At 44.4% G+C, this 141,680-nt stretch overlaps 8 protein-coding genes and 2 long non-coding RNA genes across 25 annotated transcripts in view; 5 read left to right on the top strand and 5 right to left on the bottom strand.

The window, feature by feature from the left end:
- Positions 1 to 30,462, bottom strand: part of peli1b (pellino E3 ubiquitin protein ligase 1b) — a 53,262-nt gene extending 22,800 nt beyond the window's left edge. The window contains exons 1-7 of one of the 3 annotated variants that reach the window (XR_004616235.1): positions 29,904 to 30,461; positions 12,066 to 12,368; positions 7,227 to 7,356; positions 6,350 to 6,451; positions 5,556 to 5,753; positions 4,909 to 5,097; positions 1,217 to 2,046 (exon numbers count right to left, since the gene is read on the bottom strand). Coding sequence is in view for 2 of the 3 variants with exons in the window: in XM_034608273.1 (XP_034464164.1) it covers positions 1,468 to 2,046; positions 4,909 to 5,097; positions 5,556 to 5,753; positions 6,350 to 6,451; positions 7,227 to 7,356; positions 12,066 to 12,148 (1,281 nt within the window). In the remaining variant the exon portion in view is untranslated. Of the gene's footprint in view, positions 1 to 1,029; positions 2,047 to 4,908; positions 5,098 to 5,555; positions 5,754 to 6,349; positions 6,452 to 7,226; positions 7,357 to 12,065; positions 12,369 to 29,903 lie in introns of those variants that run through there. The other 2 variants (XM_034608273.1, XM_034608271.1) reach the window with 2 other exon arrangements.
- A 9,971-nt stretch (positions 30,463 to 40,433) lies between these two features.
- Positions 40,434 to 59,692, bottom strand: abch1 (ATP-binding cassette, sub-family H, member 1). Of its 8 annotated transcripts, none has more exons than XM_034608263.1 (20): positions 59,595 to 59,692; positions 57,146 to 57,294; positions 56,443 to 56,602; positions 53,896 to 54,050; positions 52,508 to 52,615; positions 52,025 to 52,118; positions 49,613 to 49,687; positions 49,216 to 49,387; positions 48,868 to 48,964; positions 48,591 to 48,759; positions 48,103 to 48,203; positions 46,514 to 46,584; positions 46,231 to 46,280; positions 45,820 to 45,876; positions 45,663 to 45,733; positions 45,317 to 45,405; positions 44,475 to 44,578; positions 42,844 to 43,003; positions 42,273 to 42,377; positions 40,434 to 41,230 (listed from the first exon to the last, which is right to left on the bottom strand). In XM_034608263.1, exons 1-20 carry the CDS (start codon positions 59,667 to 59,669, stop codon positions 41,124 to 41,126), a joined length of 2,169 nt encoding a protein of 722 aa, XP_034464154.1. In that variant the 5' UTR covers positions 59,670 to 59,692; the 3' UTR covers positions 40,434 to 41,123. The 8 variants fall into 8 exon arrangements, with proteins under 8 accessions (XP_034464154.1, XP_034464155.1, XP_034464156.1 ...); XM_034608264.1 differs by having other exon boundaries at positions 57,146 to 57,291; XM_034608265.1 differs by lacking the exon at positions 59,595 to 59,692 and adding an exon at positions 59,121 to 59,205.
- A 1,257-nt stretch (positions 59,693 to 60,949) lies between these two features.
- On the bottom strand, positions 60,950 to 74,046 carry arhgef33 (Rho guanine nucleotide exchange factor (GEF) 33). 2 transcript variants are annotated; one of them, XM_034608258.1, is made up of 17 exons: positions 73,611 to 74,046; positions 70,964 to 71,007; positions 68,145 to 68,309; positions 67,864 to 67,985; positions 67,517 to 67,665; positions 66,855 to 66,956; positions 66,592 to 66,718; positions 65,345 to 65,477; positions 64,395 to 64,502; positions 64,164 to 64,256; positions 63,752 to 63,900; positions 63,572 to 63,661; positions 63,202 to 63,374; positions 62,337 to 62,797; positions 62,024 to 62,248; positions 61,802 to 61,938; positions 60,950 to 61,623 (listed from the first exon to the last, which is right to left on the bottom strand). In XM_034608258.1, exons 1-17 carry the CDS (start codon positions 73,930 to 73,932, stop codon positions 61,494 to 61,496), a joined length of 2,730 nt encoding a protein of 909 aa, XP_034464149.1. In that variant the 5' UTR covers positions 73,933 to 74,046; the 3' UTR covers positions 60,950 to 61,493. The 2 variants fall into 2 exon arrangements, with proteins under 2 accessions (XP_034464149.1, XP_034464150.1); XM_034608259.1 differs by having other exon boundaries at positions 67,517 to 67,662.
- Positions 74,047 to 75,417: 1,371 nt separating this feature from the next.
- On the top strand, positions 75,418 to 82,863 carry slc17a5 (solute carrier family 17 member 5). 2 transcript variants are annotated; one of them, XM_034608254.1, is made up of 11 exons: positions 75,418 to 75,637; positions 77,151 to 77,347; positions 77,755 to 77,988; positions 78,210 to 78,297; positions 78,441 to 78,527; positions 79,599 to 79,717; positions 80,849 to 81,010; positions 81,325 to 81,457; positions 81,549 to 81,696; positions 82,000 to 82,090; positions 82,393 to 82,863. In XM_034608254.1, the coding sequence occupies exons 1-11, from the start codon at positions 75,556 to 75,558 to the stop codon at positions 82,531 to 82,533; spliced, it is 1,482 nt and encodes a 493-aa protein (XP_034464145.1). In that variant the 5' UTR covers positions 75,418 to 75,555; the 3' UTR covers positions 82,534 to 82,863. The 2 variants fall into 2 exon arrangements, with proteins under 2 accessions (XP_034464145.1, XP_034464146.1); XM_034608255.1 differs by having other exon boundaries at positions 75,434 to 75,637; positions 80,849 to 81,040; positions 81,303 to 81,457; positions 82,393 to 82,861.
- A 2,989-nt stretch (positions 82,864 to 85,852) lies between these two features.
- LOC117775274 (elongation factor 1-alpha, somatic form-like) lies at positions 85,853 to 90,582 on the top strand. 2 transcript variants are annotated; one of them, XM_034608256.1, is made up of 8 exons: positions 85,853 to 85,993; positions 87,129 to 87,309; positions 87,395 to 87,574; positions 87,822 to 88,118; positions 88,589 to 88,739; positions 88,840 to 89,096; positions 89,435 to 89,669; positions 89,792 to 90,582. In XM_034608256.1, the coding sequence occupies exons 2-8, from the start codon at positions 87,166 to 87,168 to the stop codon at positions 89,914 to 89,916; spliced, it is 1,389 nt and encodes a 462-aa protein (XP_034464147.1). In that variant the 5' UTR covers positions 85,853 to 85,993; positions 87,129 to 87,165; the 3' UTR covers positions 89,917 to 90,582. The 2 variants fall into 2 exon arrangements, with proteins under 2 accessions (XP_034464147.1, XP_034464148.1); XM_034608257.1 differs by lacking the exon at positions 85,853 to 85,993 and adding an exon at positions 86,003 to 86,327 and having other exon boundaries at positions 89,792 to 90,581.
- A 786-nt stretch (positions 90,583 to 91,368) lies between these two features.
- Positions 91,369 to 94,033, top strand: cgas (cyclic GMP-AMP synthase). Its single transcript, XM_034608252.1, has 5 exons — positions 91,369 to 92,074; positions 92,183 to 92,396; positions 92,793 to 93,050; positions 93,333 to 93,432; positions 93,665 to 94,033. Exons 1-5 carry the CDS (start codon positions 91,400 to 91,402, stop codon positions 93,999 to 94,001), a joined length of 1,584 nt encoding a protein of 527 aa, XP_034464143.1. The 5' UTR covers positions 91,369 to 91,399; the 3' UTR covers positions 94,002 to 94,033.
- A 798-nt stretch (positions 94,034 to 94,831) lies between these two features.
- ddx43 (DEAD (Asp-Glu-Ala-Asp) box polypeptide 43) lies at positions 94,832 to 102,764 on the bottom strand. Its single transcript, XM_034608251.1, has 16 exons — positions 102,388 to 102,764; positions 101,827 to 101,882; positions 101,228 to 101,345; positions 100,960 to 101,115; positions 100,756 to 100,837; positions 99,972 to 100,131; positions 98,913 to 99,031; positions 98,679 to 98,789; positions 98,430 to 98,571; positions 98,071 to 98,171; positions 97,604 to 97,691; positions 97,357 to 97,487; positions 97,123 to 97,229; positions 96,821 to 96,959; positions 96,634 to 96,721; positions 94,832 to 95,414 (listed from the first exon to the last, which is right to left on the bottom strand). Exons 1-16 carry the CDS (start codon positions 102,689 to 102,691, stop codon positions 95,232 to 95,234), a joined length of 2,085 nt encoding a protein of 694 aa, XP_034464142.1. The 5' UTR covers positions 102,692 to 102,764; the 3' UTR covers positions 94,832 to 95,231.
- A 4,508-nt stretch (positions 102,765 to 107,272) lies between these two features.
- Positions 107,273 to 108,204, top strand: LOC117775269. The gene is made up of 2 exons (XR_004616233.1): positions 107,273 to 107,604; positions 107,638 to 108,204. It is a non-coding gene; the product is annotated as an uncharacterized LOC117775269 (long non-coding RNA).
- The window catches only part of kcnq5a (potassium voltage-gated channel, KQT-like subfamily, member 5a), a 76,805-nt gene continuing 42,726 nt past the window's right edge, over positions 107,602 to 141,680 (bottom strand). Inside the window, exons 2-14 of one of the 4 annotated variants that reach the window (XM_034608249.1) lie at positions 130,901 to 130,994; positions 129,218 to 129,344; positions 128,571 to 128,746; positions 128,207 to 128,332; positions 127,153 to 127,263; positions 126,768 to 126,863; positions 123,194 to 123,282; positions 121,750 to 121,776; positions 117,069 to 117,313; positions 115,761 to 115,869; positions 112,834 to 112,965; positions 109,941 to 110,067; positions 107,602 to 109,380 (exon numbers count right to left, since the gene is read on the bottom strand). In XM_034608249.1, coding sequence (XP_034464140.1) covers positions 108,298 to 109,380; positions 109,941 to 110,067; positions 112,834 to 112,965; positions 115,761 to 115,869; positions 117,069 to 117,313; positions 121,750 to 121,776; positions 123,194 to 123,282; positions 126,768 to 126,863; positions 127,153 to 127,263; positions 128,207 to 128,332; positions 128,571 to 128,746; positions 129,218 to 129,344; positions 130,901 to 130,994 — 2,542 coding nt within the window. In that variant the 3' untranslated portion in view covers positions 107,602 to 108,297. Of the gene's footprint in view, positions 109,381 to 109,940; positions 110,068 to 112,833; positions 112,966 to 115,760; positions 115,870 to 117,068; positions 117,314 to 121,749; positions 121,777 to 122,768; positions 122,864 to 123,193; positions 123,283 to 126,767; positions 126,864 to 127,152; positions 127,264 to 128,206; positions 128,333 to 128,570; positions 128,747 to 129,217; positions 129,345 to 130,900; positions 130,995 to 141,680 lie in introns of all 4 variants that reach the window. The other 3 variants (XM_034608247.1, XM_034608250.1, XM_034608248.1) reach the window with 3 other exon arrangements.
- LOC117775270 lies at positions 112,998 to 126,756 on the top strand. The gene is made up of 3 exons (XR_004616234.1): positions 112,998 to 113,553; positions 123,554 to 123,556; positions 126,715 to 126,756. It is a non-coding gene; the product is annotated as an uncharacterized LOC117775270 (long non-coding RNA).

Raw genomic sequence — 141,680 nt, 5'->3', positions numbered from 1 at the left:
CGAAGGATCTTTAAGCTCTCGTGACAGTTATTGAAATATTTAAATAAACCGAATGGATAAAAAGCCCTGATGTGAACACACACGTCCAGAAAGGTTGAGTGACTTGAAGTGTTTGTGTTGAACCTGAGTCAAACAGCAACACTCGACTGTTGTTTCACGTGAACGAGGCAGAAAAACAGAATCACATCGAAACTCATGAAACAACAAATCACAGCTGATAGAAACACTAGATAGTGCAGTTAAGCTGAGCTTTTCAAAATAAAACACCTCATTATTACTGACACGGTTGTGGGTCAGAACCGTCAGGATGTTGTTGTGTGGTTCTGATATTTGAGGTATAAATAATTTGAATACTATGAGTTTCTATATGAGTAAATTCCTTTTTCTACCTTTAATATAATAAAATGTATTTGACAGGGTCTGGTTAGCGTGTGTGTGTGTGTGTGTGTGTGTGTGTGTGTGTGTCTGTGTGTGTGTGTCTGCATAGACTGTGTATAAAGAAGACACAGCTCCCTAAAAGTGAAGCTAAATCCTCACGGTCGCCCCCTGGTGGCTGGCTGCAGTACAGGTCATAAACCCCAGAACTAAATTAAAAAGGTCAAAGTAAATGTTCATTAAACTGTAAAAGACGGTTTCTGTTAGTTTCTCTTTTCACACTGATGTTTTGTTTTAATTCATCTTTATTTACAGTCTGTGTGACGTTAGCTACATAGCTGCTGTTAAAAAAAAAGAAGAAGCTCACTCACCCACAGAAAACGTTTCACTCGGACTTTAAAGGGAGGGATGTCTGAAGACTCAGTTTCCCATAATGCTTCAGGAGGTTTTCTGTTCCAAATCTATTGCTTTGAATGTGACGCCTGATGGGAGAGACGTGCAACTGGAGCGTTGACACACACACGCACACACACACACACACACACACAGACACACACACACACACACACACACACAGAGTGGGAGCACACCAGAGGAGGAGGCTGTGTATAAATACCACAAACAGATCTGAGAGCTGGACGCACAACGAACCCCCAGAACACACCAAGAACTTTATATCCAACAAAAGGCTGAAGTTTCAAATTAAAATGCGTAGACGTTAGGTTTATCTGACGGATAAAGAACGAAGCGACGGACCATAAATAAACATCTTTGTTTAAATTAGCTCTAAGAGATGTACACAGATGGATATTGCAACAATAAACATGAATAAAAACCGTACGTTAGTTATTCCGAGAAAACAAACACAAAAAGGTTTTACCCAGCAGTTCTTTGTTTGGTTTTTGTGTCTCTGGTTTCATGTGAAAATATAGAAATCTTTGTCGTCATTCATGAAAAAGTAATACAAAGGTCACTTAAAAATGAGAGAGAGACAAAAAAGTCCAGAAAAAAGTTTGTGTCTTAACCGCAGAGGAAAGAAAACAAATCCGAGGAGGTCCCTGTTTTCAAACTACACGCCCCCCCGCTGTGCGTCTAGTCGAGCGGCCCCTGGAAGATGAGTCTGGCGTAGCCGTGCTCGCCCGTCAGCTGCTGGGCACAGAAGGGGCAGGCGGCGTGGAAGGTGTGCGTGCCGTGCGGCAGTGGGATCTGACTCCAGAAGGCCGCCGTCTTCTCCGAGCAAACATGGCCGCAGGGATTGAAGGCGTGAGTGGGCGGGGCGGCGTCCACGTAGAACCCCGCCTCGCAGCCCAGCCACAGCGGCACGTACGGCCCCTTCGTCCGGCACATGGGACACTCCCTGTGCCGGCCCTCCCGCCCCTCCCTCTCCATGCGATGGTTGCCCCAGTTGTGGTAGCCGTGCACGTGGCCGCAGTGGAGGTAGACCCACGGCTGCTTCTCGTCCGGCGTGTCCTTGCGACGCATCGAGGGGAAGGCCAGCGTGTTGAAGCCCACGGGACACTGCGGGCGGGCCGCGTTGATCTCCTGCCTCAGGGCCTCCAGGTGTTTGAGGGTGGGGGTGCGGGCCAGGCCTTCAGCTGTGCGCCACAGCAGCGTCGCACCGCACAGGTCGATGAGCGAGCCGTCCACCAGCTCCTGACTCTCAGTGTCCACCTGAGACACAGAGACACAGAGACACAGAGACACAGAAGGTTAGAGACACCAGATGAAACGTTTATTTAGGGACATGTTGAGTTTAGTTTCTCCACATGATGAGATTCCCAAACATTTTGCTGATTAATTTTCTATCTACCAGTTAAATCAATTAACAAATTGTTCTCAGCTCAGAACGATGAAGTCACGTTTGTACTCTGACTCATTTAGATTATTGTTCTGAATCGAGCTGTGAGGACTCACGAGGGATAAACTCCGCCCCTGTACGACCCGGACCAGAATAATCAGTTCAGTTAACAGACAGATGCATAAAACAAGTGCTCCCTGCCTCAACCTGAGCTGCAGGACTCCTCTGAGCTCAGCAGGTGGCGCTGTATAACTCCTGCCTCAGACAGCTGAGTGATGGAGGGAGGACGAACAGCTGGAGGCAAGATGACATGAGTGAACTGGAAGAACAGGAGGGCGGCGGGGAGGGGGGGGGGGGAGCTCAGATCAACAGGATCAGACACCGAGGGGAACTCCAGGTGTGGGACCGTGTGGACGGGGAGGAGGAGCAGGAGGAGCAGGAGGAGCAGGAGGAGGAGGAGCATGCATCACGGGAACGTTGGTCGAGCACATGTGAGCTCTTCACGTCACGTTGATCAAATGCCACACATCCACATCTGCCCAGTAAAACCAGTGCCTCTCTGCCTTTCAGCCGACCAGCTCCTCCACAACCGTCAATCAACGTGGACGACGCGTCTCCACTTTGTCCCAAAAGAAGGTAAAATACTCCAGTGACGCCACATTGAGCTGCTGACGTCATTCTGAGTAAAAACCGGATGGATTTTAATGATGTTGATGCTCAGAGTGGATTCACACTCTCTCACCTATTAATATCATACAAGTGATAATTTAATTAAACTACAGCCGCTCATTTCAAAGACTTTTATTAACATATATATTATAACAGGAGCTCAGACATGTTACTCTTATAACATCCACAGCAGGCTCAGTGTGTGTGTGTGTGTGTGTGTGTGTGTGTGTGTGTGTGTGTGTGTGTGTGTGTGTGTGTGTGTGTGTGTACTGCACTGTAAGATATTCGTAATTACACTGGCATCAACCTTGTGTCAAACTGCAGAAGGGCGACCAGCACTGCCCTGCTGGCAAAACTGACAGAGTCCGTCCACACACACACACACACAAAGCTGCACGTGACTGATCTTCATCTTCATCTTCATCTCAGGAACGTGACTGATCTTTACAGATGATTATTAAAATAAACCTGTTATTCTCATGGTGGATGTTGTAGAAAAGGACCTGAGAACCGAGGAGGCGACGCAGCCACACCTCAGGTTCTGTTCACACACGTGCACACGACTCGGCCTCCAGGGCTTTTTGGGAAAACTTGCTGAGACGACTTCCCCCCCCCCCCCCATTCAATCAGGAAGTCCTTCAGATGTTAACCTTCACTAATGCAGGGCACTTTTCCCATTTAGAGAGCGGTGCATGTGCAAAGGCATTGGGGGGGAGGGGGGGGAGCACTAAATTAGAAAGTTTAAAGCGGTTGGACTCGATACTGCCGGTGAATCATATTATTATATAATTATATATATATATATATATATATTATAGGAGCTGGAGCTAATCCCAGCTGACGTTGGCTAAGAGGCGGCGAACAACCTGGACATGTGACCAAAGTGTCACAGGGCTGACGAACAACCATCAGCATCAATTAACCTAACGTGCACGTCTTTGGACGGCTGTCAGGTTTGATTCCAGAGCCTTTCTGCTGTGAGGCGACGGTGCAAACCGCTGTAACACCGTGCCGCCACCCAAAAAATATCTCCTGTCAGATTTCGTCTTGAAGGAGAACACATGATTTACAGAGCAGATACAGATGAATGTGATTTAATTTCTGTTGGGTATCGAGTGTAGATATTTGTGAATTATAGTTTTATAGTTGTTACAGTTTGTGTTGTTACATTCGCACACAGGGAACAAACTTGATCCTTCAAAATAAATGTGCAAATCTCAAAACGTATCTGTGTAACCGCCTCTCCATCAACAAGACACCAGACTTCACAGAGAGTTCACGCAGCCCAAACAATGAAACCTCTTCATGCTCCATCACCGAACATAATGTGAGTCGGTGCTTTGACACGACCGACCATCACAATCATGAACCCACTGTGAACCAATGAGAGACGTCTGTGAAGCTCGCACTCTGTTAACTGTGGCTGGTCACGGCCGGTCGGAGATAAGAGAGCAGCTCATCCACTGGAGACACTTGGAAACATGTGGGAGCCCAGATAAGGACCAGCTTCATGTTAGAATGTGACTGTGTGTTGTGGGGGGGGGGGGGGGGGGGGGGGTAAAACAAACACCTAATTAACACATCAGCAACAACATCGATCCAACCGGACACATGCCACAGGCGGCCGCAGGGCTGCGATTGGCTGAGAGACTGACGTCAGCGTGAGGATCCTCTTACAAGGTCCAGTGACACACAGCTTTGACAGCCCGTTACCAAGGAGACGGCATCTCCATAACCTCCGAGCGGTGTCAAGCTCTGACTGACCTCCCGCCGTATGTGTGAGAGTGTGAAGGTGAAGGGACGGATGGGAAAGAAATATAAATGACCATGCATCTCCACTTCCTGTTCCTGCGGTAAAAAACTAAATTATCGAGGTTCTTCCTCAAATTTGTGGCTTCACTTTCGGGAGCTGTCATGTCGTCCATCTTAACACACAGTCTGTTATCTAACTCTTGAAGTTTGCTCACAAAGCAGCAATATTTCATTTAGGTGAATCTCAAAATACTCTATGAACAAACCCCGAGTGTGAAAGACAAAACTCTTAAGTAGATCAACCATCTTCTCACCATCTTCCCTCGCTGCTGTGCCGAGCGCGTCTCTCTCAGGGTGAAGACGTTGCCGCAGACCGAGATCTCCCTCCAGACGCCCGGCTTGGAGTCCTGCGTGAAGCCGTGTCGAGGATGCATCACCAGCACGCCGTTCGTGGTCAGCCCGTCCATTTGGCTGTCAGCCGTCTTCCACTTAGCAGCTTTCTCCTGAAGGAAACAAGGTGGACTGTAAGACTCGTGTTGAGTGTCACTCAGCTGACTTGGGACCTGGAACCTTTTATATTCTCATCCACAAACATCTGAACTCAACAGGGTGCAGAGCTCAATAAGAGAGAGGACGTGGTGAGTGGACAATGTGGCTTCAGGCTTTAGATGAAATGTCCACATGTTGTAAGAAGATGTAAAGCGAATCACAACGAGTCAGTTGAGAAGAATGATGTTTTGCTTCTGACATTAATTGACGAATAGATTTAAAATAAAAGTAAAACCGAACATGACTGAGAAGAGAAAACAGGTTCAACCTTTCCTCAGAGAGATTTACCACAACTCAAGCTTTCATCTCACTTTCCTCAGTATTTGCTCGCGGTCATGTTGTGATTTCTTTCTGCTCTTTTACTCTCTCACTCGCCCACACGTGTCTGAGGCACCAGAGAAGAGACGCTCACCCCCAGGAAGATGTTCTTGGAGGAATCGAAGCCTGCGGCGTAGATGCGCGCGGTGTAAGGCGGCGTGCGCTGGCACATGATGCGGCAGGCGAAGCGGGAGATGGTGCTCTGGACCGACTGGGTGTCTGCGTTGCTCTGGCTGCCGGCCACAGTGTCGGTCACTACGAAGTCGATGGGACTCTCTGTCGATCGACCGATCTGGTGGAGAGAGACGAGCCAGACGTCAAGATCAGTTCAGACAGAAAGATTCTGGATATGATGTAATAATAAAGATTATCTGTGTGAAATAACTACAGAAACTAAAGCTGAACAAAACTTTAAAAAGAACAAAACAAGATGACAAAAACATGCAGGTACAACATTTGAAGAATTATTGTCTGGATTCTTCCACACGCAGATAAAGCAGATGTTTTAAACATATTTATAAAAGGTAGGTGACCTTAGAGAGAAGTTTCCAGCTGCTTCACAGTCGTTACTAACTTGTACAAATCCCATAATAACCTTGAGCCCTGAAGAACAGACTCAAACACGTTTATCATCCAGAGATAAAACCTTCTGTCCTCATCCATGTCCGACTAAGATGAAAGATGTGTCGTCAGTTTTATTTGCTAGACACAAGTTATTAAACTGACACAATTAAAAGTGAATCTATGTTTGTATAAAACAAATATCACTGGATTACTGAAGAAAACCTGACAGTTTGAAAACCCCTGGTTTGAACACATCAGCGCAGCAGTGAAGTCAACGACTGTAACTTGGCTGTGAACCTTCAGGTGATGAGCTGCGGCTGTTACCTGGAACATGTCTGTGTTGGGGTCGTGGGTGTACTCCACCACCACCGTCTGCACTCGGGACAGAGTGTACGAGATGCTGTGCTGGTCTTTGTTGCTTATGGCCTGTGGAGACAGAAGGAGGAGGAGAGGGACGGATAAACACAGAGGGAATGAAGAAGACAGACAAAAGACCTTTAAACCTCTAATATCAAACTCCTCATCATTTTTAATCCCTTTCTTTAACACGATGATACAAGGTGTTTGGCATAATCTGGCATATAAAGATATATAATCTTTGAGATGTACAATTTGCTGCAGCTTGATTAAATTTAAAGGAACCATAACGAGCCATTCCAGTTTCAAATGTACAGGAGGAAGATGCTTCATAGCAGAGACACGTCTCATATTTCTTCACTGATCCTTACACGTAATAAAAGACAAAGGAAGGGTGGAGCGGGTGAAGAGTTCAGATGGTGAAGTCACAATCTGGACATGAGACAGACTCTGTGTCTTTTCAGTTACCACCCAGCGGGCAGAGAGGGACAGTCACGCCTCCAGACGCTGCAAATTATTGCAGCTCAGCTAAAAGCCTGGCCTGTGTGTGTGTGTGTGTGTGTGTGTGTCTGTGTGTCTGAGAATCCATTACAGATGTTGCACACACCCTGACACACCTCTAAAAGATATTGGAGGATTTCTGGACGGCCTTCTAACTGATTATGGAAACACACCAACATCTGCCTCCCAGTTCATTTCCACTGGACCGATCACATTGATTTCTCTTATAGAGCTTCAGCGTCTTCCAGTTTAAAAAAAAACATTATAATAACCCACCAATTATAATGTAATGTGTGTAATGTGTGTAGTTCTGAGTTCATATTTGTGTGTGTGTGTGTTTCACCTTGGCTGCCTGTGGAGAGCAGGCGACGTGAACTGTGCTGGGTTTCACCCCGTTCGCCTTCGGTCGCTTACAAAGTGCAAAACGGCTTTTACGTCGACCTCGGTCACCGTTGGGCAGAGAGCCATTGTACCTGCGCACACACAAACGCACACAGACACACACACAAACAATAAACAATAGGGCATTATTGTCTGAGCAGCTGTATAATACACTGGAAACTGTGGTGCGCTCGGTCCAGGACTGTGTGCGCACATACAATTAGCAGCCTATACTTTTCACGTATGCAGTTCTACAAAAGCAAATGATGTGTCTGTAAACAACAAAGCCCTCCACACATAACCCTGAAAGGGCTGAGGAAAATAAACACACACACAGAGACTCCTTTAGCCTGATGCACGGCCGAGGAGAGGAGAATAAACAGAGGCGTTCCCCCCCCCCCCGACAGAATGGAGTCTCTGTGACTCCCAACAGCAGCGGGACTGTTGTGTGTCTGTGAGTGTGTGTGTGTGTGTGTGTGTGTGTCCATTTTAATAGCCTGTAGCTAGAAAACACTACAGAAACATTCATCAACTCCATCGACCTCTTGGTATATCACAAGTGTGTTTGTGCGTTTCTAAGAACTCAAAACAGACGGACTGTAGTCGAGCCACTGAGACACGAAGGGAAGAAGAAGAACAAAAATCAAGATGTCTCATCTCATTCTACAGAAACAATATTCCTGAGTGATTTTAAAAGAAGCAGAATTAGTTTAGAAATTGAATTTAAAAAATCACAGAGAAGAAATTGCAGATTTGCTCATTTCACCCGTGTCGCTGTCCTTTGTGTTTCCAGGTATAAATGTACACTTGTGTAGCTGAGTTGGTGTGTGTGTGTGTGTGTGTGTGTGTGTGTGTGTGTGTGTGTGTGTGTCGAGGTTCTTACTGCACACACACACACACGTTTTCGATCAGCCATCCCAAGTGTGATGTGATGTTCCAGTAAGCAGCACCACAGCTTTATAAACATGACTGCATACATAAACCGTGCTATCTGCCTTCACGCTGTTATGACATATCCAGAAGCCACAGAAGTTATGGACTCTGTTAATATTCTCTAACTGGGGTCTGCTGACACAAATGTGAAGTCACACCTCGGAACAACGTGTCCAGCAGCCTTTTGTCCGGCTGCAGGAGGACATTCTGCAGGATTTAGGGTTTGACATTAATAACCTTTCCTTTTTAAGGTTAAAGATAAATATAGAAACAACAATAAAATGAAGAAATAAAGCAAAATAAATGAAGAAAAACTTCCTAAATCCAGCTTTTTGAGGTGATCTGAGTAAAGAAGAACGTGACTTCAACGTTAAAGCAAAGCTCGCCATGCTGTGCAGCACCTCGGCCCGGCTGGAACGTGTCTTCGACCAATCAGATCCTTGAACTAAACCCACCCAACGTCAGTGAGTCCAATAGAGACGAAGGGACGCCCGGCCCACAGCTAAACGTTTCTCTGACAGGGCCGGGCTGCTGGGATCAAACAACGCTGAGAGGGTTTACGAGTAACCATGGTGAGAGGACAGAGCCACAGCAACGTTTGGGAAGGAGTAACCATGGCAGGAGCGTAACCATGGTGAAGCTCAGCCCGTATCCAGAGGGAGGGCGGGGCCGTCTGCTGGAGAGAGCTCAAAGTGTGGCTGGAAGTTCAAACCCCAGGTTCCCATGGGTGGCAGTAATGTGTGCGTGTACACACATGGATCCCGTCCAATAAGTTAGTGTGTTTGTGTGTCTGTGTGTGTGTGTGTGTGTGAATATGCACGTTTCTCATACTGCGAGACAGGAAGCTGGAAAAAGTTAGTCTGTGGGCACAGGCACAGCAGTGTATTCTTCACGATTAGCAGCGAACTTGTGTGTGTGTGTGTGTGTGTGTGTGTGTGTGTGTGTGTGTGTGTGTGTGTGTATCCATGTTCCCTCCAAACACCAGCAACAAGCTTCCACTTCAAAAGCAAACCTATAAAAGCATAAATGCAGGTTGTGCAGGTGACTGCTGCTCGTGGCTGAGTGACTGCGTGAGCTTCAAAACACAAACATTAAAAAGTTAAAAGGACTCAACAAACGTTAAAATGTCTTCTTGCCAAACTAAGAATACACCGTGTGGACGGAAACTCTGAGAATGGAGACATTATTTATTTCGGTGAAGAAACTTTAGTCAATGGACAAGATCATTATCTGTGACTTCCAGCTCTGTACATGGATCTTGATAAAGAAAATCAGCAAATTTAGGGGACAGATCTTTGATTTTGTGTAATTTGGTGCGACTTGATTGAATTTAAGGAGACTTTCTGTTCCTGGCCGAGGTCTGTGCTCCACTCGGTGAACAGATCCTCCACAGAGACGCTGGATTAAACCATTATCATCACAGGGGCTTCAGACATGTTGGACAGAGGTTACAATGAGGAGGTCAGACGCATCCCTCCGCTACGTGCGAAAGAGGTTTTCTCCGTCAGCATCTGCACATGCACGTCTGATCTTGGTGAAACAGGAACCAGTTAAATCGAAGCACTTGTCCCAGCCTGCTCCGGGCGCCAGATGTGAGGAGTTTACTGCGGCCAGGCAGATTTTACTGTCGCCATTCAGTTAGAACAACTGAGAGAAGCCTTGACACTAAAGCTTAAGAGCGGTTTTCTGTAATTTTACTCTAAACTCCTCCATCACTATGTTGTCATGACCTTATATCGCTTTTATTTCACAGAAATTTGAAATCAGCCAATAAAAGCCTTTCATAGACATATCGCTATAACGTTTATGTTTGCAGATATGAATAAATATATTTTAAAGAGTAAACAATGCATCAAAGATGTATATTTATGTTCAAATGTATATTTATGTTCTTAGGACAACATATTGAAGATCTAAATATGTGCTTGTATTTGTGTTTTCATTTAATTTAAAGCTATTTATGTTTAAACTGCAAAGTATAAAAACTTCGATTACATTTCTTCGTCAGAGGATTTGGTGACAACATGTTTTTCTCAGTTTGTATGTTTGAGTAATGGTTTCGTTCCCTGAGGGTTGAAGAGCACATGATGCTAAAGGTTAAGGGCTCAACTCCCACTGAGGCCACAGAGAAAACAAATGCATCTATATTAATATGGATAAAAGTGTTCACTGCACTTAATGAAGCCATATTTGTAGCTCAGTGTGTCATCAAGCAAATACTGGCCCCTGTTGACCTGTTAAAACTTGAGGCCTGACCTCGAATCAAAAACTAGGAGCGGAAAAAAAGCAGAGCAAAGCGGAAAACTGGAGTTCTCCCTTCTCCCTTGTAAAGGCACAGAGCTGCGTTTACTGCTCACACTTTTTCCACTAGGGAAAATATCCACAGTCATCTCCCTGACAATACTGCTCCAGCACAACCCAGTGAGTCAGCTGTGAAACCAGTCTGTGTTTGACATGAAATGATGTGTGTGTGTGTGTGTGTGTGTGTATCTCTGTGTATATCTGTGTTGTACAAGCACAGGAAAGTGTGCGTATGTGCGTGTAAGGAGTCTTTCCGACATCTGCATTCCTCTGCGGAGTGGGCTGGGACGGGGAGTGGAGGAGTCCTCTGGGAAACAGACAGGAGACAGACAGATAAAGGAAGCCCTTCACTGTCAGTTGTTATTGGAGAAAGTGTTTGTGCTGTGTGCTTGAGATGCAGGGGTGGGGTCGTAGGTTTTTCCTACAGCTGAGTATGTGGACTGGAGTCACAACAAATCTCCGGAGCAGGACAGGGCCAAGGTGCTTGAGATGAGTGTCCGCTGCTGCTTCAGGTCAAAACACATCTCCTCTTGTAACAAACCGAGCAAAGTGCTTCAGCTCATCTTCCACAAATACTCGAAACTCTAACTGCGACTGAACCCGTCTCCTCGTACGCTCGGTGCACGACCCCGTGTAGCTGGACGGAAATATCCCAGTTGTTTATGTTCCCGTCTCGAAAAGCATTTCTACTGGACTCTCTGGATCTCTGCCTTTCTTCATATCGTGTTGTCAACACTTCTGCTGAAGCATCCAGCGTCTCCGGCTGCTCAGCTCGTTAGAAGAAGTCAAGAAGTAAAGCCTGGCTGTTTTCTTTTCTCTATTTATGATAAAGTTATGATTGCCTCTTATCTATTGTTCAATCTTTGACCCGGAGTGAACAGAACAACAATACAAGTCACATCGAGTACACAATACAGCTTTTTGTTCAGACATGATTTACTGCTGGTGCCTTTAAGGACCACTGTGGTTTGTGTTTATGTTTCCATTCAGAGTTTCTCTACAAAACACATTGTGTTTATTTGAGGTCTACAAAGTTGTGTCATTTCATGGGAATTAAAACATTAGCAAAGCCTGTTTAATATCATACAGCGGCTCCTGTGTGTATCAGTAGAACAATGTCAAATCCATGGCAGAAAGTAGAATCAGGTTTGAGCATCTGAGTTGATGCTTTTTACAGTTTTTATTAAGTTTTCTTTGTGTATGTAAAAGCTTAAAGGCTTAAAGGTGCACGAGTTAAAACCAATATGAGCAGAATTTGTCTCTTTTAACTTTGGGACCAACCTGAATCCAAGTAAAACGGAATAAACCACAAATAAAGATCGTTTCCATTAATCTTAAGTCTCTGACAGTTTGACATGTTTACGTTAATTGCAATTATGAAGCTTGTCATTTATTTAGAAGAGCAGGAACATGATAAAGATTATCAACTCAAAATGAGCACATCACCTTCACTTCCTTCTTATTTAGACCATAACATTATAACATGAGTGTCACACATCTTCACATTTAAGCCACTGGATTGATATAAATCACCATTCAGTATCTACTGGGTCTAATGAGTGCTTACCCCAGCACAATGAGCTCTCCATACTTCGCTGGCACTTTGGTGGAGGTGGTGGTGGAGATGTTTTCCTGCTCCGGTGAGTACATTGGGCTCGGCTGATTGAGGCTTGGAGGAGGAGGGGAGGAAAGGCGGGCGAGATCCGACAGGGTGACAGGAGATAGGAAGGGGAGAGGAGGGCGAGGGAGGGAGGTGCTGATCGAATGGTCCAGGGGGGAGAAGGAGGAGAAGGAAGGGGAAGGGTCAGCTGAGCCTCAGCTCCACCCTCTCATGCTTCATGGGTCTGTCTCTCGCGGCGGTTGTCGTGCCCTGCGGGGCGACAGGAGAGAAAAGGATTAACACAAAGATTAGTGTTACTCAACTTGACCCGTAACAGGAGGATGCAACATGCTATCTTAAAATAACACATTTACACATTTAAATACAGATTCCACTTGATGTTTCACTTTGTCATGGCAGCAAAAATGCTAAATTACACTAGTCCAAGCCTTTACTCATTTTAGTGAGGTGTAAAAAAGAATAAGAATAATAACCTGTCTCAAATTTGAATACAACACAATCCAATGTCATCTGCTGTGATGCTGTGTTGTCATGGTAATAACATCCCAGAGCTGCAAATCCTGCTTTACAGTATCATGAAAGTTTTGGCATCTAAAACACCTTGAAACATGGATTTGTTCCTTAAACTGGAACTCGTGAACTGAACCGAGATGGCAAAACTACGAAAGCTGTTTAAAACGTGCGGCTGTTTAAAGTCCAAACATCACCTAAAGGTCACAACTGCTAAGAACCAAGCTATTCAAGTGTCTGTGGGTGGGAAGCCAGCAAAGCTCCTCACTCTGGAGAAGCAGGTGGTTTACATCTGTCTGCTGGAGTCTACAGTAACAAAGAGCGCAGCACAAAGGGAAAATATATTTAGTGTAAAAATAGAAAACAGGAACAGAACTATTCCTTCAAACAGTCTGATCATAGCAAAAGATATTTAGAGCTGCTCAAAAAGCTGAAACTGCTGAGTCAGGTACAAGTGGAAACACACCCACACACCTTGACCGCCGAAGAATTTGCTGTGAATGTTTAATAAAAGGTCTTAATCTGATCATCGGAGTCATGATTCAGATCAGGAGAGCATGAGGCTCGTTCTTCTTGCTGAGTGAGGTGAGTGTCTGAACCTCAGGATGACTCACAAACTCACAAACACATTAATATTTCTGAAAACACAGGAAGCATGTGAAAAAAGGAGGCATGAGAAAGAGGAGATGATGTAACAGGAAGGTTACAATAAGATGAAGAGGAGCTCATGCACCAGCGACATCATTTGGGTAATTTGACCTTTCCAGCGTGACCTCTCCCATTCGCTAGCAGACTATAAATACACTTTCCAAACAATAACGTCATGTCACTGCTGCACATCCTGAGTTTGAAGCAGAACTGACTCCTACAGTTCCCAGAGTGCCTTGCTGCTGAACGCAGAACCGCACGTGAACAAAGCATGGGCAGTGTTTGGATGACGGGTGGGGACGAGGGGCCGTGTTCCTCCCCCACCCACGGCAGAGGGACACAGTCAAACCAGGCCGAGCGGAGACAAGTTCACGCAGACGGCTTCCTGGCATAGAGAAGCTTTTTTTACTGTGTTATTCAAACTAGAGATAAGAGAATTCTATAAGGCGTACGGGTTGAGTGATTGATGTGGTTTCAGCTTCACGATCTGTCAAAAACAACTTCTGCATCGAGAATATGGAAGAAAAAAAAACTCCCCTCAACAGATTGAAATCAACGATGTGCGATCACACAACCACCTCCAGCCTGAACTGTCAACACAAGACAGGTCGGGCTCAAACTGAAAGCAACATTTTGACCCTGACGTGCGTCTGAGCAGAAATGTGGATTCCTCAGACCAGGCTGCATGTTCCCAGTCTTTAACTTGTTCAGTGAGTTCAAGGCCTCACCTGCAAACTGAAAACCTATCTGCTCATACAACCTCACAATCACACATATCACAGCCTCACACCTGAAGACACGACACCTGGGAGTCGATCCAGAGAGCGTTAGCGTCAACGCATCTATATTCAGCGTATCTCACCGCCGCTCAGTGTGACTGTTAACTATAAACAGCCTCATCACACACAGCACGGGGGAGAGACGAGGGTGCAGGCGAACCAGCAGGAGAGACATCACACCGCGTTAATCACATGTAAGGTAAGACAAGTGCTTGATTTAGATCATCCAGCAAATTCAGGAATTAGCATGTGGAGGAGACGGTTGTGAATCCTCTCAGACAGCGGAACACTGGAGCCGGAGGAGGGAGGTTCTTAGTCTAGTTGGTGGCGATAAAAGCAAAATGGACGAGCGAGACGACCACAGGAAGGAGGGGGAAGAGGAGACGGGTGTGTTCTAAGCCTGAGTCCCACCTGCTCCCCTGACAGAACGGGTTAATCCCATGCAGTATTAGAGCACACTGACACACACACACACACACACACACACACACACACACACACACACACACACACACACACACACACACACACACACACACACACACACACACACACACACACACACACACACACACACACACACACACACACACACACACACTCACACACACTCACACACACTCACACGTGTGCATGGTAAGCAGTGTCCAGGGAGCTGTTGGCCAGACACTGGAGACCAGAAGAGAAAGGGTCTGAGTGCAGTGGGTCCTGTTATTGAACATGTGCACAGAATCCTGAATTATCGTTCTGCCTCAACTCTCAAGCTTTCAAAGCTTCCATTCCACAGCACACGCCTCGTTCTTCACACACCAACATTGTTCACTCCTGAGCTGCTCTCAGAGATGCACTGAGGTCCGGACATTTGCCGTAAATCTTCTGAAGGGGCCAAATGTGAGAAAGCAAATGTCAGACTCCGTTGCTCTGGACGGGAACTCTGCCTGTCAGCCTCCGAGTAACACGTCCAAGTGAGCCCGTGTGAGAATGGAGCGAGCGAGTGGACGTGTTGATGACATAACACGAGGTCGACAGAGAATTTAAAGAATAACAAAAGAAATACAAATATCTCAGGATGACGAAGAGAAGGAGGAGACGCTGAAGTTGTCAAATTGGAAAGACGATGAGATTCTTTTGGTGTTAAGAGCCGACACTGGTGTAGATGTGCTGCAAACAAAGACACGTGATTTATGCAGTGAAATCAATCCGTTATGCCAGATTTTTATTATCTTATGCACTTTAAATTAAAAACACATCCATGAAAATGTGAAAACATTTCTTAGCCCAGTAACAACGACCTGCAGAGTCGGAGGGAAAGAACCAGTTTGAGTGACAGCATTACTTCCTTTAATTTAACCTTTGATTTATTTGCTCAATTCATGTTGAGAAACCAGTAAAAACAAGCATTCTGTATTTTAAATATCACTTGTATGGGTGTGTGTATATCGTGTGTGTGTTTGTGTGTCTGTGTGTGTGTCTCTAAGCTCTCCACTTCTGCAAGTCTGCATGACACAGAAGTCGGAGTGGCCGCGTGCCAGCTGCTGCTTAGCTACCGAGACACACAGTCCTACAACAATAGATCCCGGCTCAGAGAGGCTGACTCCGCCGGCCGGGGTCACGGTTTGTAACAACCTGCCGCTGACAGCGGCAACAGAAACCTCACACTTACAAAAGCCCTCATAGAACTTCACTGCAAGGAGGCACGGGTGACACCTGCCACTCCCTCCGGCTGCCAAGAGAGCAAACAAACACGCGAAAAACAAATGTACAGCGCGTGAAGGAACACATGCACGCGTCCTCGTGTCGAGACGGAAGCAGGGGAGCAGCTGCACTTCTTCTTTTCAACGCTTCGCCAGCCGAGTGGCAGTGCGACATGTCAAACTGTCCCATTTGGCACATGTCAACGAGCGACACCGAGCCATGACCGAGAAAACAGAGCCCACATCAATCCAGCATGTCGCACTGCGGGGTTTGAGTCCTGCACGATTCCTGCATAGTGCACTGAACAGTGTGTGATGCCTTTGAAGGGTAGAATTATGGTAACCGAAAGGATGACATACTTTCATGATCACAAGGCACGGCTCTGTGGAAACAAACAACTCAACCGAAGGCGGCATTTCTCAGCTGGTAGGTCAGGAACCAGAAATGGGTCAGAAGATCCTCTAACAGGGTCACTGACAAAGAGGAACTGACAGTACACAGCTCGATAATCTGCTGAGACGACTTCATGGTCAAGGTAAAAGGTGCGGCTCTGAAACACAAGCAGAAACACTCGCCTGAGGCCTTCAGGCTTCAGGTGTCATGTGACTGTCTGTACCTGACACCTACACAAGACAAGTAGGATTTATGAATCTGTTTTTGTACCTGAAATCGTCTTTTCCTTTTTTACTTGTGACACATGTAAACTTTCATCTACAGGATGGTTATAATTTCGGTTTATCAACTTTACAGTTTTGAGAGAAGACCTTCAGGGTGAGGAAGCTCATCAAGATAAAAGGTGATCCAAAGAAAGCTACACCTGATATTTCAGATATATATGAATAAACATTTGGGTCAATGTAAGGATAAGATCAGATAAAGAAAGAAACTATAACTATAAAAATAACTATACTGGCCTTAACCCTTTTTGAGTTTGAAACAAAAATGTAACTTCAGTATATGGTTGTGAGCTTTTATCATAAATTAAGTTGTCACAAATTACTATGATTTGCCAGAAACACAAAATTTGACAAATAACAAAGAGAAAACTGTGAGATACGAAAACACGTTGCTATAAAAACTTCATCAAACGCAGCCCAAACTGTGTTAGAGCAGAAAGCCCTCGACAGACACCAGGTCAGCGACGCACAAACAAAAGAACAGACAACCCGGGACCTCCTGCATGGTGTAACATCTTCATTACTGGAAAGTGGTAATGGTATCCTCCTGCTAAACTGGGTCATCAGATCAATAAATAATAACAGACGCCTGGAATAGACAGAAGCTGACATGTCTCTGGCTCTCTGGACCTGTGGAGTGATTTCAGATGGAGCACCTGCTCTTGGTGGAAAAGACAATGAACCGGACTGTATTTTATAAATCATAATTCTAAAGTACTGGACTATTTGTGGGTTAAAATTTCATTGAATAATATCTGTTCCTTCCTCTTCCTCTGTTCCATCTAGTGCCAGGATATGAATAAGAGTTTGGGTTTTCTCGTATTTCTTCCCCTGAAAGCGACGGTATAATAACATGTCAGCAAATTGATGAGCTGTCTCCAGAATGTGTTTAGAAACAAGAGAGTCCTGTATTCACGTTTCCTGTGTTTTGTTATGACACTCTGATACTGATATTCCGCCTGCTGGGCTCAAAGTAGCTGTCAATTCAATGTGGGCCGACAGTGGATGACAGGGGTTTTGTCCGTGCAGGCATGTGTGTGAAAGAATGAGGAGTCAAAGCGGGGGGTGGGGGGGGGGGGGAGATGAGCTTATCTTATTACTGGAGGCTGCTGTGATCTTAAGGAGAGCCCTTTATCAAGAAGGTCATCAGATACCTCATCATCCCAGCATTACTGGCTCTCACCACTTCCTCCAACAGGCTGAGGCTTTTACGGGTTTCGCACCTTTCATGTTCCCAGAGCAGCTAGTGCGCTTGAGGCTTTGAGGTCCCCGGCTGTTTCCGTGCCGAGCGGGGAACCACACGCGTTCTTCAGAAAGCTCACGGCAACAATATTTTCCAAAAAACAGAAAGTCGCTCGCTGCCGCCCCCCCCCCCTTCGGTCTTTTGATATTTGCTTCCTTCCTGACGGTTTGTTCCTCTGATCACAAACAGATAAGACGTGTGGTCGGCTTCTACTTCGAGGTGATCACTTCTACTGCTGACCTCGTTATTGTTGTATCATTTTTTAGTTTCTGTCTGTTCTGTGGATTCGTTTAATTTATCTAATCTGCAAAAATATTGCAAGGTCTCAACCTTACTCTGTAAAGTGCCTTGAATAATGTGTGCCGTTAAAATTGAATTGATTTTTTCATTTCATTTTTTACCAGCACCAATAAATCTTCCAGTGTAATTTAAGGACGGGGAACTTGGACCTGTGAAATGTCAGTCATGTTTCTTGTTAATTAAAGTAGGTGTGATTAGGTTTCACATTAATTTGACTTGATGTGTTGCTTGAATGAGAATGTGTACGTTACACACTTCATAAGAGTCACTGGTTGTGTGGATGGTTGGAGGTTAAATGTGAAGTTCAGGAGATGGACCTCGTCTCTTCTAACAAAACCTCTCTTGGTCAGATTCCGTCTCCAGCCCACTTAACCTGTGTCCTGATTGGAAAGCAGTGGAGGTCATTCAGCCCAGTGGAGGAGAAACATCATATCCATGTGTTTTATATCTCATGGCCTCAAGGAAAAGAGGCTGGATCAATAAAATCCAGTTTTAAAAAAAGTGTCCGAGGGGGAATAACTGCCATCGAGAACTATACAAACTGAAAGATCGACAGCACAGCAGCATATCTCTGCTATAACAATGTTCACTCCACTGAGGTGCAAATATCTATCATCACGTTTTAACTACAGCGACAATATGTGGAACAACGAGCATCACACTCCTCTAATCAAGTCTCTGTAGAACCATTCACAACAGAAGACGACATACTAGCTTGTTACAATGAGAAATGTGTCTCAGCCTTGAGATGAATAAAACATGACGTTATCTTCAAGTATTGAGTTGATTAGAGTGAAAATTAGAAACAGATGTTCTTGGCACGTTAATTAAACCTACGCTTAGTTTCTCAAAATTGTTTGGTCTATAAAATATTGGAAATAAAACTACCAGGAGTAAAAGATCAACTCTTCTCTTGTCTCTTATTTGAGATTATTTGAATGTTATGAGAAGAAAACTTCAGATTGCAGACAGCAGTTAGTTCCGAGGAGGACCTCCATGTGAGGGGAGCCGGCGCCACGTCGGTGCCTTAAATCAGAGGCCTCGACTTCCTGCGACAAACACCAGCTGCTAGTTGGGAGAGCCGAGCCGCCGAGAAGGCTTCAGCCAGTCGGCCAACTCTCAGACTAAAGACCACACGCTCCTCCGCGCAAAATGATAAAATTACAGCCTTCCCCAGATTAGGAAAAGAGGAGGTGTCATCTTTCACTGAGTGCATGGGAACGGCTCAGAAGAGTCGAGCTGACATGAGGTTTGCTCAATATATACTTGTGATGAGGGCAAATACGTTCATATGTAAATGTCCTGCACGCAGCCACAAGATTAACATGGTCATTTATCATTTGCAGCATCATTTGAAAGTAATATGTCAAATAGGAGAGTGATTAATGTTCGAAACTTACAGAAGCTTCATTATTCTGGACAGCACACATCTGCTTGTGGGTTTGAATGAAGGAAGTAGCGTGAGATGAAAAGCTTCCTCCAGTTCCTTGGAATCTCTTTCATTGTTTTTCTAGATGATGACTAACCTCACGCATCAGGCCGGAGGGTTTATGGTTTTAAAAAGAGGAAGTTGCCGGACTTGACCACGAACCTCATCCTTTTAAGTGATTGTTTAAAACACAATTTCATCTTAAGAACGCTCAGTAATGTGCTGACCCTGCAAATCATGGCTAAGATTTCCATCCGAGTGTAGGAGGTTGTGTGTGGATTTTAATCCAGCGCGAGTGTTGTGTGTGTGTGTTAAGCCTCCGGTTGTTTGCATATGTGAGCGTTTGTGTGGGCGCGAGCTCCTTTTCAGACGCCCTGTGTCTGGTCTCCCGTGTGTAGGGTTGCACGGTCGGGTCAGTGGAGAGGGATTGTTTGCGCACTATGAAGATTAGACGCTCGATGACTCGGAAACTGATCTGTTGGACCGGGTGGGGGGGGGGGGGGCTGGCAAACCTGACGCCAGATTCCCTCGTCTCTGATCAGACTTGTCCGATCGATGAGCATGAAAAGATGGCTTCAGCACTGCAGAACAAGAGGAGAACTCCATCTCCAGAGCTCCGTGTATTGAATACACACAATACAGAATATGGGGAAAGTGTTTCAAACCAGAAGCAGGTCACAGCGTTGGGGTTTGTGTGAATCACAGGCAGGTTCTACAGGAGACGACGTTCTGTGGTGAGCGAGCAGCTGAAACCTCAGATCAAGTTAAATTGTGAATTGTGCGCAAAGACATTTTCCTAATATGCAAAAATCAACGCCTGTATGACCTCTATGCTGGTAAATCAGGACATGAAAAGCAAGCAAAGGGAACTTGTCATATTTGCATTCTGTTTGATGTGGAACCAGCCGATGTGTCGGAAAAAACACTGACAAGATTTCATTGGGCTGCAAAGCACCGACCAGCTCAAAGCTGCAACAACCTCCCTCTGCTTTAATCGTACCAGGTGTGAGTAAGTCCTGAGGATTGTCTCATTGAGAGAGGACATCCACTGAAGATTACATCTCTGTTTGGGACAAGCCACTGCTGGGGTCAAGGGTTTAGATCCTACCAGACACTGTGTGTAAACATGGAGAACGTGTCTCCACCTCCTCCCGGATACAGGTGCTGCCATCTTGTATACGAGTAGCATCGCCATCAATACCATCTGACAACAGAGGCCTTGCCAAAGAGAAGCCGTTACAGCCATTGCATTAGAGAGATTAAATTCAATTCCATTTGCACGGCGACAAATCGTAATAAACATCATCTCAAGGCACTCCCTCATAAACTGGAAGAAACCTCTAGCTGAACCAGACTTAATGTGGGCGACCATCTGCCTCGACTGGTCGAGAACGTGCATGAAAAGAGAGGTGGGTGAAAACGGGGGGGGGGGGGGGGGGGGAGAGAGAGAGAGAGAGAGAGAGAGAGAGGGGAGAGAGAGAGAGAGAGAGAGAGAGAGAGAGAGAGACCAGGAACAGTTGTGTAACCATCATTAGTGAGATAAATGGTGTTTAATAATTTAGTGGCACTTAAAAGATTGTATAAAAGGAAAAAGGCTCCACGCCCTTGGTGTAAATAGTTACCCTGATGTTTGAATCCAAACAGTTAAACAGTAAACGAGAACTACCTGCTGTCTCCGTACAGGAGCACATGGAACCTGAGTCACAAAGAGCAGCAAGAAACCACCCTCTTCAAAAAGAGACGATTCACGACGACAGAACAAAGAGACATTCCAGAGATCGGCTGCTCACCTGAACTGTTGCTAATCTCGAAGCTGCTTATTCCTGAATAAAGGCTCCGACCCCTCGTTCGGTGCACGTAGAGGTTGTGAAGCGTTTGACTGGACGTGTGCTGCTGCCACTAGCTCATGTTCTTTCCATCTCTCAATCTGGTCTGGCCTGATCCGTCTCAAAATGAAACCACAATGAGAACTGGCACAAACCGTTTCCATGCAGACGAGCCTCTATAACCAGCCGAGGACCTCACGACTGGGGAAACCACCGCTGATGTGTCTGCAACATTACAGAAAATTAATGGAGTGTGAATTACATCTCTGGAAGCTCAGCTGAGCGCACGCCGTCAGATAAGACTGCTTTATCAATACGAACCAGAGTGTGAGTTCCTAACGTGTTCCCGAGCAGATGAGACGATAAAAACACAACAATAGGGTTTCAGGTGTGAGGCGGGGGGGGGGGGGGGGGGGGCTTGGTTTGAATTCTGTACATCTTCATTTGGATATTCACTGCTTCTTCTCAAGCTGGAAATGCACTGGATGCCACAGGAGCATCTCAGACATGCCTGCAGCCGGTCTGCTCCAGAGAGATTTACACAGAGTCAGCGTGTCGATGCACACAGGAAGTCCCAATTCCCTGCCCACTCACACAGAGACGTACACTCGTCATGTTCAGTGGTCCTTGGGGGTAATCTCCAGTGTGTCTGTGTGTGTCTGTGTGTGTCTGTATCTGTGTGTCTGTGTGTGGTCCTCTATTTACACCAAGATGGATGGAGAAGTGTCATCTGGGGGAATCACATGACCCCCGTGACACTTTGCTTGTGAGGAAGGAAGGAATAACAGCGGGCACGTTCACCAGAAGGGGCCACATGTTGGGAAACACTGGAGACAAAGGGTGGAGGTTCAGTTCACCTCTTGTCCCAATGAACCTTCTGTGAAATGCCCCCCCCCCTCAAAACACACCTGTACAACACACCAGAGCACACGTTAAACTCCTTTAGAAGAAAAAACTTGTTTTACATTAAGCAGCTCGGGTACATATTTTTATAAAACCCATGAGAGAGTTATTACCTGAATCTACAGCTTGAGTTTCAGCTCATCGTTAAGCTCTCAGATCTCACTGCTCTCGTACAGCATCAAACAGACCAAACACACAGCGCGTCTGCCCCCCCCCCACCCCACTGGATCTGATTTGGTTTTGTGTATCAGAGCTATAATTCACTCTGGATGAGGGAGTCTGCAAAACGCCCTAAATGCAGACGTGGATTAAGAGACGACTTACTGTGTAATGAATATCCTGTTTACCCGGGATGGAGCACACATGCTCTGTATCAAGGCAAATAAAAAATTAATTAGCTTCAGACCATCTGTCATTTTTTCATCTGTCGTAAGTTGAATTTCCTCCCTCTTACGAAAAACATATTCCAAGATGTCCTTGCTCGGTGGTGTCCGGACTCTGTGGAGTGACGGTTACCCTCCAGCTAATAAACTGGACCACCGCTCCCCGTGCTGCCACAGACACAGTGAGCACACAAAGACGGTGAGGTGGCCAACGCTAAGCTGAGCCACGTCTAAGAGGATCTTCCATAGCTGTGACTATGACGGAAAAAAGAAGTTGTCGGCAACGAGGGCAGATTATAAAAATCCACTTGGGCTCGATGCCGAGCGCTTGATCAGAGGAGGCGTTGCCACAACAACACTCACATTCATCAGCCATAAACAGCAAGGCATGAGATATGTGGAGCAGGTCAGGAGAAGGACCTGGACATTAGAAACAAGGTGAGGAATGTAAACCCAAGCTGTGCTGTCGAAAGCAGGTGTGAACATGGTGAAGATGGAGTCACAAGTCGTTGGACTTCGTGCGTAACTAAACAGACCCACGTGGAAACAAGCTGCAAGGTCCCGTAAGAGTTCTTGACACACGTCACATCCCGCTGAGCAGTTTAAAACCTGAACATCATCCAGAGCTCAAACCATTTCAAAACGACACAGGCCCGACAGTCCCCTGAGATTCAATCAAGCTGCACCAACTCTAAACTTGCACAAACAAACAAACACAAAAGGGGTGAAAGCATAATCTGCTTGGCAGAGGTAAGAAATATGCATTTAAAATTTTACAAAAGTAGCTCCCAGTGCATGAGAGCACGGTTTGCACCTCCACCCTCACCTCCCGAAAAACAAGGAGACTTGAGACTCGGACCCTTTGGCGCCAAATTCCTGCTGAGAATTAAATTAACTCATCACTATAAACTACCGGTTGCTCTGGAGGCTCCGAGGCGCTGGCACCTCCACAGAACCCAGGACTGTTCCCACGAACGCAGAGTCCTCAGCTTGAGCCTGAGGCTGTGGATCGTTGGACACGTGAACAACTTGTTTTTCCTGTGAGTGGAGCCTTCTCTCCACTGTCTGATAAAAGCAACTCAAAAAGAATAACGGTTACAGCCCTAAAAATATGGAGCCAAAGAAATATACAAATAATGTGTGGGCTTCTAACTCCTATTTTAAATGTCATCGCATGCTTATATATAACTGGAAAAGGCTGTAAGTTACTGAGACAGTCTGTTCCAACGTTTTGTGCTTTGCACATTTTGTAACTGGCGGCTGCTTGTCTCAGTTTCCAGGGCAGGCCCACTGCCTGTGCCGTGTCAGAGCAGCCGACTGGTTTTCCTGTGAGCAGCACTGGGAGGAGGCTAACTCGACGACAGAAGGTAGAAGGAAGAAACAGGAGGGGCAGCGTTTGAATTACAGTCTCATCAATGATTCAGTGGGAAGAACACAGACTGGCGTATGCACACAGACAACAAACAGCTCGGCTGGTGGCCATGCAGCGAGACACAAACCCAGCAGACTTGGACCAAAATGCACACAATCACATGTGCAGACACACAAGCACACAAGGGTCAGACACTGATACATGTAGGAGAGAGTGTCCCTGAGCAAACAGTCAAAAGCTGTACATAGACTGGAGAGCCAGACACACGTGGTTTTACATTGATATGGACATGCACAGCCCAGCACACACATCAGCATGATTGTGTGAGAGCTCAGGCCTTGTACAGAGAAAATACAACTTTTTTTAAATTGTTGTTTTTAATTTGAATGCAATAAACCTGAAATTTGTGGGAAAAAACAAACCTCAAGATGTTACTGAGGTCAGCGTGTGTCACTAGAGCAAAGCTGCACAATGCTCCATGTATAAGTGTGTACTGTGGAGGGACGGGAAACTAACATGAATACTTCACTGTAGACAACCCTGCTCTGTTTTCTGTCACTGCTGCTTTTTGTCAGTTAATGTCTCTTTGACAAATGAATGGTGGCACATGTTGCTGAGTTAAAAAAGCATTTGCTCTACTTTCCTCTACGCTCTATCTCATCCTCTCTCACTTAGAGGCAGAGAAAATCAATTCATATAGTTCAAAAATTGAGATATGAGATGTCAAAAGTGGTTTAAAATAAGTATGTCCCCACTTAACCCCAAATAAAAGTCCTGATTACAGATTATGTTTTCTGCCCTGCACGCTCGAGGCTGATTTTTTGTTTCTGGTCACCGCCCGTTCCTGTTTGGGCCGTCGCAGTGTTGAGCGAAGAGGGAACAGCTCGGTCCGTGTGGGTCTGACTGTGCTGCACCTGGTCATAGTTTGTAACCATTAGCCTGTTGTCCAGCCAAACCAGACGGGCCAGTGCGTAGCGCTGCTAGCGTTCAGGCCTCGGCCGGGCTAGTTCGGGCTTTTGGCAGAACATCCACCTCACACTTTTGGATCTGTCTCCAAGACTTTGTAAAATAAAACAGACCCGACCTTTGTGGAAAGAAGAGGGACGTGCCGTTCATCTCTGGTCTAAACAAGAGCTTCACATGTTATGTAATCAACTCCATTTAAGACCTGAGTGTTTGAGAAGTCAGCAACTTTCTGCTGTTTCTACATCGAGCTCGAGGACCATCAGACTTTGATTATTTAATGGGTTTTCAGCAATTACTGCCATGGCGTTTCTGTGCATTCACAGAAACAGCAGTGACCCCCTGGGGGGGGGGGCCACGGGGTCAAAAAGTTTCTCCACTTTGTGTGTGTGTCTGTGTGTGTGTGTGTGTAGTTGTGTGTCTGTGTGTGTGTGAGGATGTACACTCAAGCCCATTTGAGACAGGAAGGTTGAAAAGTGAAGCAGGAAATGGCAATCATGCATGATCAGAGGGGAGTTGATAATTACAGGTCTGTGTCTCCATATAAAAATGTGTCTGCGCATGAGAATGTGTGTGTGTGTGTGTGTGTGTGTGTGTGTGTGTGTGTGTGTGTGTGTGTGTGTCTGTAAAGTGCCAGATTATATCACCAGTCTCAGCTGCCGTATGAACAAACAACAAAGAAAAGGAAACCACAGAAAGTGATATCTTGAGTCGTACAGACACATAGATGCATAAATCTTTCTCTCACACGTTATGAACGTAACCTCAGCCGAGCTTCGAGTTTCTGGAAGTGAAGGATTGTGATGATACAAAGAGAAATTAAGATCTTGACCGAAACGTAAACTCATGTGTGCACGTAAACCAGAAACCAGACTCACACAGCAACCACATGGAGACAATTTAATATTTTATAAAGGCCTTTAAGTGTCAAATTGAATTTAAGGCATTTAAAGACTGTTTTAAAGGAACTGGAGCAAGCGTGAAGCTGTGCAAATCCCTTTTTAACATCAGATTTTCATGAAAAATATATACTTTTTAAGATTTTAAGCATCTTAGATTTCAGTGCAGATTCTTATCCGTTATGCAACACCATCAGGAAGGTGTTTGATTCGTCCTGCTGCCTGACGTCCAGATCCTTGCAGCCACAGTCATAAAAACTATCTTAAGCAACAGGAGGAACAAGAAGTCCTGCAGCAGATGGTCCGATGAGTCCTGATCTCAGTCTGGGATTAGACGAAGAGGCAGAGAGAAACTGAGACGGACTTAATCCACAGCAGAGTTCTGTGAAGTGCTTGAATTGAACTACCTGCCAAGCACCTTGAGCAGGGATGCTGAGGAGAGCTGGTGCCGCTCACACGGATCAGCATCCCTGCTCGAGTCTCAGAGCCCTTTAGTGACAGTTGCTCAGTGTTTTCCACATATTTTCCGACAGATTTGTTTCAGCTCTTCTCGTGTCCACACATCCCTGAAATTAACACGACACAACTAACACAGTTTTTCCAGAACTCCAGCAACACTTATAAATAAGGAAGCTATTCATGGATTCAGCCGGTTTACCGTTACAGTAATAAAGTCACCAAACAGGACTGTGGACTCCACAACTGCTTCTTTTTCTTTTTTTTAAAAAGGAGCTGAACAACTTCACTATGCTTCACTTCCCCCCCACCCCCCCCTCACTTTTCTGACTTGGGTATTGGCAGCAGGACAGAAACCTCAGTGTTACTATGGAAGCAAAGGAAGAAATAAGACAGGTACAAACTGTACAAACCATTTAATAGTCTGCTGCACAAGAGCAAGATTAAAGGGCACTTTCACACAAACCCTGGTTTTCAGTTTCTTAAAAAACTAAATAACATGTGTGAAAGGAGCCTCAGACCACATCTGCAGTGTGAAAACACTCTCAGACCTTCGGACCAGTTCCAGGAAGTTAAGACACAATTAAAGAATTAAAGCAGACGCATTTCTTGCTTGTTGTCTTCGCCTCTGATGATATAATTCTGGAACAAGGAGGACGTTCATTCGGTGCATTCAAAAACAAAAGTGCTGCGATGTTGGTGATGCTGGTATTGATACCATCATGATATAGAACAAAGTTAACCAAAAGAACCGGTTCTTTCATTTTCTCCAAACAGAAATACTACTAACCACCAAATCGACAATACAGCATCAGACGCACGCACGTCTACAAACCAATCAATGTCTCGTACAGGTAGAGACAGTCCACGTAGGTGATGACGACCTCAGTGTGACGACGTCCTAACGCAGGTGGCGTGAAGAGGAAGGTGGATGCACACAGAAAGAGAAAGGACCGTACATCACTGTGAAATCTGTCCTGAGCTGTCGTGCAGGTGCCCTCTCTCTGGCCGTGTGCCTCGTATTGTTCCTCCTGCACGATAAAATCCTTACCCTTGTGTTATAGCCATTACTGTGAAGAGTCCAGATTTAAATAATTTATGTACTTTACAATAAACTGATCCACAACCCTGAGTTTAAATAATTCATGTGTGGACGTGTGGTGACTTACAGGAAGCTTGTCGTCTGTACAGTGAATTCGGATTTGGAGAGTGTGCATGAGAAATTGTCTGATAATGATTTAGACAAGAGGACGAGTGTGAAGAGATTTGGACCAAGCACAAGCCGCCTCAAGCAGCACTATGGAAAACCCTGGTGGTTTAATCCCCCCCCCCACACACACACACACACACACACACTTCTTCCATACCTCGCAGAAACAAGGCCATAAAAACGTGCCCACTGTCTGACCCACTTTCCATGACAGACGTAATCTCCCTCACAAACTTCAGCCTGTTTACCAGCCCAGCAGAGAGTAAGCCGGACCAGGGAGCCGGCTGCCAAATAGCCGGGGGGGGGAGCTGCTGCTCAATTGTGCCGACGATTACACCCGCGGATCCCCGCTGAGCTCGCCTGGCCCCCCCCCGATCGGACTGCGCAGGCACGTGAAGATAAACACTTTCCAAAACACGAACACACATCATTAGGGGTTTGAAAAGTGTGCAGACGCATGCAGACGTGTTTCTGATTCGTTGGCTTGAATCTCCAACACGCTCACTCAACATGGAGACGTTAACCACCGACCGCTGGCATGACTGTTTCATCTATTTCCACTGAGCAAAGACGCCGTGAAGTAACATTTTCCACGTCGTTACCTCGATCTGAAGACAAAATTATTGGTTTAATTCACACACACACAATCAAAGGTTGCATCCATTAAACCTTCAACAGTATCTTTCCCAACTCAGCCCTAAGTCATTGTCTTGGCTGCTAGATGCACACGTCACAGTGAACTGCTGATTTAAAAAGTTGTTTTATACCATGGTAGCAGTGTATAGCACAAAAAAAAAATCAATAAAGTCCACTTCATAGACTTGTAGCAAGCACAACAGTAATTTAGTATTTTGAAAGATTTGCATGGTAGCACTGGGGATCCTGCTGACCTTTAAAAAAGGACCATATAACTGATATAAAACATTTAAAAATCGATGAAATGTGGGCGTTTCTTGTTCCTGGACAGTAGCATCCAGTCCAGGCGGAGACCGGGAGGCCTCAGTGTCTCCCCACAGACCGGGTTACTCAGGATACAGGCGGCGCTGAGCCTCCATTAAGACACCAGAGCTCTCTCCGCGCTCCTGTCTGACACCGCCGGCTCCAGTTTCCTCCCAGTAATTGAGCCTCTAAACTGTACTGGAGAGGACACACACTCAGGGCCTGCAGGCTGCACAACCAGTGCAAATGTGAAATCATAAATGGGTTCGGTTTGTGCAAACACGCTGTGTTCCCGGCACTTTACGCTGAAATATAATAAAAGATTATTAATGTTTCCTTGCAACAGGGCAGCATTGTTTCAGCAGCTGACACCAGATTCACCTCTGAGATGGTGCCTGTCCGATCCACACAGGAAACTGATGAGGCTGCATCTTTACCCACGTGGCTTGGCCAGGTTGATGATTTAATATTAATGAATATATGTATATAAAGAATGGGTTAGGGTTCGAGTGTGTCCACATCAGCTCCACTCAGTCTCCACTTTGTCCGTCCTGCTGATAACTCCAGCAAGCAACTATACAGCTAATTCAAATCAGTGCTGCTGGGCTGGGTCAGAATAAGATTTGCCTTATCCACTCCCACTGACCAACGTTTAAATCAAAAACAACTTTAAACGTCCCGATCACTCGTCACACTGACGAGCAGAACAATGGGAACCGGGCCCGGGGCGTCCCGGTGCAGCAGATGTGGTTAATGCACGTCTGTCTTTCCAGCAATAGGCAGGAGGAAGTCAGCGAGATGCTTATCAGCAGCAGAACTTATCACACAACACCGTTTCACCACCAGGGCAGTGTAGACCAGACAGGGGGGGGGGGGGGGTGATCAAGACTTACTAATGGTGAGAGTCGTGCGTTTGGTTAATTCCTTATCAGGCAATGTTCCCGTTCTCACTTAATCACACACAACCCAACCCCCGCTGTGACAGTTCAGCACGCAGACTGGAAGTGATGTGGACTAATACCTGCATCTCTGCACAGACACACACGCGCACGCACACACACAGGATATAGTCACTGCTTACCAGGAGCTTTATCTTTTTAGAGCCTCTGATTTACACCCAGATAAAGACCAAGTCAAAACAGGTGCATGTGTGTGTGTGAGTGTGCAAATGTGTGTGTGTATGTGTGTCTGTGTAAATGTGTGTGTATGTGTAAATGTGTGTAAGTGTGTATGTGAATGTATCTGTCTTTGTGTGTGTGTGTGTGTGTGAGTGTGTAAATGTGTGTGTGTGTCTGTGTGTGTGAGTATGTGTGTCTCTGTGTATGTGAGTGTGTAAATGTGTCTGTATGTATGTGTATGTATGTGTGTGTATATCTGTGTGTGTGTCTGTATGGATGTGTGTAACCTGCTCCCTAACTGGTCTCCTGCACCCCACTAAAGGACAAAGCAGGTGAATGTCCCTGCCTGGAGCCGCTCACGGGGACCAGCCCCTGACGAGTGTCCCTCATCCTCCTGACATGTGGGACACAGAGGACAATGAACGCGGACTCACTGAGATCCGGAGGACGTCTCTCCTGGTCCTCGGCTCTGCGGCTCCTCTCGTCCGGGTCCGGGCTTCTTCCACAACTTGCTGGGGCTAGCGGGCTAAGCTAACGCTGCACCGGCTCCGGGACCCGCACACACACACACACACAGGGATCACCGTCTCTCCCCTGAAGCCCGGTTCACCAGCACATCACAGAACTAAACCTGAGGAACGGACCCTGACGCCATTGGGAGGGGGGGGTTCCACCGTGCTCAGCGTCCTCCTCTTCCCGGAGCGAGGGCTCGACGAACGGCCGCCGCGGCAGCAGCGACTCTCCCCGGCGCTGAGTTTCCAGAGACGGGCTCTCCGTGCCTCGGTGCTCCGTCCTTTGTTGTGAGCATCTCCGCGTCAACACACCCGCAGCTGACCCGTCCTGTTCACTGGAGCTGGAGGAGGAGACTCACACACTCAACACACACACACACACACTCAACACACACACACACACACACCGCGGAGGATTCTGGGGGTTGTAGTCTGACGTGCTGCTGGTGAAACTCACATTAACCCAGTGATTTACTCCACAGCTGCAGCCATGTCAAATAGAAGAATACCAGTAATAAACCAGTGAATCAATGTGATGTGTGTTGCATCAGTGCCGGGGACACGTATTCAGCTGCGTTCTCAATTCGAGGGACGCGTCCTTCAGAGGCTGCGTTAGGAGACTCATGGCGTCACAGACTAGAACGTCCCAATTCAAAGGCTCCTCCAAATGTGGCCAACGACCACGACAGGAGGCTGCAGCAGGTGAATCCTTCACGTGTCCCACGATTCATGGTGATTCTGTTTTATAAAGAGATGACTGCAGCCACGAGCGAGGCCAAAACACAGTTTATTTTTAAATGCAAGCACTCAACCGTCCAGCTGATGTCTGATGTGTTTGATCAACCAAAGAACTTCATCGTCCGTAGCTCTGTTGCTAGGCTGTAAGGGCGAGACACGCCGGTGATGCAATAAGAAGACCAGCCCGTCTCCTGTGGGTCCACGTGGTCAGAAGAAGGAACTTTCCCTTTAAGGTGTCCAACTAAAGTCAAAGTCTGAGGAGTCATTCCTCATTTTAAAGGTCTTTAAACCCTCGGCACTTGAGTGAATTCTTGTCGTCCACCTCAGGGTGAAATTGGCGATCACACGTGTGGAGAACAAGGCGTGATGTTACATGAACGGACCTCGAGCAGCGCTGAGACCTTCAGGCTCTGCTCTGCTCCACTGCCTCCACGTTGAACTTTGGTGTGAGATCCCAGCTCCACTCACTCTCCCTCACAATGAGCCCTTCTCTCTTCAGCCTGGGTCGACCCACCGGGGACCAACCAGGGCTCGAAGACTCGTTTCTGGTCGCGTTGCTTTCACCTCCATCTTCAGCGATCTCCATCTTTATCTCCACGATGCTGCATGTGGTCTTTCTGCTCGTTCCTCAACCAGGTCATAATACGGACTTTGCCGTAGAGGGAACACACAAACTACATGTAATTAACATTTCAAACTCATATTTTATGAGAAATACCGTCCTCTGTGACCTTCAGTATCCTCATGGATGTAACCTTATATCATACAAGTTATGTCTCTATGTCAGAAAGTTGTTCCTGCTGCACTGCGGTGACAAATTAATCTCTCTCTGGATTCAACGCTCCACAACAGTAACGATGGGGCAAAGAGAGCAGGTGAAATGAAACCTTGAATAGAGAAGTATAGAATGTCATTTAATAAGTTTTGGGACCAATAGACTTTTTATAAACCTTCATCATAACCCTTTTTTATACAGTCTGTGGTACATCTGGGCCACAGAGTCGAGAAGTGACCCAGATGTTGAGCAAACTGCTGCAGCTGTGTGAGTATGATTCATCCAGTTTCTGAGATCGTGTGCATGTGTGTGTGTGAGAGAGAGGAGTGTGTGTGTGTGAGGGTGTGTGTGTGTGAGTGTGTGTGTGTGAGGGTGTGTTTGTGTATGAGTGGATATTAGTGCGAGACAACTCCCTCACTGTGAGAATAGGTGGAAAAATCAGGTGAAGCCAAGAACAGTTTAAATTGAAGTTTACTTTCCTTGTGGTAATCATACACACACGCACACACTCTCACAGACACGCACACACACACACACACACACACACACTGAGACAGACTTTCATTTCATGCTGCTGAGATGCTGTAAAACACACACTTACGTCTGGTAATAAAAGCCTCGCCTGCTGAACACCAGCAGTGAGCAGTGGGCTTCACGGGGTGAAATGTGTTTTCACCAAAGCTGCAGATTCAGAGAGAAAACTCTCAAGACTTTACCTTGAGGAATATAAGAAACCATGTGTGCCTGGCCTGCACACGCACACACACACACACGCACACACACACACACACACCTTACATAATCCTTGCACATATTTTAATCTGTGTTTGAACCTCCTGTTTACGTTGCTACGGTTACAACACCAACACGTCTCCTGGACGTTACCAGGGCTGGAAGCAGCAGACACACCTTCCTTTGACTCCGCGGCCGACGGCGCTGCAGCCGGAGAACTTCGCTCCTGATGGATGTTTTGACAAGTGCGTCTCTTTCCAGGAGCCGGTTGGCTGCACTTTTGTGTGAAGCGTCAGGAAATGATGAGAAGTGGTCAAATTAGATGTGTGTGTGGTCTAATCCCCCCCGAATGTGAAGCCACATTATCCTGTGAAGTTTGGTGCAGATTGTCTGTCACACGTGGATTTTTTTTAGACTTTTATATAAGACAGTAAAATACAGTTGGAGATAATAGCTGAGAATGATCATGAGTAACCGTTTTGGAAGATTCCTTGAACTGCATAAGTGAAAAATAAAGAGAGCTGAGAGAGTTTTACTGGTTTCAAACTTTCAACAAAGACCATGACATCTGGGTCCAAAGTGGATTTGAGGGAACCAAGGGTGAAGTGTTTGCCCAAAGATTTAATGGAAAGGAATTGGGAAAAATATAAATTTATAAAATATGGAGACAAATAGACGAGTTGCAGCTGAACTTGGATATAAAAGGTTCAAAAAACATATGCAAATATATACAAAAACACATTTTTGGCAAACGATGGAAAATGTGTTTTAAGGAATAAAATATTTGTACTTTTCTTCTCATTTTCACGTTTCTTATTTGTTTTATTGTCGACCGGATAATTTCCATTCTGCTGCTTTGCAGTAAAAGTATTTTATTTTGATATTCCTGCAAAAAACTGTTGGACATGAATGTAATAACAACAGTAATATCAATTTATATCTCTTATATTTTAAATATTATAATAGGCTTGATAGGAAAATGGTTAAAACTAAAATTAGTAATGACTAAACTCAACTAAACTAAACTGACATGCAATATCCAAACAGAACATGTGTGTGTGTGTGTGTGTGTGTGTGTGTGTGTGTGTGTGTGTGTGTGTGTGTGTGCAAAGAGTAAATAGTATAAACACAATAATACAACATTTTAAAAACATTACATTCCACCAGGTTTTTGGTTTTGGGACTTTGTTCTGATTCCTGTAACGATCTCAAAAGCCTGAAGGGGATTTATCAGCTGCAGAGCAGGAAGGTGAAGTCTGCACTGGAGAAAGATATGATCATTAAAATATTTAAATCAGCTCCAGGTCTCTATCTGAACCAGAGGTGCAGGGACGTGGTCTCTCAGCCTGTGTTTCAGATAAAACCTCTGCTTCTGCATTCTGATTCAGTCAGAGATAAACAAGCTGCTTTCATCTGCACACGATGAAGAAGAAGTCGATATTGAAATGTTTTAGTTGCAGAAGAGTTTTTATCCCTAAAACACCCGAGCATGATGGATTTTCATGACAATCCAGTGCAAATGTCCCAGAGTGATCCAGTTACGGCAGCATTAGACAGGACGCAGGTCTGCTACTGAATGTTTTGACAGAGGTTGAGCTGTGACCTCGGGCCTGTTGAGCAACACCAGCTGATTAAAGACTTCTCCAGCTCCAAAGTGCTGCTGGTTCCAAACGGGGATCAAAATATCTCAGGCTCTCTCTCTCTCGAGCTGAAGTTATTTTGGCATCAATCTGCTCAGAAACAGACACAAACAGATCGGTTTGTCCCGACTTACTCGGCTTCAGTCATTTCCTTAATGTGATGTAAGTGGCCTGAATCTCAACAAAAGCATCTGCTGCCGTTCCCATGTGACGCCGAGGCCTCGCACCGAGGGCAGCATGTTCCCGCTGAGCGTTCGATTCTCTGTTGTTGTTGTGCGATAAGACCAAAACATAGCAACAGCTGGGCTGCGTTCGGCCGCACCAGCGAGTCGGGAGGGCCGCGCCGAGAGGTCCTCCCTGCCGTGACAGGATTATGTGATAGAAACATGCTGTGCTCGTCGGAGCCAAATATTAAATAACACTACTGTCCCGTGTTTGAGGGGCCGAGCCGAGCGCTGTTGTCGTGCTGCCATGGCGACAGTAACCATGCACGGGCCAGTGTTTACAGAATGTTTAGCATATCACAAAGCAGCCACATAGGGTGACTGGACCAGATGAATCAAACGTGTGTGTCTGTGTGTGTGTGTGCGTGTGTGTGGAAGCTGGTATTGCGAGACTGAACACATTTTTAACTGACACATTTAGTTGACACATGCTCGTGTTGTGAATGGATGTGGTGTGGACTTGGCACTGTGCTCTCCTTATGAAATACACTTTGTGCAGCAGTAACCTTTCTGTGTGTGTGTGCGTGCGTGTGTGTGTGTGTGTGTGTGTGTGTGTGTGTGTGTGTGTTTACTGTTCTATATTACGTGATCTGTACATATGCCGCAGCATGAGCAGTAATATGCTCCAGATGTTGTTTCAAATAGACGGAACACAAAACAGCTCTTCACTTGGTAACAGCGTCGTTTCTCAATCACTGGCCGACCTCCTTCCTGACAACATTTCAAAATACCAGCATTCGTCCGCACGTATCATAACACATATAAACACAGGTTGATATTTGGAAAACCCTGAATGCTCACAGGTTGTAAACCGGCAGTTTGAGATGATAAACCAACTCCAGATGAAACCATACGAACCTGAAACTGTCCCAAAACTGTCGATTAGAGTTACATAAACTGGGCTTTAGCAAAATTAGACAACAAAACCCAACGTGTTATTAATTATCTGTGAAGATAAGTCATGTTGATTGCATCATTGTGTGAGGACTGTTTTGTCCACCGCTTGGGTCCAGGCTGCAAAGTGCATCAACACCTAATGGATGGATTTTCATCAATGCACAGACATGGTCCCCAGAGGATAAACCATTCTGATGCGTCTCAGCTGTGGCTGCAGGGTGGCAGCGCTCCACTGGTTATTAATTCCACCTCATACCACATTTCTCACGTCATGACTTTTTCTTTGGCACAACCACAAGGCTCATGTTTGTGTTTCCATCCACCAACGTTAGATGATGAATTAGAGAAGGTCAGTTCGTGGCACTGCGTCTCCAGATCAGTGCAAATAATCCTCTGCAGAATAAGATGACACAATAATAATAATAATAATAATAATAAACCTTCAATGGTAGAAAACTGTTTGTTTGTATTTTTTTTCAAGTAGGCTAATAATCTAAAGAGCGTCAAAATCTCATCTCTCTCACAGATCAAGTGTTTCCACTTTATTGTGCAAATTGAAAATAAAAATAAAACGTTAAAGACAGTTAAATGGAAACGATCATATTTTGAACGTTTACAGCAAACTGACATCAGCTGTTCGGTCAAATCACTGCAGCATCGCAGAGCTTCTAGTCTGTGATAAATACAATACACGACTTACAAAACAAGCCATATCTACAGTTATCTTTAGGTTCTACCACACTGGCAGAGCTACAGGTTATAGGTTTGGTTTGATGTTAGCCCCCCCCCCCCCAGCCTTATGCCTGGAGCCCTCAAAGTCCCTTGACACACCCCTGGATGCAGTACAATAAAATGATTGACATATTTTCTGCTACACAACAAGCTCCCTGTGTTCTTATACTGCAGCGCTGTAATCAGCGTGAAGATACGTCAGCAGAAGTAATTTTCTAATTTCCGTATAATTCACTAAACAACTCCTCCGGTATGATGTAACCCATCATACTGAATATGAAACATTCATTTACTCAGGGTTTTTGTTGATCGTATCCCAGTGGGAGGTGATGAAATCTGTAAATACTGTACAATCATCAGCTTTATGCCTTTTATACTCTTCTTCTTCTTCTTCTTCTTCTTCTTCTTCTTCTTCTTCTTCTGTGCCTCTTTGTTGCAGCTCTTTGAAGCAACATTTGATTTGAAGCCGTGATAATCTATCGCAATTATTTTTCAAGGAGAACGACACACGGGAAATGTTGTGAATGTAATTACATGACGTGTCGATGAGGCTCAATGTGAAGCAGATGAAGACGGCCGTGAATTTAAGTTTGAACGTTGCTCCTCTTTGAATTAAACGTCATCCACCATGTTCTTCATCCTAAGAACTAAAGGCTCATTCTGTACATTCTGTCCTCCTCACGTTACTCGTGTGTATTCTGTGTGTGGCAGGAACGTAAAGGAGGCTATAAGAGTCCTGGGAGACTCCGGGTGTCCCTGCAGGTAATTACAGACTCATTGACTGTAATTAGGTGTGTTGTCGTCACTAAGCTCTACAACCACTGTGATTAGGACCCGACTCTGATTTCACACTGAACTGAGGCAACGTGTCAGAAAGGCAAGTTTATCTATTTTCTATCTGTTTTCCAGCGGTCGCATTACAAGGTGCTCGACGGTCGTGTTGAAACGATTCTGAGCAGCAACGCTCGCAGGAGTCTTTGGTTTCTAATGGACACACATCTGCACATTTACATTTGAAACAAACACCCAGAGGCAGGGTTCAGGGGGGGGGGGGGGGGGGATATGTCGTCTCTTATAGAGTTTCTCTTGATGTGCACGTGTTTCAGGTCAGGAGACGCCAGGTAACGCAAACACACTCTGTCCTGTTTGAAGGGAGGGGAAGTCGTCCGACGCACTTACTTTACAAATACACATAAAGGCACAGTCAGGAATATACGGACAGTATTTACATGCACAGACTCCTGCACACGTCACAACTCTGCACACAAGGATCTTCTGGCTAATAAAGGGGTCAAATCGGGTATTTACACATTAAGACTATTCAGTTATCTTTTTATTCTTCGAACAAATCCTATGAAAATACCTAAACCTACAATGAATTGATCTGGCTATCAAGAATAGCTCGTAAATCCAGATCCTGAAGTCTGATATGCTCTTTTATCACTTCGAACGCAGTCGAGTGGGAACTTGTAGGCAGGTTGAAGTCCTGACTTTCAGAAACATAGGTATGAAGTCAGAGAGTATTGATGGCATCTCTGCATTTTTCTTGAGAAATTCCACAAATTTAATTTTAAAAAGTCCCTTTGTCGTAATGATAAAGAAAATCATAAAGAAAATGATCCTAGATTCACCCTCCTTGGTCAAATCAGCTTCAAAGGGTAGTGGGCTAAACAGATGAATCATAACCTCTATTACTGTGGTGGGAATATTGTTTGATTTGAATCCCAAAGGTTAAACATGCATTCTTTACTGTGGACACACCCAAACACAAGCATGCAGACTAATGCACTGATCATAAAACCACACATATATATATATGTATTAGATTTCACTGCTGCACACACGGTGCCACTCGCTCTGTCACTCACACACAAAGTTCAAACAGTCAGGTGAGGATCTCGAGAAGGCAGGGGGGGGGGGGTCATCACCGTCACCACGGCAACAAGCAACACAGTGATGCAAGCACGCATGATGTCATTGAGTAAATCTGTCGTCCGCGGCCTCCGGGTGTTTTTGTTACCACAGGAATTGTGGGGGATTTTTTTTTGTGTGTCCTCTGCTCGTGAGTAAACTCCGTCTCCGCTGCTCTGACACAACAACACAAAGGCAGGATTATCTCCACAAACTTTATTGTTTGAAAAGTACACGAACAGAACGTCGTGGAAGCGTGTCCCCGGTGCCACACGGTGCGTACGTGTCACCACACAGGAGCTTCACTTCGGGGAGAGACAGCGTGGAGGTAGTTGACTGGAGGTTCGGAGCAGAGCAGACACGGCACATCCCGGCAACATAGACTCTCACAACGTTAGATACGTTTACGTCAACTGAGATATTCAAATATTAACACAAAACTATCATGGACAATTACTTACAGTAAACAATCCATTTTTTATATCTGGGGATAAAAACATGTTTAAGTATAATTTATATAAAAGTTTTAAAACCTTATCGTGACTGTGTGGGTGTGGTTTGTTCAGATTGGACAGTGTCACACAAACCAACACGCCACAGTTGGCGTTTCACATCTGTGCTAAATTCATTCCATCAAATAACTTCTGAGAAAGTTCACTCTGAAACACAAATGTCAACCTTGAGGGTTGATCGAAATACACCCGATAGTTTTTGAGTGAGACTATGAAGCATTATAGGAGCAGCATGGAAAATAATCAGCTCATTTGAAATAATGATTCAAGCAGGATCCTTGCAGTTCATGTAAATGCTTAAATCAGATTTATATCTGTATTTATCGAGTATTCGAATGTCAATAGTGAAAATGAGGTTATTCCTTCAAAGTAGATATAATATTTTAGAACAAAACTAGACATGAATATCCCAATTATCCAGAAACACAGTGCACACAGTAACACATAGACTGAACGTAAAGATGAGGAGCTGACTTCTTCCTCTGCAGTTTATGATCCAAGATCCTAAGAAGGAGCAGCTCTGTCCTCACAGTTTGGCAAAAAGCAGCTGAGTCCATGAAGGAGCACGTTGGACGTCCCTTAAAATGTGCAGCAGAGCAACAACGGCAGATTCACAGCGCAGGAAAACGTCAAAGAGCAGCAAAGAGCAGCCTACGTACACGTGTAGCAATAGATCATCACATAAACCAATCAGATGCTGTTTAGATTCATTATTTATCCCGTTAACGGACATTAATGATCCGTCAGGCAGCAACATGTGACCTCATGGCGGCGTTTACAACACAGCTAAACACGACTCATGCTGGTATATGTGTTTAGATTCACAGCTGGACTCAAACCAGCCGACACAAAGAGACACTGAGTGAACAAGCATGCGTCCACATGGACGTCCACACAGCAGGTGATGCTCGGGTCAAACCTTCTGTGACAGAGACACTTTAGATATTTGGGGAAATTCAGTTTTTTTGGTACAGAATCAGATGAGAATTTGGCAGAATTTGGGGAGAAATGTCCCACACAGGTAAATAAAAGGTTGTGGGAGCATCAACTGGTGCGTGGACATGTCTCGTCGTCTGGTTTTCCCATTTCTCGTATTACTAATTGAGCTTAAAAGGAGCTGGTGCACAGATTGTGTCGCTTCCACCAGGATCAGATGTTTCCTCCTGTTACCAGGATCTCAGTGCTAAGCTTCATATTAATATACGTACATGAGAATGATATTTAACTTCTTATCTGACTCTTGGCAAGAAGCGTATGAGGCTATTTTCTGATTCTTTTAAAGAGCTTACAGGCTCAGAAATCAAAGAAAAGTTCATCAATACTTTTTCATAGTTTATATCTTTCTAATCATGATTTAAAAAATGGGTTCCATGTTTGTTTGTACAAAATTAAAACAAGAGGAAATATTAAAATGTTCACTTTTATCAGGAAACATTCTCTTCTCAATCAAAGAATTCAAGAACTGGCCGATAACAAAATTATTTAGTAATTAAACAATATTCATTAATACGATGTCAAAGTGTTTAAAACGCAGAATTCTTCATTATTGATGACTGGAACAAAAAAGGCTCTAAACCGACAAATCAACAACAACAATCTAACAACACAGCCTGGATATATTTCATATTTAAACATCAATTATGGAATTAAAAAACATATTTCTTCCCTTTTCCTCCAGTGCAGTCAACACAACAACCAAAGACTGGAACTAAAGATGGACGACTCGTCTCCACTCGTCTCCACCGGCGTCTTGGTAGTGAGGTCGATACACAAGCTCGACCAATTGCAAGTCAGTCTCAGGTGCTTTGACTTCTCCGTTTGGCCCATAACCCTTCCACTAACATGGAGGAGGCAGGGTTCATGCTGCACCACCAGGGGGCGTTGGAGCTGTCATGTCGTCCTTCTTTATTTACAGTCTACGGCAACAACAGCTTGAGGAGCCGGGCACATGAGACAGAAATCCGTCCCACTGCCTCCACTCCGTCCGGCGAAGTGGAGACTGATCGAATAACTAAAAGTACAACAACACTTTCCCTCCACCAACGTCAAACCTCCCCCCCCCCCCGTTTCTCCTCTCACAGCTGATGTAGGCACAAAACTCAACAGTTCTGCGTTTGAGCACCTGGTAACGGTGCGTCTCACCGACTTGAGACGTGGTTACCGCTTCCTGTCTCGCACTGGACGGGACGCAAAACTGTCCACAGACACAACCAGTGAGAAACCAGAGGAGATGCTGCTGGAAGCCGGAGCGCTGGGAAGAGATCGGCCCTTTAGAACCGGCTCTGGGTTCCCATGATGCATTGCAACAACAACAACAACAACAACCCCCTCCTCGCCTTTTCTCATTGTAAAGCCAATAAAAACAGGCTCGAGATTCTCTTGTGCTATGACTGTTTTTTAAAAACGTTTTCTCTATAATGTAAATGTTCGTTAGACAAACAAGAACCGTGCAGACGAAAGAACCACATCCTCCAGTGAATTCAACAACTTCTCTTCCTCATTTTACCAAATGGAGTCTCGAGGCCTCACCGATTTTGAAATAAAGTGAATCACAGCAGAATCTCTCGATCAGCGTGAAGACGAAGGACAAACGGAAACAAAGAAAGTGACCCTGAGTTGTGCCGGGCTCGTTCTGAGGGTGAAATATATATCAACACAAATATATGTGAAACGAACTGTACGACGAAATAGGATCCTTCTGTTTGCTGCTCAACAAATATCCTCATATTGTGCATGTGTGTCGTCACACGTACGTCAACATGCAGTGTTTTTTGAAATTTCTCCCACATTGGGACTGTTGCAGGATCAGGATCATGTGTCTGTGAGAGACAGATAACGTGTCTCCTCCTGGTCTCCGCTGCTTCAGTACATCCACAGACAGGAGGCCCAGGTGAGTCCTCGTGTCCCGGGCGTCTCCCGGGCAGCGTCCGTCCCCGCACTGGGGGATGTCCTCCGGGGGGGGGGGGGGGGGGCGAGGGCGATCACGTCCTCAGCTTTAAGATGACCGTGGCCAGGATGAGGAAGAAGGTGTTCCAGCCGAGGGTGACGGCGAAGCCTCGCCACACCATCATCTGAGTCAGACCCCAACCTGTCGGAGAGTCACACGTTCATATTTCAATACAGAGGTCAGAAGAGGCTGACAGGACGTGGGATATTTATGACTGATAAACTGTTTTTACATATATTCTACACATATTAACAAATAAACAATCAGGCCATCATTTTAATTTAATGTTCAACGAGGAGCATCATCATGAAAACGACAGTAAAGGGCTCTGCTACTTTCTGATATCAATATGTCGGCTGATACATATGTTGGTATATTTCTTTAAATGGGAACAATTCTTAAGACATGTTATAAAACCTCATGATAAAGAAATAAACCATATTTTTACTGCAGAATCTAAAGATAAATGCAGATCTTTTCTGAATCGCGTTCACTCCTCTACAGTTCCACAACAACTGGCCAACATTACTTCTGATGTGATTGAAAGATGGAGAACAGCCACAGAAAGTGAAGTAATGTCTGTTTTCCTCATTCATGAACAGAATCTGGTTATGAGCAGCGTCTTCTGTGTATTAAAATAGATCATATCTGCAAAAACCATCAATCTCTCGGTGATGTGATCCAACAAACACAGGAAATCCAGGTTTATTATTATATCATCTGTCATATTCTATTAGCTCCGTGGAAGCTTATTGAGGCCACAGTGACTGGGAGCCTGGTGCAGAGCATGGACATCAGATGTTGGGCACTGAAGTGCACGTGAATCTAATCAGTGAAACGTCCCTCGTCGACCACTGAACCTCTAAGATAAGGTTCTGAAGCAGGAAACGGTGCCGCCGACTTCCTGCGTTTGACGTGTATCCCGTAACATGGAGGGAGCTGCTCTTACTGTCCGGACACGATGGCGTCCAGAGACAGAGCGAAACCTCTACACCTCCTATTCCAGGAAGTTCAGTTACACAGGATCCAGGGCTGATGAATGATTCAGACGAGCGGCTGCAGCGTGTACCGTGACAATCTGACGGTAACACGTGCCAACGCCGCGCCGGAGGAGCTGCAGGAGCTGCGGGAGCTCATAACGTTACAGAATCGATGCGTGTTGTGTAACGCGTGTCTACATTACCTCTGTACATTATACAGCGGAGGGCTTCAGAGGCGTAGGTCTGAGGAAGAGCCAGGCTGAGGTATCGGAGAGGATACGGGATACACTCCACGGGCCAGATGATACCTGCAGGTCAGGGCAGAGGAGATGCTCTTATATTTACAAATTAAAACATAGAGGAAGGGATAACTTTTCATTTCATTTGAATCATCCAAAGCACAGAAGGGAGGGGGGGGGAGATATGAACGCTCCAGTGAGATTTATTTAACTGCTGTTTCCAACTCCTCAATGAACCCGGTAATTTAACACAGATTAAATATCTGTTAAATGCTTAATAAAGCTTTAATGGTTTGATACGGTCGACGGCTCCGGTGCAGCGACTGAATGGAGCTGGAGGAAGGATCGTTGGAGGCGATGGAGAACTTGACGGAGCCACTGCTGCTTCAGCAAAGATTTCTGTATCCTGAACCGCAACTAAACCAGAGGCTCGAGGTTTCAGGATGTTGAATAATGCTCCAATAATCAGACACCTACAGGACTTTTGAAGTCACTCACACATCGCAGACACACACACATCCACTCAGAGGCCTACCGCTGAGGATGAGGTTGGGGTAAAACACGCCCAGAGCGGCCTGGTTGGCGCTCTGCTCGTCATCGATTGCGGCGGAGATGACGAGGCCGAACGAGATGCCGGTGACGCCCTGCAGCACGATGAGAATTATGACCAGCACCAGGGAGCCTTCATTAGGCATCTGCAGGGAGAGAGAGAGAGAGAGAGAGAGAGAGAGAGAGAGAGAGAGAGAGAGAGAGAGAGAGAGAGAGAGAGGTGAGAGGGACAACAGGCTCGTAAACGTCTCGAGTGTTTTCATGAAGAGAACTGAGGTGGAACTAAAGAGAGAGGGGGGGGGGGGGGGGGGGGGGGCAGAGTTAGAACCAGGACAAACACATGGTTTCACACAAAGAAATCCAGAATATTACAACCTACAGATGCAATGATCACACAGAAAATACAAGTTTACTTTTCAGTGGTTTCCTTGATCTGAAAAACTCATTTTTCAAACTTATTCTCGGAAACAAGCTCAAATCTCCTCCAGTTCTTGGTCTTTGTGTGGAACTCATTTCAAAGTCTGAGGTTTTAATAGAAAAATCCTCCCTGAGGACGTGATGTCATGTTCCCCTTCGTGTTCCAGGAACCTGAGGTGGCAATCAGCGGATTAATTAAGACTATTTCCTCCTTTTCAAAGTATAATAAAAACAAGTCTGAAAGTGTCAGGACTCAAAGTGATAACTCTATGAACTCCAAGAGAATTTGCAGACGTGTGTGTGTGTGTGTGTGTGTGTGTGTGTGTGTGTGTGTTAAGGCACTATCCGTCTCCCCTGACGACGTGCAAAAATAGCCCTGCACCGGGAGGCCACATGACCACTCGGTTGCCACAGCAATCAAGGTTGTTGTCGTGGCGATCCCGCAGTGATCCCTGGATACGGGCAGCGCGGGAAGTGATTTATGGAGTGGTGGTCTCTTTGGACTTCAGCACCTTAATTAACCCACACATGGACACACTGACACACACGGACACACACTAACACACACGGACACACACATTTTAACACACAGACGAGGCCACACACACACACACACACATGATGTCTATCCTGTCTTTGCCTGTATTGATCCCAAACAGGGTCACAAAGTGATCAATGACCTCTGTGACCTCCAGAGTCTGCTGCTGCTGTCACGTGCACATCTCACCGAACAATATTAATTATATCATCTCAGACAATAACAGTGTGCGTGACGGGTGAAATGAATTATCACGACTCTAATGTTCTGGAGGTAAAGTCCCATTTTTTCCTGATGTGATAAAAATGCAAATGAGCGACTAATGGAGCTTCAGCTTCTGCAAAACACGAACCTCCAGCCGTGAACCTCCGACGCAGCACATCACGTCGTGAATGCAGTGACCTTTCAGAATATCTCCTCCAAACAGACGCTGGTCACGATAATAACACGATTAAATACGACTCGATACCCACATCTGCTTTTAATGTTTAATGCTATATTTCAATGTGTGATCACGATATGCGTTTTATATTCATCATTTTCAGTTTTAGCTGCTTTCTGCAGTTTGTATCGCTGTGTGTGCGTGTGTGTGTGTGTGTGTGTGTGTGTGTGTGTGTGTGTGTGTGTGTGTGTGTGTGTGTGTGTGTCTGTGCAGGACGAACGTTGAAGGCGAGCAGGATGAAGAGCAGCAGCAGGAGGATCTGGACGCTGATGACAAACAGCTGAGAGAAGAGGTGAGCCAGCATCGTCTCCATGGAGCTCACACCTGGTGCAGAGACACAGGAACATCACAGTCAGAGTCAAATCAAAGATCCTCTGAATAAACAAAATCACTCAATCATCCATTCTCTAAATTTAACAAATCATTATTCATCATTAATTCTTCAATTAAAATATCTGCATAGTTATAAATACGTTTAAAACAGTTAAAGTAATAATATAACAGTAGTAATTCTTCTTTCTTGCTGGTAAACACCGTCACACGCTGCTGTGATCATGTGACTCCCTCTACTGGTAACATCTCAAATTACACTTCAATTATTTATCTTGGTAGCTTCATTAAGCTACAGTTGAACAATTTGAATGAATCTAAGAATATAATAATAATAAGAGGAGTCTGTCATTTAACAGGTTGGATATAAACATCCTTCACCTTTATACTTCACTTTTCTATAAAATGTACATTTAAACACAAGTATTTATTACTGACATGTGAAAGACAAGCAGCAATAATAACTACAATCAATCAAAAAAAGGGGGAAATTAAAGTTTTGTATTAAGTTTTTGCATTTAGAAGACTTATTTGTGTTTGTATGCTCAGCTTTCCTAATTAAAAGCTGCAGGGAATTACAAAGAACTCAGAAAGTACGTGAAACCACGAAGCTGCAGAAGAGTGATGATCGAACTAAGTAAAATAGGACGTTTACAATACAGATAATTAATACAGAACAAAGTCAAACACACAATCAGTGCAGTTAAATCTTTACAACATTTGACCTCTCACCTGCGACCCAGCATCTGTCCAGAAGCCCCTCCTTCCTCTCCAGGACGAAGGAGAGAGCCGTCAGACCCACGGCCAGATAGAAGGTGATACTGGACGGGGAGAGAGGAAGAGGAGGAGCGACGAAGAACACACGAGTAACATATAAATAAATAAATACATAAATTCGGTTACAGTTTTCATTGATATGTTGGGAAGAAAAAAAGGAGAAGAGTGTCTGGTTCACGCCGGATTATCACATATTCAACAGCCAATTTCGGTGATCACACCTGGGTTTATTGTCAATATTGAGTTTATTGGTATTTAAAGGGGTCGAAGCTTGAATTCAACCAGCTCGCATCCCACTGACCTGAGAACAGCTCCAGGCATCACAAATGTGGTGAAGTCTGTGTTCTCGTCGCCGTAGATCGGCTCCTCGATCTAGAAGAGGACAGAAACTAAAGATTCATTTTTTTGCTTTGATCCTTATTCCTCTGGTTTGATTGTTGCTTCGGCTCTTTTCGTACCTTCACCGGCAGCGACACCAAGTACGACATGCTGCCCAGCTTATTGTCCACAAAGTCCTGCAGGAAGACGACAGAGTTTCAACTACTTGTTCGCATGGATCAGTGAAGCAAGACGGATTATAACTGAAACTGCATTTTCATCAACTTTCAGTGGAATTAATCAAATCAATGACATTTTATTGGTAAAGCTCATATTCACAAATCCCAGGTTGTTTCTATGAAGAGTTTGTTCTTGTGTTGTTGTGGAACAGCGTCAATAGCAGAAACCAGTAATGTGGCACTGATGTTGATATTGATGTTGTAAATATGCTGCTGCTGTTGTGTTGCATGTGTATTTCTTGTACACTATAAATATCGTGTGTATATAATATTTAAAGCTAATGAAACAAAAGGCAGGAAGCACATTTGTACCTGAAAAGCCTCGTGAAGCTTCTTCTGCAGCATTAAGGCAATTTGTCGATCTAGAAAAAAACATAAACAGCAAAAATGAGCTTCTCTGAATCACAGTAGATAATTGATAGTTTTTTCTTCTATATTTCAGTTCATATACAGTTCAGTTGATCCTTTAAGTTCTATTAAATATAATATACTCACATGTAATTATACCAATTGTTCGATAAGACTCTTGAGATTTAAACTAGATTAACACGTAAATATGAAATCCACCACAAACCACGAGGTGTTTTCATCTTACTTGTCAGGTCCAGCCAGACGTGCACCGATCCTCCATCGACCACCTCCCTGGAAACCTGCCGCTGCATCATCCTGTGGAGCCAAAGAGTCATGATCCGTTTCTCATACGTTCTCATTGAATTATTATATTATAGGATTATTTTACAGAGCTCGTATCAAACTTCTCCCTTTATAAAATCAGGTCTATTATTGCTTCATGAAATGTGAATGTAGCAGTAACCTGCTGTTTTCATACAAGAACAACGTCTGTCACATGATTCAGTGAAGAGCTGCCCAGGTGTGTGTGGGACAGGAAGGAGCAGGCACACACACACACACACACACACACACACACACACACACACACACACACACACACACACACACACACACACACACACACACGGTGAATCACACCCAACACAACAACTCATGCCCTTTATCCTCCTCGACTGACTCATCCTCACATGATGGAAATTTTGAAGCTGGTGTGGTTTGATTTGTGTGTGTGTGTGTGTGTGTGTGTGTGGGTGTGTGTGTGTGTGTGTGTGTGTGTGTGTGTGTGTGTGTGTGTGTGTGTGTCTGTGTGTGATGACTGGAATGGCATTTGATGGAGTCGTTTGTGCTTCACTGTGGCTTTTGAACGGTTGCAGGTGATTAACAACACAACGCTCAGTTTTGTGCGGTGAATGAAAAGCAACTATGAGGGGTTAGATGAGGAAGATGAGGAAGAGGAGGAAGAGGAGGAGGGAAACAGAGCCACGTGATAACGGTCACATTGTGTCTACACACAAGTTGAGACTGGTCGAGTAACAAACAGGTCAGACTGAAAATACCAGGTGTGTATTCCCTGTTCATTTAACTCTGCATTAAACAAGGAGTCTGGATTATAATCTGATTTCATTTGTTTTGGATTTCTCAATAATTTCTCAACAACTACTTCAGTCAAATCATCCCTGAGATGCAGCGTGTGTGACACAGCATCTACTTTGCATCAGGCCGACTCACGTTTAGTCCGTAAATGGACCAGAAGTTCGTGTGTGAACACAAACGCTTCAGACTGGGAGTGGATCTGTGTAAAGTGTAATCTCTCTCTGCATGTTAAACATTGTGCTGCTGCAGATTTGCTCCTTCTAATACCTTTACTATTGTGTATGGTGCATAATATATAAAAGTTATTCAAACCCATTGACACACTTGATCTTTTTTACTACGTTGATCAGCATTAAGACCTAAATGCTCCACATATGGACACAGGACTATAAGTGGATTTGTGGAGATTGAAATTCCTCATGTGACTCCAGCGTGAGCTCAAACTCTCAGTGAGGATTTATTTAACTTCCTCGTCGCCTGTGAGGAGTTAAGTCGAGAATGAGACGGATTCACAATCGTATGTTTTCTATAAGACGCTTCACAGAAGTCGTGATGACGCAGTTTGATTCGTTTCTGTGTCGTTTTCATACTTCATTAATGTGTAGATCCTACACATCATATTATCATGGATCCAGTGTTTTCTGTCCTGGTACCTACTCTGAACTGAACTGATATTGGAAGAGCAGATTTTAATAACTGGTCACATGGTGGCTGATGTCACGTGATTGGTGCGTTCACCTTTTTGTCAGGTAGCTGGTGAAGTTCTTCCCGAAGCCGATGACGCCCCAATACTCCCCATTATGGATCCCATCGAAAGCCTCTGCATGAGACAAGGGCACCTGTGGACGAAGAGCAACACTTTATATATTATATGTAATAATATATAATGTTGCACTCTAGGGAAATAGATTCAAATCTTCTCATATTTGTTATAAAGCAGCTTCACTCAAGCTTTTGTGAGTTGGAAACTTAAGTTTTATATAATAAACCGAACGGTGTCGCACCAGGAGACGACCTTTGTGTTTCCTAGAAAAACAAAGTCATCATGTTCTGAACTGAAGTGAAACTTAGACCTGAGCTTTGTGGTAAACTTTATAAACCAGTGAGCCAACAAATGAATAACAGAACACGTAGCACAGAAACTACCTGCTTCCTCTTTGGTCGCAGCACGTGAACATTGAAACCTCCCTCGTGTGGGTTTGTGTCTCACGAGGTCGGAGAAATACCTGGTGCACACTGGTGTTGTCCAGGAAGGAGAGCAGCGATTGGCTGTACGCCGAGGGGGAGGTCTCGTTGTTCACGACGGCGACCTGGACCCCCCGTGGATCTCCTCCCACGCACAAACAGATCAGAGAGATCTGGATGACGGGCAGCACGAACTGGAAACACAACGAGCTGCAAACACAGAGGGGACAGGGACAAGTAAGAGGACCAACGTGTCCCTCGTCAAACCAGGACTTCTGCTGATAGAAGTGAGGAGCGACATTATTAACGTGGACGTACCCGGGCATTCTCTTCATCCGCACCAGCGTCTTGATCATCAGGGCGGCGATGTTCCTCCACTTAGGCAGCAGGTGTCGGGCTCGCACCTTCCAGTCCACTACAGAACACACAGGGGTTCAGGTTCTGTTCTCAACAAGTCACCATTCAAACGCCTTCAAGACGTTCCCCAACATGTTTCAACCTCTCGACCTTTGACCTTCAAACTCAAGTGACAGAGGGGATTCAAACCTGGGACACTTATGTGATATGCACCTGTTTGTCCACAGTGCCACCCTCAGGGACAGGAAACAGAAATATGACTCGTGATAAACTGGGTAGAACATTTCTGTGCATGTTTCAAATCAGTACCTGAATATTTGGGAACCTCCTCCACGGCTCCGGCTCCGATGGCGAGAATTGGCCGAGTCTCGTCTCGCCCGCTCTCGAACGACTCCAGCGGCGCCCCCTGTGGACTGGATTCTCGTTTGGAGTCGACCTGGTCTGAAGTCTGACACAGCTGCAGGAAGGCGTGCTCCAGGGTCTGCGGGAGGAGAACAGGAGTTTAAACAAGACATAAAAGCTCCTTGTTTATTCATCACCTTAGATAAAGCCGCTTTAGAACAAAGAATTTATTCCCTGATCTGATGCGAAGTTTCTTTATTGGCTTTTGACAGAAGTGGAGAATATGCATCTGATCCATGAACGTCCCTGTCCTCACTACCTGCACCTGTCCCTCCAGTCCACCAGGGGCTCAAACTCTACTCACCGTTGCATTGTGCTGCTTCATGACTGCGTCTGGAGGCCCCTCCGCCAGCAAGTGGCCGCTCCGCATGAGCCCGACCTGGAGAGCAGGGAAAAGGAGAAGAAGAGAGAATGAAGAAGTGATATTCATAAAATATAGTTTTGTCTTTTTGTTTTTAAACATCTGCGTGCTGCCACTTTTTATGTAGAGGAAAGTTTTCATGCTCCAGATGTCAGGGAACAAAATCCAGACAGATCCCGGCACCTGCACATGAATCGAAACTTCCAAAGCATTTAGAAAACACATAAAAGTCCAAAACAGGAAAGAAACGAAAAATAGTAGAAACAATAAAAAACGAAAATCTGTAAGATTAGATGACAAAAAACACTTTCCAGCTATCAGGGGAAACTAGGGGTTAAGCATCTTGCACTTCAGAATGCAGACTGAACGAGGCGGGGATCAAACCACCACGACCTTCTGGTTAGTGGCCGACCCTCTCTACCTCATGAAATACAAGCAAGGCACTGCTGGGACTTGAACCCATGATCCCCTGTTTACCAGACAGGTGCTTTCACCAACAGCACCTCAACAAAATCCCTTAAATGTTTGGGAAGCCAATATGTCAATTTGAACAAAGACTTTTGACTAATGAGGATTTTTAAAATATGTTTTTGGACATGAGCCAGCTGGTTACAGAGCACTGGAGGAACTGGTTTTCATAACTGGTCCCTTTGATCTCCTCAGTAGGTCGAGGTTTCATGTGATTAAAGTCTATTGTCCCGGACGGAGTAAGAAACAACAAGCGAGCGTGTTTTCATTCCTTGTTGAACCACCTGACGTTGTTCTGTCCAGGTGACAGAACAAGTCCCAGACAGAAACCAGTGGATCCACCTCATTCTCCCACCATCAGAATCTCCCTCCACCCGCCTGTCACCTCCTGAGTGGAGACGCCACGCAGCAGCTTTAGTGGAGAATTTCCGACTCTGTTATTTATGCAGCTGCATCAGCGAGAGGCCGAAATAACCTCTGACATTGTTTTGGGGTTCAAGTTTGAGTCTGAAACTCCCCGACATGTGTCACTCAAATAAAAAAAGAGAAGTGAAATGTCAGCTCCTTCGCAAAAACATTTTTTATTGATTACTAAGAAACTTGGTGGGGGGGTGTGCCTCAAACCACCAGGGGAGCTAGAGAACACTCTTTTTAAAGTGAAGTGTAAGAAAGTAAAATGATGAGGTTCAGACCCAAATATTTTTGTTCCCTACATTGAATTTGTAAGGGTTGGTTCCAGCCCCTCGCAACCATTAAAGGATCAGAAGTATAGAGGATGGATGGATGGATTGAAGGGACTGTTGGGACTGAATCTTGAAAAAGAGAAGTGCACTTAACAACGAGTCAAAGCTCCATCCACTGAGCCTCACTTTTTAACCACCTCCAGTTTTTACACCTCTCCCTGGAGAAGTGAAAAAGCACATTTCCAGAATTTCCAACATCAGGGAGTCTACAGTACAAACGCTCCACTGTAAAGTACTGGGCTTGATATACAAAGCAGATTAGCGTGGGACACACAGTGAATGAACTCGTGGATTTATGCAGAGCCAGATATTAGTCTGAGGGCGACACGTGTGTAACTCTACAGGCCCACTTACTTTATCCCTGCTGTTCATGTGTGGGACCGTTCGCCACAAACCTGCTGGTGTTCAGAAGCGTCCTGACGTGATTCAGGCTGAAAGCTTCGACTGAACAGTAAGAACACACATGAAACCAGAAACAACCTGAAATGACTCAACGGACACTTTAATTTTAAACCTTTACTTCCTCTTCTCTCTCTCTCTCTGTGTTTCTTCACAGTTTCAAACTGTAAAATGTGAGTAAAGAGTCAAGTGTGTATGTGGGGGGGGGGGGGGGGGGACTATTTCCGGCACATTTTGCTACTGTGGTGAATTATTATGGAATTAATGATGATGAATTTGGTCTTTTTGTGGGATTTATGTAAGTTATTAAACTACAAATATCTTTTTAAGTGTTAAACGTAGCATTTTTAATTTTATCCATTGTTTTATTTCATATTATTTAATTCTTTACTTGTATTTCACATTGTGTCTTCTTTCATTGTCCAGCTCTCTGGTCAACTGTGGTTGTTTTTAAATGTGCTGTTTAAATTAACTTGACTTAATAATCAAAGGAATAAATGACAAACAGAAAGACTTGAGCTTTAGAAACTAAAAACATGGTTTTTAGATGAGAGCTTCTATACAAACTCTATAGGAGCTTTTCTCATTGAGCTTTTGTTCGTCCTGTCAAAGCTGATGAAGAATAAACTTCATCAAACAAGATATCAATCGACTCTTTGTTTCTGCGGATGAATGCGGAGGCGGTGCTGTTGATTCTGTGTTCCTGAACATCCGGGAGTTGATTTTCTGTGCGTGTGTATCTCACCACGTTGGCTTGTCTGGCCTCCTCGATGTAGTGTGTGGTGATGATGACCGAGACCTTCCCCGTCTTCACGATCTCCACCAGATGCTGCCAGATCCTGCACAACGGAAACAACAACAATCTAATTACACAACGTTTGACCCGAGGGCGAATAAATGATTTCCTCAAATCTCAAAGCTTCTCCAGCAGCGGACTCTCGGCCAAACGTCTGAAACTGGAGCATCACACCGACAAAGAGAAGTGAGCCTTGAAAAAAGGTTTATGACTTTCTTATTGACTGAATATTAACTGGATTTAAGGAACTGTTGGGCCTTTCCAGAGAAACAGTACGAGTGTCTCTGTGTGTGTGTGTGTGTGTGTGTGTGTGTGTGTGTGTGTGTGTGTGTGTGTGTGTGTGTGTGTGTGTGTGTGTGTGTGTGTGTGTGTGTTTGTGTGTGTGTGTGTGTGTGTGTGTCTCTGTGTGTGTGTGTGTGTTACAGTACATACTTGGCCCTGAGCACAGGGTCCACCCCGACCGTTGGTTCGTCCAGGATGAGCAGCTCTGGATTCTGGAGCAGAGCAGCACCGAGGGACACTCTGCGCTTCTGACCCCCGCTGCAGCAAACACACAGGAGACAGGAACAATCAAAAGCAGATTCATCCGCCACGTTCTCAAATGATGCGTAACTGATAATTCAACACCGTGCATGCCGCTCGTTCCCGAGGGAGGAGGGAACTGAGAGTAGAGCAGACAAAACCTGCCAGACAACACTGAGGGAAACAACCAGACCTGACCCAGAGGGTCGCTGGGAGAAACTGGCACTTTGAGAAATGGATCTTATTTCTTTGACTAGAAAAACATAAATTCTCAGCTTGATCCTACATTGTATTCAAGACAAAATAATATATATATATAAAATATGAGGTAGAAACAGATTCAGTGCCACTTGCTGTGTTCATTCATACCAGGAATACTTCACATACTATGTGTAGTAAACAGCTGCAGCTGCGTGCGTGTGTCTCTGCAGCCGAACAAGAGAGCAGACGAGGAAATGAAGATCTTTAATAAAACAGATCTTAGATATCAAATGTACAATTCAATAACAATAAGAGGGAAACAGAAGCGGAAGCTGCAGCTCAGCAGCACGACAGACATGTGATATAAGCATTCCATGAACTGAATCTGTTTTGAAAGGGACTCTTCAGGAACACAAGGTCATGAATCAGGGATGTGACTCATTACCAGGAACAAGGGAGAATCATTCTTTTCCTCCAACAACCACAGAATATACACTGTGCATTACACAGGTATAAAACATATTTTTTAAATTTGCATTGCTTGATTTCTTTGTTTTTTTTACTCTTCCTGTGAAAATGTGAGTCGCTGATTATCCAGCTTCACGACCCTCTTACATAAAGTACACACATATTTGTCTGTAGCATAGCAGAGGGATGTTGGACCCTCAGCTAAATTGAAATATTAAAAATAAATATACGTTTAGGATGAAATCTTGCAACACTGACGTAAACATAAAAGACTCCACAGCAAGTAGATTAAAGCTGATCTTACAAATTAAAGAGCTGGTTATCTCTTCATTTGACTCTTGTTGCCTTATCAGACAAGGTCATATTGTTTTATGGGCACTGTGTTTATAACCTGCTGTAGACAAAGGGATAACATGTGTCTGTGTGTGTGTCTGTGTGTGTGTGTGTGTGTGTGTGTGTGTGTGTGTGTGTGTGTGTGTGTGTGTGTGTGCACATTAGTTCATGCACCTCAGGTGTCAAAGTCCACAGACGTACGTGAACAAGCTGTAAATCTAATCAAACAGAATCACGGTGCCATTAATCCGTTGATATGATTCACAATCAAAGACACCGCTGTCGTGTGGTTTTACCTGAGCTTTCGGACCAGGCTCTGTTTCTGCGGTAGGTCCAGGAAGTCGATGAGGAAGTCCATGCGCGCCTTGGTTTCCTTCGCCGTCAGGCCGTGCACTCGGCCGAAGAAGGTCAGGGTGTCGCTGATGGTGAACTCGCTGTACAACGCCAGATCCTGTGCAACACAGGAGAAGGTTGTGTGAATATGTGTGTGTGTGTGGATTTTATACCCTCGATACCTCGTCCTAGTTATTTGACACTTTTCTGTCCGTCCTCTGATATTAAATAAGAAATAAACAGTAAGTTAAGTTTGTGTCTGTTTGAATTGGATGTTCTTTACGCAGATCAGCATCTGTGCTGTTTTCTGAGCACTAATACAGAAACCCTGGACTCAGCTCTTCCACAACTCAAAGGATTAACATCTAGATTTCATTAGTTAAAAAATATTTAATCTCGGAGGATTAGCTACTTAAATAATAATCCATACATACATTTCTCTGTAACCAGGATGAACAGGATTTATTTCACAGTGCTGGCCTCAGACAACACAAGGTGTCACATGACTCCCTCTCAGGGTCACAGATCTCGTCCAAGGGGACGGACGTGAGTCTCACACGTGTGTTATCAGCCTCATCACATTTCCACTCTGACTGTAATGAGCCAACAGAGGCTAAATTAAAACGAGCCCTGGAGCAAGGCACTTAAGCCCTGCATTCAGTGAACGTCGGGGTGATAATTGGCTTTCACCAAACACACTTAAAAAGCCTTCCCGGGACAAACTGGGTTTACATGTGGAGCTGAGTGAGGAAGTGGACTTAGTGCTGTGGACACATTCTTAGTTATTAGTCCCCTAAAGACGAAAAGTACATACATTTAATACATATACAGTGCCTTGCATAAGTATTCACCCCCCTTGGACTTTTTCCCATTATGTACTGTTACTAACTGGAATTCAAATAGACTTACATAAACTTTTTCCCGTTTGATCAACAAAACATGCATAGTACTTTGGAGGTGCAAAATAAATTTTATTGTGACACAAACAATAATGAGAACAAAAAAGTTGACATCTGTTGGGTGCATAAGTATTCACCCCCCTGTGTCAATACTTGGTAGAACCCCCTTTCGCTGCAATTACAGCTGCAAGTCTTTTGGGGTATGTCTCTACCAGCTTTGCACATCTAGAGATGGAAAGGTTTGTCCATTCTTCTTGGCAAAAAAGATGAAGCTCAGTCAGATTGGATGGAGACCGTCTGTGAACCGCAATCTTCAAGTCTTGCCATAGATTCTCTATTGGATTGAGGTCTGGGCTTTGACTGGGCCATTTTAAGACATTAACATTCTTTAATCCAAACCATTCCTTTGTAGCTCTGGCTGTATGTTTAGGGTCATTGTCCTGCTGGAAGATGAACCTCCGCCCCAGTCTCAAGTCTTTTGCAGACTGCATCAGATTTTCTTCAAGGATTTCCCTGTATTTGGCTCCATCCATCTTTCCCTCTATTCTGACCAGTTTCCCTGTACCTGCTGAAGAGAAGCATCCCCACAGCATGATGCTACCACCACCATATTTCACTGTTGGGATGGTGTGCTCAGGGTGATGGGCAGTGTTGGGTTTTCGCCACACATAGCGTTTTGCATTGAGGCCAAAAAGTTCAATTTTGGTCTCATCTGACCAGAGCACCTTCTTCCACATGTTTGCTGTGTCTCCCACATGGCTTCTGGCAAACTCCAAACGGGATTTTTTATGGATCCCTTTCAACAATGGCTTTCTTCTTGCCACTCTTCCATAAAGGCCAGATTTGTGGAGTAGACGACTAATAGTTGTCCTGTGGACAGATTCTCCCACCTCAGCTGTGGATCTCTGCAACTCCTCCAGAGTAACCATGGGCCTCCTGGTTGCTTCTCTGATTAATTTTCTCCTTGTCCGACTCTTCAGTTTGGGTGGACGGCCTCCTCTTGGTAGGTTTGCGGTTGTGCCATATTCTTTCCATTTTCTTATGATGGATTTTATGGTGCTCAGAGAGATGTTCAAAGCTCTGGATATTTTTTTATAACCTAACCCTGCTTCATATTTCTCCACAACTTTATCCCTGACCTGTTTGGTGAGCTCCTTGGTCTTCATGATGCTGTTTGTTCAGTAATGATCTCTAACAAACGCTGAGGCCTTCACAGAACAGGTGTATTTATACTGAGATTAAATTGCAGACAGGTGGACCCTATTTACTAATTATGTGACTTGCAAATGTGACTTGTGAAGGCAATTGATCGCACCAGATCTTTGTTAGGGGTTTCACAATAAAGGGGGTGAATACATATGCACTCAACACTTTTCAGATTTTTATTTGTAAATAATTGTGAAATCCATGTAATATTTCCCCCCACTTCCAAATGATGCACTATTTTGTGTTGGTCCATTACATAAACTCACGATGAAATAAATTTTAATCTGTGGTTATACCATGACAAAATGTAGAAAAGTCCAAAGGGGGTGAATACTTATGCAAGGCACTGTATACACATTTACGCATATTCAGGCAGAGCTGATATTTCAAAGATGTGCTGTTTACCTGCGGCATGTACCCGACCTTCTTCCCCGGCACGTCGTGACCAGGGAAACCAGGAGGCCGCCCCAACACGGTGATGTGACCCTGCGAGATCTTCAGCGTCCCCACGATGCATTTCAGCAGCGTGGTCTTCCCGCAGCCGCTGGGGCCCAAGAGGCCGTAACTGCAACCGACAGAGTCACAGACTGTTGAATTCTGTGTCTAATTCTTCAAATGATTTGTGTGAAGCGTTAAAATACAGTGATGTCGCTGTGACAGTGGTTGTTGCACTTTCGCCCTGGCACACAGACGGTGTCACGGCCTCGCACGTGATTGATTAAGGAAGCGAAGTGAAAGAAAAGCAGTGGGGTGTGTCTGCACACTCACTGATTGAGACTGATAACATAGATGTAAACAGCTTAAGATAAAAAACCAGTTTAATAGATCAAACAATGCAGGAAGGGAGCGACGCAGACTGACAATAGATACGAGTGTTTTAAAGATAACCTACAGTTAGACTCAGTCCAAACTGACCACCGGCACTAACATGACACGAACTGAAACTTAAAAAAACACATCTCTCAGTATCTCTCAGTCTGTGAAAACCCCCGAACCCACACATCAGGAGATATGAAGCACGGGAACAGATACAGTCACGTTCTCCTCTGAAGCTGGGTTCTGCTTTGTTATCTGAGCTCACAGACACGTCTCCTCGCGCTCCACTCACATCTGCCCCTGTGGCACCGTCAGGTTGAGGTTGCCGAGGACCTTCAGTTTGCCGTACGACCGGCACACGTCTCGGCACCGGATCGCGAAATCCTCCGGTGCAGCGGGCGGAGGAGCCTCCAGATCCACCGTCATGTTCTCCTCCTTCTGCTGGGAGAGACACTTGTTCAGACTTCAGTTTGCTCAGACTCTTCTGTCACATCTCACCATGTGGACTGAGCCACTGTTTGGTGAGATGCTTGTGAGACCTGATGCTGAAAATACCTAACCTAATAAAATCTACTTTAAATTAAAAAACAATCGATAAATGAATATATAAAGATAGGAACAAGAACACGTATCCAACCAAAATGTTTATAATATACAGTATTCTCAACTGAACTCCTATAATCTATTAAATATACAGATTAAAAACAAAGTGACACCAACAAAGTGAGACTGGACTTTAGTGAGTTGATTCTGTGTCTGCATTTCCTTCTCTGCTGCTTTATGATGTCGTTTTATGGCACTTAACAGAACGACGTTTACACATAGGAGGAAATTGGGAGAAGTATTTCCATTACTTCCCTATTTTGCACATGGTCGACACATCATGTTTATTTAACTCAATGTGAAATGCAGAAATCGTCAGTTACGCTCTAAATGTCAAACTTTCAATCTCTGATCCTTGAACTTTGATCCTGTTGAACTGAAAGTGTGTCACAGAGTGATGTAACATTACAGATTACACAAATAAACTTTTCACAAGACTCAATTTATATTAAATGTAGAGTAACTTTGAGGAAGTTGCTTAGAATAAAAACCTTTCACCCCTGACTGAGTTTCATTCCAGAGCAGACGTTTGCAGCTCCATCAGTGGGAGTTTAGAAAAGTGCAGCTGGAGGAACTTCTCAGTCTTTGTGGTTTCGAGGTTTCCAGTGGCCAGAGAAACCAGTTCACCCTTCAACCCTTAAGTCCAGGACACAGACACATCCCTCTCTCCTTGTCTGATACTCCTCTCTGGTTTCTGTGCATCTCTTCAGACCCAGTAGTGAAAGTATTTGGGTCGTAGCTACAACAATCCTTTGGTATAATCTCTAATAACAGCTTCTTTCACGGGTTTCCCCCCCCCCGGTCTCTAACTAACTCCCTCCTTTAATCCGGCGTCTCTCATTTTCCAGCAAGGAGATTAGGGAGATTGCATAATCTGATGCAGTTGGTCGGGCCTCACCTCTGACACTTCAGCCTACATCTGCAGCCTCAATGCATCACCTCCATTCTACATGAATTAGCCTGTGGTTACTACGGAGGTTGCGGTGGTTTCAGAAGTCGAGCCGATTCAGATCCTTAACATCTGAGATAAGAGTTAAAACAAGATAAAGGCTCCTTATCTGAGCTCTGACAGCAAATGCCAAGTGGACCGAGTGAGGAAGCAGCAGCTGAAGCCAACACTCACCCCGAGAGGAGCAGAGGACAAGCAGGAGAAGTGGGAGAGGATGAGGAGAACGGGCTGAGGAGCGACTCCACACAGCGAAGAGAGGAAGAGCGTATAAACATCGGCTGACACAAACATCTCAGTTAGTGAAAAGTGGAAGAACAGGTTCTGTTCACCGCCCGGCACGTGGAGAACACATGACCTTACTCTGAGTTACTGGCCAAATTAATGCAGTATTTATTTAATTAATCAAAAAAACAAACAGATGTTTCATGGCTGCAGCTTCACACATTGTGAGAATAACTTGATTTTCACTGTAAAGTTGACATTTCTGGATAAACTGACCCACTTTGAATCATGAATCTGGGCTCTGGAAACTTCAGCTTTTGACTTTTAACACCTTAAGAGGTTTGATATTTAACCCAAATGCAGAAAAGTTAGAAACTCCAGAACGTCACAGTGTTTCAGCCGCAGTCTCCCTCTGATAACAGCCCATAATTAGATAAGTCACCACACTGTCATGTTGAGGACGTCACAGCTCAACAGCTGGAGGATTTCCTACCTCGCCTCACAAGTCGCTGCCAATTTGCGTCCGCGTCCAAAGTGGAGGAACGTTAACGGACGTGTCCGGACTCCGCTGCGCCCGGTGGAGCTGTGTCGGCCTATTTAGAAGCCTCGGCAGCCGAACGTGCACGGACACACACACACACACACACACACACACAGCTGCTGCAAGTTTCACTTCTGCCTCCTCGGCCCTGCGCGTCACTGGATGTGCGCTCTGCAGATGCCTCCTCCTCTCTCCTCCTCTCTCTCCTCCTCCTCTCTCCTCCTCTCTCTCCTCCTCTCTCGTGCAGCAGCAGCAGCAGCAGCGTGCATCCTGCAGGTTTCTCCATCTTGCTGCAGCAGGGACCAGGGAGGCCATGCTCCTGCTGCTGCTCCTGCTGCTGCTGCTGCTGCACGGACAGATTCCAGCCCTGCACGGTTTCACGTAAACACAGTTTCCTGTAATATCCCCAAAGATAAAGCATCTCACCCGCTCCTGCATCTCGGTGCTGTCTGCAAGAGCCGCCGTCGCATCAGCATCCGGAGCGGCAGCCTCCGCGGCCATGGCAGCAGGGAGGAGGGCGGGGAGAGAGAGAGAGGGGGGGGGGGGGGGGGGGGGGGGGGGGAGAGAGAGAGGGGGGGGGGGGCGGGGGGGAGAGAGAGGGAGAGAGAGAGAGAGGGGAGAGAGAGAGAGAGAGAGAGAGAGGGAGAGAGGGAGAGAGAGAGAGAGAGAGAGAGAGAGAGAGAGAGAGAGAGAGAGACACTGACAGGGATGGGAGGAGAGAGAGAGAGAGGGGGGGGGGGGGCTTTTCCTTTCTGAATATTAAATATCAGATGCAGCAATAAGTGGTTTTTCAGATTTCTCCACCTGCATCTACAAATAATTAATTATGTTCATGGAGCGAAGCTCTTAGTAATAAAAGATGGTTCTTAATGAAGCCCTCAGTTTCACAAAGAACCTTTAATATGTATTATATATCTATATAACAGTAGTGTCAGGACACTTTGAAATGCATCATGGATCATAAAGACTAAACTTAGCACTATTGCTGATGTACAATCCAAATAAAGAGGGGGGGGGGGGGGGGGGGGGGCATATTGGTACCAGCCGGTCATTCTATACCAGATCTATAAGAGAATATTCAATATTCAATGTCAGTATTTCTTCCAGCTGTAATTTAATGTGATCTTTTTCCAGTTTACTTATTAAACTGAGTCTTTCCTGTTGATATTGATGATGGTGAATCATTAAATGTATAGTTTCCTGTGTATCACACTGTTTCATGTTTCCTCCCCCGGCCGGCGTCCACACACACATACACACAAAAAACTCACAAAAAATAAACACAATGAATAAACAACAATGTTGATGTAATAATTGTGCTACTTTATTTTTCTCTCTCACTATATGTGTGGAGGTAAATATGGTTTCTACTCCTTCTAGTTACATTTCAGATGGCAAAACATATAACTTTTTAAAAATTCATTCAATTTATGAGCCAATAAAAATAATTCATTATCTAAACCAACAACATATAAGCTCCACCTCCACCAGCCACACGTCACGAGGAACTGCCTGAACATCCTCATGGATCATTAAGGATAATTAAATATGAGCTGAAGTCAGTGATAGAAAAATAATCAAAAACATTTTAACTTTTTCAGTTTTGACACAAATGACAGATTTAATCAGCAAATTGATTCTGATGCTGCGATGATCCTCAGACATTTGACCTTTGACCTTTATTGAACAATCTTCACGTCACATTCATCTTTCAACAACACAATGTTTTCAGTGCATGGAATTAACCGTCAAAGAAAAACATTTAATCGTCAATTATTGTAATTATTCAAACAAAACGTCCTAATAATACAGAAATAATATAGAATACCAGTTGTTCTCCTGACTATATGCACAATATAATATGTTCTGGGTTATGGGAAATTGAGCAGCCATGAAAATGTCAGCAGGAAAATTTACACAGTTTAAAAGTTGGATTTTAAACGAGACGTTAACTGGAGGGGGGGGCAGAGAGTGTTAAACTACACCATCTAGTGGTGGAGTAGTGTAACAACCTATTCAAATGAACTGTGAAGTGGTCATTTCAAGAATTTAAAACAAATTTCGTTTTGTGCCTTTTAACGTTAGAATGACGAAATAATAATAATAAAAAAAGAAAAGGGTGAAATCCACAACGTCAAATAGTTTCTCTGCGGTGTGAAGGCCGGGGGCTGGACTTTGTGTTTTTAAATAAAAATCTGATTTATACTTTAGAGGAAATATGGCTTATACCTGTACATTTATACAGCAGCTGAAAGAGAAAGAGAAGCGTGGCCTCTGAAGCGTTCCTGCACCACACAGAGTTCCTGTGTGAGGTGGAGCCGGCGTTCACACAGCTGTGCCGCGGTTTATCTCCAGATGAACCAGTTTGGAATTCTTCCCCGACGTGTCGTGGTCACAGCTGTTCTGGTTTTCTGCTGCTTTCTCTCCACCTTTGTCTTTCTTCTCATCGCTGCTCCTGTTGGAAAGAAGGACGAAGGGTTAATCTGACTCAACGAGGAAGAACTCTCCTCTTGTCTTCATCATCTGTGCTTTCCCTTTCACTTCAATTCTTTTTGCTTCCTTCAAGGAACTCTGGAGGATTCGTTAGCTCTTTCTTTTTTGTTTATATTTCCTCGTTTCACATCATCACTCACTTCTTCTTGAAGAGTTTCTTGAACGAGCTCCTGAATCCTCCTTTTTCCTGCTTCCGACTCCTCTCGCTGAACTGGGACTGGTTGTTCTCCTCCGTCCTCCACTTTGTCTCGTCGCCCCACGATTGGATCCCAGAGTCCTGGTCGGGGGTTAAACACAATATTACATTGAGCTCGATCTGGTATCATCCATAAAGTGCTTATGTCCCTTAGCTGGACACCCACAATGCTGAGCAGCCCGTGAAGGTCCCCGCTCTGTTTGTCTGCGTCTGCTCGGTTGCCCATGGGGCTGTGGACCTTACGGGACGGAGTGGGACACCCTTTGCTGCCTTTGCTGCCCTGGCGCTCCAGCTTGGCGTGGCTGCCCAGCCCGACTCTCTGGAGGTGGTCCGACAGAGGGGCCCCGTCCAGGCCGCTCACCATGTTGTCCATCTGCAGGCCGTTCAGTGACTAGGCCGTGGAGAGGAGGTACTTTGTGACTTTCACACATGTAGACGTTATGTATTCGCAAATAGCTACAACCACAAAGAAAGCTCACCTTGCTCTTACGCTGGCTGGCCTGAAGGGGGCGATGCTGATGGCGCCGCATCATCACGGCCTCATCTGGAGACACGCACCCTCGGTTGGGCAGTTTGCCGAAACCGTTGCCGTGGCTTCCGCCGTTGCCGAAGACATCTCGGGACGTCGACACGTTCGCTGCCATCGCATGGTGTGAGGCTGCGGGGGCTTTGGGGCACCTCACGAAGGCGATGTCGATGGAGGAATCCGAGGAGGCCGACGAGCACTGGTCGAACATAGAGACGTCGTGGAGGGACCTGCCGTCCTCTTCGTAGAGGCTCTCCATCCCCGGGGGGTCTGGAGGCAGGAGGAACTCCCCGAGAGCATCGGCCAGAGCAGAGCCGGGTTGAACCTGACGGAAGTCTGCAGGCCTGGAGGGAAGATGATGCTGACACGACATGGAGCGCTCAGTCGACTCGCTCTCTGGGATACTGCCGAGACCTGAAAGGCCAAAAGTTGGTTGACTGAGTCCCTGAAGGTGCGATTGTTCCAAAAGCAACAAAATTACAAAGGGTGTAAGTGTGTTGTTGTGTGAAGGCGTGAAAAGCTTTAAGGGGGTAGAATAAAAACACACAATTTCATAAAGTGTCTCACTCATTTGTTATTGGAATATAAAAGAAGATAAAAGAAAGATTTAAAGACAAATCCTAATCCTGCTTATTTTCTCACCTCCAGACACCTGGAAAACCGATTTGTGTGTGTGTGTGTGTGCTGCTGAGAATATTACACTGATTTCTGAAAAGTATTTATTTTTAAGCATACTCAAAGTTTTCCTGCTTCTCAAAGTATAACTCTAATCCAACAGAACCCACAACAGGAAGCTTGTGTTCTAATCGTCAACAGACCCGTGGGCTTGTGGTTCCGTGAGTCCAGGCCAGGGTTGAAGAACGGGAGCTGGGACGGCCACTCCGAGTCGTAACAGTGAGAGTCGGGGTCCCGATCCCAGTCCTGGAAACGGTGGGACTGCATCTGCTCCAGGAGGCGCTGTTTGCTGCGCTTCACCTGGTTCGCATGTTCTCTGCTCCGGAGAGAAGATTCACAATCAATCGAGTGGAGACCCAGTTGATATATGGGATTCAAAAACATAGAAGCAGTAATAATTTAGAGATCTTGGTCTGTCAGGTAGTTTTTCTGCCCCCAAGTGGCCACATTGATACGTTTCAAAGCACAGATTGAGTCCTGGAGGTGCAGCTGATCTGCAGGATGAATACTCACAGCATGGCGCTGCTGCAGGGATACGGCGAGCCCATGTTGTTGTTTTTAATTCCACTCTCTACTGTCATCAACAGCTGTTTCATGGTCGACCTGCAGGGGGCACAAGGTTCAAACGCTCAGGGTTCAACGTCTGGTGTTGCCTCTGAAGCAGGCGTGTGATGAAGCTACTGTAACTCTGACCTCTTCACCTCCTGGCGGTTGAGCAGCAGCAGCTCCTGGTTGTGCTGGAGCAGGTGGTGGTACTGAGCGGTGAAGGTCCGGAACTGCTGGATGCTCACCAGCAGCAGGTAGTAGTCTGGGTGCTCAGCATCAGTCTGCCTCAGCAGCCCCTGAACACACACACACACAGACACACACACACAGAGACACACACACAGACACACACAGTAAGCATGATTATACAAAAACAACTGGGTGGATTTCCACGACACTTGGTGGAAAGATTCAATCTGGATCAGAGAAGAACAAATACAATTTTGTGTGTGTGTGTGTGTGTGTGTGTGTGTGTGTGTGTGTGTGTGTGTGTGTGTGTGTGTGTGTGTGTGTGTGTGTGTGTGTGTGTGTGTGTGTGTGTGTGTGTGTTGTATCCCACCTGCAGCAGCAGCAGGTACTCTGGGATCCTCTGAACCGGCTGGAGGAGCAGAGTGTGGAGGGAGGGTTTGGATTCGTCACCCATTATGTCGCTCTGAAAGGAGCAGGGCCGGTTAGAATAAAGTTAAAATACAGCAACACAATAAAATGATCCTGTCACGTCCTGGTCTGTCCTGACTTGTCCTGACTTGTCCTGACTTGTCCTGACGTGTCTCACTCTCTCTGGTTTTACCTCCAGCAGGGCAGAAGATTTCATGGAGCTGGATGCGAGCATGGTGACGACGGTCAAACAGTCTGGGAGCTCCTTCAGGTAGGACACGTAGAAATCCAAGAAGTCGCTCTGCAGAGGAGACACAGAGACGTGTGTTACGTGTGTTCATGCATCATCCACACACGTCTTCCTCCTCCTCTGTTTACTGACAGAGAAACGAGCTTTAACTCAACTTCCAGCTGCTACTCAAGTTAAAACTAAACAATTTACTTGACATCTTTTGATAGAAATATTGTAAAAACACTGAGCTTTATCTGTCTTTCACCCAGTGAGTGATAACGTTCTGCTGTTATCTTTTTAAATAGCTGTTCTTACTAATTACTGCATTTCCTCTGAGTCACTAACAGTTGATCATTGACACGTTGGCTTTAACACGATATTCTCGTTAGTTCCCGTGTATTGTGTCGGCTTGAGGCTTTCAGCACCAGCACTCTGACGATATCACAGTAAAACCTTTGTGACATTCAGGAAAAGCTTTTTATTTCCTTAAATATTCACATTGGTCAAGAATATTGTTACCGCACTTGCAGTGTTGGATAAAGTTTTCTTTGTCTGTTGATAATACTGACTGAGTTCACTTTCTTTCTTTCTTTCGTGCACAGGAATTTGACATTTCATCTAATGTCCGTCACGGCTGCCAATGTGATTCTGATTCATTATAAATGGAGAGTCCCGAGGCCGCCCCCCCCTGTGACCCGTTCACATGAACAGTCCTGGAACAGCACGGAGAGCTTTGGATTTATGAATCGAGGAGGACGCAGGTTCAGGGCTTTCATGTCTTGTTTAAAAATATGACATAAGACTACGTTAGAAAATGTTAAAGATGGTGGTAAAATGGAAAAACACCAGTAAGACCTATTCTCTCTCGTGGTTGTTACACATTTCATGACGCAGTGTGACTCTGTGTGTACCTCCGTGCTGGTCAGCCTCATGAACACATCCCCCATGATGCCTTGCCACTGGCACTTCAGCACTCGTTCCTGGAGAGTGTGGAGCAGCTCCAGATGCTGCTGGATGAGAAACCTCAGGGAGCTGGGAAACGGACTAGAGACAAGAAAGGGAGGAGAATCATTTCACAGAATATTTACTTAACTGCAGAGATCGTTTGCAAAGATGGACGACGTGAAAGTGAAGCCAAGTCATGTTGATCGCCCCCTGATGGCTGGTGGCAGTATAGGCACCAAATCAAAGTATGTGCCAAATAAACTTTCCCCAGTTAAGTTTGATTAGTTTGGTCTTAATTAGATATGAATATGTCTTGATTGACAGCTGACTGTGTCCAGGGTATTTTGGCTTCATAGAACAAGTGAAGACACACAAGGATAATTATGAATTAAACATGTTCTTCCTTTGTAGAAAAATCACCCAAGACACCAAATGAGAAAAAGTATGTTTTTGGAGACTTGATGTCATGTATTTTTCTCCACCTTTTCATGTAATATAGCAGTTTTCTAATTGTTTAAATACATTTATAATTACTTGGTTTTAATGTGACATTGCCGTGGAAAAATAAAAAGTAAAAGATTCATTTTCCGCTCTCGCAGCCGCCTGGCGTGTGGAAGTAAACTCAAACAACCTCGGCTCCGTGTTCGTGTTCCGTGTTAAACCCTCTGACTAATCACTGTGCCATCGTATGTGACAAACATCTGGCAGCGGCTAAATCGAGTTTAAACAAATGCAATCATTTGCAAATACCATTCGACCCAGTTGTACCTTTCTGTGTGTGCGTCAGGTCGTCGTGACCACGTGGTGCTGGAGCTGAGCGGTGATCACATTACAGTGGGTTCAACAGAGCATCCTCTCTGTCTCACTGGTGTTTATAACCTGCTGGAATTTGATTTGTTCATTTCCTGCTCCGCTCTCGCTGTCAGCTCTCAAATTAGATCAGCAGCCGCTCCTGGAATAAATACTCTGTGTGTGTCTGTGTGTGTTTGTGTGTTTGTGGGTAAAACAATTGTAGTCTGTGATATTTGTTGAGTTCCTGGCTCAAAGCATTCGATAACTTTTCTACGTCAGATAAAGACGTTGATGTCTGCTTCTGATTCTGTGTCTCCACGGGTCGTCCACTAACCAGAAGGTCGGTGGTTCGATCCCTGTCACATTCAGTCTGCGCTCCGAGGGATCTTTGGACAAGATACAAGATACAGTGTGGTCTCACCGCTTGTCCTTGGGGGCGATGGGCTCCGACCCGTTGAAGGAGATGTTGGCCTTCAGTAACAGAGACAAGTGGGAGACGTAGACTCTCTCTGACTCCAGCAGCTCCAGAGCGGCTCTCTGCCTCTTATCTGCTCACACAGGGACACACACAGGTTTCATCTCAAACTGCAACAGCATCACACATCTGTCGTTTACTGTGTATATATATATATATATATATGATATAAATGTAATCTGTCTCCACATCTGTAATATATATCCTACTGGGTTCAGTGGGACTGGTGAGGGCGTCTGTGTCGTCTCTGCTCGTCTTCCTCTCTCCCCATGATGGACAACCTCTCTGCAGCTGCGCCTCCTGCTCAAAGGCTGCAACACACACACACACACACACACACACACACACGCACACACACACACGCACACGCACACGCACACACACACACACACACACACACAGGTGAGTATGTCTCTCCCTCACTTCACCTCCCTATCCTTAAGTTTTACAGTGTAGACTTGAAACTATAACCACACTTTACTTTAGATGTTTATTATTTACAACCAGTGTATAATTATTTAATTCATGGTTTATAAAAGAAATATAATATAGTCGTAAGTTAATGTTTGTCAACAACTATAAGGAGGCTGACGTATAAATACACAATGAACGATAGCATAGTACCACAGCTGCATAAAACGTATTTGTAAGTATAATATAATATATAGTATTTAATTTATTTAATTGCCGACAAATACTGCATATTAAGAAACATTAATGTTACTGCATAAAAACTTTAAATATGTGTATTTAAAGTAAAGTGTTAGAGACACACACACACACACACACACACACACACACACACACACACACACACACACACACACACACACACACACACACACACCCTCTCCCTCACACACTCACTCACTCTGTGTGGACGTGTTGCTCCTCTGGGACGACCCACCATGTGGCAGGCTGGAAAAGAAGTGTTGGAAAACGCTGAGCTCTGATTGGCCGGACACACAGATGTGTTCGTCCCCCGGCGCCGTGAGCACATCTGCCTTTGAGCTCTTTCTGCAGAGTGGAAAGAACAGAACAAGAGGACAACACAGATTTACAAAGTTACATAACAAAACTGATCTTCTTCGGCATCTTTGCCAAAACTGCACCTTGCTCAAGGGCATTTAACCAGTATCACTAGACACTGTATTGATTATTGTACTTCATCAAATGAACAAAAAGTAAAAGTGAAGAGTGACAGATACTCACTCGTACCTGTGTGGAACGGAAATGATGTCACCGCTGTTGTCCGTCTGCAGCTGTTCCATCTTCTTCTGAACCTCCCTCTGTCGGCCGGAAACGTCCTTAATGTGGAACAGAGCCACATTCAGCTCCTCCTGCAAATACATCGGATTACGAGGAACTGCGTTAGTGTAACGTCATGTTTTGCTCTTTCGTGACGTAAGTGAAACTCATTAGGAGGGAAATCCTCTGGGATCCTGAGCAGAGGCATCATGTGGTCAAATACATCTCTGTGAGTTCATGGTCTTCATCACCTTGAAAGTGTTGAGTGAGTTCTTCAGGCCCATGATCTTGTCGTCCACGTCGGTCTGATGCGCCTGCAGCTTCTCCTCCAGGCCGTGGTCCCTCTGGTGCAGGTCATGCAGCTCCGTCAGAGCGGCGTGGAGCCCCTCGCGCAGCTCGGCCACCAGGCCCTGCAGCTGCATCACAAGACCAACACGTCATGTTTTCACCGCACGTTTGGGACTGTGACGCTGGCCTCAGATCAGAGGAGGAGAAAGTTGCATTTAAACTCTTTCAAATTAATTTTCCTCATTTAATTATTCATTTCAATACCAACAAAGTCTTTGAGTCCTATTTCCCTTAAGTACTTGCGGATCAAGAATATGTTTTTTTATATTATTTTATTTATTTAACATGGCAACATAAAAAATTCAGCATTTTAATAAACTATTCAGGGGATAATTCACAATAGTGATATTATATTTATTTTTGGTCACCTACTTGCGAAAAGTAAAATAATTATTTGTTTATTTGTCTTGACCAGATACATTAAGGGTCAAATATATGTTGGAGGATTATATTTAGGACATATAAATAATTAAGGTTACCAGACCACTTCCTTTTGTACTTCTACTGTAAGAAGCAGATAATCATGTGAAGAATTGTTCCGTCTTCTCGTTGTTCTTATCTCATCAGCAGATGTTGTTTCTATCGTTTGTACTTCTCCTTATGGACATCCTCTTTTCTGTCTTTAAGGTGGAGGAGTCTTAAAGATGTTTTACCTTTCACCAACGAGGTTTTACTTTTGTCTGTTTGTTTGTCTGTTTGTTTGTTTGTTTGTTTGTTTGTTTGTTTGTTAGCAGGATTCCACAGAAGCTACAGGACAGATTATCACCAGTCTTGGTTGGACGCAGGTCAGGGAACATAAGAATCGATGAAGAATAATGAAAGGGTCTTGAAAACAACTCAGGCATGATCAGGGGACAGATATTTCTGAGATCCAAATAAAAGAGCAGATCTAGTGAATTTAAAAGCGACTCGATGAGGCGACTGTTCTCTGAGGAAAATATGTATCTGTGCTCCCTTCACCACTGCCATCATCATCTTCTTCATCTTCTTCATCTTCTCCCTAATAATCAATAAGCGCTGCATTCTTCATCCATCACCCGTCCCTCTGCCGTTCCCATCCTGGGTGTTCACATTCATATGAGCTGATTGAATTTATTCTACAGGGATAACTGAATCAGCTCATGGGAACATAACATGATGGGTTAAGCGGCTCCCCCTATCTTCCTCCATCTCTCTTCCTCTCTCTCTCTCTTCCTCCATCTCTCTCCCTCTCTTCCTCTCTCCCTCTCTTCCTCTCTCCATCTCTCCCTCTCTTCCTCTCTTCCTCTCTTCCTCTCTCCCTCTCTTCCTCTCTTCCTCTCTTCCTCTCTTCCTCTCCCCCTATCTTCCTCCATCTCTCTTCCTCTCTTCCTCTCTTCCTCTCTTCCTCTCTCCCTCTCTCCCTCTCTTCCTCTCTTCCTCTCTTCCTCCCTCCCTCTCTCCCTCTCTCTCTCTCTTCCTCTCTCTCTCTCTCTCTTCCTCTCTTCCTCTCTCCCTCTCTCCCTCTCTCCCTCTCTGGGTCTCTCAGTCATGTGAAAGGCATCAGGCAGCCGACTGAATGGAGCGTCTGTCCTGTTCGCCTCCTGCTCTGCCTCCTCTCCGATGCTATCGGCGCTCGACGGTGTTACTGTACGTCTGTGCACCTCGGGGCTGCAGATCCACTACATGGTTAATTCTTTATAGATATCAATAACAAATCATAACATCGTTATGTTATTATGTTATTATGCAGATTTAGCCAATATAGTGGTTTCTTTTGAATGAGACAGTTCATGAGGACAAAGTGTTGTGTGGTTAATACGAGAGACACATTTATAATAATAAGACACATTCAGAACACGATCTGAAAACTGTCACGTTTCTTTTCTGAGAGGTTTTTCCTGCTACGACAGCCAGTGGGTTGAACTGGTTCAACTGGGATCAGAGTCCTCGGCTCACGTTCAGTGAATCCTGCATCAAAAACACATCGGTTTGATGCTTTGGCCTGAAAAACCTCACGCAGGGATCCTGAAGCATTTGTTCGTACTGCGTCAGTCTCATGTCCTGCTGTGATCAAACGTCATGAGACCCATGAGACGTGAAACTAGTCCTCATGAGACATGTCTCACACAAAACGCACAATGATGAGAGGAGGAGCTTCGATGCTACATGTTCTCTTCTATCCTCTAAACTGATTTCCAGTCTGTATTGGCTGAAACTATTTGGCTTTGGATTTATTCTTTTATTTTTATCGGATATCATGATTTTACCTGATTCTAGTTCTTGCAGTTATTTGTATGGGTGGTCATGCTTGAATTTCTATGACTGTGTTTTTATTTTTATAAATGTTTTTGTTATTTCTATGTGTTTTTACTTGTGGGTTGAATTATCATTATTATTGTTATTACATTTAATTTGTTTCGTTCCCACAGTGCTTTGTATTCTTCAGAAACATCTGAATATATTTCTATTTTGAATCAACAGTCTTGTATTATATTGTTTTAGCTTCAGGATACGACATCATCAATTCCCCTCATGTTATTATGTAAAAACGCCTGAGGTGCAGTCGGTCTGATCTTTAAAGTCGTGCATGTCGGCCGCTGGTCATCAGTCGTCTGTACAGACCGGACAGCTGGTCACATGACCTGACCTTTGACCTCTCTGTGACTTCTGACCCTGACTGCTGCAGGGTTTGACTGACAGGAGACGTGTTGGATTAAGTATTAAAGTATTATTAAAGTCATCCTGGTAAAGTGACGGTCACCTGAGCGATCTCCAGGTTCGGCTCCTCCACAGTCTCGTCTTTATCTACAAAAAACAAACAGAGCTCAGTTACACCCCCACGTAGACAATAATTCACTTTTATGAAAACCTTGATTCATTCTATTTTTAATAACACAGTGCAATGTAATGCTTACCATGCAATTATCCTGTGCCACTGTACTTTATCGTTCTTTCTCTATTCGCACTGTAATAAAATGTGTTTATTATGTACTTATCACATTTCATGTTTTATTTTAATTACATTTTATTGCTTATTCTTATTCTATTTTCTACTTTCACTTGCTCTTTAGTATCTCATCTCAACAAGGTATTAATCTAATCTCATCAGCCGCAGTATATATATTAAAATACACTCACACCAACAATACAGTACAGGCCTTGCAATTAAATCTTGTCTTTTTGGATTCGCTGTTGTTCATGTTTTTTTTTTATGAGGGCAGAGTAATAAGTCTGTGGTGGCTGGCGTGTGTCTGAGATAAACACATTTGCAGCAGAGCTCATGACAAATATTTTATGCCACAGAAGTCAAGGGGGGGGGGGGGGGGGGGGGGGGGGGGTGGACTGTGAGGTTGTTGAGCAGTCATGTGAAAGTGCTCCACGCTTCTTCTCAGAAACACCATGTGTAGCATCAGAAAAACAGCCTGCAACCACACGCACCATCTCCTCTGCTCGTACATCAGTTCTCCTGTGGCGTTGTGGTAACTGCAGGTCCGTGAACGTCCTGTTCCCTGTGAACAGCAGCTCGGGGAAGCGTCGCCTGACGGACTCACGTATTCTCTGTAGCTGCAGGAGCGTGTTGCTGCTCAAGTTTATGAAATGGTCGGAGTGTTGGAGGGAAAGTGCTCCGCGAGGATTTACAAGATTTATGATGTTTCTTCACAGTTAACTGGTTGTGTTAAAGCACAAAGCTGCTGTTTATTGTGTGGAAATGTCGCTGGAAAGCTGCTGTCAAGGTTGACGAGGGTCCCTCCTCGGACTTTATATAAAAAGGGGTCCTCGGAAATATGTGGCTTATCAACATATATTATCATGCATAATTAACAAGGCACGCTAGACACAATGTGCCACGTCTGTGCTGTGCAACATTTCCAAACTGTGAGAGAGCAAAGGAAGGAACAGACAAAGGAGTCTTTCTTCCGTCTGCAGGACACGACGGTTTGACAAATTTCCTCTGACGACTTTGGTTTGTGCTGTTGGCCTCAGTTGTTACAGGCCGAGAGCCACGGAGCCAGAGAGACGTCAGACAATCAGACAAAGAGGGAAACTAGAGGCAGGAGACTGATGACGACTCGACCGGCGTATTGATCAGGTATATGTTCGCTGCTTGGTTACAAGTAATTGTTATACGAGATGCCGACAATTGTTTACCATAAATCAGCAGCTTCATTAAAAGTAGTCTGATGTTCCACAGATTTCTAACGTGGAGAAAGTTTCCTCCTTCACTCCCTGAGCGTCTGTTCTCTGTGACTCTGCTGAGTGGGTTCCATCTCCTGTGAGAAGAACTGACTGAGAGTCAGCTTCAACTGTCACAACCAGCTCCAGTTGAAGAGTGAAGCTGAACTGAGATCAGTTAAAAAGACTCAGAAGTTATTAAAAACCAGAGTTTATCTCCAATATTCAGCAGGAAACTGTTAAAATATGAAGAATTCTGAACAGTTTGGTGGATTTGTTACAGCTGCAGCTCTTCAGGGTCAGGAAGCAGAGGATCATGGGTAACATCCACCCCAAAGTAGATGTTACCCATGATCGTCTCCACCTGAAAACCACTTAATCAACACAGAGCCCAAAAGAATGAACCCATCACCTGTGACTGCAGGGGGCGCTGCTGCTCAGTAAAAGTTACCTGGTGTTGCTTTAAAGTAAAACAAGACATTTTCTCTTTTCAGAGCCAGAAAACCACGGATTTAATTTAGTGGAGCTGGTTCCAGGGTCGTATTCACTCATTGACTCACTGTTCATGATTGTGTGAGTCAAAATGTCTGATGTGAAAAAGATCCGTTTGTCCACAACTCTCAAATATCAATTTCATTATCAGCCACATAATTCAGCATCAGTCAGACTTTATCTTCTGATGCATGTTTTTCTCCTGCTCTCCGGCTCCATCGCTGAAGATGGAAAGATCCAGATGTGTCATGATAACGAGTCCTGGGAGCTGTTGACTCGTGTTGTGCTACAACACCTTGAAGGAGAAGTTCAAACAACCCAACAGGATGAACTTATGAGGAGGACACGACACTATGGCAGCGTGACTATGCAGTGGATGAACTAATCAAATTATATCATCCGATCGGATTTAGAAATAAGGAAATACTCGTGATTGTAGCCGAGGATCAGCGCGTTATCATCAATCTACGGAATTTGATCTTTTCAGAAGAATTAAACAGAGTCACCTGATGTTCCATGATTCACCTCCTGGATAATGCTCGACTAGTCATACTGGGACAAATCCCAGTGGGCCACAGCACCAGTAAGTTTTTACCAGCATGAGAGCGACGGTGTGGCTCACAACCAATCAGCAAATTAATCAATTAATGGAAGAGACAAATTAATTAGCTACGACTATGATTAACAGTTGCAGTTCCAGAAAATCACAGAACTGCCCAAAAGTTGTGTGGCACCTGTTTTACCTTCTGACACGCCCTCCGTCATTTCTTCTGTTTTTCCATTTTCCATGTTTAAGTCCGCTCTGGTCCAATCCCGTTCCCTGCTGTCCATGTCTGACGTCCTTGTCCCGCTCAGGAAGACTCCGGCCTGCTCCTCCTTCGCCGCCTTCCCCTCCTCTGAACAACCCTGTCCTTTGCTGTGATCACTGACTTTCTCTCCTCCGAAGCATGTGAGTCCTATGATTTCCTCTCCGCACAAACAGAGCCTTGTCTTCGCAGAGTTGAGGGACACAAGAGGAAGATCAGGGGGGGTGGGGGGGTGGAGAGAGAGACGTTTGTTCATCATGCAGTCACATACTGTTGCTAACTCATTAGATTGAAGGAGGCGTGACAGGCGGGCGATGAAGTGATGGACACAGCAGCTCCGATCAGGGGGAAATGAATTCAACGCTCCTGTTCACGTTGTCGCTGAGCAGGTATCTGCACTTCTTACTTCAAAAGGTCAGCAGTGTGAGGACGGATCAATCGGCCTCTTCACTGCCAGGACACACACTGTGATCCCCATGTGGGTCCTTCTTTTCTATGGCGTCTCTTCAAGTGGACGTCAGAGGTCAACGGGTCAGCAGCTCAAACACCCTCTGGACATGGGATTCTCCAGGAGAAGGACATTTACTCACAACTCCAACAACACAACCAAATGCTCACTGACCGTCACGCTGGATGACTTTTAAGAACATTTAAACATTATTTGTGAAGTCAGACAAACAGTTGTGGCTCAGAAGTGTCTGGGAAAACTGGAAATCTGTCCGTCTGCTCCTCCTGTGTCTCCGTCTCTTTGTGTCCTCTGTCCAAAGCCTGAAGACAAACGGCTAAGCATCATGTAACTCTGTGGTTACATGTGAGTGTATATGAGGACAATGAACTGCCCGTTCGTCGCCGCACAAAAACAAAACAAGACTTCTTACTCACCAATAACTGAAAATGGGTTCAGGGAAAATGTGGTTTTGAGGATTGAGCCTGAAAATCAATTTATTTTCAATCTCATCCAACTAAACCAAAAGTTTAAAAGATCAAGTGTTATTCATCTTCTGTTATATACATATTTATACTTTGACAGTTAGATCACTATCAGTGTTTATGTGCAGAGTAAATAATGCTGAAAAAATGTTTCTTTAAATTTGTACGTGAAAAACTTTGTTTGTTTTCTTAAAGTTCTTGTGGTATTTGTTTTTTCTTATTACTAATGATTTGTAATAAAGTTTATGGTCTTTCCACAAGTGTCTTTAACTAAGATATTTGATAAGTTCATACCATTAATGTATTTTATCTTTTTTATTCTGCTCTTTTTAATCTTTTGCGTACATTTTCATTTTCAGATTTGAACTTGTCCTTGTTCTTCCGTCTGTGTAGTCTTTGAATCTACCCGTGTGTATGAAAGACAAACTCTTTGTGACACTGCTGTAGCCAACTGTCACTTTTAAATACAATAACTCTAATTAATATTGCTTAAATACTTTTTGATAGTTTTATTGGTATTTTCTACTTTTACCAGTAAAGTATGAACAACTAATTCACCTTCAGCATCTCATGAATAACATTAAAATATGTGTTTTTATTATTAATATTGATTATTATCTTAATAATGTATTATTAATATTGATTTCTACATTAAGACTTTATTATTCATATCGAATATTGACATAATACTTTATTATTAATATATATTATTAACATAATCCTTTATTATCAATGTTGATTATTATTAATATTTGATTATTTCCTTGTCTGAACCAGGGTTTTAATCCAGGATGTATTTCCGGTATGGTGTGACGTCAGTGGGCAGGTGGTGCGCTCAGCTGACAGGAGGGAGGGGCTAGCAGTTAGCTGTTAGCTGTTAGCTGTTGTTAGCTCCGGGTGCTCAGTGTGTGTGGTCCCTGTAGATCTCAGGGATTCAAACCCTCAGTGCAACATGTCTCGGTTCAGCTCGGACGCGGAGGACGAGCAGGACACCCCGCTGCTCCACCGGGGACACGAGGACAAAGTGCACAGAGGTAAGAACCGCTAGCTCCTTAGCTCTGGTGCTAACCCTCATATGTAGCATGTAGCTTGGTAAACATATGTTTCAACCCTGCGCTGTTTCTAACGTGTCATCGAGAAGAACTAGTTCAACTTCCAGCAGCCGTGGGTTTACACAGAGAGACGTTCATGACAACAACAACACAACAACAACAACAACACAACACGAGCACTGACTGAGAAGAGCCACTGTGTTTATCTACAATAACAATGAACACAGGGAGATTCAAGGAAATTCATTTAAAATAAAAAGCACAACTCATCCAGTGAGTTAAGAGTAACACAACTGGTTGTGTTGCAGGGAAAACAAACTCACATTAAAACTGTCTAAAACCATTAAAACTGTTTATATTATAACTTCAACAAAAGGTCCATCGTGGATCGTGGTGGTAAAAGTTTGAAAAAGTTTAAGATGAATTCTGTTTTGAGGAAGCAAACTTCTCACAATTTAAAAAGTGAAGTAAAAGTTGCAACATCACATTTCTAATGATATGCATGCATTCAGAATCTTCTGCAAATAGAATCACTGAACTATTACAAGTAAACGGGCTTATTGTGCAGATTGAGCCAGTGTTGTGTTGTTTAATAATTAATTATATGTGTGTTAATATACAAGTGGTGCGCAGTGGTGTAGTTGTTCAAGGTGGAGATCAATTTGAACTATTATAGTTATGTTTTTTGTTTAATAACTTAATCTAAATATGTGTATGTGTATGTAGTAGAAGGAATTTCCATCTAAAATGTAACAGAGTAGAGCATAAAGGATTTTTTAAAGTAGCGTTAAATGCTTACTCAAGAAAGTACTTAAACATAGTACAGGTACTTAAACACAGTACAAGTACTTTAACACATAACACAAATTATACCATAAATTAATAGATCATTAATTTACAAAAAGCTTTTCTTGAACCGTTCGTTGTCCTGTTTCCAAAGGAAGATGTAAAAAAAAGTATTTTATTGGCACCGGCCACGTTCATCCTGTTTTACATCCTCCAGTCACGAGTTGAGGGACAGAGCTGGGAGAGAGTCTCTTTATCTTTTATGAGTTTCAAGTTTTTATTTGTCCTATGCAAGTGAACACAGGGTCAACAGTGCGATGGAAGCAGTTAGACAAGAGGAAACTGGTCGGCTCAGCAGTGAGAGAGGTGAAAGGACAGAGGGAGAACTGTGCTCCACCACTTTATCATGAGCAGTGGGAACTTTACATAACGACTTATCAGCAAGCAGTTCCACACGATGTCAAATCCACAGACTCTCAGGCACTAAATGTTACTCATGAAAATAGCCTGGAGAAGAGATGACAAATACACAAGTGAAGAACTGAAACGACTAAAAGAAATGTTTTTCTGCTTGAATAACGAACAAATCATTTATTTCCAAAAGCTTTTGATGTTGAAAATAACCACGTTTCCTTTTATCTAATTTAAAGACTTGCACAGTATTATCTAACATGTTATCTCATCTCTCTCTCTCTCTCTCTCTCTGCAGCTCCAGTGTGCTGCTCCTCCCGCTATGGCCTGGCCCTGCTCTCCTCCTACGGCTTCTTTGTGGTCTATTCCCTGAGGGTGAACCTCAGCGTGGCGATGGTGGACATGCTCAACAACACCCATCAGGCCGACGCCAACCACAGCGGCACAGTGTGTCCGGCTCATGCCAACCCTGCACGGCCCAAACACAACCACACGGTGAGCGCGAGCGCGGCGGAGTCACAACATGTGATTCTATCACCAGCAGCGGTTAAGATGAGTCACTGTTCCCTCAGAGCTGCTATGGTTTAATCCCACTTGAGAGAATTTCCTTCATACGTGCACAAACAACAACGCTGGTGGAAACTGAGCAGCAGCGTCAATGAAGGGCTTTAAAATGACCTTTTGGAAAACAATGAGTAACACTGCGACCACGTTTAACCAAAGCACGTCAGAGTTTAATGAATCAAGAGGCTTGACGTCATAATCAGAAGTTTGTCAGTTTGAGAAAGAAATGATCCAGGGGACAATAACATTCTGGTTTGTGTCTGTTAGAGGATTTAAGGGCTTTAAAAAAAGATAGAAACTTTCAAACTTTCGATCGTTGTCAACCTCGCTCCCGACAGGCCAGCGTGTACGACTGGGACTCGGAGACGCAGGGCTGGATTCTGGGCTCCTTCTTCTACGGCTACATCCTGACTCAGATCCCTGGCGGCTACCTGGCAGGCCGCTACGGACCCAAGTGGCTGATGGGCTTCGGAATCCTGGGAACCGTGTTTTTTACACTGCTCACCCCTGTGGCTGCCGACTTGGGTGCAAGCTATCTCATCGCCGTCAGGGTGCTGGAGGGGGTCGGAGAGGTAGGAGAAGTGGAAATGATTCATGCACAGCTGTTGTTTGTACCCTCAACATAAGCTGTATTGTCGCTGTATGTGAAATTAGCTTTATTTAATTAAATTATCGGTATTAAACTGTTAAGACAGCCAGACCTATGAATACAGAGATAGTTTGTTTCCACCTATAATCAGATGATTGGTTGTACGTGTGTCCTCCTTCCCTTCATGTGCTTGTTCTTCTTCAGGGAGTCACGTTTCCTGCAATGTACACCATGTGGGCGGCGTGGGCTCCGCCGCTGGAGAGGAGCCGGCTGCTCACCATCTCCTACATTGGTAAGACCAAGCAGACAGTGGGACAACAATGAAGATACAGTTACAAATGTTCATATGCATATAAAACAGATGCTTTTTGATCTCATACAACAAATTACAAAACTGTGATTCACAGCTGTTTGTATGTTCTCCTCCATCCTCAGGAGCCCAGCTGGGGACGGTGATATCTCTTCCTCTGTCTGGTGAAATCTGCTTCTACCTCGACTGGACCTACGTCTTCTACGTGTTCGGTAAGTCTGCTGGGGGGGGGGGGGGGGGGTCCAGTCGGGCATGAGCCAGAAATCCACCATGTCTGCATAAACCACATGCAGATGTTTTGTAAAGTCTCGTAGGAGCAGTGATGGACTAACTCTCCCTCAATCTGATAACGTCTGATTTGAACTTAGTGTAGAGTTTTGCCTTCAGCTACTTCGCACATGGCCCAGACACATTTTGTTGTTTGCCCAATTTTCATAGTGTTCTTACAAAATGAGGGATTTAAACTTAAAAGTAATGAGAACTTCACATCTTAGCAACACTTAAAACACTATTTATGAAGAAAAAGTTTCCAAATTATGTTTTTAACCTTTTCTGATTGTAAATACACAACAATACACATTTTTGCACATTTCTCCTTCCTCTACCGACAACGTGTCACATTTCAGACGAGCAGTTTCAGCGTCTGGACCTTTGTTCCTCTTACGTCTGTGGAAATAATGATTTAGTAAAGAAATGTGCTGACAGATGGATTCTCTGAAGAAGTCTCGTTTACTTGTCTGAACTGATTTAACCCATCTACATCTCAAGCCACTCAACACATGACACACAAAAGTTGCAGTACTGCATTTAAAATATTAATTATAAATGATATGCAGATTGAGCCTGTATTGTATTGTTTACTTAAAACACTGTTTTTTGTATTAAAGCTAAACCTAAATAAATGTAGTAGAGTACATTGTAGTAGTGTAAATTATACATATATGTAAATTAATCATGAAGACCTTTAACATCATTATACCATAAATAACAATCATTAATTTACAAAAAGCTTTTCTGAAACAGTTCATTGTGCTGTTCCCAGAGGTAAATGGAAAGAGTCTTTTCCTGGCACCGTCCTCATTCATCCTGTTCTACATCCTCCAGTCACGAGTTGAGTTTACATCCTCTGTGGGTTTGACTCGATTAGAAGTAATAAGTTGCTCGGTTCAGTTTCAGGAAACAGAAACCCAGTGTTTTCTGATGTGTTGCTGACACGTGATGGAGGATTTAATCGCAGGCCATCGAGCTTCACATGTAGATTAAGAAGTCCTTTGTTCCTCCAGGTGCTAACGGTCTGGTGTGGTTCATCTTGTGGGCTTTTCTCGCCTTCGACAGTCCGAACACTCACCCGCGGATCTCAGAGCGGGAGAGACTCTACATCACCAACTCACTCAAGAACGAGGTATCGCCAGAAACCAGACAACATTTAAGAACTGAGAACCGGGTGCAGGTCCGGTTTTCTGTCCGAACCCGTGTGAGCCAGAGACAAACGGAACCGAGCTCGACAGGAATTCAGATTCAGTCTCTGAAACCGACCCGAGCTCGATGTTTCCTGAATTATAGACACATCCAGTGTAAGAAGTTAATTCGACTTAATCCCTGAACCTGGAAATCATTTAAGCTTTTTGGTCAGGCATCCAAACACTGTTTTTCATAAAGAGTCATGATCGTAAAACTGAATAAAGATGTTCCAGTGCAGTTTACTTAATTCGATTTATATTATTACACAAGAGACAAATTAGATTTGTGATTATTTTTGTGTATTTAGCTGCTGTTGTGTAATTGTAGATTATATCTCAGATTGTCGTTTTGATCTCGGATGCACTTCCGTCTGTGGCAGAGACAGTAGCTGCAGTGTTTGATGCTTTCAGGCGTTTCCGCTCCAGCAGTCCTCTCATAATAATGTTACATAATCTCTTGTGTGTTGCATAAATGTATTCTCTTATCTGTCTTCCTCAGCTGTTCATAACACCTATAATGGATCTGTTTCATTAAGACAATCAGCTGCTTTCAGTTCTCTACATGTTCACACTGACGCAGGATTCAACGTTTTAACCGACGTGTGTCGAGCCTCCGATTCTCCACCAGCTTCTGTGATGTGTGAAAACAATGGGTTCTTAACATGTTAGATAAATGATGGAGGTTATGTAGTTTATTTTATCACTATACTTTACTATAGACTGTGAATATGACTCTAGACACTGATAAACATGGATTATTTAGTATTTTTCTGTCCAGCAGGGGGAGGAAAAGTTAACACTAAATATAAAACCACCAGGTAATGCAGCAGATCATAGAACAAACCCTGTTCTCTTCTGTGAGGCTTGTTTCCATTAATTCAGTCAAACAAAGTCAAACATTTACGTTTATATTCAGTGCAACTTAATTCTACAGTTGGACAAAATTAAGTGATTCTCTTCCCACACAACGTATATTAGTATATTTACGTATTAGTTCTTGCAGAAGTGTGTGTTTTCAAGTGAGAACTTCCTGATCCACCTGGTCCCTGTGCTCCTCTTCCCTTGTGATCCAGCTGTCCACATCTGCAGGCTACATCCCCTGGAGAGCCATCGTGACCTCCAGGCCGCTGTGGGCCATCGTCGTGGCTCACTTCTCCTACAACTGGACCTTCTACACCCTCCTCACCCTGCTGCCCACCTACATGAACGACATCCTGGGATTCAGCATTCAGCAGGTGACGTCAGCATCACACACAAACACGTTTAAAGAAAGTGAACATAATGTGATCACATCCATTGTATATAAAGCTTCTTAGTGTTATTTTTATTAAAGAATTTATCTAAATCAGAGTAATGTGAAGTCCTGATGTGAAAGTTCATCTTTTGTCCTTTGTGCAATACTAAGAATAATGAATGGAACCAAAGTAGTAGACAAGGGACATGAATCATAGATTGTTTTTGCATCAAAGAATAAATGATTTCTACCTGCTGATGAAATGTGTTAATAATAAATAAATGAACACAATGTGTTGTCTCCCGTCCCCCACAGAATGGTTTACTCTCCGCTCTGCCCTATCTGGGCTGCGCGGTGTTCGCTGTGCTGAGTGGGCAGATTGCAGATTACCTGCGGGAAACCTGCCGCACCCCCACAGTCACCGTCAGGAAGGTGTTCTCCCTCATCGGTAAGAAGCACCAACGTCCCAGCTGAACCCTGGATTCTGTTGCTCTGACTCCGTCACGTGAGAAGAGATTTTCACAGTGGTTGTTCTGCAGGTATGATCGGGCCGGCCGTGTTCCTGGTGGCAGCGGGTTACACCGGCTGCAACTACGTCCTGGCGATCACCTTCCTCACCATCTCCTCCGCTCTGGGTGGAGTGTCGGCCTCTGGGTTCAACATCAACCACCTGGACATCGCCCCTTCGTGAGAAACTCACTGAAATAAGCTCTGGGAATATTATTTCAGAAATATTCAAATTAATAACTCATAGTGAAAAGACCTGTCTTGCTTATACACACACATTTTGGAACTTTTAGTATTTAACCCTAGATTACAGATTTTGTGTCCATTTTTTATGTACATGTACAACTCCAGATGTAGACATGTATAGTGTTAAAGCTGATATTATACAGTTTACTATCCTGTCAACACGTAGACAATAAATACTTCCGTTAGTTTCGCAGCTGAATTAATCCCATTTAATAATCTGTGTGTTTATCTCCACAGGTATGCTGGAATTCTGCTGGGAATCACAAACACCTTTGCCACCATCCCTGGCATGGTGGGACCAGTCATAGCAAGAGCCCTCACCACAAATGTAGGAATCACATGTAAACTCACAAACGTCACTGTTTCAAAGCTCGTTGATAAATCATCTGAACATGGTGAAGTTCATTTGTTAAATAAACACGTTTAGGCTAAATGTCCTCATTTGGAAAACAGGACGACGTCAATAATCCAAAAAGCCTTTTAAATTCTGTCTCTACCGAAACATACACTTTTGATCAATGTTTTTCTTTTTGGACTCAATGTGACAGTGACTCAGTTTCTATCCCCAGTTGCACCAGTTACACTTTTTACTTTTCCGTTCTAACCAGTTCTGTGCTGCCTCTCCTGTAGAACACCATAGAAGAATGGCAGACGGTCTTTTACATCGCTGCATCCATCAACCTGGTCGGAGCGTCGTTCTACACCGTGTTTGGCCGAGGGACGGTGCAGCCCTGGGCCGTCCACACGTCCCTGCCTCATCACGGAGACTGAGGCGGGAGACGAGCACCGGACTTGGTCGTTTGATGATTACGAATCTCGGACGGACAAATCACAAATCGTAGGTTTATTAAACAGGTAGTAGGGCGGCGCTGCTAATTCGCAAAGCTCAGTAACCGTGAGCAACAGCCTTGATTCTTTTTTCTGTGAACGTGGGTACTGAGGAACCTGCGGTGACAAAAGCAGATTGCACTTTTAGTTCAGCAGAAATGCTCTGGAGACGAAATAACAATTGAGACAAGTCAAAGAAACACTGTTCATCTCCGAGGCTTCTTAGCACGAGGGTCAGCACTGTTATTAACTAGTTAGATAAGATGATCCTTTATTAGTCCCACTACGGGGACGCGTGCTACAACACAGCAGCAGAGGGGATAATGAAAATATCCACATCTGTAAAGGTCATAAACAAAAGGATAATATAAAACATGAAATATACAGTGTCAACAGAAATGATGCTGTGAATTACAGCTTCAACTCGAAAGGTCAGCTAGTGCAGTTTAGATAGTTGAAGCTTGATGAATATATCGTGATGAACAAGCTGTGAAAGACAAACGATCCCACTTCTGTTACTTCAAATGATTCCACTCAGTTGTTATTTCTGCCTCCAGAGCAGCTCTGCTTGAACTCTTTTACCCCTCTTGAGTTTTATTTGCCAGAGTAAAAGTCGACACTCTTCAGAAGGACGTTGTCTCACACTTTTGCGTGTACAGTTTGGGGTAACACAAAAGCTAGCCACACTACAACCCATGAGTAAGTGCCAGTAATGCCTATTTCACACTGCATGATTTTCTACTCGCCAACAAATTCTAGAACTCGCCGCCAAAAGCCAAACGGTGGTTCTTCACTTATCTTTACGTGTGAACTCTCAGAAGACGCAGTTCGAGAGTCTTGCCAACACGTCACAAGATGAATTAGAGACAACTGCAGCCAATGACTTAGAAAGTCGTGCAGTCTGAACTTGGCATAAGTGTTTAAACGGTTAAAAATGTTTGCTTTAAAATAACTAACGTGTCATCGCCAACAAGATGGACTCAGAGTGGATAAGGTCTTTTTGTTTTAGATGAAGGCTGCACAGCACAAACACTTTCCGGGGAAAATGCCTTAAAGTGACGCCTCATTAGATTATTTCAAAGCTCTTTGTCTTTAACGAGCGCCTTCGTATATTACTTAAAAATACTTTTAAGTAATATACGAAGGCAACTGGACTTGAGATTCTTCAAGATGTTTTTCCCCTCATGTCTTTTTTAACATTTTTTTTTTATTTACTTACTCAGACGGGGCAGTAAAGGGATTTTATGTGTACAACAGTGTGTGTTGTCGTCTCAGGTTGTGCCCCAGGAACCTCTTTGGTAGCAGCCCTGAGTTAATGCCCATGGGAAGTGCTGGTCATGCCTTTCCAGTCTGTAACACTAATAGATGTTAAGCTGCAGGTGCCTCTGTATTCTAAAGGGAAAGAAAGAGGTTCCTGATGGACACAGCCTCGTTTCATTCACAGGATTTTGGGCCAATTCTCAGGTATCGTGTGTCATGCAGGGACTAGAAAGGGAGAAAGTTTATGTTTTACGTCTTGATCCAGCACATCGAGGTGTGTCCTCAGTTTTTAAATCATTTTTAATACCGGATATGTGGAAGCGACCATGGATGTTGTAACGCAGCATCAGCTTTATCTGACCACTTTAATATCATTTTCCCACAAGCTGTTCTCCCTTTTAGGTTTTGACCACAGAGAGAAACATTTAGTCCTGGTGGACGACAAGTAGCACGATCGTCCCATTTCAAGATGGAAATGTCCTTGTGCCTTATTACATTATCTTAAAAGGGATCGGACAGTTCAGGTGTGTGTGTTTTATTGTTTTAATGATTCCTTCTGTTCACTGCTGTTTTCTTACTTCAGTTTTACCTTCATGTTGAGAGTAAAGGGACTTTTTGTATGATATGCTGTATATAAACTACACCAAGTGAAATCAATGTAAACCTTCACCCTGGGAACATTCCAGAAAGAATGTCTCAAATCAGTGTCATGTTCTGTAAATACTTCATCATAAACAGCTGTGCTTCAATCTCAGGTTGTGTTGGGTTTTTATTTCATTATGTGGCAACTGTCTCCGGGTTTCAGCCAAAGGAACGACATCTTTCACACCTACTGCTTCAAATACACTTTACACCACTTCTCATTTGGGTTAAAGAACAATAACGTTCCCACTCCCCGTCAGAGTGGAGAGTTTTCAGTGATGTCACACGTCTCGTTTCAAGAGAAATATAGAACAAAACCTAATTGCACTTAATTGAAAACAAAGGGTTTAACATTAATAACTAAATGTCTGCAACAGAAGTAAAAGCGTTTAAAGTAAAGAGATAAATATTGTTTAACTCTGCTTCCCTGGACGCATCGAGAACCAGCAACTCTTTCACTCTTCACCCTGATGTTGATCAAACTTATTCACAGCTCTCACACTATTATATATATTTCTCTACTTCCACAGACAAATAGGCTCAGAAGCTACGGCTGCAAAGACGTGATCTTACTGAAGGCGGATCGTTGTTAGAAACCTGGAGCTGAGTATGTTTGGAGATAAGACCTACAGAGGCTGAATAGAAACAAACAGACCTGAAAAGGCCTCTTGGACGAGGTGCCCAGTTAACTACGCACAAGTGTACTACAACTTATAGTGTTACACGTTTCACTACTCCGCTATGAAATGTACGGTACGACCAGAAAGCGCCAGTTCAGAACAGACATCCATCACTGCTGCTTGTTGAACTGTGGATAGCTTCACTTCTGTGAAGGTTGTCAGGGTTCAAGCTCCAACTGACGAAGACTGAACAGAGAAACTCTCCCAGTGGGATCTACGGGACTAAACACTGCACATTACTTCTCACACTTTGTGTCAAATGAAAGTGAAAAATTGCATTTATAAAATCTCACTTCTAATAAAGGTTATATCAGAAAAAAACGAACTTATATTTGCACGTTTTGACAAGTTTGATTCAGATACTTCATTGATTCAGAGGAATCCAGAAGCTCACAAAACAAGAGCAGGAGAATAATATAGATAGAATAGAATGGAATATTAAAGAATACTAAAAAGTCCACATAGCTCCAGAGTAAGTTCACTAGTGAGATGAAAGTTTACCACAGAGCTGTCACTGAAGGAGTATCATGGAGATACTGACAGGACAGATATTTAAAGTATCCGGTGATAAGAGAAGTATTGAACCTGAGTATGAACCCAGATATTGAAAGATGAGTAACTGAGGCTGGATGAGGTCAAAGCAGCGGGAGAGACTGACGCTTCTGGCACACGATCACTTTTGGGCACGACACGCGTCCGATGCTGTGGCGGCAGCGGGTGCGCGCAATTACGCAACAGCCCCCGCCTGTCCCGACCTGTGCGCTAAACACCGGATCAGCGTCTCAGCCGCACCGGACCCCGGACACCGGACCCCCCCTCAGGTACGACCCGCTGCAGAGGAGCTAGATCCCCCCCCTCGTGTCGGTCCTGCAGCGCCTCGACCTGCAGCCGCGGGGATGTTGTTGTTGCGGCGCAGAGAGGAGCCGCCGGTTGACGCGCATCCCGGCAGCGGACAGAACATGGCGGAGGGTGGACGCGTCCTCTCCACCCTCCGTTAAAGACGCGAGCTCCACCGCAGCGGCTCCTCTCGTCCGCGGGGATCGTGAGGATCTGCGGACGGGAGCGCACTGCGGCAGCCGCGGTGACGCTCCACGCGAGGGATGAGAGAAGTGCGCGCGTGTGAAATGTCGAGTTCACCTGCGTGCACGAGATCATGCGAGGACTCGTGCCACAGTTGGATTATTTCTAATCAGGAATAACTAGATTCAGAATTAACTCTGTCAGGTGGATTATTTAACTGAAAACTGTGCAGTGCCTGTGTGCAGACTTCAATTCAGAGTGGTCGTCATGACTCCGGCAGAGTAAACAACAGTGTGTGTTTGTGTGTGTCTGTGTGTGTGTGTGTGCACTGTGTCAACCCAGTGCACTGCAGTGTGAGAAATGGATGCTACCCTGTCTGTGTGGATAGAACCTGACAAAATGGTGGATTGTAGTTTGGGATGAAGCGGTGGTTAAAGTGTGGGAGCAGAGGACGGTGCTGGAGCCTTGTTGTGGTGATGTGTCTGTGCACAGGGGAGCAGGGCTGTGGAGGGAGGGGTGGAGTGAACGGGAGGGGCGGAGGGTTTGTGTTGGCGCCGTTCAGTGACTGTTGATACCATCCTTTAATCTTCAGAGACAAACCACTTAGAAAAACACCCACTTCAGTTTAGCACACTCGGGATGAAACAGGCGATTCAGTTCAAAGTCAGGAAAGGGATCAACGTCTCCTTCCGTTTACATCTTTCTGCACCAGTCACTTCAAGCACAAGTGTTTTTATTCAGTGTGGCAGAACTATGGCCGACTCTCCAGCTGTGTAATCAAAGAAGTTTGAGCCTTATTCAGTCGTTTCTTCCACCCTCAAAGATCACTGAGCCGTACTGTCCATCGTGATAACTAGTGCATGAAGCGTTTCTGTTTCCTGCCCCGGGAACCGTCTGCATATCCACCTAACTGTAACTCAACCCTGGCTTTGGCAGATAGTCCGTCTCGTGAGCTCAGCCGTCTCCAGGCGCCATGGGGAAGGAGAAGATCCACATCAACATTGTTGTGATCGGCCATGTGGACTCTGGGAAGTCCACCACCACGGGCCACCTTATCTACAAGTGCGGGGGCATCGACAAGAGAACCATCGAGAAGTTTGAAAAGGAGGCTGCAGAGGTGAGTAGGTGGAGGAGGGAGGAAGATCAGTCCGAGCATAAGAGACAATCCAGACTGGCTCTGATCCGCATCACTTACTTCTCAGATGGGGAAGGGCTCGTTCAAATACGCCTGGGTGCTGGACAAGCTGAAGGCAGAGAGGGAGCGCGGCATTACCATCGACATCTCACTGTGGAAGTTTGAAACCAGCAGGTACTACGTGACCATCATCGACGCCCCGGGTCACAGGGACTTCATCAAGAACATGATCACTGGGACCTCACAGGTGTGTAACAGGACACTCAGCCTCCGTGTGCACGCAGCATTCTACAACAAAACATGCAACACACTTCTAGTGACAAAGAGAGAACAGATTTTTATTGCTTTGTAAACAATACACGCAGCAGCAAGTAAATTCAAAAGGTTTCCGGTGTTGGAATTGATAAAGACATTCAATCTGTGACAATAAAACTTTTTCAAAACTCATAAAACTCACCAACCGAGCACTAATGTTTCGTCTCCTGCATCTTCAGGCAGACTGCGCTGTGCTGATCGTGGCCGCCGGCGTCGGAGAGTTCGAGGCGGGCATCTCCAAGAACGGGCAAACCCGCGAGCACGCCCTCCTGGCCTACACCCTGGGGGTGAAGCAGCTCATCGTGGGCATCAACAAGATGGACTCCACCGAGCCGAACTACAGCCAGAAACGTTACGAGGAGATTGTGAAGGAAGTGAGCACCTACATCAAGAAGATCGGCTACAACCCGGACACCGTCGCCTTTGTGCCCATTTCCGGCTGGAATGGAGACAACATGCTCGAGCCCAGCCCCAATGTGAGTAGAACACAGCAGAAGAGACAGGAAAAGGTCATTCTGATTATTGAGCCGTGCGGCCTTGGATTTGAATACTAATTTGTAGATATGGTGAAGAGAGAGACTGTAGATGGAACTCAAATCAGACCCGTGAAAGAGTGAGTAACCCTCGAGCTGTGTTGAATACCAAGACAATGAATCTTTAATTAAGCACAATCATAGTCAATATGAATCAGTGCTGTCAGTGCTAACATGCAAGTTGTGAAACAATAGAAGCTAGTAGTAAGTAAGGCCGTAGAGTCTTAGTGTGTCTGTAGTTTAAATAACGACATTAAACAATTAAATGATTGATTATAAAAGTCTTACTTTTATTTAGAGTAATTACCTGAAATTGCGCTGCAGAAATGACACAGAATCCACTGAGTTTTCCACATCGTCTATAAACTGCAGCTTTTAATTGAAATTAACAGTAGAAAATGTCTCTTCTCTAGATGAGCTGGTTTAGAGGGTGGAAGGTCAATAGGAAAGAAGGCAATGCATCAGGGACCACCCTGCTGGAGGCCCTGGATGCCATCCAGCCACCCAGTCGTCCCACAGACAAAGCTCTACGGTTGCCCCTGCAGGACGTCTACAAGATAGGAGGCATGTTAGGAGGGGATAGTGTTATTGTAAAATAAACTATCGATCAGTATGAGACTGAGCTACGTTCATGTTCACGTCTTAAATCGTTCATCTGTCGCAGGTATTGGAACAGTGCCTGTGGGCCGGGTGGAAACCGGCGTACTGAAGCCTGGCATGGTCGTGACTTTTGCCCCCGTCAATGTGACCACTGAGGTCAAGTCTGTGGAGATGCACCACGAGGCTCTGACTGAGGCGCTCCCTGGTGACAACGTGGGCTTCAACGTCAAAAACGTGTCCGTCAAAGACATTCGCCGCGGCAACGTGGCCGGCGATAGCAAGAATGACCCACCACAGGAAGCGGCCAACTTCACGGCTCAGGTGGGAATCACAGGGGATCTATTTACAGAAATGAAACGTGGGCAAGATTAAAAACATTCTGCTCAGTCGGAGCCATTTTTAGACTTGAGAAATGTTTCCAGTTATGAAGCATCGATAGAGATTTATTTTAAGAAAAGCCATCTTTGAATCTTACTTTAGCCACATAACAAATACACACATCCCAAGATGCAATTCCACAAAGTTTCTGCTACACAACAGGGTTAGCCTGCATCATAGCAACAAGTGCTGAACAAGCCAACAGTCAATCTTTCCAGTAAGCGGTGAAGGAAATGATCTTTCTATAAATAGACCATCCATGTTTTCCCTTTGCTTTGCAGGTGATCATCCTGAACCACCCCGGACAGATCAGTGCTGGTTACGCTCCCGTGCTGGACTGCCACACTGCCCACATCGCCTGCAAGTTTGCCGACCTCAAGGAAAAGATTGATCGCCGGTCCGGCAAGAAGCTGGAGGACAACCCCAAATCCCTCAAGTCCGGAGATGCAGCCATTGTGGATATGATTCCTGGCAAGCCCATGTGTGTTGAAAGCTTCTCCGAGTACCCCCCACTGGGTAAGATCAAGTGTGATCTGGGATTTGACGACACACTCACCCCCATCGAAGGCTTTGTGACTCCACTGGAAGTTACGCCGCATCAACTAAAATGTCCACCTTCACTCCTCTTCCCCCCGCAGGTCGCTTTGCGGTGCGAGACATGCGTCAAACCGTGGCCGTCGGCGTGATCAAGGGTGTGGAGAAGAAGCTCTCCACAACTGGTAAAGTTACCAAGTCTGCCCAGAAGGCCCAGAGGAACAAATGAATGTTGTGCTACTCTGCCGACCCCAAGGTCTCCCAGGGCAGGACATCAGTCATCCCACCCCATCCTACAATTGGCTGCTTCAACGTAATAACCAAAGGCTGGTTAATCATCACAATGCATCGCAAAAGTATTCGAAGGAAAGAACATGTAGATCTTTAGTCCTTGAGGCGGTGGTCCTGTGTGTATTTCATTAGTTAGATTACCATTACATACAATGTAATATCAAGCATATAGTTTTGAATGTGCACTGTTGATTTGGTTGATACGATACTGAGAAACCTTTAGAGGTAATTTATCTCTAGCTCTCTGGATTGCAGATCTCTTAACATGGTACATGTTGTCTTGCTTTTAGTGTTTGTCTGCAGCTACATGGTAAGAGCACAGGAAAACAAGTTAAACTATGTTCTTATGAGTAGTAGATTAGTAGAACTGAGTGATTTGTTGTGTTCAAGCTTTAAAAAAAAGAAAAAAAAGGCACAAAACAAAAAAAACAATGGTCCACATGTCTTTCCAGACGGAGTCGACCGGCTGTGGACTCCTGAAGCACTTTGATTGGCGTGTTGCTAACTTTGCACTTGCACTGGAGAAGCTTAAATTGGCTTAAGCGACTGCACCTTATTGTAAGATGGCACGAGCCTCTTTGCAACATTAAACATGTTTCAACCAAAATACCGGTTTGTGGTTTTTAGTCACTTTCTGTGTGTGACAGGGAAACTGATGCCTTCAACTTTACGAGCCAATAAAAGTCCAACAGAAATCTGAGCATCCGTACAATACACACATTTGTCCCCAAGATGTAGCTGTTGGTATTGTAATAGATTTTACTGTCAAACATTATTTTTTAACAACTTGTAACAGGATCATATGAAGCTGTATTTATCACACTCAGTTCTTAAATCTGTCACAGGAACAAAATGACTGAATATAATTTCTTCTTAAAGGCTTGAGGGCATTCTGCCAAGTAGCTATTATTAGTTCATGTATTATTATGGACGTAACAATATTTTGAGAAAGTACAAATAATGTGTTCAACCAACATGAATTTTCTATTAAATTTGATTACTTTCTGCTTTACAATGAAGTTGTTATCAGATTGTTTTAGGTTAATTGAAAGCAAAGTCTGCCTGAAGTAAGAAATACACATTTAAACATCTGAAACAATACTTATAGTAATTATTTAAAGAATAAATAAAACAATTCTGGCTGTTGTGCTGATTTTTACAATAACACATGTAGCTGTTGGTATTGTACACTTTTTAACAACTTGTAACATATGAAGCTGTATTTATCACACGCTCAGTTCTTAAAACTGTCACAGGAACAAAATGACTGAATATAATTTCCTCTTAAAGGCTTAAGGGATTCTGCCACGTAGTTAAGGGGCGTGAGTTAAGGGGCGTGAGTTAAGGGGCGTGCTCTCATACACTAACAGGAAGAACTTAAGTCATTTCATCAGAGTAGTTTCATTCCTCATCCCAGCATCATGACAGGCAGAGGGAGACCACGCAAGGCTGCGACTCCTAAAACCGATTGTGCCAAGGGCAAAACCACAACTGCAGAATATCCAGAGAATGGCTTTACAGAAGAGAAGCACAATGCTACAACCACGGAACAGAAACCAAAGGGAAGGAACCAGAAAACACCAAACAGCACGAATGAGAAGTCATCGGAGCAGAGCAGTCAAAAGAAAAAGACAAAAAACTTCACAGAGGAGATCAACAAGCCACCGACAGACGACACAAAGGCTCCTTCACCAGGTTCAAGAGCCACAACCGGTGCTGGCAAATCAAAAGAGAAATCTGAGGTGGAGCTAACGAAACCACAGCCAGAGACACCAAAGGACAAAACACAAGACTCCGCAACGGCTACAAAACCAAAGAAACGTCCTGGCACAGCCAAATCAGAGGAGAAGACAAAGACGACACAGCCAGAGGACACCACCAAGACTTCTATAAAGCCCACAAAAACCTGTGCTACAGTGGACTCTCTTCTCTCCACAACTCTGGAAAATTTGAAGATTAAGAAGAGAGACAAATCAGACACATCAGAAGTCGTCAATAACTTGATAAAACACATAATCAAGCATTTAAAGAAGAACACTTGCTGCTTTACAACAGCAGAGGCACTAAACACTGGAAGTTACTATGAGAATTTAAAAGTAAGTTTTCTCGAGGACGTAGGTTTCAGATTAGAAGAAGTGAACTAACATTTTGATGCAGTGTCTTTAACAATACAGTCGTATGACAGTGATGTTTTGTGTATACAGATTTCTAAACCTGATGAGTTTGACGTCATGCTGTCCATCGAAGTTGACCGGGTGAAAATTGAACCATTTGGAGATAACAGAGCCTTTTACAGTGTGGCTTTAAAACGTGGCAATAACCCGCTGAAGAAATTTCAGGACGACGACATTTTATGTGCCAGTGAAATGCTGACAGAGTTCAGGGACGAGGTGAAGAAGTGCGTCAAGGCTTTTCCAGGCAAGTACCAATATTTGAATGTGTAGTTGAATTAAACGTTCATCCTACAGCTGCAAACGTGGAAGTATCCACCGGGTTCTTGACGAGGTGTTTCAGGAGAAATATTTCCAGCTCCTTTTACTGCTCATTCCCAAAAAGCTATGTTTCCATTCATCTTATTGGAGAAAGCAAAACATGTTAATTATCTGCCGGTGGAAACTTCTGATCGTTTTTGGAGATTGAGATTTTCTTTATTTCACTCTTTTCTCATCTGTAGCATTTTTACTCATATTTTCGCTCCAATGTTGTGATGTTCAAATTGTTTGTCATTGCTTCCTATTGTTCGCCTTCAAATCTTCATTTATGTACAAATAAAACAATTTGCTGACTTTTTATTGTGCTGCTCTGTTTTCTCAGATTGGACGGTGACAAGAAAGAAGCCTGGCTGTCCTGCAGTGACCCTGACGACTACAGTTCAGTCTGTGATCATCTCCCTGGATGTTGTTCTCAGCATCAAGGTCCGAACAAGCTGGCCAGCTTTTACCCAACAGGGCTTTCAAATCCAGGGCTGGCTGGGGACTAAAGTGAAGCAGGATTACAAGAGACAGCCATATTATCTTGTCCCAAAATACGAAGGCAGGGGAGCAGTCGAGCATGACGGCGTTTTAGCTAAAGGTGAGTAACTCCTCTGACATATACTTAAAAATTTTTTTTTAGCCGTTTCATGAATAGGAAATGAATGAAAATATAGTTTTTCTGTGGACGTGCTCTTCCTCTGTTGCTCCTCTGTCTGTCCTGGGAGGGGGATCTCTCACTTGAGGCTCTGAGGTTTCTACGGAGGATGTCACATCTTGTTTAGAGCTATGAGACCAATCGTGATTTGTGAATACGGGCTATACAAATACGATGTGATTTGATGATCTGCCCATTGAGTATTCTGTCTTCTCCAACACACAGATGCTTGGCGGGTTTCATTCTCGCATGTTGAGAAGGGCATTCTGTTGAATCACGGCTCGGAGAAGACGTGCTGTGAAAGAGAAGGCCAACGCTGCTGCAGGTCCGATTGTGACAAACATATTTCTCTTTAAGTAAAACACTGGATGGGTTTTTATTTCATACAGGTCAAGGGTTTCTGCTGGGTCCTCAGTTAGATTGAAGATCTTTTGAATACTGCTTAGCTTCTAATACATGCAATATGTTTCATGATCATATCAGCCAAAATATGAAACTAACTGTGTTATCATGAATTTCACTCATTTGAGAATATGCTCCTTTTTCTTGACATTCAGGAAGGAGTGTTTAAAGCTCCTGAAACACCTTCTCAGTCTGCTGAAAGAAAGAGAGGCTTCATTTGAGAAGTTCTACTCCTACCAGGCCAAGACCACCCTGCTCCACGCCTGCAGCTCTAGAGGAAAAGACAGTGACTGGAGCGCCTCCAGTCTGAGCCGCTGCTTTCTGCAGCTGCTGGGGGACTTTATGGGACATCTGGAAAAATGTGTTCTCCCCAACTTCTTCATCCCAGATCAGAACCTCCTCTTCGGCATTGACAAGACGAAGTGCCTTCGCCTGGCTCGCTGTATCGAGGAGGAACGTGACAACGGCTTTCCTATTTTCAGACTCAACTGATTCTCACTTCTAATTAATAAAATTATCAAGCATTTGTCTCTTTTAGCTGTTTCTATCTTTCACGGTCAATATTTTTGTGTGTGATGAAAACAGATTTTTAAGCTGTATTATCGAACTGATTGTTTGCCTTCAAATCTTCATTTATGTTGCAAAAGGTGCCATAAAAATGATTATATTATTAGTATTTTGAGAAAGCACAAATACCGTGTTCAACCGATATGAATTTTCTATTAAATTTAATTATTCTTCTGCTTTACAATGAAGTTGTTATCAGATTGTTTTAGGTTAATTGAAAGCAAAGTCTGCCTGAAGTAAGAAATACACATTTAAACATCTAAAACACTTATAGTAATTATTTAAAGAGTAAATAAAACAATTTCAGCTGTTGTGCTGATTTTTACAATAACACAGCCTCGTTTACATTTCTTCTTTTCTGCGCTTTTGTTGAAGACAAACTTTAAAAAGCTGATGTGACAAAGAGAAAACTTCCTCTGGCTCATCCCCCCCCCCCAACACTTCTAGGAAATCTTACATTTGCAGGGCAGAGATGTTTCCTGTTCGTGTGCTAGTGCAGTCGATGTGGGGCAGAGCTTCCTGTGAAAAAACACAAGGTGGTTAAGAACCGACGAATACACTCCTTCCAAGTCTGAATGATAATAATGATAATAATAATAATAATAATAATAATAATAATAATAATAATACAAGGACATTTACCTTTAGTATCTTCCAGTAAATATGGAAATGGTGCAAAGCAGATTTAATCATTACTGTATTCAACGGCGTCACAGATACGTCACCAAGTCAGTAAAATATACAGCGTCGGGTCTCTTCAAGAATTTATTAGACTGAAATGGTGTCAAGAAATGACGTAACAAAACACTGCTGTGAATTACAAAAACAGAAGAAATCTGTACAAATTGTGCATCTTAAACATTTTTAAAACAGGAAGTCAACTGCGTTTAAATTATATGAAACTAGCAAAAACAAATAAGATATATAGATATAAAAGAAATTACAACACACATTTTCAGATTCTGCTACACAAAAAGAAAATGAACATTAGTCTTATTAGAACACCAGACCAATGAAATGAGTTTATCTGAACAGACTCCTGTTTCGTGTCAAACGTGTGAATGTTAAAGTTCTTATCTGTACATTTCCACTTCCGTCTGTGAATCTGCCGGGGGCATTGTGGCATGTGTGGACTTATATATAAACACTTACGTATTAGAAACCCCAGTTCTGGCTTCGATCTCTGCCTCCTCTCCCTCCGCCTTCTCTCCTCCCCCCACCCCCGCCCCATCCTCCCCCACCTCCACGCCCCTGCTCTCCCCTCGGACTGCACAGCTCCTTCTCCCTCTTGTGCTTCTCGTATCTCTCTGCCATGAGCACCAGCTCCTCAGGGACCTCCTGTAATCACAATCATTACATGGCTTGTGATAAATGAATACAAAAAAAACATTCATTCAAATAACATTAAAATAGGCTTCCTACTTGATTAAACTTTCAGGTTTCAAATACAACTTAGATCAGACAAGTCATTGTGTGTTTGTGCTTTCTATGAAGTGAAAAACAGTTATTGTGAAGTAAAGAAGTTATTGTTTCATCTGCGTTTGCTTCCGTTTGCAGGATTACACAAAAACTACCTGGTGGAATGGTTCAGCACGAGCCAGGGAAGGACTCATAAGATTTTGTTGGGGATCAAGTGTGCAAGATGATCATTGAACTTAAAGGGGACATAGCATGCAAATTCCACTTTGTTAGTGCTTCTACAGGTTAATGTGGGTATCTGGCTCATGTCTACCAACCCAAAAACTCTGGGAAAAAAACACTCGCACGTTTTGTTATGGTTCCTCTAAGTCAGAAACGTCATGCTTGAGCGACTCGATTGAGCTTCCTGGGTTTTGTGTCGTAACAAGGAACTGGAAGTCTCCCTACATGGTCTTGGCCCACCCCCCACCTCCCCGTCACGCCGTGTTTACACCGGATGCTGCGAGGCAGCGCAGCGCCGTTCCCAAGCGCGCAGCCGCCTGGCTGTTCACACGGGACGAGCATTTCTCCGCTGGTCAGCCCCATAGACTGTATATATAAGGTCAGCCCGCGATTCTGCTTTCTCCGCTTGTTGTTGTACCCGTTGAATGTCGGGGTTCGGGGGTAAATGCTGGTCTTCATAGCCCCCCCCACCCCTCTCTTTCTCTCTCTGTCTGTCTGTCTGCTTGTAGTGGGGGGGCAGAGGGGGACATTTAATTATGTGATTGGGAAAATTAAAACTCCAGGACAATAGAAGGGGAATACAAAGTATGGGATGCATATTTGATAATTTATATCATATAAAATATGTAATTTATATCGTTTAAAATCATGGGGGTAGAGGGGGGAGGGGGGAGCTGGCTCATTCGCATTTAAAGGAACAGGCACTCAAAACAGGTCACTCGGTGGAGGGCTGTTTTATACAGGGTAAAAAGGGTGCTGTTTTATATGATCCTTGTGGTATTTTGACCAAAGTATGTTACAGACATTTCATTAAGACCCCAAGGAACCATATCAACTTGTGGTAAAATGGGCATGCTATGTCCCCTTTAAATTTGAACTGTGTCACACTCTTTATGTGAATATAAATGTGTGTCACCTGTCCCGCTCGCTCCAGGATATGAATCAGTTCAGGGGCCATCCTCCAGTTGTCTCTTGTTACCAGGGTAATGGCAGCGCCCGAGCGTCTGGATCACAAAAGGACCAACATCACAAACTAGCCCAAAAACATCCAGACACTGGCAGCGTATTTCCATCATGTGACCCCAGAACCCTGTGACCCTTACCCAGCTCGGCCAGTGCGGCCCACACGATGGACATACTCCTCTATGTTACGTGGAAAGTCAAAGTTAAAGACATGTGTTATGTCGTGGACGTCCAACCCTCTGGATGCCAGGTCAGTGGCGACCAGGATACGAACTCGACCTGGAAGATAAAACAGATTCATTGTTAAAGCCGCGGCCTGTACATGTGACAGCCTGTTGGCTTCGAGGTGAGATCGCTAGCTCACCACCGAAACTTTCAGTTTCCGTTTTCTGAGAAATAGAAAGCTCATCTTCTAAAACCACATTTCCTTCCGGTGACGTACTCTCTTTAAAGTCCTTGAGGGCTTCTTCGCGGTCACACTGCTCACGGTCGCCATGGAGACTCTGCACAGCCAGACCCTGCAGACACATGTCGCTGGACAAGTCATCAGCCCTGAGATTACATGCATGTGGAGAAACAAACATAACCACAGGACACCGTTAGTGTGGGTGTTACAAGCTGTCAGTCACTGTGTGATTAAATCTGATAGTTTCCCGTAAGTGAGCCACTTCCTACTCACACAAGCTTCTTGCCAACAAAGATGAGGACTTTATCCTGGGGCAGCATGTTTTTGATGAAGTCAAACACGTAGGACTTTTTCTCTTCTTCGTGGACGATCAGCACGGTTTGCTCCACCGTGTTAACCGCCTAAGAAGCACAGGAAGGGTTGTAACATGTGGCATCTCGATTTTACTTATTTCAGCTGTAGCAGAGAAATAGGAGCAGACTAAGTGTCTAATCAACACATGCAATGTTTCACTCACCGCCAAGTCCAGGGTGCCGACATAAACCATCATGGCATTCTTTAAGTAGGACTTGGACAGTCGTCTCACACCGGTGGGCCAGGTGGCACTGAAACACAGGAATTAACAGTAATAAAAGGATTGTAATAAAATAGTGTACATCAGACAACATTTACAGGGTAAATCTACATAGGACTCCTTAGTGAGGAACGGTGCTGCAAATTAAACAAATGCAGGGGTTGAATTTGTTTTTAATAGTTTCTATTATCTATTGTCCCGTGGAAAATATGGACCAATCCAAACTTTTCTCTGTAGAAAGTAATATGATGTATTGTCCGACTGTATTAATTCATGTATTGAAACACCCTTCAAACAGATTTTTGCTGAAGGTCTTTTTCGATGTTCTCTCTCGGGCAACATCTGTCCACATGTCCTTGTGTCCTGATCAATGACAAACACTTGTACCAGGTGTGTCATGTGACTCATACCTGGTCATGACAGTCTGTCGGTCTGGGCGGATGTCCAGGAGAATCTTCATTATCTGAGGTTCGAAGCCCATATCCAGCATTCGGTCGGCCTCGTCCAGCACCTGTTTGCAACCATCAAGAAAAGGATCAATCCAAAACGTTTAAGACAAAGAAAATACCACAGATTCCAAAGACAGCAATTATAGATTTGTGTTCACACCGAAGACTTTCACAAACAGTGAGGCACTGATGTTGCTGTTCATAGGGATTTCTACTGGGTTGAGCCTTTAAAATTGAAAGTCACACTATGAACAAAGGACCCATCTAAACGTTCACCCTCCTCATACATAGACCAACATGCACAGACACAAACAGCCGACCAGGTAGGTGATGGAGCGAAGATTGATGAGCTCGTTCATCTGTAGATCGTGTAGTCGTCCTGGCGTGGCGATGACTATGTCCACTCCGCGCTTCACCAGGTTGATCTGACCTTTTCTATCCCCTCCACCGTAGATGCAGATACTGGGAGAGGGAACAGAAGAACCGTCAAAGTCACGTTGCTTCTACAGTGCAATTAATTACTGGTTCAAAACCAACCCTTAATGATTCCTAACATAAGACTGCTGGACCTTTTGTAGCCTTTATAGCTGTACTTGTTGCACTCAGTTTCAATCTGCAGGGCCAGCTCTCTGGTGGGAGTCAGCACCAACATGCCAGGACCCCTGCGCTCAGCGCTTGGTCTACGAAGGAAGGAAACACAAAAGATTTTGATCGTCGAGCAAGTAAAAAATGGAAATGAAAGAAACTGAACAGTGCTTTCAGCCCCTAAAAGTTAAGACGCAAGGAACAGATCTGCTCCTCACACATGCTGCCCGTCCATATGGATGAACCCTGGCAGCAGGTAAGCCAGAGTTTTCCCAGTTCCTGTCTGAGCAATGGCTATCAGGTCCTCTCCGCTCATCAACACGGGCCATGCCTGAGACTGAAAACAAAAACATCACAATAGTAACTGCTACAATACTACCGTTACAAAATTAAACTGATCTTCTAAAAATCCATTAGAACTACTAAAAACCATCCACTTCCCATCAAGAGTGGTTCTTTCCTTTGATAGACCAAGTTATAAAAAGTCACTTAAAAGTTGATGTTTAAGTCATAATGTCAAACTTTCAAATTAAACCAAAGCATCCCTAGATATCAACTTTCTAACTGGTCATATTCAAACTTGAAGATCTAAGATTACAAAAGTCACATCGGAATTTAGTGTGAATCTATTTAAATGTCTTTGGACGATGGGAGGAAGCAGGAGAAAACCCACAGACATGGGGAGAACATGCAAACACATAAATTCGAACTGGGAACCTACTTGCTGTTTAAATTTAGGATTTCTTTAAAAACATTTGAGAGCAACGTTTTGGGAAATACACGTTTCGATTTCCAAGCAAGAGATTAGAGCAATTAATACAACTGTGAGTGTAATTACAGAGATGAAGTCGCGGCATGTTAAACCCAACCCAGACTTGATTATGAGATCAACTGGCTCAACCCAAAGAAAAAATGTGCCAAAGAAAACATGAACTGAACAGGTTGTTCAGGTTGTGACGCAACAGCAGGATGTTAATGAACGTGGGAGGCAGACGGAAGTTGAGCGTGGGGACGTTAAGCAGCAGAACGTAGTTACAGCACGTTTCTCACACTGCAACCACATTACATGACTGAGCAGCCATGTGATGACTCAAAGCAGTGATATTAGATTCCCTTGAACCAAACCTCTTCCTGTAAAATGAAAGTGAAATCAGTGAGGGAGGTGATGCAGTTTCATTTCCCCTGCATATCACACTCTTTACCTTGTGTATTTACAGTGAAAGAATGATTAGAGTGATAAATTACAGAACGACTTGGCCCACGCACCACGCTCATACCTGGATGGGGGTTGGTTTGACGAAGCCAACTCGCTCAATATTTTCCATGATCTCTGGAAAAGGTTCGAACGCCTCCAGAAAGGTTCGGCAGGGATAAGGAATGGGCCGCTTCTCCCCTTCCTCCTTCAGGTCGTCCACAAAGATGTTGTTATTCTCTTTCCTGTGGAGGAATTGTTGTAAAGATTAGAACTACTGAACTAGAAAAAGACAAATGCACACCACGTTGAGCTTTACGTTTCAAAGACCACATTCAGACAGTTTTCCAAAAACCACGTCAACATAAGTTCTGTTCTTTGTTTACGAGACAAAGAAATATTCAATCAACTTCCAAACCATTCCAAAGTTTAAAAATGAATTTCATGGAGAGGAGTATCTGACACTGACAGAGAGCTAAACTGAGTTTAATGATTCTGGTCCCGTGGACAGTTTAGGGCTCAACGTAATCGGACCTCGGTCAACCCCTTGTTGATAAACGATCCCCCCCACTTATTGTAAAGCTCTGAAGATTCAGAACCTCTGACAAATTCAAAGACATGCTGGCCTGGACCTGCTCCAGTAGAGGTAAATATAAACGGTGCCACCTTTGTGTCCGAGGCTGTAATGGAGGTTTGAGGTTTTGCTAGCCTGTCCAACTGGTTTCTGACAAGCCTTATTATTCGCTATGTGCTATATATAGCATTTGCCTCTGCCTCTATCAATCCCATATAATGTGGACATGTGGTTTATTTTACACCTGCAGCGAACAAGATGAAGTGACAGAAAAATACGTCTCTGTCAGAATTACCTCCATTCACTGACGTCCTCTGCCAGCAGCTTGGATACACTCTCGGCCTCCGTGTAAAAATTCTTCTTCATGGGTGGGAGGTCTGAAGGAAGTCAGACATACTTTAAAGCCTTGGGACCATTTTTAAAAACCACAGTGATGAGACAAAACAAACGAGGCCAGAAAGTGTAGTTGTCCTAATGAGGACAGTATGTGAGGCCTCACCCTGCCACTTGATCTCTTCATACTTGTCCCTGTTCTCCCGGATGGAGTTCCAATCTATGGATGGTCGGGGTGGAGTTTCACTGGAAGCCTTTAACTGGTCAGAAGACCAGACTGAGTTGTTGCTTACTCCTCCATAGTCTCCTGCCTTACCAGCCTCTGACAAAGACATCAGCATAATGCAGGAGGTGTATTTACAGCTGTAAGTGTAAGGACACTAATGCTAGGAAGATTTCAGGATCACTGTTTTATAGAAAAAATTACTTTGTACCATTGCAAAATCTAGAGTTGCCATCTGCCAACAAGTGTTCAATCATCTCCTTGGCCTTCTCCTGGGCAGCAGAGGAGCCGAAGATGAGCACCTCACCTTCATAATCCCCCCGGTTTATCTAAAAAAAGACCAGTGGAGGTACACAGGACGCAAAACAAACATCGGTAACGTGCTAACCTCAGGGAAAAGAACACAGCGCGGTAGCATAGCACCCTAACTTATCGCCGTTCGGTCCGGACCAAAAATACTCGATACATCACGAGTGTGCATCACCTTGAATTTACCCTTCACCCTTCTGGGAACAAGATCATTTGGCTCCGGATTTGGAAGAAGACCTGTTTACAAGAGACACATCCAACTGCTGGTTTTCTTTTAATGTGTGAAAAACTACATTTATCATCTGATTGAGGACGTTTTGTAAAGTTAGTTTCCAGATGTGATGACTGATGAAAGTAGGACTTCTGTCTTTAACACCTTCGTAAACTACAGTTGAAATAGGTCCGGTTGCTTCAGACCAAATGGAATTGAAGGGAACATTGATAACAAGCTTTATGAATCTTTATGAAAGTTGTTAAACACATAACTCAACATCATCTTACCTTGATCCTGGCACCCGAGCTTTCTTCAAGTTCACGGATTTTGGCTCCTCCGCGACCTTCATCGAGAAACTTCATTTAAGAGTCTGGAAATCTCTCCGTGTACATTTATTTGACATTCAGGTGTAAATATGTGCGGGAAAACCTCCACAGACAAACTGGTGAGCTAGCTACCTCCCGCGGGATTAGCATAGCACGGCTAGCTACCTCCCGCGGGATTAGCACAGCACCGCTAGCTACCTCCCGCGGGATTAGCACAGCACAGCTAGCTACCTCCCGCGGGATTAGCACAGCACAGCTAGCTACCTCCCGCGGGATTAGCATAGCACAGCTAGCTACCTCCCGCGGGATTAGCACAGCAAAAATAGCTACCTCCCGCGGGATTAGCATAGCACAGCTAGCTACCTCCCGCGGGATTAGCATAGCACAACTAGCTAGCTACCTCCCGCGGGATTAGCATAGCACAACTAGCTAGCTACCTCCCGCGGGATTAGCATAGCACAGCTACCAGCGAAGTCCCGAACACCTGCCGCTGAAAGTAAAACCTCTTCCCCGGGAACAAACCTATTATTCTCCCGACAGAAGTGTTCTCCACGGTGAGTGTCACAGGCGGGTAGAAGTCCGACCTTTCACCGCCGAAGCCCCGTCGCTCCCGGGTTCCTCCGAGGTCCGTGCCCTCGCGTCCACCTCCCGGGACTCGGTGCGCGTCGCTCCGCTCGGGTCTCCAGTCCCTGGGGCCTCCGAACCGGGGGCCTCCGAACCTGGGTCCGTCCCTCTCACCGTGGAACACACGTTCCCGTGGCCGGTCCTCGCATGGCGGCCTGGGCTCCGGTCTCTGGAGGGCTGGGTCTTCTTCCCAGTCCGACATGTCGCTTCTCACCTGCACGCTGCTTCACGGACTCATGACCCCTTCACGGCCCCTTCATGACCCCTTCATGACCCCATCAGCTCACCGGGAATTTACAGCTTTTTACATTTAAAACCACCAACTCAAAGGGATAGTTCACCCAAAAACTGAAACCTCAGTCTTTACCTGTCACCACTGGAGGAGTGGGTGAAGGGTTTGAGTCCAGGAAACACTTTGAGACCATGTCCACACAGCCCGGCCCCCATGTGACCCAGATCTGATTGGTTAATGACAGTGTGAACAGCTTCTCAATTCAGATCCGGACACTTGTCACTACGTTCACACTTCAGGCCTTAGTGCTCAATCCTGGTTTTATTCCCAGATCTGACTTCTTTATGTAGCTGTTCATGTTATCTATTCAAATGAACTGGTCGCGGCCCTGATGTGACCTTCAGAGGAACAAGAGGTCACACGCAGCACGTTGTGTCCAGACGTAAACAAGGAGGAGAAGATCTGTAACAAACATGGAGGCCACACATGTGAGCCTTCACGGTTTCATTTTCCTCTTGATATGCATTCAAACACTGATTCAGAACCACATATGAAAGTGGCCTGAATCTGATTTGAAAAGATCTGATTCCATGTGATTTGTGCTGTTCACGCTGTCATTAAACAATCAGATCTGGGTCTGAATGTGGTTCTCTATCAGATGCAGATCAGATCTTTTGCCAATTGACACGTATCGGAATTCAATGCGACTTTTACGTTCCTCGTAATTTTGCACAGGCGAGAAAGAAAATCAGAAAAGAGCACCAAGGCCAGTAGTGGGAAAGTGGTCTGGAGGTTTCAGGGGTAAACGGCGTTTCAGCCAAATCCAATACAATTGGAATAATTAATTTAGCTCCTTTTGTATTTTGGGTATGTTTATTTTTTTTTATACGAGCTGTTGCCCCCATTGAGATTCATGAAGCTGTTTGAATTGGTAATTAATTTATGACAAATGTAAAATTCTTTGAGTAACATAAAAAGGTGAAGAAACTTACCAGGAATAAAATTGCTTTTATATACCACCCTGAAACCGTTGGTATCCACCTTGCACGTATACAAATCCTGATTTACACAAAGGAAACATTACTTTTTTAAACTTGAGTTTTTCTGCACAATTAGATGTGTTTTTTAAGCTGTAAATTAAAAGAGACGACTGTTCTTTGATATTAATGCTGACTTCACTATCACAGTTATAGAGCTCATAACGCCACCTGCTGTTTCAAACCGTCTATAACCTTGCAGGGACGATGTTTATGGAGAGTCCACCGTTTGGGATGCCTAGAAGTATTTATAAAGTAATATATGTATACCTATATTTATAAATATTCATATATATATATATTTGTGTGTGTGGAGAGCAAAGGTGGACGTCCCTTTGCCACCAGCAACCGCTCATGAGTGGGAAACTGGAAAGATGCTTTCATTTTCAAATCTATGCTGAAATTAAACCCCTGAACCATCAAACTCTCTGCCATTAATAGACATCCCCGGTCCTCTCCTGTCCCTCGTCGTCCTCAAACACGGTTGCTTCAGTCCTCCCGAGCCATTCGAGGACAGCCGCCTGGGCCAGTGGTTCAAATGTTGTGGCACGACCGAGGCCTTGGTTGTTGAAACTCTGCAGGAGAGAACGATCTGCTTCTTACAGCATCTCTGTCCCCAAAGTGTGTGAGCTGCTACTGGAGTGGTAATAATAAAAGACATAAAACCCCAAAACACTTTAGTTAATATGTACTTTATTAATGAATAATAAAATCATTTTTGCATTTCTCATCCAGAGAACATAATGTGCACTTTAATAAATTAATTTCAAAGAAATAATGTTAACATTGTCAAGCTTTAAGGCCAGTTGTGTAATAAATTACTGTAGAGAAATGGTATTATTACCCATCAAAGCCGTATAAAGTCTGCGGCTAGAGCTACAAGACTTAAGTGAAATGAAGGTCCATCCCAAAATGACTTCAGCTATACAGATGCAAAAGGCTGTAGGCAAACGAGACCTTTAAAGCCCTGTGAAGGAAAACAAATCACAGAATGTTCATATGCTAGAAAGGCACCCTTTAGCAATTTACAGATTGCAAACATCAGCATGTTTTATACGAGGAATAATCCATGTAATTTGAACTTTCCTCGTTTTGGTTGGGCTCTTTTCATGTGAAGCAAAACTCAGTCACTAACTACAACAATTCTATTCCAATATAGAGCTCAAAACTACCGTGTGTCACATTTTCAGGCTCCTCCAACTCACCACAAACAACTGTGCTTTCATGATCATTGATCTCGTCGCACCAGAGACTCCTGCCTGGGCTGCAGACGGTTTCAAAATCCATTCACGAGTGTTGACAAATGTCATTTGTTAGAAGATAATACTTGTTATATTCTACTACAAAATGTTAATTTTCTAAGCGATGCACTGACTTGCCATGTAGAAGGAAGGTAAGTGAGACATAAAGATGAATAAAGGCCGTCGTTAACACGCGCCGAAACACATTTTTAAGACTGCCGTGACTGCGTACCCCTTAAGACGTTACCCAGCAAAAACAAATCAAAACGGCCGACAGAAAATAAGATGGCTGCCCTATTGTTGTGCATAATTTTCATTCACGAGCAGCCAATGTAACTGCAGGCAGGAGAGCGATTTGAGAAAGAGTTGAGTGCAGTGTCAGGATGGTGTCAGCTTGAAGAACGCAATTCAATTTCCATCTGTATTTGGACGAAATGCACCAAGATATAAACATGTCCCTTGTAATCGATTGATGTGATGAGGATTTAAAACGTTTACATGTTTTACTGATACGTACGATTTGAGGGGCCGAGATAATTCTAATATCAGTTCCAGGTCAGATTCTTGTGCGTCCAGTTTGTCTCCTGCCAAATATTTCGTGAGCACATTTCTCTGAACAGAAGCATCTTCTCACTCCTATTTGATTATGTGAATATAGCATATTTTGACGTTGTTAGCAGCAGAATGGACACGTGGATAATGGACAACATGTGCACTACGTCTACAGCACTGCACGTACAGTGTATTATCATCATGGTGAAGCCGACCTGCCGTGTTATAAATGGAATCTGTGCATTGGCACCACACACTGTTTCTAAAGATGGACGACACGACATCTTCCCAAAAAGTCAAAGGGTCTTGATCGCCCTCTGCTGGTTGGCTGCACTAAAGGTCATGCAAAAGTTGGTTTGTCATTCTGTCACACTCGAGACTTCAGGAGTGTAGCGTGATACTTTAATAAGTTTAGCAAAGTATCTCCCCTACGTCTCAAGTTCGACTTTCTAAATCTCACCTTTTTCTCTGAATTAATTTTAATATTTTCAAAACACAAGAAACTTTTGAGAGGAAATAGAAACTAAAATGAGGCTGAAGTGAGAATCAGACATTTGTCTCCCACGCTGTAGAGTAGTTCTTCACAGTGTTTGTTCAAACTTAGATTTTTCTGATAAGTTTGGTTTTAATTGGTTATTTGATGCTCTAAAAACAGGAGACTGACTTGTGATTGGTGGAGAACCTGTATTGAGAGGACCTCCCTCCCACCTCTTCAAAGACTGTGGGTGTAAATGGCGTCTTCGCTGCAGGACGGTCGTGTTTGTACCCAGGATGTTTCGGCTTGGTTTCTGGATGGTGAAAGGGAAGTGGAGACGCGTCGTCCATCTTAATAAACAGTCTACGGTTGTAAAACCACATTATATTTGGACTGGGGGGGGGGGGGGGGTAAGGTCAGCTTAGCAGCCTCTAATCACTATTAATGCACATGGTGCAACCAGCACCCAGTAAAAAGACAGGGTTTGTCAAAAAAAACCAAATAATTAAACAACCTTGTGCATCATAACATTTTATAGTAAGTGGGTTATCCATAAAACTGACAGTACAGCTTTTTAACTACTATCAAATTAGTTCAAATTAGAATATTATAATGTTCACTGAGGCAAACTTTGTTCGTACCTTCCTGTTAAAGGTTTGGAGGAAACTTTAACACGCACGAGGGCATCCAGGCGACACCGGCGAGCGAGTGACTGCTCTTGATTTAAGTATTGCAGCAGCTTAGACATGCAGCATCTCATCGTTGGCTGAGATAACCCGACAGCAATCCAGCATTCAGACCCTTAACTAACGGACCAGGCGACTGTCCAGACCGAGCGGGACACGGTCCAGCACTTGAGCCACTGCTGATCGGCCATTTCCCCCCCCAATTGGATTGCAGCATTCAAATTCACCGAGGACACACACGGAGGATTCATGTGTGTGTGTCTGCAGAGGATGAACAGAACGAGATGCTTGTGGTCTGAACACATGCTTGGAGACAGTCCATGCAGTGATATGTATGAAAGCTTAAGGAAAAGAGGACATTTGTTTTACGCTGCCAAAGACGGACATTGAACAAGGAGCGACTTTCCTTTTCTTCCAAGGAAGTCTCAGAGTAGAAGCACTTGTATGAAAAAATAAGTCTTTGTCAGGTTGGTTCTTCTGAGAGGACTCAGTGGTTGTGTGTGTGTGTGTGTGTGTGTGTGTGTGTGTGTGTGTGTGTGTGTGTGTGTGTGTGTGTGTGTGTGTGTGTGTACCTGTGTGTACTGTTTTCAAGAGAGAAGTGGTTGACATGATTTGCAGAAGATTTTTCATATTTAAATAAAATCCCACTGTCTGTAAATAAAATTGGACGACATGACAACTCGCGAAAAGTGAAATCAGATCATTACACACACTCTGTCACTCGGTCTATTCCGTGTTAGTGGATGGGACACGGACCAAAACAAAGGTCCTTGTACACGTTACATCTTTCATGACCAAAGGTGGTTTCTTTCATCTCAGGAAGTTCTAATCTCAGGGCTGAATGTCATGATCGACGTCAGAGACTCCAAGTGACGGCGCCTGTATCCAGGCAGTGATTTCCTCTGTTTTCAGTGGCTCAAGTCAGATGACTCATGCTTTCATTTCTACAATGAAAAGTTAAGACTCCTGCTTCTTTAAGTAATGAGCTGCACTCAACATCCAGACTGAGGCTGAAAAGGCAGAACAGCTGGAACTTAACTTCAATTTAACTTTAACAGCACTTGTTTGTGTCTTTTTGTGACCAACTCAATTAATGATCTGCATCTACACTGTCAAATATTAATTTCTTTAATGTCAGATCAAACTTAAACAACATCTTTTTGTATAATATGAAAAATATTATTTTATCTTTTTTGTATGAACTTGATTATCCAAATATTTAGATAAAGAGCAAATCTATTTCTTTAAAGGAAAACTCATTTGCATGTGTGAACCGTTTGTTTATTTTGTCCTACATGAATTTGTCCACTCGCATTCATATTCTACACATACTGTTATTAGACTATTATTGTTTCCTTTTTGTTAATATTACTGTTAGAAATATATATAATAAGGTAAATAACCTTATAGAAACTGTATGGAAGTGGACATGATCATTTTGGACAAAATATAAAAAACAATGTCCCCACACAAAGCATTTAATCCCACAATTTGAAAAATGCTTGTGTCTTTGCCCACAAAATCATGTACATACAGGACGCAAGAGTGTGTGTGTGTGTGTCTGTGAGTGTGTGTGTGTGTGTGGTTATGCCAGCTGTATGTGTGGAGACTGACTGAGAAAATCTGAATTTCCCTTGGGGTGAGGTGCAGCATCGTCCACAGTCTGTAAAAGGTCGGCGGGGCCGCCGTCAGGTCCCTGGGACAGGAAGTTGAAATGTTCTCCTGCAGGCTCCAGCTTGCGCTCACTAATGAAGAGTTCTGTTCCGTCCCAGGTGCTGAGGTCATCGTGGTGGGCATTGCCCTGTTCGCTACCGTTGCTGCTGCTGCTGTTGTGGAGTGCGGAGGAGAGACCAGAGGCACGGCTGCTCAAAGGCTGGCTGAGGTTATGCGCGGAGAGGGATTTCCCCAGACTGCCTTCCCAGTCTGAAGACCTCCCGTCTGGGCTCGACGAGAGCAGCAGCAGGGGGTTCGCCTCCAGGCTCATGTGCCTCCTCCACACCCCCTCAGATTTCAAGCCAGGCTTCTCCCGCAGCTGCACCCTCCCCCGGGCGGAGCCTGCCTCACTGTCCTCCTCCTGCTCAGCGTCCACGTCGGGTCCCACCACAACAGACGGGCCCAGGCTCTCCTTGTCTGCCGTCGCTCCGTCTGACAGATCATCTGGGACGGAGTCAGAGGAACATCGGTGGTGAGAGGGGTGCGCCATGGGGGGCAGCTGGAGGGTGAAGCCTCCAGTTGAGGGGGGTGGGGGCGGCAGGTCGGGGAAGTGTGCTCTCTTGGAGCTGCCATTGGGTGTGACCAAGGTTGGGTAGGGGCTATCAGGTGGCAGCAGCGGTGACGGAGAGAGCGAGGCTGTGGACGGGGGGTAAGATGGAGGTGCTGAGTCCGGGGGTATGTCATCGTCGGCGGGTGCCAGGATGAGCCGCAGGCCCCTGGGGTTGCCGCTAAGGGAACAGCGCACACCTCCGTTATCTCCTCCGCCTCGGACCGGGTCGACTCCCTGGGGGGAGGGGGGGTCCCTGCCGATGATGGAGGTCTGGTAGTCCATGTTGTGGTGCCGGTTCAGCTCGAACAGAGGCAGGGAGGAGAGGGTGAGGGCCGAGGAACCCTTGTGCAGAACTTGGCGGTAGACGTCCAGCAAAGAGTCCAACTTTGATTCGATGGAAGTCACCTGGGAGACAAAGTACAGAGCAACACGGTGAGAGCGTAAAGGGAGAAAGAGAGAGAAGCTTTACTGAGCAACAGCGCCCCCTGCAGACACACGAGGTGATTCATTCTGTTTGGCTTCATGTCCGAGCTATTAAATGGTTCTCATGTGTCTCTTGACTCATATATTACCCATGATCCTCTGCTTCCTCAACCAAAGGAGCTACTGCCGGAACAAATCCAACCAAACTCTGTTTAGATTTCTTCATATTTGAAAAGTTTCCTGCTGAATATTGGAGATAAAACTCTGGTTTTTAATAACTTTAAGTCTTTTTAACTGATCTGCAGTTCAGCTTCACTCTTCAACTCCCACAGAACAGTTGCATTCAAGTTGATTGAACAGTAACGTTGACTGAATTTCTGGCAAAATAATTCCTGAGTCAACGACCCTTCACATCAGCTCTTTCTGGACATAGAATTAATATTATATGGTGATAGAATATTAGCAAACAAATACATTTTTACAGCTTAGCACTGACTCAGTGGCGTCTTCTCCTTTTCTGCTTCTTGTTATTCTGAACTCACCTGTCTCTCCACCTTACACACACGTCCCAGCATGCTCATGCCCTCCAGAGTGTCCCCGTCCTGGTTCAGCTTCTCCCTCATCTTCTTATCCACAGGAATCTGGCCTTTTCCCAGGATCTGATCCACCCTGATACACACACACACACACACACACATGTTTATATATTATAAAATAATGACATTGTAATATGAGTCGGCGCCCGAGCGTCACGTCAGGTCATCCCAACAGCAACAGCAGGGTGTTAGGAGGAGGGTTAGTAAAACACACACGGCTCAACTGTATCAGTGCTGTTATATCAAAACTCTCCAACATGTCAGTTATTCACATAACAAAGAAAAACAAGGATTCAGTTTGGATTTAACACAATATGTCGTTCGTGTATGTTTCATGGGCTCTTTAAATTTTAAAATATCACATGTATCACTTATTTCACCGTCATTTTCATGTAGGTTTAAATAATAAAGTTGGAATCATAGTTATTTTCATTTGAAAAACCAGTGAAATGAAAAGTGCAGGCTTTTGAATATCAGAGTATTGATCAGATCAGGTTCTTTGCTCATTAACATTAAAACAGTGTGTGAATTAGTGAAAGTTAATCATTAAACAGCTCAACATGCACCAAACACAATGTTTTGTTTTCTCTGCTTAAAAAACCAACCCAATTAATTACCAATCCACAATCGCACAAACAAATTAGCAACATTCACAAGCAACAATCTTTCCCCTTCATGGAACAACACATCAGAGGCTGAGGGGGTTCAGGTCGGTGTGCACGTATAAATTAAGATTAATAAGAAGAATTACCAGGTGGGTGGAGTTTGACACGTTAGAATAATCATGTTTTGGGTAAATCGTAGTAGCTTGTGATTTTACTGAGCCGCTCACTTTGTGAAATCTATCTTCTGTGATTGTTTAAACCTTCTGGTTCTAACTGAATTTCCCAGCGCAAACTCCAACCATCTGGTGGGCTACTGTAAGAAAGTTAATCCAGATGTTTGGCATCTCGGTGAGTCTGTTTGGGAGAAACATTTCACAGGTTTCAGGGAAGGTCAAGGGAACCGGTAGGTTGATTCTGTGGGTTAAACTCAAATGAAGTGAAATAACAGAAACCCTGAGGGAGGGAGCTTCTTCCTGTTGTTGTAATAATAATGCAGGACGGGAGCCGACACGTTCCTGGGTCGACCAGAGCCCGCTGCACTGGCCGGTCTGAAGACAGGAGAGACAGCGGGTCAGACACATCGCTAACACGTGCACGCACACAGGCACACACACACACACACACACACACACACACACGCACACGCACACACACACGCACACACACACACAAGCGCACACACACAGGCACACACACTGAGGTTTGAAGCAATATCGATGATGATACTTTTAGATTGTCGTTACCGGTCGGTATCTTTCTTTATTTAATTTGAAGTTGATTAATGTTTCCAATGTTTTCGTGGTGATATTATCAAAGTCTACATCTACTGTGAGTTACACAGCAGGTGTACGTTGCATCACTCAGGTCTGTGTGTATCGACAACACTTCGAACACACACTCAGGCTCACAAAACAAACACTATGGTCCTGCCCGGGACTTCTACTGTCCAGAAAGTCACCTACAGCATTTACAGTTCATCCAGATTCACAAAACACAACATGACAGAGTAGAACACAAACTCTTAAAGGTTTGTACAAGTGAACAGTGCCGACATAACGATATTGTTTGGGCCCGGCTGAAATAATAAATTGAATTCCAACAAAGACTAAGACTGCTATATGTCATGCAGAGGTAAAACATATTTATTCTTTGATAATGGAAAGTTATAAAAGTCAGCAAAAGCTTTTAATGTTCAAAACTTTCAGAATTCAGATAAACTAAACTGGATATTTAAAAAAGTTACAGCTGTAATCTATAAATAACAATAAAAAGCTCTTGCTTCGTCTACAGATTAAACCAGATGTCTTCAAGTATTAAATATTTCTCATTATTTTAAATAAAGGATGTTTTATTCTGTATATCAATATGATTAAATAAAAAAACAAAAACACAAAGGGATCATTAAATATGCATTTCTCCTCGTTGTTAAACTGAATTTAAAAATGTGAATTAGTCAGATAATGTTACATTTGTATTATTCACGTTTTCTTGCAGGACTAAGTTCATAATCCAGTGTTTGAGCTCGGCTGGAGTTGAAGCTTGTCCATTAAACTACCGTCAGATCCGGGTCACATGGCACTTTGTGTTGCATGCACACAATTTGTTCACAAGCACATGAAAGTGAACATTTGGCTGCTTCCTGCTTTTTAAAAGCAACATAAGTGCCTGAGAAGCTTTTTCTAAAAAGTGTGTCGACACAGCAGCTTCATTTTTGGCCCAATGTCGAGGTTATGTTTAAAATGTTGTTGTAATCACTAAATGTTCCCTTTTTTATTTACAACGAGTTGACTGCGGTCTGACCCAGATGTGACAGTGTTGTTAGGTTAGTAGTCGGCAAGCAGGTGGCGGCGCTGAGGTCTAACCCCGGCGCAGACTGTTTCCTCCGCGCCTGGCTGTAATATAAATGCAGGGAAGGAGCAGAAAAGGTCTTGAGGCGGCTGCTGAAGGGCCTCGCAGGGGGACCCACGACTTTGTCAAGTCTGGGAGAGAGAGGGGACACACATGTACATGAAGGCTACTGCACAGACACACACTCTCAAGGTCAGAAGGAGCTGGTGAGATGAAAGTGGACATTTGTTTATCTGAATGTATTTTTAATGAAGTGAACGATCTGGCACACGTAAAAACAGAATATGCAGAAAATCATGGTTTTTAACACGAGAGGACGGATCAGCTCTTCAAGACGTGTGTGCGTGTGTGTGTTTTTGTGTGTGTGTGTGTGTGTCTGTCCTGACCTGGTCTGAAGGCTCTTGATGCGACACAGCATGTCCAAGTGTCCCGCAGAGTACTGCTCGATGACGTCCTTCACGTCGTAGGGACGCAACGTCTCCTTGAACTTCTTCTTTGCAACGTGAAACTTCATGATCCTACACACACACACACACACACAAACAGACACACACACACATTATTGCATAATTCTATAAGTCTGTAACTCCGATAACTAACCACTAGAGGGCAGCAGGAACTACGAGAAAGCCACAGACTGATCTTTGTGACTTTTCACTTGTTGATCTTTTTGTGCAGAATAATTAAAACAATATTATTAATATCTCAGATACCTTGAGTCAGCGTCTAATGGGAAACCGAGGCTCCCCGGTTCTCTCGTCCAATCCATAACAATCAAAGTGAAGGACTGAAACCTGAGTGAAACCCTCCGTCTCCCCGTGTTTGATGAGCAGACCCACTGCTGTGTGAATAATATTGATGCAGGTAAGCGGATCTAAGCCCTCGGTTCACTCCGGCTCCCCGGCGGCTGCCGCGTGTCTCCAGTTGCCGGTGTTTCTCATTGTCTGAGTGGAAACAACAGTGACAGTCGACCCTCTGTAATAACAGTGCCGACTGGGGAGGGGGTGTCCAACACTCAACCCGACACCCTGGGAAAGCCCTGGGCCGCGGCTGCCCATCGAGGAGGCCCGCTGGGTGGGCAGGCGGGCCCGAGTTGGGTGGTGGAGGTTCATGTGTGTGTGTGTGTGAGAATGTGATTCCTATAGAGAACAGAGGAGCTGGTGATGGAGCAGTTCAGCCTTTAGATGTCAGGTCACTAATAAATCAAAGCAGGATAAAGAACCTACACGTCAAATCATTCAAACTTGAATATATGACTGAACGTGTTTTGCTTTCCAAACAGATTCCACTGGAAATCGTTACCCAACAAGTTCCACATGGATATAAATGTCCACCTGGTTTACTGAGTCCGAGAGTTATCTTATATCAGAAGAAACAGGAAGTTGCTGAAGATAATTGGAAGTGAGAAATGCAGGAACGTATGTGCCAAATGAGCACAAGAGACGTCTTATTTATAGAAAGGATTTTGATGCTGTCCATATGGGCAGCACCGGTGTGTGTGTTGAGAACATTATCAAACATTTCTATTCCATACATTCATCTCTCCAACAGCCTGTGGGGAGTCGATATGCTCAAAGTCAGAGATCCATGAATTACACGCTCGTCTAGTTCTTATAGTAGAAATGTAGAGAAAAAAGGAAGTTGTCCTATAATCTAAATGATGTATTTATTTATTAGTAATCCATGGACGAGCCCTGCACCAGAGCAAGAAGGAAACATCACAGACTGAGGAACGCTGCAGCTCACGGATCCGGATCAGGATCAAAGATCCCAACTGGGCCCCGAGATGTGAGGGACACACACCCAGGTCTGATGCTCACACACAACTGAAGATATGTCCCTGACATCCGCTAACCTCTACTGGGGTTTGGCATCTTAACGAGTGCGGAAGAGCTATAAACGTACCAGGTTCTGTTCACCGTCTTCTCCTATGCTCGAAAAAACAATCTGTCATAAAACATAGATAAAGTTCTGCATCTGCAATAAATGTAATGGCTTCTCTCTTGGTCCAGGTCCCATCGTTCCACTAAGTTTGGTGAAAATATGTAATCCTGCTGACAAACAAACAAACAAACAAACAAACAAACAAACAAACAAACAAACTGAGCTCTTCCACAGAGGTAATGAAAGGATTTGAGGAAACATCTCAGCCGATGTTGTTCACAGACTCAGAAACTGAAGACCGAAATTAAAGTTGGAGGATTCGGGGGGAACGGAAATGTGAAACCTATTGAATTAACCTGGAACTTTCCTCTTATGTTCCAATTTCAAGCCACATTTTTTAGGAAAACATACCAGTGACATAAGGTTTATGGTTAAAAGGAATCGTCCTTTAAACCATTAACAGCTTCAAGAATCTTATTATGATCCAACATTTTACATTTTCTAGAACAAATGACTGAATTAGGATCCAAACAGATCACTGATAATTATTATTCTGCTTTGAATTGGGCAAACTTGGGCAAAGTTTGTCTTTTTTAAGTTTTCTGTTTTTACATCCCGTGTCTTTATTAAATGGAAAAGGTTGAATTTAGAGTTTATAAAACCAGCAGAAAAAACCTGGACTCACGGTGAGAGGTGGAAAAGGAGATTTATTTTATTTTATTACATTGAAAAATATGAAGAGGGTGAGAAGAAGCGGAGAAGTGAAAGAAACAGTCGGAGCCAGTTGGACAAACATTCGCTCGCAGGGTGCCGGTGCCAGTGTAAGACAGCAGAGTCTGCTGAAACACACACACACACACACACAGACACACACACACACACAGACACACACACACCCCCTCAGGCAAAACCCTCCAACCCAGCAGGTAGTTCACAAAGATACAGACAGGACGACGCAGGAAAAACAAACATGTTGCTCCAGGAAACCAGATATCACGAGAACCCGAGCGCTGGAGGTTGAACGTATGTTTTTCTCGTCCTGAATTCCATGTGTATCAGAGGGAGGAGCAGCAGGGGTCCGAGCTGATCGATCAATCAATCAATCAATCAATCAATCAATCAATCAGAAACCTGACTCGACTTCAACGAGAGCTAAAGGTCAACAACCGGCCAATCCTCAGAGGAGGCCACACTGTGACCAGCAGCTCAGTGAGCCGTCACCGTGGTTAAAGAATCAATGGACACGCGTGAGAAAGGAAAGGTCCTGAGGGAAGAGTTCAAATGACGTGAGGAGTCAATAAGACGAACCGGTGTTCGTTCAGAGAAGCCACGAAAATAAACAGAAGGAGAAAAACAACAGCAGGACGACGGGAAACGAATACATTTTGAAGCCCTCATTAAATAACGATAAAATCCAATGACAGCTCACCTGACGGCTCTGATGACGGCCTTCAGCGGCGCCGACAGATCCTCCACCGTCACGTCGCAGTGGCAGCCCCTCTCGTCGAAGGAATCCTCCGCGGCCATGCCTGCGTCCACTGGGAGAGACGGAGCCGTCATTTCATCAATAAACTCAGGCCCCCGTGCAAAATACTTTCCAGTCTGAAAAATTCATAAAACACTTTGTGCGTCGCGGCGTCTTGACAGGAGCCTCCAAGAATGTTTCAAACTGAGGCTATTTTGGCTTTTAAGAGGTGAGAATTTATGCCCCACTTGGACGGGATCTCTGGGAAAGGGGGGGGGGGGGCAGAATTTAGCCAGCTCAGCTATATGAGGCGAGAGAAAAGGACAGACACAGTATATCCGTGATGCTGCCAATAATTACGAGAGTGGGAGACAGAGAGAAGGAGCGGGGGGGGAAATGGAAAGAGAGTAAATAATGATATAGTGCAGATGAGGGGTTATAAAATCTGCTCAAACCAACGATAGCAGGGAGTAAGAGCAGAAACAGAGGTGCTGTTAAAGCAGTCAGCAATTTCCTTCTATTCCAGCAGAGAAAGGGTTTCTGGGAAATCTGAGGAGAAACACTGGAGCGTTAAAATTAATTCATATTCCTCAGAATCTGCAAAACGCAGAAATGTTAAAGTACATAACGGTACTTCACGAATGATTATAACTCAAGTGTGATTAGCGTTTTCCCAAAGTGCACAAGAAAAATCATCACACTATGCATCTAGAATACAAGAGATAATATATGTATATTTTAAATAATAAAAACTATAAAAAGGAAATAAATATTCACAGTCTTTTTAATTAAATTACCAAATAGAATGAATTACCCAATGATCAAAATGTATTTTTAGATTTAGTGTGTACCTGCAGATGGAAATAAGCTGATAACTAAATCTGGCATAAATCATGTTTTCTCTTTCTGAGGTTAATGTTTTTTGAAATTGAACATAAAATCCGGATATTTCCTGGAAACAATTTAGTACTTTAGTGCTAATTAGTTGGAAAATAGAGACAAAGTTCTGTTTGTTACACAAGTAGTTAATGGGAACGATTACTTTCATGGTTCTTTCTGGGAAAGTGCATCATGGGGATGAAGTTACAGACCCGTCACATAACGTGATCCCTGTGACTTCCTGTGACTTCCTGTGACTTCCTGTGACTTCCTGTCTCTTTGCAGCTCGGTGATGTTAAAGACATGAGATCAAGTTCCTCTGCATTAGGACGATTCTGTTTGAAAGAAGCTCCTGTAGTGAACAGAGTGATTTACAGTTGGAGTCCCACTCACCGTCTGGGACCGCCGTGCGAGTCTGGCTCTTCAGCCTCAGCGACGGCCGGAAACGCGTCCGGTCGTTGAAGCTCCAGCTCTTCTGCACTTTAGCCGGACTCCCGCCCATCAGCTCGGCGCCGGCGCCGCCGCCCACCCCCTCGTTGCCAGGGGAACGGCGGTCATTGATGGAGGCCTGTCTGCTCTTCATGCTCTGACCGCGAGGACTCGCCATCCGGACCCGCTCCTTGAAACTCAACTTCTGACTGCAGGAGGGAGAGAAAAGGAGCAGGAGGAGAGAAGGAGGTGGAAAGAGGAGAGAGCAACATTCACGGGAGCAAAGAGAAAGGTTTGGGACGAGGGAGACGGGAGCGAGGATCCAGAGATGGATAGAAACAGGGAGTGGAGGATGAGGATGAGAGTGTGTGAAAGAGGTCGGGGTTGATGGAGAGACACAAGAAGAGAGAAAGAGAAAAGCTGTCAACACGTATTTGCCGTCAGACAGTGAGAAGAGTTCAGAGCGCAGACACAGGGCGGCGTTCTGTGCCTTCCCTTCACATCATCCAGCTGACATGCCCCCAAACACCAGATCAACGCCCGACCGCCCTCCAACACCACCCTGACCCCGGCAGCTCGCGGCTCACAACCAGTTACACTCACGGGTTCACTGCTCAGTTCAGGGATGATTACCATTTTAAAGCTTCGTGGTTTTTTCCATCATTAGATCTTTTAAACTTTCGGAGGTTACGCAGACAGAGAGTGATTTCACACAACCTCTGTAATTACACTGCAGTGCAATGGAAATACATCTTAATATTAATACTATTAGAGGAATATAAAAACCAAACTGTCAAACTTATTTTATCAGCTTTCGCCTTTCAGTTAATTCAATTTTTTTAGAAACATCACACAGCCGGAGAAACATAATAAAAATGCATCTATCCACATGATGTTTAGATCTTTAAACTTCCAGGTATGTAACTTCTAATTCAATGAAGCTCGCTGCAGTAAACAATCTGCTGTCACACGGCAAATAGACCAGCATGCAATGCAGCAGAGCGACGAGAGACGGATGCAGGGTCCATGCCACGATTTCACACTTTTCTCCAGAACCTTTGAATCAACCTGAGATTCAGCATTTTAATTTAATATAACCGGGTTTTCAAAGACTTATTTTTCAAAGGTTATGTTTTATTATTAATTCCCTGACTTACTCAGACTTGCGGCTGCACATTTTAAAAGCAGAACTAAACATCTCAGCAATAAAGTTTCTTGCCTCAGTCTCTGTGTCTCCTACACTTTCAGAAGAACCTTTCTAAAACACAATGGAAGGAGCTGAACACTATAGATCTGTTCACAATACCAATAATTATCCATGACCATTGCTTGCCTGTGTAATGGGGGAGGAGCAGTGCAGCAGTGATGCAGGAGCATGCAGCAAACTGAGGAGAAGCTGTTACACCTGCCTCTGGAAACCAGGATCAACACTACACAGGTTGTTGGGGGTCCGTTTAAGATGAACTGGGTCCGGCCACAGGATTTGTTTTTATGATTTAATCTGACTTCCATTCCTTTTTATTAAATTGTCTCAGAATTGTTTCATCTTTACAAGAAATCATCAAATGAACCAACTTCTGGTTCCATGAAGGTTTAAATCAAATCAAAGGAATGAAACAGAAGATAATCGTGTGGCTGGACTGTCGTTTCTTATCTGGATTAAACTAAGAGGAAAATACAGATTAATATAAATAAAATAAAGGGGAATTTAGACCTTTTTTTTAACTTTTAAACTCAAAGAATTTACTCACTTTCAAGTAAAAAGTTCTTAATAAACAATGAAAACTCTTTGTATAAGACGACAGGGGCTGAACGTGCATTTACTGGACGTGACAGTTCATTTACCATCTGGTGCATTTTCCCTTTGTCTTAAAAAGCTTATGTTTTACTCATCGTTAACCCCACATTACTCTTTTGACAGTGAAAATATCCATTTCGGTGGAATTCCCCTTTAATTTCTGGACAAAGTCTGTCTGGCGTTGGACGGGCAGCAGGCGGCAGAGCTGGTCTGAGACAAACCCTTCAGTCGAGGAGCGAGGCCAAGTTTGGTGTCTTTGTTCTCCTCCATGCTATTAGTCATTCTCACAGGTTATTAGGCTCGGGGCAGAGAGGATGCTGGGTAGTGCTGCAGGTACCTCCTATATTTCCGAGTGTACCTTCTGAAGAGCCGCCCATTACTTAGACCCCTACTAGAGCGAGGGAGGGAGAGACGGGTGGAGGAGAGGGGGAGAGATAGAGGAGGGAGGAGATAAAAAGAGGATGTGAATTCGTAGCTCACGTCAAACTGAGTCTGAATGTGTGTCCAGCCGAGACTCCTCCGTTGTGCTGGAAACTCCAAAAAAAAAATCACCCAAATAGTCTTTTCAACACACCGATTATTCTGTGACGTGCGGCGAGCAAACCTCCGAACTGTGCCCGAGCGGCCGAGTGCGTCTGCAGAGTTCAGAGAAGCAGTCGATGACGAGTGACGGTTAAGAAACTGGGAATCGGGCTGATTTCTACGCAGAGAGATTCGACTCTAAACTGGTCGCAAATGTGTGACACGTGCTCTGCATGTGAAAAACACGATTTACAAATGATTCGAGTTTAACTTTGTTAGACTCACTGATGCGTGTTCGAATCCACACACAGACACACACAGCAGCTTGTGCACATACAGAACAAAATAACCAAAAAGCTGCATCCGTGTAAAACACAGTTGGGACCATTTTGAGTCTGTTTTCTCTGTAGATTTTAAAGAATACAGTTGATTTTGCTCGGTTTAGTGTGAATGCTGGTGTTTGAAGCTTGTGGTTGAAGAAGCTGCAGTTTTACAAACACAGATAAGTGAAGCGTGAGTCGGCGTCAGGCTGGTTGGATTTCCCAGAAGGCAGCAGGGTCAGTGAACGACTGAAAATCGGGCGAAACTAAAACAGGGAACCTTTATAAAATGTAGATTTCTGCTGATATTGATAATCAATAGCCAGCGCTGGTCTCTCTCTCCTGCACACTCCACCTGCCTCCTCCCACGAACTCCATTATCCCTTCTGTCAGGTTGCCTCTCCCTCCCTCCACGTGGATCCCGCTGTGGCACTTTGTGGTGTCCCTGATGTTTTACGACCGCTGGTGTTTACAAGTCTGCTTAAAAAAACGAAAAAACCCACCAGCCCCTTCGCCGCGGCACCTACCGCCCGCCAGCGAGCAGCCGACAGTCTGTAAAACCACTAATGACAGAGCGCCCTGTGTTCTCTCAGTGGAGGAGGAAAATCCTGGAGAGAAATGGTGTCATAAAGCGAGTGCGTAATTATGATTTCACAAGTGCAAATTGGACGAGTGCTTTCTAAGAAGGGAAAGGGCAGAATAAACAGGAGGCTTTCAGGGGGAGGGGTGAAGCTGTGGAAGCAACAAAACCTCATTAAAGCCTGTTTTGTTTTCAGGATGAGAAGCTAATTTGCTGGTGTTTTAGTCAATGAGAGAATAAAGGTCTGTTTTTATTTCTGTGTGTGTGTGTGTGTGTGTGTGTGTGTGTGTGTGTGTGTGTGTGTGTGTGTGTGTGTGTGTGTGTGTGTGTGTGTGTTGGGTTTAAAGGCCTGAGAAGCTGCTGGCTCCACATGAGGCCCCCAAATGCTGCCAAAGAAGCGCTGCACAGTAAAAACTATACAAGTGTAATTAAAGTCACAAATCTCTCTGTCTGTCGTCCTCCCCTCTCTGAAGCCCCCCCCCCCCCCACCCACCCCTCCTTTCAACTTTGCTCTGTCTCTGCTCGACTTGTGTTTGATGAGTTATATAAATACCATCCCAATGGAAAAAGTGCGTCATGGTACAGACATGGTACAGACTCCTGTCTTTGAAAGGCGTGTGTATGTGTTCGCACACACACACACACACACACACACACACACACACACACACACACAGAGAGAGAGAATACAGGAGGAGCTCATCACCCTTTTCCTGCCTGAGTCAAGTGCAGAGAGAGAACCGGTCGTGGAAGGAGGGGGGGGGGGGGGGGGTGCCTCACCAGAGATGGAGACGTGAGAGCAAGTTGGAAAAGTGAAGAACGTTCTACGAGACTGTTTGAAAGTAGCTGGTTTAGTTCTTTATTTACGATCTGATGTAAAACTGCCTGTCGTTCATAATCCAACACGTTTAAATGGAGAGAAAGTTTTATCTCTCTTTATTTCCGGTGTTACTGAAATAATAAAAGATGCTGACTGGACGTCTCTGGTTTAATCATATCAGAACGCATTCATCTTAAATGTGGAGTTTCAATTGTGGTTTATTTTTGCCTTCGTGAAAACTTTTATTTCACAGAACAAACAGTGCAGAAAAGATGTGCATTCATGTTTACATTATACAAAAGTTCTCTGGGTTGTATTTGTGTTTCCTTTGTATTTATTTCTAATAAAGTTTAAGATTAAACTGTAAAATATCAGTAAATTATCTTATCTTAAGTGTTTGATAACGATAATTTACACGTATGTAATATTGGCGTTCGTGTGGATTTCCAAGCGCTGCAGTTGACCTTCTCTCAGTTTTAATGATCTTCATCATGATGAATCTTCATTCAAATAATAAATGGATGATAACAGACAAACAGCAGATTTCATTCACAGATGTTGTGTGTTTGTGTGTTTGTGTGTTTGCAGGAATGAGTCACACAAACCTGTAGGTGGTCTCGCCCTGTTCTTTCCTTCAAGGGTTAGTGGGACAGAGAGGAGGAGACAAAGGGACAGAAGTTAGTCTCCAGCAGGTTTATACAGGTTCATACACACATTTCCACTGATGGACGTGGGAGGAGTCACAGCCAACGGAAGCAGAGAGAAAGTCGACAAGGTCACGGATTCACAAGCACATGCAAGCTAAGGCCGTGCACAGCGAAGCTAAGTGTTAGCGACAGGCGTGGAAATCAGAGGAGTAAGGATCTGAATCTGCTGTGTCCAGCACGTGTACGTGTGTGTGTGTGTGTGTGTGTGTGTGTGTGTGTGTGTGTGTGTACTCACTTCCTGAGTGACTCTTGAATGTCAATTGTGACGTTTCAATTAAAACCAAACTTACTGTAAAAATGTATATTAGATCAAATATCAGCGCGAAATGACACAAGAGAAAAATGTATTTAACGTGTACTTGGTCCATGACCCATCTGCTACACAGAGGATGGGTTTGTGACCTATACTGCAGCAAACCACCAGGGGGCGATCAGGATAGTTCGGCTTCACTTCAGGGAAACTGTCATGTTGTCCTTCTTTATTTACAGTGTACGATCAAAACTTTTATATTTGTGGAATTAGTCTGTGCCTGCACATATTCCTGTTTGTAAGAACCTGTGAGTATTTTCCATATTAATAATTTATAAATGAATCATCATTAACAGACTTTAAAACGTCATAAAACTGCTGAAGTTGTGTAAACATCTGCCTGAATGTGAAGAAGGTGTTTGAGAACATGCTGAGGAAACATCTGGGATAAGAAGGTTAATAAAGGTTCACTTGAAGAAGAAGAAGAAGAGGAAGAAGAGGAAGAGGAGGAGTCACAATGCTGCATCACAGAGTTACACGATGGGGAGATGGAAGAGGGGCTGAAGCTACGCCGATGAAGACGAGCAGACACCGGCTGAAGATGAGCGATGAGGAGGAGGGCTGAGCAGCAGCGGCCATGTTTGTAAGTCTGTAAGTGGTTACCTACTTGGCGGGGCTGCAGGTATGCAACGCCTTCAAATGAGGCTTCCAGGTAGCAATGGAAACCGAGTTCTCATCAGCAGCATAACTACGCCAGACACACTACATGCAGAGTCGACAGAATAAATCAAATGATGATATTAAACAATTACCGGGGGAGGGGGGAGGGTGGGGGGAGGGGGGAGGGGGGGATTGAGGGAGGAAAAAACAAAGAGAACAGGTGAGGGAGGAAGATATGAGTTGTGTGAGAAATGGGAGAAGGAAAGTGAGGAGGAGGGGGGGAGGGGAGGAAAAAGCTGATTAGTTTCTTTAGGGGAAGTTTTGATGCATTGTGATTGGGGAGGGGGAGGGGGGGGGGGGGGTTTGGAGGGAGGTGGGGGTGGTGATGGGAGTGCTGGTGGAGGTGGAGGTGGTGGTGGTGGGGATACATGCCTGAGGGGGGGGAGGGCGCTTTGGTAGTGGTGCCAGGTGGCTCTGAGGTAGGGACGAGCGCCTTCGGTGGTGTACAGACGCCAAGCCGCCTGGGGGGGGAGGGAGCAGAGACGGACAGGACACGGACACACGTGCAGGACACACACAGGGGCAATGGGACAGACATGGTGAGGAACATGAGATCCAGGTGAACACGGAACATACACAGCGTGTTGTCGGGTCTGTAACCAGCCGGCAGCCATGTTGGAGGTCGTCAGCGGAGACGTGAAGACGGGACTGTAGCTGCGTCTCGCTTCGGGGGGGGGCGCATCCTTCAGAGGACGCATTTGTCGACCAATTAGGTCACAGCGCCGCGACTAGGCTGTCCCAATTCCAAGGCCCCGCCAACATATCCCATGATTCATTGCGCTTCAGGGAGGGCTGCGTGGAGCGCGTCCTCCGATGGATGCGGCCGCTGAATTGAGACACAGCTTCAGTACGTGAACTAACTGCTACCTCCACTGATGAGGTCACGTTTTCATCTGCGTTTGTTTCATTACATTTTGTCGTGGACCGAGATCAGGGAGCGAGTCCTGGACATTTTTCACTTTCCTCAACATTGTGAGAATGATTCATGGTGAAAAAAAGACGTCTGTTTGTTTGATTGTCAGCAGGATCACGTAAAAAGCTACAGAACCGTCACAAAACGTGGTGGAAAGATGGATCATGGACCAGGAAAGAATTCAAGAAGTGTTGGTGTGGATCTGGATCAGAGGCGCAGGTCCAGGAATTCTTTACCCAGGGAAACTAATCAGGCATATTAATGAATATAAACATTTATTAAGGATCCAAATAAGAAATCCTGATCCTGATTCTCCTCGCTGCTCATTTCCTTATATGTTACTTCTTTATTCTTGCAGAATTACTTATTATTTCTCAAAATCTTTTCAATATGGCTTCGTCGTAGGATGGAGAAGAAAAACTACTTATTTAGACCTTAACTTCTATTTTGACTGTACTAATATTTATTAATTTTAATTTCTCTAATTGCAATATTTTGAATTGAGCCGAAACCAGTGAAACCATAATGTGTGTGACGGAGGGTTAGAAGTGCACAGTTACTATTCACCATTAGTCATGTGTTTGTTTGTCTTAATGGAAGTGGTGATGGAGTTATCTAGTTAACAAGATTTTAAGATTTAATTTAGTATTAACATTTTTCCAGATGTAGCAGCAGTTTGTTTTGGAGCGTTGACCCAAACTTAAACATGTGGTCCTGCTAAATAAACATCTGCACATTCATTCTTTACACCTTAAAACCCAGTATTTACCCTCAGGCCGACTGAACCTCCACCATGGTGCCGGCTGTGGTTACAAGATTTGTGGAAAGCTTGTATATCAACACTTGACACAGTCAGGTCGGGACATTAACACCAGACACCTGCCGAACGCTGGTCAACCCTGCTCCCGAGCCCAGTTCAGACCCGTGTGTGGGCAGACAGGGTGGTTATTGCAGCAGGTGAGATTCGGAGTTGACCAGCAGCTCAGGCGTGAGGTCGGTGGTAACGTCCCGTCCTGCCACAGACGGACATGTGATTGGAAGCAGGAGAGAACTGCTGAGTGTGAGATGGGGGAGTGAAGTGAACAGTGATGTCATCGAACATATTCAACAGGTCAGAGCCGCGTCCAGGTTTCCTTCCACCTGTGGAGGGAAATGTTAACAGCTCGGCAGATAACAGAGACCGGATGAATTGATCCTTTAGGAGTTTATTCAGGATGTGATTTGACTTTTATAAGAAACTGATGAGAAAAGAGGACAAAGAAAACTAAATTCAGTTTTAATTTTAGTGAGCTCAGTTCAGCTCAGGCTTAAAATCAATCCCGACTTTAATCATATCTCATAAACTTCTTATTTGGAAGTGAAAGAAGAGTAAATGCCTCCTCTCTAATAAACACATACATGTGTATGTCCACATTCTGCAGAATCACTGTCATTGTATTATTCCTTATTATATATCATATATCTGGGTTTGTAATCTGTTTGCTCTGAGGTGATGCTGGTTGCAGTTTTATTTCTGAAGCTGCACCTGCAGTAAGCAGAATACAGACCAGTGAGCTGAACCCTGCGGCTGCACAAACAGCTGCTCACGTGTTTCTTCACAGTTCAGTGAAGCTCGACTCAGAACTCACCGAACCTGAACTGGAGAATCAGAAGACGTGACCGTGAAGGTGCCGGATGTTGTGACCGACAACGTCACAAACTGAAGCTGCCACAGAGTTTAATTTAAGTTTCTTAATATTTAAAATGTCCTGTTCAAATTCGACCCTGCACTTCCTCGGGCCCAGACACACAGACCAAGATATGGAATTAGATAGATGTACATAATTCCTTTCATAGATCTCTTTATTTATTTATTTGTTTTCTACGTCAGTCAAGAATCTTGAATCTTGAATTCCATCAGGTCCGAAGCAGCTGCAACAAATAACGTTACTATGGAGAAGGTGCCGTGAGACGCATTAGAGAAAGCGTGGTGCTCGGTCAGTGATTAACAACACAACGCAGCCTGTTATGAGACAGACAGGGACACTTATGGTTTCCATTATTTACAGCCTGCGGTGGCTTTTCCACTGGTGCACTTCAAGTGATGTATTTACGTGATCAAGCGAAGTTCTCTGCCTCACCAGTTGACAGGAATCGTCTAATGGCTCCATTACACAACTGACACCGCGGATTTATTATGATGCGTGTGACATGTTCGGTCTAGACGTTCCTTCATTACGACACAGATGCAAAAATTCTACTTCACAGTTCAAAATTTCTGGATTATTTTCACTTCCAAATATGCAGTTTTGAGGGTTTTGCCTTGAATTTGGATGAATTGCTCGCTTCAGGTTTAATAAACAGCGGCTGCACCAGATCCTTCGATACTAAGTTATAGATTATTTAAATCATTTGGCTCAGATTGAACAGATTTGGGGTTTTCTTTGGGACACGAGGTGGACACACACACTTTCTGAGACACACACACACAACCTGTCCAGCAGATATCTATGGCCCATTAGAAAGTAATGCAGCTGCTCTTGTCTATTACAAAGAGTGACAGGAAATGGTCGCCATGGAAACGGCTCATAAATCCCAGCAGTGTGTTTTGCGACAGTGGTCCACACACACACACACACACACACACACACACACACACACACACACACACACACACACACACACACACACACACACACACACACACACACACACACACACACACAGGGCAAAACACTGAATACTAGTGTTTCACAGTATTGAGTATTGAATACTACTCATAATTAGGACTCTTAATGGAACACTTGATAGGAGGAGATGATAAAAACACACACATCAACACACTCATCAGAGGGTAACAAGTGGACACACACACACACACACACACACACACACACACACACACACACACACACACACACACAGGATGAGAGCTGGTCTCAGTATTCACACTGGTCCTCAGCTGTTGCTGTGAAAAATAAAACCATCGGTAAAGGTGAAGTGTGTGTGTGTGTGTGTGTGTGTGTGTGTGTGTGTGTGTGTGTGTGTGTCTACCTGGATAAGGCTGGCTGCTGGGTTCCTCCTCTTTTCAAAGTGCTTCTGTCGATGCTGCTCCTGAACCTTCAGAGCAAAACCTGACCCGAGGATGCCCTAAACACACACACACACACACACACACACACAGTTTTAAAATTTCACAAAAATAAAAACATGGCCATTACTTTTGTTAGCATTAACTTTATGGAGCTGTAGCTGTTATAATATATTTTAGAAGCCTTTCTTTCCATCGACCACTCAAAGTCACTCCAGTCAAACATTGTCTGAAGCCTTCAGGGGCAATTGGACTGGAGGAGCCGGGGATCGAACAACGGTCTCTCCGGTTAGTGGACGACCCGCTCTAGCTCCTGAGTGAGTGAGTGTGTGTGTGTGTTTGACTCACAGCTGGCAGAGCGAAGAAGGAGATTCCCAGCAGAGCAAAACCGGCCGATAACAACCGTCCCGTCCACGTCTGCGGGGTCTTGTCCCCGTAGCCGATGGTCGTGAGGGTGATCTGAAAGGTCAGAGGTCAACACTCAGGAAAACAATCCTCTCTCTCTTCTGCCCCCTATAGACACCTGGTGGTTCATTGTAAAAACACACACTCTAAATCCTCTAACTGCCTCGTTCTTATCACCCTAATTACCTTCTGACACCAGACAATCCACATTCATCCAGAGGCTGGACTGTTATTCCTGAATCTCAGTGGCGACGGCTCGGAGTTTTCCCTTCGTCAGCTTTTCGCTTCGTCTCAAACTCCTTTAAAACTTTATTTTTTGAGGCCATGCAAACTTATATAACAGCTTTTAGTGTCCACCGGAGAGGAAGAGGCTCCGAGGCCACAGAGCATCGGGACATAGCCTCGCTCGTCGACGTGAGAAAATAGAATTTATTGATTGAGCCATTCCTTGTTGTGTGTGTGTGTGTGTGTGTGTGTGTGTGTGTGTGTGTGTGTGTGTGTTTTGCTGGTGTAATGGTTTCTAAATGCGGGAGGAAACAGAGCAGTACAGTCAGCAGGGTGTGACTCTAAAGGCCCCTCAGTGCTGGGTCTCGTAGCGCAGCTGCCATTAAGGTCACACAGAGGCTGCAAATGAGAATACATCACTGTCGTCAATATTGTTGTTTCCTTAATTTGCTCTGGGATTAAAAAGGAGCAGTTTGTTCTCTGTTTAAAGTGATAACAGTAATTTTCAAGGGTGTCCAGCGACACAAAGGCCAAAACTCACGTAATGTAAAAACATGAAACACTGTCTGAATAGGAATAATGATATTATATAATATGACGTATATAATAATGTTATACATTCATTTATGCACTCAGCTGATATGAAATTACATTAAAATCTAAATTATATACCTTGACTGTAGTGAAAATGCTTTCAGCAGACACGCATGTTGTGTGTCGTATGTTGTGTGTCGTATGTTGTGTGTCGTGTGACGAGCGTGTGCGTGCTCACCGTGCCCCACCACAGAGCGTCGGCGTAGGTGGCAAACTCCTTGTTGAATTCTTTCTCCACCAGATAAACCAGGAAGGAGGAGAAGATCAGCACCAGGAACCCGATGTACCAGGCAGTGACCAGCTCCTGCAGCAAACACGTGTGTCATATTAAATCTATCATATTAAATCCTCTCGTTCCAGGAGCAGGACCTTGTTTGATTAACACTCAGAATCTTATTTGACAGTTTAATAACAGTAACAGGGGGAAAAACAGCTTATTAGTATTTGAACTCAGCGATTTCCTCTTTGTTTATCTCAACAACATTAGTTCAGAGGTGGGGGGGGGGGTGAGGACATCGGACCAGACGTCCCCGAGCTCCTACCTTACTGTGCGCGTACACCACAGATCCCAGGAGCTTCCAGGTCCCCCCCCTGCGGTCCATCCGCACCATGCGCAGGATCTGAAGGAAGCGGAGGCTACGCAGCGCAGAGGTGGCGAAGATGTTACCCTGGCTACCGGCCGAAACCACGGCAACGGAGGCGATGAGTACGATGATGTCTGGGGAGCGAAAGAGTGAAAATCAAAGGTCACGGGCTGCACGATATTACCGACTGCGGCTGACGCACCCACTTTCAAAATCCGTCCACCCGTCGATCTGTCACCTTTAAAACAACTATTGATTCTCTCCGCGAGCTGTTTGTTTCATTTTCTTTCTCTATTAGTTTCCCTCCGCCGTTACGTCAACAACTCTTAAACACTCCACTCGGTCTCCTCTCAGATTTCCCAGCAGACTGTGGACGTCTCGACGTGAGAAGGACAGATGTGTTCTCATGCTCTTTTCACAGATAACCTCAGGATGATGATCTTAAATTAAATTATTCTGTCATATGTATCTTAACCCTACATGAAATACATGTTTTTTTACCAATATAACTTAATCTGTAGTTTTCCTTGAATGTCTAAATGAATTTAAAGTATTTAAAATACATGTCCACGATGTCTTACACACACACAGACACACACACCTACCTATGACACAGAATGGCTTCCTGGCGAACCGGAGGCGTCCCTGCCAGCCTCGGTAGCGGCAGCAGCAGCCAGCACTCCATATCCTAATGATGTACTCCAGACCAAACACTACAATCATCACAAACTCCTGCAGGGCGCACACACACACACACACACAGACAGACAGAGACACACAAAACCACATAATTTAAATGCAATTCTGCACAGGCACAACACACAAAAAGGTTCAGAGACAGAGATCCGTTTGTTGCCCTCACTGTGACTTTCATAACCACTTCAAAAGATCAACACAAGGTGAATAAGAGAAAAACATGCATTACTTCTTCCACCCATTATTGAGTAGATGTTTTTAAAGAGTAAATAAAGGCTAAATATCCTGACGGGTCGTGACAGGAAAGGCTCAGGTGTAATAAACACCGTGAACAGTGGCTGTGTTCCCTCCGATGTGGCAGCAGCAGCTCCAGACTCACGAACCTGACTTACTGAGACACTTCAGTGGAAGTGCTTCGCTGCTCCGACAGTTTAAGACGTCTGCAGGGAGGAAGACGTACGACTCCGCAGGATTTCTTAACAAGTTCTATTTGTCACAACTAATGACAATAGACCTGTCCTTTAAAGGAGAAGTTCAACCTGTAGACCTCGTGGTTGCACATGTACATCCTCCTTCTGTTAAAGCTTTATGTTTTCATACAGGAATTAATTTATTCAATTTGTTTTATGCTTTTAGGTTATTTTAAGTGTTTTATAATGGACTTATTCTCCATCTCTTGTGTCGGGCTGAGGTTTGTGTGGATGCTGGTGTCTGTACCACACAGGGACAATCAATAAAGTCATTTTCACACTATGGATTTTATTATATACGTCAAACAAACAAAACATTATATGAGTGAGTAGGAGAGATGTTGGCAGCCTGACTGTCTTTACCTTTGTGCCTCCAGTCTTTATGCTAAGAGAACCTCATATTTAATAGACAGATATGAAAGTGGAATAATAATGATTCCGTTTCATATTTCCAAGAAAACCTCTCTAACGTTCACAGTGATCTGAGTTTCACAGGAAGTCCTCTCACTAAAGCAGTGTGTGTATAAATGCTCCACGGTTTGTTCTGAGGCTTCAGCGCAGTCGCTCCGACAGAAAAATAAATTGCTGTTAAATTTTTAAAATGCAATTTCTCACAGCTCTGAGCACCATAACGAAATCCCCCCCCTCCCCCTCCCCCCCTTTACTTTCTACACTTTATTGGGCTGGAGACAGAAAGTTGCCTCAAAAGTTTTGACAAACAAGAACAACTATCTGAGATGACAACATGTCGTCTCTATAACTTCCTCTGCACACAAACAACACTTCCACCGCAGCAGGATTCCCCCCCGCTCCTTCCACACAGGCTTTGTTTGTGCTGTGGGATTTGTTTCCTCAGAGACACAACCTGTTTACCTGAATTGATTTGTAACAGCGTGATGACGACGATGATCTTAAGAAGCAAGAGGCCGATCGTTACGGTTCGTTACAGAGCTGAAAAAACACACTTCATATTTCTGACGAAGACACGAGCGTCACACACGTCCACTAACCAGGTGACACGTTTAGAGAATCATTTAAATGTGGTAATGTGGGTCAAACACAGTGTTTCTCTGTGTGTGTGTGTGTGTGTGTTTGTGCGTGCGTGCCTGCGTGCGTACGTCCTACCAGGATGAGTAGACAGTGGGAGGAGAATTCCTGGTGAGCAGGGATGGTGGAAAACACAGAGAGAACCAGACATCCAAACACCAGGATAAACCTGAGGAGACAAAACATGAGAACACACACACACACACACACACACACACACACACACACACACACACACAGACACACACATACAGTGTTATGATCAAGTTATAGTCAAGTTATTCACTTTAAAGCTGAACAAGGAAGATTCATTCATTTCAATCTGGAGGTTTCTCTGGCAGCAGCCTTTGGATAATTGATGTGATGTTTCTGAACCTCACCCTTTGATTCTTTGTTCTTTACACCACTGGAAAAAAAATCTAAATAATAAAAAAAATAACATGTCCTTGCTATTGACATTTTACTGGAGCAACTTGTTACAGAGGAAATGGTTTCTTCCTCTGAGGAGAAACGAGGCACCGGTGACATTTTTATAAACAACTTTATTGTTATGAGCCGCAGAAACAAAATCCCATAAAACGTCACTGAGTCCGGGGGGGAAGGGAGTTGATCAAGAACTAGCAGAACTATTGTTAGCTCCACAAAAAGTGAGGTTTGCAAATCTGTGTTTTAAATGCAACTGTCAGAGGATGTATTGGGATTTGGATGTTTGGTCCATGTCCCATCGATTGCCATGGAGGAAGCTCGGTTTACGACCTATAAATACAGAAAATGGTTTGAATAAAATCAATTATTAAATCTGCAGATGTTAGATGTTACGCTCGTCTAATCATCAACGGAAACTCAGAGAATAAATCTTCATAAATCATCGTTTCTTAATAAGCACAAACTGTGTCAGTCCTCCGACCAATCAGAAGCCTCCTCGTTGCCTGACTGACCTAAATCCCCCCCCCCGTCCTCCCCTGTCTGCAGGGAGACCACTCAGCTCCTTGTAAGTCATATGGTAACTGGATTAATGAGCAAACACAAATTAAAATTCATAAGGCAGCTTCCAGGCAACATATGCACTGGCAGGAGGCCGCAGCTGTTCTTCACCATATCTCCCCACTGGGTTTTTTTATTATTTAAAGACACCATCTGTCTTTCTGATATTTAACGTCTTCTCATCTCTGCTGATCTCTGAGTGTTCGTTATTTACAGGAGATGTTGCAGCCTCGTCCCGCTGCTCCTCTCCAGACCCTCCTCCGTCCTCCTTTGGCTTTAATCTCTCATTCTCGGTTTCTCCCTCGCCATCTTTCCTCTCCATCTCCCACATCTCTCTCTCTCTCTCTGGACTCCTCCCGGCCCTCGTCTATGATTGATGCAGCCATTTATTTTCCATGGGATCAGTGAGGAACATGAGCTGGGGGTGGGGGGTGGGGGGGCACCTACAGCAGAGGATACCGATAGTTCCAAACCTTCACATCACATCTGAAACCGGCTCCATCACTAAACGCTCTAATCGGCAAAGCGACGGCAGGTGAAATGTGATAAAACAACACAAAACACAACTTCCTCTTCTATTCAGTCTCTTTTCCTGAGTGTGAAAACTGTATTTTCCAGACTTCGCAGTTCCCTCGACTAATAACTGACTGACGTGTAAAATAAAATATAAACATACACATGCATAGAATGTCACTCTACGAAGGAAATCACTCAGTTTACGTGCGTGCATGAAGCCGGCAGCTGTGAAACACGCCTCGTGTTTCTGTTCCTTTGTAATCTCTGCATTCAGAAACGGACCTTGAGGCAGTAAATAACAGAGTGCAGACACACAAAGGGACGGAGCGCTGTGCGACTGAATGATAACAACACAACATTATTCCTGCTCGCAGACCTCGATCGCTGCCCCCGGAGGCGTCGCTGCGTCGTTTGGAAGTGAAAAAAAGCTTCTGTGATTTACATCCGAGCTTCACGTGTGACGGCAGGAACAACACAACCGGCCGTCGTTCTCCAGTCACACACAAAAACACATTCATTGTGTTGGTGCATTGTGGAGATCAGATGGTTGTTGGACATTTCACACAAAGGAACGTTTGCCTTCAGGTGATTGTTGCTGCTTTTGTGTTGCGTTCACACAGGTAGAAGAATCAACTGGGTTTTCATGATAACGACCGATGTGTTTACATTTCAGCACATTGACATTATGGTATTGACATTTTACAGAATAAATGATGCAGAAAAGCATTTATGTTTATATATATATATTTTTTTTAAAGTCAAGTTCTCTGTATCTGTGTTTTATTTGTGTTTACAGTTATTTATTATAAAGTTTGTGGTTAAACTGTAAAGTACCTAACCTGAGTTATATAATATCACGAGAATAAAGTCATAATTAAATGAGAAACATTTCATAACAATCTGAGAAAAAGAAAATCAGGAAATCGTAATAATATGACTTTATTCTCCAAATCTTTTTACTATTCCATTGTAGATAACGACATCTTAGGAATCATTACATTTTAAAAATACAGCCTATATATCAGCTGATAAACAAGTGTCGGATATTTGTCACGAGTGTCCACATCAACCCCCAACAATCCACGTCTGGTTCTAGTTAACTTGCCTTCGTTAGACTGGTATATTCTTTACTTATTATTAATCCACTCCGAGATGCATTCAGCATTTTGTCGATATCACTTAATGCACTCAGACACACACACTGTGTGTTTTCACCTCCTCCTGTTCATCAGCTGAGGAGAGGAAACGTTCAGCGGCTGCAGCCGGACGTGATGGACGAGAAGCTGCCGACTGAACGATGTCACAAACGGTCGATGAGGCTGTTGCATCGATCGGCCTCGACGTGAATCAGCCACTTGATCGGTCAATCAGAGAGATGAGTGACGTGTGTGGACATGTTTGAGACGTGAGTGTGTGGAGACGGGTGACTGGTGAATGAATATGAGGCAAGGTTGTTCAATAAAGAGGCTTTTAAGGACTATTGATAAGATTATTACCTTTTCTACTTTCTAGAGGAGATTATTTTCGATTCGTCTTTTTTTTGCATGGGTTTCTTTTATTAATTAGCATTTATCTTCATTGTTATTTCTTTCTATTCCATTTTATGTGGACTTTGTATTTTATTTGCATGATTTTATTGAGACTATTTCGTTTTTATTTGTTTTAAACTTGTTAAGATCTTTGAAAAGTGCAAATAAAATGTATTATCACGACTATTATTACTATTATACGACAACAAACTCAAAATCTCACACGAGGGCCACAAGAAAAACGGCTTCTTCCACGACTGATAAGCCAGATGCTTCTGATTGGAGGAATTCTAACTATGGCCGACACATCTGTCAGGAAGTGGACAGAGCCGCTGCCAGTCGTCCTCGCCACACGTCCAAGTCATGTGAGGGTTGTTCTCCACACACGTCCCTCTGACTTTCTGAAAAGGAAAACTGGCTCCGAGATCCGGAGAAAAAAAAACTATTACTGGAAAAACCGAAGGACTTATCGATCCCAGCAAGTTTTCATCTCAGGCCCCAATTCCAACTTTTCAGATAGGAATCAGATCTGTTAGTGGAGTCCTTGGCCAGAGTCCCATCACCTATGGGATTGAGTTTAATGATCATTTCTTTTGGAAACGGGTGCAGACGCAGCCCTGTGCTGTGTGTCCTCCTCTCTCTCCATTTCACACGTGCACTGTCCTGTGGGCAAAACACCCAAAACGAATCCGGGATAAAAAACTGGGAGGAGCACCTGCATCTCCCCCCCCTCACCCGTCCCTCTACTCACCCAAAGTGAGGACGTCTCGGAGCTGGAGCCGCCTCGATGAAGAAGCTCAGTCAAACCGATGGACTCAGGTTTCTACCAGAGCTGAGACGTCTCTGTGCTGCTTTGTTAAATATATGATTATTAAACAGCGGCTGTGACGGTGAAACACATCATGACGATCACGGAGCATCTGTCTCAGGGATCTGACATCAGTCTGCGTTCAGCCTCTTTGGTCAACGATCCGTTATTGGAAAGAAATTGCATTTTTTTATGTTATTGGTCGTCTTCACTTCCGTTTTTATAAAAAATGAAAGTTTAATATCGCAGATTTCTGATCTTGTGCTTTTGACGTCATTTGGAGCCGGAGCTGATTGCACGTGGTCTCAGAGGCTTTCACAGATTCTGGTATCAGGGTTGGTGACAATATGAAACCTTTCAATTTACAATACAAAAAAAGATGTGCATATATGTTCATATTTTAATGTAACAATTATGTTAGTGTTCTTCATTTCTATATAATTGGTTGTATTTATGTTTTCTGTGTATTTGTAGTTGTTTATAAAAAGGTTAATGGATAAACTGTAAAATATCAAGCCTCAGTTGTATTTCTGTCATCAGGATATCTTATCACTGACAATTTGTATATATGTATATGAGCCAATATCAGATGTTTAGATCCAGTAAAAATCTGCCATATTCTCACGAGAAAAATTTCCTTCAGACTCTAAATGACACTCCGCTCCTTTCATTAAATATTTCGTCCGCGTGTCGCTCCCCACTCGTGCGTCACGCCGTCCGACTGACATCTGGTGAAGTTGGTGCTTTGACGTCCTCAGTGGACAGGGGACGAGTCGCAGGCGTGAGAGAGAGAGAGCGCCCACTCTGCTGCAGAAACAAGCTGCCTGTGATTTAATGCTGATGAACAACCTGAGGACACGCAGACAAAACCATATACAGCCAAAGACCTGCAGGAGTAGTGTGTGTGTGTGTGTGTGTGTGTGTGTGTGTGTGTGTGTGTGTGTGTGTGTGTGTGTGTGTGTGTGTGTGTGTGTGTCATTACGAGCATCATGTCTTCACATGCAAACCAGAGACAGGAAACATGTACAACTGATAAACAGACATTAAGCTGAGAGGCTGAATAATCACAGCTTTATCTGTCATTTGTTCATGTAAGAATTATTAAGACCTTCACTGAGACGATGAATAATGAAAGCCTAGTTGTGTGTTGCTAGTTTGCGATAAGGGCAGAGTACACATGCAAGGGAGGGTCTGAAGGTTTAGTTTCACATTCTGGGAAAAAGTTTATTGTAGTTTTCAATCTTATTCAATGGTTGAAAAGTTCTATGTGACTGTTTAGATTAATTCAATTTTCGAATTTTTCTGATATTTGTAAGAAACGAGACAACAGCTAATAGATTAAACTAAAAACGATTCAACATTGTCATTTAAAATCTTTTTTTTTGAACTGGTATAAAGAGTAAATCGATCTATAACAGCACCAGAGCTCATATCTCCACCGAGGCCCGACTGCAGAAAGAGGAATGACTTTAGAGGCAGATCATTTCCTCAGAAGACACATTGAAGTGGAGGAAGACGCAGATAAATCCTCTCTTTGGCCAAATTACGTGTTTTACTTTCTGTCTTAGTGTGTAATGTGAGAGCTCGGAGATTTCTCATAAAAATATGAGACGTGAATTACGTTTCTGACAAATAAATCAAGGGGGGAAACTGTGTTTATATGAAACAATCAGCTGAGGATGAGAAGGAGAGAAAGTGCGTGTTGCATGTGTGCGTGCAACAGATCGAGTACGTAAGAGGTCAGGGTTTTCCACGCAATCTGGTCTGGTATCATTATCTATTTCCTTCTTTCTTTCTGTGCCAACCATGCATACCCTTTCAATCAAGACGGAGGGAGGGAGGGAGGGAGCGAAGAGAGACAGCGAGAGATTGAAGAAGGAGGAGAAGAGAAAGCGGGAGAGGCCAGTAGCTCGGGATGAGGAAATGTCTCATAATCTCGAGGTAACGACACAAAAGAGGCAACTGAAGATACAGCAGAGGAGAGGAGGAGGGTCCAGCACAAAGAGGAAGAGGAGCACAGGACGAAGACGAGATAAATGAATCGAAATGAGTGAAGACTGTGAAGAGGAAGGAGTTGAGCAGCTTCTCCTGGATGAAAGCAGCTGGGCGATGGGGAGATAAAGACTCGGGGCTTCGCTATTAATAACATTTCTCCATCTGAGAAAGACCTGGTAGATCAGCACATCAGGAACCAGAATTACCATCCTGTGGTCGTGTGCCTCCACCAACACGTCAAGTTTCAGTCTACATGCAGAACACGTCACCGTGACCTTTGACTTTTGACATATAATCCGTTAATTTGTTTGAGTTCAAGAGACAACTGGTCAGAACCTAAAGGGATATCATGTTCAAGAGGCCGCCTGAGGTCACAGCGACTTTGTCCTTTGACAAAAGAATCAGTTCATCCACGAGCCCAACTGAAAACTTTAACCAAATTTGAAGAAATTGGCTCAGGAGTTCTTGAGATATTGAATGAAAGCACACAGCGGTAGATAAACAGAGAGAAGGGAAGACGAGGAGAGGAGGAGCAGGAGGAAGAGGCAAGAGGAGCGAGAGGGGACGGGAGGGAGCGAGAGGGGAAGGAGTGAGAAAGAGCGATGGAGCCAGGCCGACTCCTTGCCAACGGTCTATTAGTTAATCCTGGTGTTTATCCAGTGGAGTGCTGTATCTTACCTGATGATGGCAGCGATAAAACATACGGTTTTATTTCTAAGCAACTACTTGACCAAACAGAGGCGAGCCAAGGACACAGCTCTGCACGGGCCAGTTCCCTCCACACTCCTGAAAGACTTTCTCCATCAGAAGCGAGAGCTGAGCTATAATCATTCTCCAATTCACCTCAGAAAGTTCAAGGAGTTGCGTCGGCTGAGGACGACTTCAGGAAGTCCGTGCTGATGACAGTGAGCTGGAGGGATCAGGGCCGACCTGTCGCTCCTCACGCTTCAGTCTGCACCCATTCAGTTGCTACAACCAATAAAAACCAAAGCAGTGAAACCGACAGCAGGACAACAGCGTTTTCTACATTTCCCTTTGACCTTTAAGCTAACTTCTTCCTGTGGATCTTCCCAGGAACAGCTAAATAAAACCTCCTCTGGAAACCGACTCAATCATCAGGGAAGCTTTGGGACGTCACGCAGCACCCCATCGCAGCGTACAGCAGATGAGTCACACACACAGACGTATGTGGTCGACGGGAATCAGAGCGTATCGACATCAATGCAACCTGATACGTCAGACTGTGCGTTTACATAGAGAAACAATAAGAGAAGGAGCGATGCCTTTCAACACACGCTGAAATTATAATGAACTACAGCGGCTCAGAGCGAATATCTCCGCCAAGGATCCCCTGAAATTCTTGTTTGTACATATTGAAGGTACAACTGTTGATTCACGACTGAATTCAGCAGCTACTAGATCTGGATTTTTATTTGGATCCACATCAAACTACAAAGAATCAAAGATATCAGTCCCCTTGAATATGGCTTCATCAGTATCCATGAATTATTATTCCCCTGAACGAGCTTGACTCTGAATAAAGCTCCGGCTCAAGTCAAGTTCATGGTTCATTGAAAGAAAGGTTGGAGGGTATAGATCCTCTAACTTTTAGTTTTCTGTGTGGATTTATTTGGGTATCGTTGGAGTTTTCAGTTTCTTTGTTTGTCTTCTGTGAATCTACAAACTTCTAACCCCACGTTCAACATTTGAAACCTGCGCAGAATCAAAATGCATCACAGAGTGAAATAAAAAACGCACTTGGCAGCGACGGACTCAAACCCACAACATCCAGAGCTGATGGCCTGTCTAAGCAAGACGGAGTAGAAGAGTACGAGAGATTAAGAAGCAGCCGTTTGTTTTCTTATCCAACATCTAGAAAGCCGAGTGATCACAGAGAGAGAGAGAGAGACGATAGATGGGAGAGTTTGGGAGAAGGGGCACGGAGAGAGAGAAAGAAAGAAAGAGGTGGACAGAGGCCAACTTTCCATGATGTGGGATTCACAGAGGACGGGTGACGGGTGCGAGAAGAGTCGGAAAGCTTTTAGTGCGTGTGTGTAAGTGTGTGTGTGTGTGTCTGTGTGTGTGTCTTCTCGCTAACTAGACACAGAGTGACATACTGTTGGAGAAAGCCAACAGCTAACAGGGTTCATAAAACGCACACGCGCTCACGCACACTCACACTCGCACTCGCACACCATACATCAGATTCCTATCAGCACCCATCTCAGCACTAACACTGCTCCAAGACTCCTGTTCACAGAGCTGTGCAGCAGATGTCAGCGGGACGGACACAGAACGGGTGAGAGTGAGAGAGAGAGAGAGAGAGAGAGAGAGAGAGAGAGAGAGAGAGAGGAAGAGAGAGAGAGAGAGAGAGAGAGAGAGAGAGAGAGGAAGAGAGGGAGGAAGAGAGAGAGGAAGAGAGGGAGAGAGAGAGGGAGAGAGGGAGGAAGAGAGGGAGGAAGAGAGAGGAAGAGAGGGAGAGAGAGAGAGAGAGAGAGGAAGAGAGAGAGAGGGAGGAAGAGAGGGAGGAAGAGAGAGGAAGAGAGGGAGAGAGAGAGAGGGAGGAAGAGAGGGAGGAAGAGAGAGGAAGAGAGAGAGAGAGGAAGAGAGAGAGAGAGAGGGAGGGAGGAAGAGAGGGAGGAAGAGAGAGGAAGAGAGAGGAAGAGAGAGAGAGAGGAAGAGAGAGAGAGGGAGGAAGAGAGGGAGGAAGAGAGGGAGGAAGAGAGAGGAAGAGAGGGAGAGAGAGAGGGAGGAAGAGAGGGAGGAAGAGGAAGAGAGAGGAAGAGAGAGAGAGAGAGAGAGAGAGAGAGAGGGAGGAAGAGAGGGATGAGACAAAACTTATTTCTTTTAATCAACAAGTTAAAGGTCCAGTGTGTAAGATGGGGCTGAGAGCCAGAAATTGAATATAAAATAATCCTAGTGATGTTTTCACGAGTGTGTTTTATCTAAATTCTATGAATTGTTGTTTTAATTACTCTAGAATGGGTCCGTTATATTTAAATACTTTATATTTAAATACTTTATACTTACATCAGGAGCGGCTCCTCTCTACGGAGGCAGCCATGTTTTTTTTTTACAGTAGCCCAGACTGGACAAACTAAACCTTTTGAGTTTTTATGACAACTGAAGCTACCCCAGTTTCTCTCTCATATTTGGAGGGGGAGGGTGAGGTGAGGGGTGTTCCGCTGCAATATGACACTTCACCACTAGATGTCACTACATTCTACACACTGGACCTTTAATCTGGACTAAAGCATCAGATGACGACGCAGCGAGAAGACGACACAAAGGAGGAGGAGGACGTGTGAATCTGTGTCTGGTTTTCTAATCCGAGAACACACAAACACCACCTTGATAAGATGAGCTGTATTTGTCACTTACGCAATCATACACGGTACAAAGTGCAGTGAAATGTGTTATTGTGCCTGGATCCAGTTTTTTAAAATAGTAAAATAAAAAGACACAGTTTAAAAATAGCACATCTCCTCCAAATCAAACCTCCAAGCCAGAGGAATGAGACGCACAACTCTGCTGTGAGTTCACAGACCTGAAGTTATCTGTTTGACAATAAACTGTGTACATTCAGCAGACACTCTGTCCTCCTCCTCCTCCTCCTCCTCCTCCTCCTCCTCACCGTGGTCTAAACACTGCCATTTCCCACTTAGCCAGCAATATAGAGAAAGGCATTGACAGAAGGCATTGCACCTTTCGTATCTCAGGAAATCCACTGGGCTTAGTGGGCAGACTTGATTAATGCCACTTAACCAGGAGCCACCAGTGTGCGCACGGGGGCTCGTTACTCAGACCAGCGATCCAAAGAGACCGATGATTGAATGAGAACAATGCCCGTTCAGCTTCCCCTGGAAAAACAAGGACTCGGTTCTTTCTTCATATTTTTGGCAAACTGCGCGTTTTGTGAAGCAACCGAGCTTTTAATAACTTTCTCTTTAATGGGAGGGAGTTTTACTCTTATTTCCAGACCTGAACATTTATGTAGAATGGAGCAGTTTTTATAGATCCTGAAGATTTGACTTTTTTTTTATGTTCTCCCCGTGTCTGCATTTTCTCTAGGTGCTCCAGCGTCCGCTCTCAGACCTGCAGACGATTAGGGTTAATATGGATGTGAGGGGGACGGCTGACAGTGGGTGAGACGTGAGGCACAGGACAGGTCAACTGGGATGTGCTCCAGACAAACTTTACTGGAAAAATATCACTTTAAATGACAGAAACCATGTTTGAGAAAAGAATATTTGATGTGTACTTTGGTTTTTTTTGTCCATGTCCCATCCACTAACATGGATGAAGTGGTGTTTATTACCTAGATTGAAGCCAGCCACCAGGGGGCGATGGAGACGCTTTGTATTTGGGAGTCTTGGTGTCATTCATCTTGTAATTCACTCTATGGTCTCCATGGTAACCAGTGACCTCCTCAATCACTTCAATAACCACTAAGTTCATTAGTCCGGTGGACAGTGAGCAGACGGGTGAGTTCATTTACCTACAGTAGAGAAAACTAAATGTGCATCGCACAAGTGAAGTCAGGAACTGGGACGTCTGGAGCCCGGAGGAGACGAGAGGCGGGAACACGCCGGGGAGCTGTGGGTAAGCGAAGTGGAGGGGAGCTGCTGAACTGCTCCGGCGGACTGGAGTCAGCTCATTAAGCAAACAGACGGCTGATGGTTCCCTCAGCACAGACACGGGGCAACTCTAATGGAGGGAGGCTGAGTCAGCGGCGCTGCTGGCAGAGGAGGTGTGTGAGCGCCCTGTACTCTATGAGCTGCTTATTGCAGTTTGAGAGTGTGTGTGTGTGTGTGTGTGAGAATAAATATGCATATATGTCAGCTCCGTCCGAGCAGCCGTCAACACATGTGTCTTCCCACACAGCTCCATCTGCTCCGCTGCCTCATGAGCGCTGACGAGAGGTTTACGAGTTGGGAATTTATTACAGGAGAATTTAAGAATGAAACTTTTAATCGGCTCCTTTGGTTCCTCGTGTCGTTTTCCTTTCCTCTGGTGCTCAGGA

Source organism: Hippoglossus hippoglossus, chromosome 15 (genome assembly GCF_009819705.1).
Source record: "Hippoglossus hippoglossus isolate fHipHip1 chromosome 15, fHipHip1.pri, whole genome shotgun sequence".
Taxonomy (NCBI): domain Eukaryota; kingdom Metazoa; phylum Chordata; class Actinopteri; order Pleuronectiformes; family Pleuronectidae; genus Hippoglossus; species Hippoglossus hippoglossus.
Note: the sequence above shows the minus strand (reverse complement) of the source record. Positions and strands in the feature narration are given on the sequence as shown.

Coding starts and splice junctions, on each gene's coding strand:
- ddx43 (XM_034608251.1), bottom strand. CDS start 102,691: ATGTCGGACTGGGAAGAAGACCCAGCCCTCCAGAGACCGGAGCCCAGG. Junction 98,572..98,678: donor AGCTATAAAGGCTACAAAAG/GTCCAGCAGTCT, acceptor TCCCTCTCCCAG/TATCTGCATCTACGGTGGAG. Junction 95,415..96,633: donor TCCTGGAGCGAGCGGGACAG/GTGACACACATT, acceptor TTGTGATTACAG/GAGGTCCCTGAGGAGCTGGT.
- LOC117775274 (XM_034608256.1), top strand. CDS start 87,166: ATGGGGAAGGAGAAGATCCACATCAACATTGTTGTGATCGGCCATGTG. Junction 87,575..87,821: donor TGATCACTGGGACCTCACAG/GTGTGTAACAGG, acceptor CTGCATCTTCAG/GCAGACTGCGCTGTGCTGAT. Junction 88,740..88,839: donor GGACGTCTACAAGATAGGAG/GCATGTTAGGAG, acceptor CATCTGTCGCAG/GTATTGGAACAGTGCCTGTG.
- abch1 (XM_034608260.1), bottom strand. CDS start 58,696: ATGTTTGTGTCAGCCGATGTTTATACGCTCTTCCTCTCTTCGCTGTGT. Junction 49,388..49,612: donor TGAAGCAGCACAATGCAACG/GTGAGTAGAGTT, acceptor CTCCTCCCGCAG/ACCCTGGAGCACGCCTTCCT. Junction 42,378..42,843: donor CCCCAACCTCATCCTCAGCG/GTAGGCCTCTGA, acceptor CCTGACCTGCAG/GTATCATCTGGCCCGTGGAG.
- slc17a5 (XM_034608254.1), top strand. CDS start 75,556: ATGTCTCGGTTCAGCTCGGACGCGGAGGACGAGCAGGACACCCCGCTG. Junction 78,298..78,440: donor GCTCACCATCTCCTACATTG/GTAAGACCAAGC, acceptor CTCCATCCTCAG/GAGCCCAGCTGGGGACGGTG. Junction 81,011..81,324: donor TGGGATTCAGCATTCAGCAG/GTGACGTCAGCA, acceptor CGTCCCCCACAG/AATGGTTTACTCTCCGCTCT.
- arhgef33 (XM_034608258.1), bottom strand. CDS start 73,932: ATGATGAACAAACGTCTCTCTCTCCACCCCCCCACCCCCCCTGATCTT. Junction 67,986..68,144: donor ACTCACTCAACACTTTCAAG/GTGATGAAGACC, acceptor ATGTATTTGCAG/GAGGAGCTGAATGTGGCTCT. Junction 67,666..67,863: donor ATCATTTCCGTTCCACACAG/GTACGAGTGAGT, acceptor CTTTCCACTCTG/CAGAAAGAGCTCAAAGGCAG.
- cgas (XM_034608252.1), top strand. CDS start 91,400: ATGACAGGCAGAGGGAGACCACGCAAGGCTGCGACTCCTAAAACCGAT. Junction 92,075..92,182: donor GTTACTATGAGAATTTAAAA/GTAAGTTTTCTC, acceptor TTGTGTATACAG/ATTTCTAAACCTGATGAGTT. Junction 93,433..93,664: donor GAAGGCCAACGCTGCTGCAG/GTCCGATTGTGA, acceptor CTTGACATTCAG/GAAGGAGTGTTTAAAGCTCC.